The sequence below is a fragment of the Anarhichas minor genome, unplaced genomic scaffold (assembly GCF_050575085.1).
Source record: "Anarhichas minor isolate MPS153535 unplaced genomic scaffold, ASM5057508v1 ptg000003l, whole genome shotgun sequence".
In the NCBI taxonomy this organism is placed as follows: Eukaryota; Metazoa; Chordata; class Actinopteri; order Perciformes; family Anarhichadidae; genus Anarhichas; species Anarhichas minor.
In genome coordinates this window covers 18,102,283-18,246,461 of record NW_027466449.1, presented here as the reverse complement: position 1 = coordinate 18,246,461, position 144,179 = coordinate 18,102,283, and the positions used below count along the sequence as shown (strand labels likewise).

General features: G+C 43.5%; 4 protein-coding genes across 4 annotated transcripts; 2 read left to right on the top strand and 2 right to left on the bottom strand.

Annotated features, from left to right (window-relative positions):
• Positions 1 to 25,562: 25,562 nt before the first annotated feature.
• Positions 25,563 to 36,987, top strand: opn7b (opsin 7, group member b). The gene is made up of 5 exons (XM_076092380.1): positions 25,563 to 25,650; positions 25,752 to 25,914; positions 27,417 to 27,544; positions 35,173 to 35,507; positions 36,490 to 36,987. Exons 1-5 carry the CDS (start codon positions 25,563 to 25,565, stop codon positions 36,985 to 36,987), a joined length of 1,212 nt encoding a protein of 403 aa, XP_075948495.1.
• Positions 36,988 to 53,738: 16,751 nt separating this feature from the next.
• On the bottom strand, positions 53,739 to 75,358 carry slc9a8 (solute carrier family 9 member 8). The gene is made up of 16 exons (XM_076101122.1): positions 75,027 to 75,358; positions 74,409 to 74,590; positions 72,615 to 72,695; positions 71,333 to 71,391; positions 64,504 to 64,587; positions 63,006 to 63,107; positions 62,789 to 62,823; positions 61,430 to 61,573; positions 58,310 to 58,448; positions 58,092 to 58,197; positions 57,880 to 57,996; positions 56,763 to 56,845; positions 56,563 to 56,674; positions 56,057 to 56,277; positions 55,787 to 55,933; positions 53,739 to 54,856 (listed from the first exon to the last, which is right to left on the bottom strand). Exons 1-16 carry the CDS (start codon positions 75,239 to 75,241, stop codon positions 54,743 to 54,745), a joined length of 1,941 nt encoding a protein of 646 aa, XP_075957237.1. The 5' UTR covers positions 75,242 to 75,358; the 3' UTR covers positions 53,739 to 54,742.
• A 1,642-nt stretch (positions 75,359 to 77,000) lies between these two features.
• b4galt5 (UDP-Gal:betaGlcNAc beta 1,4- galactosyltransferase, polypeptide 5) lies at positions 77,001 to 110,841 on the top strand. The gene is made up of 9 exons (XM_076101112.1): positions 77,001 to 77,617; positions 100,023 to 100,142; positions 100,508 to 100,621; positions 100,935 to 101,062; positions 104,276 to 104,392; positions 104,545 to 104,732; positions 104,830 to 104,952; positions 105,610 to 105,711; positions 106,672 to 110,841. The coding sequence occupies exons 1-9, from the start codon at positions 77,512 to 77,514 to the stop codon at positions 106,817 to 106,819; spliced, it is 1,146 nt and encodes a 381-aa protein (XP_075957227.1). The 5' UTR covers positions 77,001 to 77,511; the 3' UTR covers positions 106,820 to 110,841.
• A 7,927-nt stretch (positions 110,842 to 118,768) lies between these two features.
• On the bottom strand, positions 118,769 to 135,079 carry emilin3b (elastin microfibril interfacer 3b). Its single transcript, XM_076090405.1, has 6 exons — positions 134,898 to 135,079; positions 123,080 to 123,202; positions 121,360 to 121,667; positions 120,935 to 121,281; positions 120,375 to 120,725; positions 118,769 to 119,890 (listed from the first exon to the last, which is right to left on the bottom strand). The coding sequence occupies exons 1-6, from the start codon at positions 135,077 to 135,079 to the stop codon at positions 118,769 to 118,771; spliced, it is 2,433 nt and encodes an 810-aa protein (XP_075946520.1).
• Positions 135,080 to 144,179: the final 9,100 nt, after the last annotated feature.

Below are 144,179 nucleotides of genomic sequence, written 5' to 3'. Positions count from 1 at the left end.
GTGTGTGCTGAATCACAGAGCTTTCTTAATGTACTGTGAACTGTTATTGAAACCCTTGCCTGTGGTCAGTGAGTGTAACAAACTCGTAAGGTCAAGTTGGACATTTTATTGCCTTTTGTGTTTCGTTTCGTATATATTCATTACAGCTCACAAGATATTCTCAAAGCTGGCCAAAGACAATTTAGACTAAGACTTAAGAATGAACTGATTGGAATTTGGTGTTTTTAAAAGTGTTTAAGTCTGAAGTATGGAGCAATATTTATCTTCATGTGTTCTGCTAAACGTTGCAGTGTGCAAACTGTGGTTATAATTGGACTGAATGTTTCAATAGAATCAAGCATCATCACACACGTGTGACATCATACAGGTCGGGTCAGGTTAAAACAGACAAAAAGTCAGACCCTTCACTAACCCTTTCACAACTCTCAAACCGAGAGTGTGACTTTCACATAATTAAGGTTCAGATAAATATACATGAAATAAAATATAGTAGAATCTACAAGAGATTGGAAAATGTATCCTAATGATGATCAAGCCGCCCTCCAAATGCTTCGTTGTGACAAGTTCACATCATTCCCCTCACTTGGTGTCTCCTCACTGAACAGCCGGTTTAAAAATAAAAGTGTGATTGCAACAGCAGAGCAGCTGCTTTCTAAATGCGTGTGTGTGTGTGTGTGTGTGTGTGTGTGTGTGTGTGTGTGTGTGTGTGTGTGTGTGTGTGTGTGTGTGTGTATCTATATGCTGTGTGTGTTCAGTCAGTAGACTACATGACTTTGTATAACGAGCTGGTTGTGTGCGTAGTAATGTAATATTGTCACGCTACCCAATGTCTTGCCTTACTTGAGTCGATACACTAAAGATATATATGCTCCGATATTCAAGCCCATCGCCAATGAAATAATGTAAAGAATGAGGTATTTGACTGTGAAATTAACATTTTAACATTGTGTGTGTGTGTGTGTGTGTGTGTGTGTGTGTGTGTGTGGTCATTCCCCAGGGTAGATATATCATCAATGACAAGCAACCACATGTCAGCTATCCTTATCCTCATGTACTGCATGCATTATGTACGAGGCTGTCACTCCCAGCTAAGGCTGTAAGAACAACATGAACACGCCCTTACACACACACAGACACCACCACCCCAATAGATGCATAAAAACACTCATTTACACACTGGGTTCCAAATGGCAAGTACGGCCACCAACTGGGCACCAATAGGTTGTGTTCACTGTAACCAAATGTCAACCTCACATCCTTTTCAAAGAATAGCTTCCCCACCTCAGAACATTACCTGTGAAAACCCAACAGACTAACCTGGAATGACAATATTATTGTGAAAGGCACCCTGTAGCTGTAGATGTTCTCAGATTAAAATGTGCCTACGCTCCCCACAGGTGTGACATTCCAGTCACACATATCAGCCTGTTTGATACAAACATCAAAGCACACAGCCAGCAAAGATGTAATTGAATTGGCACTTATCACCGGTTATCCCATCACTGGCTGCCGGAGCATGCAGAGTCTTTAGAATCTTATTTCACACTTGTTCTTTCTGTCATACCTTTCTCTCTGTGCTATGAAGCACTTAACGGCTTTGTGTGTGAAATGATACTTACAGTATATTTAAAAGAGAACTTGAGTTGACTAGTTTTTCTATTTCTGTGGTTTGTGGCACATTTGCTGATTGAAGTTTGTCAGTCAGTATCAACACTTCCTCTCAGTGTGGGAGGGACGAGCGTTTAAACTGTTATGCCGAATCAGAGGTTCTCAAAACAGCTGATGGCTCGCAGCTAACGGCGCTGACAGTGCAAAACCACAGTGAACGCGCAAACGGAGCTAAAAGTGTTCACCTGAGGGGACGGCAGAGGGCGGGTGCCATGCCGCCGGTCGATGCGGCATTATCGGCTTCAGCGGAGCGTAGTGCAGTGTGGTGGCCGTGAGCGAGTCAGTGAGGCGTGCTCATGCACGAATATGCATGAAAAGCATGAGCAGCCAACCCGGCAATGTAAAAAAAACATATATATATATATATATATATATATGTAAAATAAAAAGCACAGAGTAGCTCATATTACACACAGAGGCCCTACTTCATCTTTACATAATAAATAGTTGTTCGCTGCTTTATGCTCAATGCTCTGAATTGCGTGTATTGCACCTTTAACAACGTTATTGAGGGCCAGACAAGGGAGGGAGGACGGGAAGTTCACCTCAAACAAACAGGTCTGGCTCCATGTCAAACATTTGGTTTAGCAACTAACGATTACATACACGATCAGATCATCTGCTGTCCATGAAAATAATCTGCAGATGTTTTCTCTTGCACCTTACAATTTGCCAGAGCTCATGATAACTTTTCCAACAATATTTGTTCGATGAGAAGTCCGTGTAAAACCAGTGATATTTTGGCAATAGCAGAATATTTGACTTCTACCAGGACAATGAGCCAAAAGCTGTTTTACTTGTTAATAAGGGAACATCTCTAGATGTAGTACATTGAAGTACATTGAAGTACACTGCTCTCTACTTATCAAACTGTGATATTAACAATAGTATTTGTACTAATGTATAAAATGACTGTGTTTCTCGCTGTGATCCGCTCAGCCCGATGGAGTGTTTTAGCATCTTTCAGCTTGGTTCTGGTTCAGCTCTCATCGACCTTGTTTTCAGCCAATAAGCTCACTTTACACTCTCTGTGTCACAGCACCACTCAACAAACAGACGAAGGTAGCGACGAGCTGGTCAACTATAGTCAGAACAGATATTTCCCCCCCCCCCCCCCCAGGAAACAGAGATAACAGGAAAGGGTGAATATTGGACTTTTGAGTGTCAGGTGATCAATTATCAGCTGATAATATGCCAAACAGATTGTTTGCTGCTCACAAAGTGAACAAACCTGATGAATTAAGGCTATCTCGAGTTGCTCTCAGTGAATCTTTTGCATGTGGTATGTAGCTCTCTTTTTATTTTTACTCATTCCTTTCCTCCGATTGTGTAACTGCTTCCCCATCAGCATTACAGCAGATGCTTTGCCATCATTAAAGCACAGTCGTTTAAATGCAACATTGATTTCATGACGGAGGACAAGTTTGCTCCCAAGTTGCTTCCACGGCAACAAAGTAATCTCCTCGCCATACATTCTCCTTCGCAATCCTCCCCCGACTCAGTCCAACATTGGAGAAGACTTTAGTTCAAATGCATTTGCAAGATCAAATATACATGATCAGGAATACCTTCACACATTCACATTCATGCACAGCATACTGAAAATGGAGAAATTGGAAAAGAAAGTGTGAAGGATGGAGGGTGAGAGGGGAGCATGGCAGGAAAAGAAGCAGTGCTGTAGTTTAACAAAAGACTGAACGGCTCATGCTCACTGAGGGAATAGTAGTTAAGAGCCTGACCGGCAGACTGTAGAGTGCTGCTGGTGTCTGCAGGTCATCCACCATCAACCAAGTTCTGTGGTGAATTCTCGACAGGTCAGTTCTGAGGGCAGCAAAAACGAAATACAATGTTCAGGAAAATGCAATAAATATCATTACTGTAAGAGCTTTCAGGAACCTATGAAGTATTATATGTCGTCGTCGTTAGTTCACAGGGCCCAATATTAAAGGAGAAAAGAAATAGTGTAAATAATGTGCGAGGCTATTCTAAGATAAACACAATATGATGAGGGGCCGAGTGGATGTTGATGCAGTCTCGCTACCTTTGACTCCATTTGCCGGAGGGTTCACTCAGCGCTACTGTGCTGCTTGGAAAGCTCAAAATATCAGATGGCCTGGGCCTCTTTCATTTCCGTCCTCTCACGTCTCAATGACGTAGGAAACAGACCGAGTGAAGAACAGTCAAGGCTACGGCTGGAGCATGAAGGAAACGGTGAAACGAAGTAATTGGATATTGATTTCGCTCTATGGACGGCAATGTCGGTGTGTCGGTCCACCACTTTTGGATTAACACGACATTGTGAACAGACGTTGATGGTCCCCAGAGGATGAATCTTTCTGACTTTCCTCTAGCGCCACCATGAGGTTGACATTTATGGTTTTGAGTGAATTTTTTTCACAGCTATTGGACGGATCTCCAAGAAATTTGGATACAAACATGCTTTTCCCCCTCAGAATTACAATGAATTATAATATCGATGATGATTCCCTAACTTTATGTACTTTATGTTTCGTGCTAATTAGCATATGCTACCATGCTAACACGCTGAACTTGGATGATGAACATCGCCATCATAATACCTCTCTGTCATCAGAATGGTGGCATCATTGTGAGCATGCTAGCATATTGCTAACTCTAGCATTTAGCTCAAAGAACCGCTGTGTCTTCATGTCAAATAAATGGCTTCAGGCTCTTTGTCTTGTTTCAAAATGTGTACATCTTTCTTTTTTATGTTGTTGTTTCTGTGTACAAATGGATAATAAAGATATACAGAGCAATAGAAGTAAGTTTGTAAGACAAATAAAATAATAAGATATGGGTATTATAATGGAAAGCAACATTGTGAATATTAATGATGAAAAAAGACAGTGAACGGTGGAGTTGAAAGTCTCAGGGGATGTAGGAGGCATCCGTTAATTAGATGAGGATGATGAATGAAACTGTGAGGTGCAGAGCGGCTTGATAGTACAATAAGCAAAGTAGAGGCCAGTGCCCTTCAGAAAACTGCCTGGTCAGCGAAGAGCCACTATGTCACCGGGTGTCATATAACAGATTGAGACAGCGAAGGAGAAAAAAAGAAAAAAGCGACAGTTTTAGTAACAAAATATAATTGCGTAAACAACAGATTGACGTACAAAGTCTAACTATAGAGTTCAGTGTTATCATGTGGAGTAGGCCATGAGTGTGTACGTGTTGAATGGATCAATTGGGTTGCTTTGGGTTGAGATCGCACTCATTTGCATTTTGAGGAGGAGGAAAAACTGTTTCATGAAATAGAAGTGCAGGGAGGGGGGGAGACTAAAGGATGAAGAATTAAAGAGTCAATGAAGGTCGGGTAAAACCTGGACAGACCGCCAGACAACCATTCACGCTCACATTCACACCTATACGGTCAATTTATAGTCATCACTTAACATAAGCTGCATTGAGTTTGTGAGGAAGCCGGAGAACCCGCGAGGAAAACCCTCGCTGCTGAGGGGAGAACATGCTCTAGTTTTGCTGATTTTACTGTTCGGTCTGACCCTGAAGCATGACGTGGCTGTCCATGATGTGAAAAAGAAAAAACGTAGCTGCCCGTGTTGCAGTGGTTGAGTGGTGGCGAGGTACAGCAGTGTGTGGTGTATGTGTGTGTGTGTGTGCGTGTGTATGTGTACTGGTAGTTCTGTTGTAAGAGTTGTGAATGAGGGGTCACCTACAGGCAGTCAGTGACAGTATATAACAGGTACTAAAATGTGTTTTGAGAAGTGTGAGTCACCGCAACCAGAAGAGGTCCTTGAACATGCAGCCATAACTGGCCACCCAAAGTATAACACAGCTTGCTGCAGCCGAATGTGAGATTAGCCGTGGACAGACGCAGAGGTGCACACTCACACACTCACACACGCAAGCGATTGCATGACCCTGCTGGCAAAGTTAATGAACATCTATGAAAGATTTCCGTCAGAGTTGCATGACTTTCACTCTGGTTGGATGTAGATTAAATTAGTGGGTGAGCTTTACGTGTGAGTGAGCATTTGCATCTTGCCAGCGCGTTGTTAGAATCTCTCCCGGAGGCCTTTCAGCATGCACATGTTTCTCTGCTCACAGTCCATCGCTGCGGCCCGTCCAGCAGGCATTGCAAGTCAATGAAGTGGGGCCCCTTGTGGAGATGAAAAAAAGAACAAAACAATGAGGGACACAACGTAATCCTACTGCACGTCTTTCATCTCTTTCGCTGTATACATCGGATTACCCAATGTTAGATCTGGATTCTTCAGAGAAAACTTCCCCCAGAGAACGTGGTGCTGCTGAAACATCACAGACAATTCTTTCACTCTGCAAAGCAAGGAAGATGTGGCCGTCCGATTTCATTTCACTCCAGACTCACCCACGCTGGAATTGCAGGGCGAAGCAACCCACTCGACAAACACAGAGGAGATATTGATTGATCCTGCAGAACCCTGGGAATATGTTCAGTGACTACATGTTCTAAATGTGTTTCAGTTAGATTTTTCCTGTGATATCCACGTGTACTGTAGTAGCTACAGTATTGATGGGTATGGGAAAGTTTGGTAAAAAAGACCACTTGGTTGGGGTTAAAGAAGTAATAAGCCATTTATTACATGTGTAATCCTAAATTCTCCAGCTTGAGTCATCTTAAATACGCACCACCAAGACAGTAAAACACACTCAGCTAGAGTTTATGTTACACTAAACATTCTTTATAAAACTGCAGCATATAGAAACTAAAACTAACTACATGCAAATCGTACATCTTACTCAAGACTCTTTGTCTTGAATATAGCATTTAAGAGATCAGTTTGTTTTTCCCATCCCGTCAGTTCAGCAGTTCACGGTGTTAAAGAGGAACAAAAGCTCCACTGTGTGCATTGTTTCTGTTGACATCCACGCGCAGAGCGACGGACCAAAATTGTTGTGCACTCCGTGATTTAACGAGATTGCATTTATCGATAAGAACCCTGGACTCGACCTGAAGCAAGTGATTACATCATGTCCTGGCCCGTGTATGAATTAAGCTTTAAACAGGTTGAGTAAAGTTGGCTATTGTGGTCTGAGAATATCTGTATACTTTCTATTTTAAGTCTTTATTTTTTAACTTTGATATTGGAAAGCAGAAAGTGTGATAACCTGGAAGAAGGCAGACGTGTCTCCAGAGACATCCACCTTGAGAGCTGAGTGTGATTGAATGGGCGAGTGGCATCGGCAGGGAGTGAGTAATCGTCCTCCTGGGACTTGTATCCTTTCTAACACCAAGTGGTGTTACCGAGTGACTGACAGCTCGTTCTCATGTAAAGGTCATCTCAGAATGTTGGAAACACTCTGTGTCTTTGCTTCTTCAGAGGTGGGTCTGAACAAACGTAACCCGAAAGCTTTCTTCATCTGAACGGCACTGCTCCGGGATACAAAGTGCTTTTTGTCGTTGTTGTTGTTTTAGCAGTAAATTGTGAGGGACGTTGAGACAAATGTTCATTTGGTCTCATCATTGCCGGGGCAGATGAGTTCAAGTGGATTTCCCTCAGACAGTCTCAGAAGTGGCTCTGAAGGCTAGCGAGGCATGCGCCCCATTCTATATAGATTTCTATATAGAATGTCGTGGCCTTATACATTTTCACAACGTGCACAACCTATGATAGTATATGAAGAGGTTGATGAAATGATGTAGCCGACTGTACTTCACAAGCAACTATACTCCGCATACTGAAGGTCCTGTAACTATTAAGTTGATCAGATTACTGTAAAAGCTTGATATGAGTCATAGTTTAACTGGTAGATTCTTAAATTGACGTCTCTAGAGAAGAATCTTCACTGTTACAACTACAAAGACACAGTCTTTGTGTCTTCTCGCTCATAAACAATATTTTGCTGAATACAGACGACAGCTGCAGAGATCAAATCAGAGAACAGTCATACGTTACATCAACGTTGATTAGCTACAGCTGCTCTAATCTCTAATCTACCACTGGTGATGTATTTTCAAAGGGTGAGCGCATCAGAAAGCTGCCACCTGTATGTTTTCCATCGCCTTTTTTCGAATGAAAATGAAACTGGCTTTCAGAACCCCGTCCCTTCGAATCATCAAACTGAAGTGATGGTAACCTCAGGAGAATCTGACATAATCAGACAGACACACACACACACACACACACAGAGCCCGGACAACCTGACCATCACTCATGGTTAGAATCACACCATGGGCCCCTCTGTCATCCCCATTTTTTTTTGTCTGTATTACTGTCCTTACTTTCACGCACTCCGTTCTGTTGCTCTGAACAAAACATCACCTGAGACTCTCTCGTCTCACAATGCCACTGCTTGGTTTTCCTTCCGTGCTTCAGCTCCGTGGCAGAAATCTGAAACCCCAAATCACCAAAACGCCTCCTATAAACCAACGCACCGACACGCAGGCGCACATATGTGGACCCAGACAAAACTGGACATGATTGATGAACACACAGAACTTCACTGACTTATAAAGATTTAAAATGTGTTATAATTCTTCACACGTACAGACGCTAAATACCCTCTTCAGTTCAGAATATGTCTGAAACAAGTTGTAATAATAATGGTTAATTCATTTTGTGTAATATTCTAATTTAAAGTTAAAGGCATCAGAGCAAAGACTCTTGATGCAGACTTTAATGACCATTTCTTCCCTTATTTCTATTCGCTGCTCATTCAGTAATTCCTGCAAACCATAATTGTATGGTTTGTTCTGCAGGCGTTCTGTATAGAAGTCTAGAAGAAACACAGATGAGTTGCACAAACTCAGAGGAATTAATAACGACCATTCGGTTCGAGCTGGAGGTCGCTTTCAACAGACGACCCTCTTAAAGTCTTCAAGGGGCAGAAAAAGTGCAGCAAAAGCAAGACACAGCTTTTTGTTCATGCTGCCTGGAGAACCTTGAATAACAATCCACTGACTTTCTGTGCAGCTGTCTTGTGTTTCTTTGTGCTGCTTCTTGCAAAAGAGAAGCAGACTTATCAAATACACCGGTCACACAGCTTCGCTCCCTTCACAATATCTCACGCCGAGATGAATTCAGCACTACCTGTCAAGGGACAGCGACAAACAGAATATGAAACTCTTCAATACAAGACAGTTCTACGTCTGTACTGAATAGCTGGAACCTTCATTCATAACGTCCTATGTCTATTCATTCTGTTTGTACTTCTGCTCAATTAAATGCACCATTGCACCGTGCACTTTAGATCATGTGCTATAGATGATTCCAATAGAGCCATTGTAGAGGTATGACTGAACTGAACGAGGCTACAAACATGACACAAGTAGAGATTGTGCAGGGACGAGTTTGTAAATGCAGAACAAGTAAAGAAGGAAGAAAGCGATTATATAAATATAAGGTATACCATGGAAATATGCAATGAGAATAATAAAAAAGCACCTCACAAAGCCGCTAGCGTCGCTGTGGACTCTTAATCTTGTTGGGTTTTGTGTGACTTATTCAAATACATAACAGATGTTTCATTTAGTGACAGATCCCCTTTCAGATGGTGACATTTTATGATGTCACAGCAAAAATAAATGTGATCTAGTGAAACGTATGGAGATAAAAAAGAAGGGAAATCCATGATTTCTTTTGTTCTATTTTCTTGCAAACAATGGAGGCACTGAAATGAGTGCAGATAGGTCTCTAATGTGTACAGAGCATTTAACAAAGAGTTAAACAGTTTGTCTTTTCAATACCATGTCCTGTACATTAAAAAAACTGTACAAAACACACGCATGTTTGTGTACCACAAAGCAAGAACAATTTCAGAGAACCAGAATAGAGAGGCAGTGTGAAGTAGAAGGAATGAAGAAGAATAAAGAAAAGAAAGAGAGATGTGATGTAAATGGAGAACGATGCGTCTATGTACAGTAACGTGAGTAACCCTTCACTAATTTAAGCTGACAGACTTAGTGCCGTGCTGAAGCCGGGGGGCTCCCCTGTGACTCAGCATTTTCTCTGTGACCGAGCAAACTGAGAGCCGTGTTTAGAGCTGGAGGGAGGCTAAACTCAATTACACAATATTTGCGATGTTGACAATCAAATAGCTTCATGTGATGTCAAGAGGGAGACTCTTGTTGTTGAACCCACAGAGAATCGACACCAAACGCTGGAACTTTTGAGCTCTTTTGGCTCATTGTTTTAGATTTCAAGCTCATACAAAATTCCACGATAATCAATGCAATAGTTGTTAAGATATTCCGTTCTGTACCAAAGTGGTGGGATGACCAACAGGCTGACATCACTATAGAGCCATGGGGCTAGAACGGCTAAAAAAGTGTAATTGGGTTTTTTATGCACGTTCCAATTTTCATCCGTAAAAATCTTGAGGCACATTTCTTTCAGTAATAAGCTGTTTCAATTATTGCCAGGATTGATTACGCGCTTTAATTTATTCATAGATTAAGATTTACCTCTGCAAAAACACTGTATGATGTGATTAAAAGGCTGTTATTGAACGTATGGGATGAGGAACATCATTTTGGAATTAATGTAAAGTGAATGTCGTGCTTGCAGTGGGCGTAATTTGAAACAGAATAGCTGTGGGCAATAGAAGACTGTATGCTGAGAGTAACGCAGTGAAATAAAAGAAAGTTAAAGTCTGAAAGTGAAACTTATTTGCTTTTGTTACTGCTTCACCTCCAGTGCTGTCAATCCTCAGAGCTATGTTGTTTTTTATAAACGGAGCACGTAAAGAAAGCCAACCCCGACCAAGAAATTATAATTAAAACCATAGAAATAGAATAGAAGTAAAAGGGACATTGAGCTTTTTTCCTTGGTTATTTGACTTGTACAAAGGAAAATGGCAATAGTTGTTCGCTGTTATACGGTGCCAACACACGTCAGTGGGGCCATAAAGCGTTGTCCGGCGAGACAGATGGCTGGCTAGCTAGCTAGGTAGCTTGTCCTTCTCCGGAGTGGCGGGGGAGTGAGGGAGAGGGACTGTTGGACGCAGCGCTGCCGCTTGCGAGAAGCCTACTATCCATTTTCTGTAACCAGTGCTTATTAAAGCATTGTAGAGTTAGCAAGCTAGTTAACTAACTAGGCAGCCGTACGCTAGTTAGGTTGCTAATTCCATCATGCTTTAATGCTACACTGGTTACAGAAATGAGAAAATGAAGTTGTCACTCATCTGGGGATAGCAATGTGCTTTCCTACGCTGTGACAAGTGAGTCCACAACTTCCTGTAATTCCGTTAAGTTTATATTGAAGTTAGCGTTAACGGTTGCAAAGACAACGGCACGCGTAAAAATAGCCGCCGCTCTGACCATCCTGCCACGTTGATTTGAATAGGATGGTCTGTTCTACTCCTGTTCTATTCCTATGAGTAGAACTAATAGAAAAAAAGAACATGAGATAAAAACTGGAGCTAAATATCTGTCTCGGTTTGTTGACATTAATTTACGCGAGATGGGTTTTAGGGGTTGGGGGCTACAAATTAGGGGCACAAGCCAAGATTATTACTGTCCCAGTGTGAGTGATCGGGTGAGAGACTTACCATGAGCATTATAGCACTAGTGCCACTTGAGCCATCCCTTCACTTTCAATAAGCCAAATTCCTAAAATCACTATTTTCAGTAGTTTAAGGGGTATGACTCATTTCAAATTAATTCCAATACGAGACACATGCCCGTTGTACTGGCATACAGCACTTAGAGAAATTGAGAAAGAGAAAGATTGCTTTTATTAGGTTTTACATAAAGACACACTCCTGTGTACCAATGTCAGCAGAGTGAGTGATCATTGTTTCATCATATCTCTGAAGGTCAGCCAAGTCTTTAGAAAGACGAGACAAATAGTCCTCCTACAAAAGAGACACTTTTGTTTTGAATGACATGACAGTCTCTTGTTTCACCTCATAATATATCTGCTATTTCATCTTTCCACTCATTAAGTCTTCAGTCTGTTATAGTTTCACTGAAATCAATGCATGTGTGTACATGTTTCTATAGGCTCGAAAAAATGTTAGGGTTCCAAAAATTAAAAGTCACCATTTGAATAACAATCTAGCAGAGACAGCCTATACAGCAGACCAACACACACACACACACACACACACACACACACACACACACACTCACACACACACACACTCGTTACTTTTTTGTGAGAAACTGAACTGCACTGTGTAATGAAATGTTGCCCCCCCCCCCCCCCCCCCCTTATGTTATATCAATTTCAGTAAAAAGAAAAGCACATAGGAATGGACAGTTAATTTTTCCCTTTTTTTTGGGACCAAGTTATAGACCAAACAATGAATCAAGAAAATAATCAGCAGATTAATTGATACAGTTATTGCTAGTTGTAGCCTATGACTGCAGTATGAGATGTCATGAGGAGTGACATGCCTCACACTGCAGTCATAAACAGAAAGCTAAAGATGCCACAACCAACACAGGCTCATGTAGTAGTTCATGTTTGTGTGCGTTTGGGGCTAGGGTACAATAACGGATTGACATTTTTACTGTAACTCTGTCTAAACTTAATCAATATCCCTCCGCTGCACTCTGTAATAATATTTGATGAAAATCAAGAGACCCCTTACATCAATCCATTTCTTCCTACTATTTACCAGCTTCACAATTGCTTCGTGGAAAATAGTACGATGCACTGTGGTGACCCGCGGATTTCATAATGGTCTCTCTCTCTTATGTGAGTGATTGAGCCACGTTATTTGAAACAAGCTATTAATTGCTCTCTCTCCTGGTCTCACAGGGGTCTGGGTAATCATCTTCAGAAGATTCATGACTTGCATTTGAGAACATTTAATATGCTTTCAATATCTGTTATGCAACTGTTCCATCTATGTTAATGTACATGAAATCTAAATATGTACCGGCAGTTTACCATAACTAATATGCCAGCAGCATATGGAAAGAAGGAAAGACAGAAAGAAATAAAGAAGGACAGAAAGAAAGAAAGAAAGAAAGAAAGAAAAAGCACTACATGTCAAACTAAATTGTATTGTAACCCGTGATTGCTGTATGAATAGAATAGAATAGAATAGTACTTTATTCATCCCCAAGGGGAAATTTGTCTGTGGCAGCAGCAAAGAGGGTTACACAATAAAATAAAAAATGCACAATATATACAATGTAATAAAATAAAATAACCGAGCAGGACCTATTCGATTTAAGAAGATAAAGTAATAAAAATGCACAGTATATACACAAAGTAGAATTGTATTAAATTAACTAAGTATGAAAAAATAAACAACAGTAGTGCACAAGATCACCAGCAGCAGCAACAACAGTGTAGCAGTGTTATAGTCTTGTGTTTGATTTGGCCAGAGGGCAGCTCCTCTCCAGAAGACCCCAGAACTGTTTAGTCCATTATCAACTAGTATTGCAAGCATACGTCTGTATGTGAGTGTGTGTCCGTCTTCCCTACGAGGTCCTGCACCTGTCTCTTGACTTGGCTCACTCTCGGCTAACTGTTGAACTTTCCAAGCTAATATTACCCTGGCAGGCTGCTACGTCAGTCTTGTTTATATAATGTCAGAACTGGAACCCAGTTCCAGAAAGCTTTGTGTTCTCTGAGTTTCCAGCATGCCAGCTCAGAGAATAAGAGCCCTGTCTGGGCTGCCATCAGCCACACGCAAGAAACTGGAGCACAGACAACTGTCATAACCTTGTCTTTCTTTCTTTTCTCATTCGCTAAATCTCCCTCTTCTTCCTCTCTTACATAGTCTACTAAGAAGATCAACAACACCAACTTCAGTCATAGTTTCCACCCTGTTTGGTGATTATCTCTGTTCCATCAGCTGTTTTTTGCTGGCTTTGCGGATCAACATACACGTGTTTGTATGTTGTGGTGATTTACTCATGCATTTCGATTAGCATAAATCATTGAAACCCAAAACAAACACTCGGGTTTGGACAGCTGGCACAAGGACGGCGCCAGTGAGGCATCTGTAACTCAGACTTTTTGTCCATGTCTCTGCTAAAGGAACGGCAGAAATGGTCCGAAGCCAGACTCTGTTTTTTACCTTGACTGCAATTCCCCTGATCAAAATATATTTGACAAGTGGACGAGCAGCGGGAGAATTTTGTGTGGTGCAAAAGCTTTCAAGTACATTGTGATAAATGATAGCCCTGCTGGCAGCGTGAGGGGGTCATGGGATGATGGGAGGCAAGAAAGATTTGAAGCTGAAGTCAGTTGGACAGACAGATAAGCCAGACAGAGAGCAATATTTACTTTTAATTATACATTATGCACTCAGTATTGGAATTTCTGTCTAATCTGTACACATGGCAGCATGTCTCTTTTGCTCTTACTGAGGTTTTCCCTTTTCATTTGGGAGTTTTTCCTTCTCTGAATCACAGGTCCAAAATGAGAGCGTGTTGTTCATATTGCAAAGCCCTCTGAGACAAATCCTGGGCCATGTTTTTGGGCTATATAGACACGATTGACTTGAGTTCAGTTTTTAGTTAGAAACACTGCAAAGCAAATGTTTATTCTGGTTTGTTGAGTTGCACTTTTCCTGCTGTCTAACTTCACTCTGGTAAGTCATATTTGAAAGACACCCTCAAGGCATGTTTTAATTAGTTGCAAAATAGTCTGCTTAGAATAATAATGTCTGATATGGGTTTTCCACAAAAAAAAGTTTGTCTTAAAATTACATTACACACACAGATATGTTAATTTTAAAGGTTTAACTACCGTCTCTGCCAGTTATCCTGCAGTCTGCAGCAGGCAGGTCTCGTAGGGAGTCGTAAAGGTCCGGGTTATCTCCTGGATCTCTGCGTTTCCCTCATCAAACCCTCTGCAGGCCTCGTGGGAGTCATCAGGCAGGGCAGCGGCAGGGCATGGAGGTGTCAGATGGACCCGCACGGAGCTCATTATTCACCCAGAAGTGCACAAAGAGAGACGAGCTGAAGATCAATTTCTCCATATTTTCTCCATTCTCTTAAAAGACTGCTAAATTAACGTGCACGCTCAACGATTGTATTAATAGCTACCATACTAGATGAGATTCTGTCATGCTTTTGTCGGAAGATGTCACTTCTTTGATGCTTCACTAATAGAGGGATTCTGCTTCTATGTGGGTGTGACGTATGTGCACGGCTGTGAAGCAAGCTAACCCACTTAAAGTAAAGACAGGAATATTCGAAGCAATCGTAAAACTGTGAATTGGAAAAAACGCAACAAATTAACCCCTCGGCCCCCCCCCCCCCCGCTGCTACTCCATCAAGCTGCCAGAGCTACTTTACCATGGAGCCCACACTGTCACTAACCGCACTGTCACGAAGGAAAAAGCAATTTTAAGAGAAGCAGTATTTCATTTGTTTTACTACAATATTGAATCTTATAATATATTAATTCGTAGCAACTAGAGCATGATTAACATTTTTATGGTTATGTTTAGGCGCTCAAAGCACTTGGTTAAGGGTTAGGTAAAGATGTAGACTTTAGTCTAAAGTACACAGGTAACACACATTTACTTTCTCTACATTTACAACACATTGGTCATTCACCCCATCACTGACTCTCCACGTAAGTTTTCAATGTTTCATGACCGAGTCAATAAATGTTTGTTACATGCATATTGTCCTTTCAAAATAAAACTTCCGTCTTCACAGGAAGTTAGGTTTAGACAACAAAACCACTAAGTTAGATTTGGGAAGAGGGCATGGTTTAGGTTTACTTTCTAGCAACTCACGTCACTAGCAAGTGAAAAAACAGTTACATGGCTAATGACTCTCATGACTAACGACACTAATGACTCTCATGACTAACGACACTAATGACTCTCATGACTAACGACACTAATGACTCTCATGACTAACGACACTAATGGCTCATATGACTAACGACACTAATGACTCACATGACTAACGACACTAATGGCTCACATGACTAACGACACTAATGGCTCACATGACTAACGACACTAATGGCTCACATGACTAACGACACTAATGACTCGCATGACTAACGACACTAATGACTCGCATGACTAACGACACTAATGACTCTCACGACTAACGACACTAATGACTCTCACGACTAACGACACTAATGACTCACATGACTAACGACACTAATGACTCTCACGACTAACGACACTAACGACACGAATGACTCTCACGACTAACGACACTAATGACTCGCATGACTAACGACACTAATGACTCGCATGACTAATGACACTAATGACTCTCACGACTAACGACACTAATGACTCACATGACTAACGACACTAATGACTCTCACGACTAACGACACTAATGACTCTCACGACACTAATGACTCTCACGACTAACGACACTAATGACTCACACGACTAACAATTCCAGTGACAAAATGTCAATGTTGAGTAGTTTCCTACGGGGCACAAATACCGCTCTCATGTTTGACCCACCACCGATCCTACCCGCCCTAAGCAGACGCTCACAGACCTTTATACTACGTCATGTGATCGTACCGTCCACTGATGCCATGGAAGGTACAGTAGAGTTAGTTAAAAGCCGTGTGCGTCGCATACGGTGGCATCCATCTGTCGATTTCCCATCCCACTGACCAAACGTTGGTATTTGACTAATTGGGAATGACAACAAGTTTAGATTTAACCAAAGTCCTGATTTTCCCCCTCGCCTTCACCAAAATGTTTCTGTTGCCTAAAGCTAAACACACACTGGACTCAAAAAGACGCCGATACGCCGGACCTCGGTATAAACATGCTGCATGTTGTACTCCCACAATCCACCACCGACCACCACGCCTTGCATGTAGTTAAAAAAAGTTGCACTTTCTTCACACAGAAAAACTTTGACACTAATCAAAATGTAGCATTTATGTTTGCCTCAAAACATATTTGGCAAATCAAATTAATTACAAATAAATGTCATTTCCAGAAGACGCAGTCACAGGAGTCCTCTTAAGAAGAACAACAAAGGATTATTAAACTGTGTTTTCAGATTTTTCTTTGTTGTTTTTTGCCGAAGGGAAAACAAGTGTGATGTTGATTTCAGATAAACCAAAGGTGCTGATTATGGTTTTGGGACGACAGCTGACGGATGAGGGGTGACTGTGGCTCACTGGGTTAAGAGGGTTGTCTGGGAACCGGAACGACAACGGTTCGATCCTCGACTGGGACGTGTCACGTGTGTAGTGTACCTGAGCAATACACTGAACCCCAGGCTCCCCGGGTGCCTGTCATTGGCAGCCCACTGCTCCCTATATACAGGGATGGGTCAAATGCAGAGACAAATTTCCCCCTTAAAGGGATCAATATAGTATAATACATTTTTTTTAAATCTGACAGCAACGATTTGAGGATTAGCAACAAAACGTGACAACTTCTGCACTTCAGTTAGGGGACGAGGATAAATTTAAAAAAAGATACGAGAAAAAATTAAAACTTGCTTTGAAGAGACCAATTACTCTCGAGCCCAACGGCTGAGAATAAATGCTGTGTGGAACATGTGCCCGGGGCACCGTTCAGTGTATGAAATAAGGTTTAAACCAATCGTGTTTTTAGCTTTTTATACAGAATATTTTCTGCTTTGAGGTTTCTCATAACGGTGACAAGACTTGACATTTTTGGAATTGTCAACATAGTTTTGAGGTGTAAACACACAAAGCAAATTTCAGGTTGGAAGTAAATGAATCACACGTCTGCTTGTTGTTTTTGACGCACACTGCTGCTGCGTCGGCTGGTTGGGATAAATCGGCGGTCAAAGTGAAATGTTTTCCCTCCATGTCGTCAACAGATTTAGATTACTGCGTTTAAAATGCTTCCACAGGAAATCATCCGTATGTAGATGTACATGGCGTTTCTAAAAAGCTCCCATCAAGAGAGAAGCTGGTAAAGAATGGAGAGGGTGAAAGAGCGATGGGTAAAGGATAAGGCGATGAAGAAGGTGATGTATGGAGGAGGAGGAATGTTTGTTGTCCTTTAGCCCCAAACTCTAAAGCACACATGACAAGTCTTGTAAGTCCTGAATGATGTAGCTTGAAAACTTTTCAGAGTAAACAATCAAACACTTGCTGATTCTTTTGAGTAATGAAGCCAAAGTGCAGCCTTTTTTTTAAAAACACACACGTCATCGCTCTGTTTGTCACAAAGACAAATCTCCCTCTGACATATGACAATATCTGAGGCTTTGTGTTTTGCAGCGGCTCGACTTGAGGTGAACAGATGATGAGAGCGAGGGTGAATGATCGCAGTCTCTCTTGGTATTGAAGACGAACCGAGACAGAATGTCAATGTTTGAGTTTGAGTCACTGCAGCAGAAGTAATTTGCATGAACTTAGGTAAATGTTTGGATTTAAAAGGGGAGACGTTGGCCAAATGGGATGGATGACTGGAAAAGGGAGAGGGGTGTCTGGAGGAGCGATGAATGAAAGAAGAGGAAGAGGAAGCGATTACACAACCTTCCATGTGGCCGGAAGGAAGTTGAAGTCACATACAGTCACATACGCTGTCGTGCACGACTGATGTTCCTCTGGTGGTATACAATGCACACAATGCACCTTTGGGCGTGTTTTGTGCATTGCATGCCTCCAAATGTTTATCTGCCATTCTTGAGATCATTTTTATTTTGAAAACCTGTGAAATGTTAAGTTGTTCATTTTAGACTGGAAATTAAATATATCTCACAAAACAGCATTTTCCAGCATTTCATGGCCCCTGCAGTTGCATGCATATGTTCCAGCACGTTAACCTCCATCATCCTCATCTCCCTTTATGAGTTGACGGAGAGGGAGCCGCAGTGACACCCTGCTCTCCAATGATTTAAAGGCTCGTTTTGTCCTGTCATTTTCTACCTGTCGCTACGTTGGTATTCAGGCGCTCGAGAGGCGAGTATCGACTTACGTATCTTGAGGTGAATTATAGATGGCCTGTCAGCCCATTGTTGAGTGGGAACGGGTGATTGTATGGTTACCTTCTGGGATTCATCTGAGCTTTTAAATGATTCCAGAGAGGAGTTGACAGTTGACTCCGCTGGAGTTGACAGCAGCGGAGAAGGTCGCTAATGGACCTTTAGACCTTTTTAGTGGAGGTGCTCCCCTGAGTTTTTAGAGTGGCACAAGGAGTGCAGCGTAGCAACACGAGCAGGCTGAGGTGGACAAGATACAGCAGATTTTAATAAAGAAAGCATTTCGATAGGCCGATACCGCTCCTTGAAGATAAGCCCGGCTCAGACCCGATACGGCTTAGAATACGTCTATTATATATGAATCCAAATGCTCATGCAGCCAAAGGTTGTACATGAAGGTGGAAGTGTTATCAAAACATGGATCCAAATGGTAGATGATTGTGAGCGGCCTTTAAACAGACTCACAGTCCCTAAAGATACTTGCTCAAACACACACAGATGCTCAGCTACCGAACCACAAACAGCTGTCTTTGTTTGGTTTTTCACCATCTGTGTGTGAACGTTAACAGTCGGCCTCCTCCAGGAGACGGCAGATAGAATGAGATGAACGTAACTCTCTGCCAGCAGGCAAAACTGTGTTTTCTGCTTTCTCTGCAAAACAAATGAGTCTGGGGAGATGAAAACAGAGAAAAGACTTTCCAGCAGAAACAAGATTAAAATGGGGCGGGGCTGGATGAAGGAATACCCTGAGGGAGGTCATGAGGATGAAACATGAGGACGTGAGACGGTGGAAGCTAAGAGGGGAGATGGGGTGGACCTAAAAGCATTTTCACTACCGCTGCTTTCCTTCCCTCGGTCACCGAGTCGCAACTCGTAGGAAGTGACAGGAGGGTCGCCAATGAGGAATGAAGGGAGCGAGTCGTAATGGAGGTTCATGTTCCACTCCATCATCTAAAACGGACATGTGTTATTGCTGATGCAGACCATGCCTAAAATTCAGCAAATATAACTGCTGAAGAAACTAGCTGTGCTTTTGTTTTGTTTTGTTCCAGTGATTCGCAGAGTTAAGGATTGGGGATGAGTTTTGATTTGTAGAAGGCTAAGAGACACAAGATTGATTTAAAAAAGGATGAGAGAGTGACAGAGAGAGAGAAACAGAGAGAGATGGAGACAGAGAGAGAGAGTGACAGAGAGAGAGAGAGAGAGAGAGAAACAGAGAGAGAGATGGAGAAAGAGAGAGAAAGAGAGAGAAAGAGAGAGAGAGAGAGAGAGGGATAAACAGAGAGACAGAGAGAGAGAGAGAGAAACAGAGCGAGAGACACAGAGAGACAGAGAGAGAGAGAGAGAGAAACAGAGCGAGAGACACAGAGAGACAGAGAGACAGAGAGAGAGAAACAGAGACAGAGAGAGAGAAACAGAGACAGAGAGAGAGGGATAAACAGAGAGACAGATGGAGACAGAGAGACGGAGAGAGAGAGAGAAACAGAGACAGAGAGACAGATGGAAACAGAGACACACAGAGAGAGAGAGAGATTCCTGGTCTCCTGTCAGTCTCTCATCAGTAATATTTGGGGGAAACAACACAATCACTCACGTCCTGTTTACATAATCATGCTTTTTTATCACGATTGGCTCAAACTGCATCATCTCGGCTCTTGAAGATTAATCCCTTCTTTTTTTTTGCTCATTTGTCTTTCTAGCACTGTGGGAAAAATAATAATTGTGGTCTTCACCGTCACAGTGTGCAGCCTGCTTATTAAACAGCAAAGGATAACCGGCTCAGTCACACCTGTGGGTCGGGTGGATTGGGAGGTAACGTGTGCATCCAGAGGGCTGGATTACTTTAGTTCTTGCACAGTTTCGGTCACCGATGCTTTGACTCATTATTCACGAGTCTAACCCGACTCCTAATGGCTCACTAAGCGCCCGGCTCACAGTAAACACTGGAAGTTCTTCTACATTGAAGTGTCTGAGTTTTGCAGCCATGTTTTTTCCAGTTGAGGATCGTGAGCTCGAATTTCTTTTCTATTTTTCTTTTTGTTGATTTGATCTTGAGAAATGAATCCACGTCTATATTTCAACACAGCTGCACTCATTCTTTTCAATAAGCAGCTGCTCTGCTGGATCTAAATCCCACAGCCGTGATTGTATTACACCAATCCTTTCCTGTCACACGTAGATTTGATTTTAAGATTTCAAAATGTCTTTGCTGTCTGGGTTTTGTTCTCTGCCATGTTCCGCCGAAAAGTGAGTGAAAACACATTTTTCTTTATTTCTTAAGCAACCTGAACATCTTCACATAACCTGCACTGGTTTGAAAAGCATGTTTTCTTTAAACAATTGCCAAAACTACACCGTTTATCACAGCCGGAAGCTGGAAAAAAACCTCATTATCATCAGATATTCATCTTTCCGAAGGTCTTTGAACACATCATGTGCAAAGAAAAATAAGTAACCAAAACGAAGCTTAAAATTGTGATAAAAAACATTAAATTCTGAGCTCCTCAGTGCAGCTACAGGAAGCCGTGATGGACTTGGCTGAGACCAACGTGACAAGAATTCTGTGAAACTTTGACTGAACTTCATGCTGCTGAACACAGAGCAGAGAGGAGAGGCTGTAAACATGTAAAAAGTTAAATGTACATGGCACATAAAGCCTCCTTTTGTACCAACATGTGTGACACTTGGAACAACGTTGGATATAGAGATTACATTTTCTTTCAAAGCTCTGTAAAATAAATGATCAAAGAGATTCCACTTGCGTTTTTCCTCTCGTGTTTTTAATGATTTATGTCATTATAACTGTGTTTTTCTGCACAAAAGACATTTTTGAGTTCTCTCTGCTACTATTCATGATTGTTCTGTTTCCATGGAGAAGCAGGACTTCTACAGTGAAATCCAAAGGCCACAGAGAGTGAATGTGACAGCAGCAGAGAAACGCCACAAAACTGCTCCAGGGTTCAGAGGGTGAAGATGACTTCTGTTCACTAGAGATTATACTCAACACAGAATAAACCAAACTCAGAGATTAAGGGTTTGCCCTCCACTAAACAATGCTCGCTCACCTGCCATTAATTATCCTGTAACTTAACACCTACTGTGTGCCGACTCACTGCATACTGGAGACTTCTGAAGTTCTGGGCGACTGTGGCTAAGTGGAGAGCAGGGCCGTCCTTCAATCAGAGGATCGGCGGTTCGATCCCCGGCTCCACTAGTCGCATGTCGATGTGTCCTTGAGCAAGACACTTAACCCCAGAATGTAACTGCTGCTCTCCGTCACTTGATAAATGCTCCGTAAACACTGAGGAGGAGGAAAATAAGGAGGCTGCTGCTTTTTGTTGGAATAGAAGATCAGTCAGACGCTGAGGTTGGTGTCGAGTTGGAATCTTTCAGGGAAACACATCTTTCTGTGGATAAGTATGTATGTATATATATATATATAACGTAAATATATAAAATACTAAGAAGAAAACATCCTCTCAGTTGTATCCCGCTCTCTCTATTACTTTGCATTTCACAAGTGTATCCAATGATAAGTGTGTGCAGGGTGGATGTTTCCAGCATCACTGACAATCTGACATTGTTCATCTGATTCATGAGTAATCTCCATCATTCTGCTTTCAATCCCGTCTTTCCAACAGCTTCCGTTATAGGATTTCCCTCGTCCTTCACTCGTCCTCCCTAATTTGTTCCAGCCCACCATTCTCTTTTACAACAGTCTCCGTCTCCTTCGCTCTCCTCAATATCTGTGTGTGTGTGTGTGTTTTTGTGTGTGTAGACTGTAAATTTCATTGGTATGACAGCGAGGCTTAAATTGTCACAGACATCCTCTACAATTATTAGCCCTCAATTCCATCATTCAGCTACAGGCTGACAGTCCCTTTATGACCCCCCCCCCCCCCCTCTCAGACTGATGGGGGGGGGGGGGGGGGGGGGGGGCCTCCTCTGCCTCTCTCTCTTGACTTCATCCTCTCAGACAGACTGTTAATCCAGTCTTGCCCACAAACTGTCTTTAAGAAGTGGGTGTAGTCACTGAAGACAAGAAGCCTTGTCTTCAGCATTTTGGCCGTCGCCATCTTGCTTTTTGGCCGTCGCAGTCCGAGGTGGTACGACCGAACATTTTTAAGTGATTAAAAGGTTACAATTAACTTTCATGAAGTGAGAACACACTGTGAAAGAGTAATACGACGAAAACACTCTCTTGCTCTTGTTTTCACAATTTACCACCGTGCAATTTAAAGTCTCTAAGTTTTAAATGGTTCCATGAGTAGCCGGTGATACGTTTGGAGAATCAAACAAAGCAAAGCAAAGGTACGCTGGATGAAGCTCACGTGTCACGGGAAGGCAAAACATATGTAATAACAAGAACGATGTCTCAGTATGGAATACAGTCCCCGTCAGTCATCGCGTATGTATGGAAAGATATAAAGATGCTGTTGTAGATCCAGGAAAACCTACAGCAACATCTGCATGAAGTATTTACCACATAAGATGAATTTGATTGGCGATGGCTGCTGCTGGGCTGCTCACGGTTGTAGAGGAGAGGTTTAGAAAAGACGTGCCGATAGTCCAGCCGTGATGTGAAGTCTAAACAAAAGGTTTAGAGTCATGAAGGCGTGTACAGTTCAGTAAATTCAGACTACGCTCCAGTTGCTCCAAACTGAATGCTGCAAAATCAAGTCTAAAACTGCAAAACCAAGAAGCTCATGTCCTCCGTCGTTTATCAACAAACTACAGCCAACGTCTTTTCCTTTTAGAATACAGAGATATCCCTTCTGACACACTGAAGGTTAAGTGAGAGGAGAAAAGGAAGCAGAAGATTAAAGCATCCCACTCTTTATTTATTCATTCATCGGGAACATTGGAAGTGCAGCATACGTTTGCTTTATGATGTCTGTTGCTTCCATAAGTGCCTACACGAGAGTCACGAGAGCATTATGAAGGTGTGGACAGGAAGCAGACGCTAATAAAACTAACTATAGGCCGGACTAACAGAGACCAGCCCGAGGACGACCGGCTCCGAGTGCGAGGCTGTAGTTTGTGCAATGTTCAATCTTGAAATATGTATCACACGTACACGTCCAGTTTACATAATTTGATATTATGAATATTATTATAATCATAACAGTATAAGTATATCAACTTAAAGTGTTGCTTACATGTTAAAGCATCACTGTATTGATTCAATGATATAAACTTCTTTTACTTTTGATTCGTTCAGTACATTTTACTGACAGCTCGTCTGTACTTTTACTGCTAATGTTTTATTGTCGGACAGTATTTTTAGCATGGTATTGCTGCTTTTACTTAAGCAAATGATGTGAATACTGTACTTCTTCCATCACCGGGTCCCACCATTGAACTACATGTTTACCTCCCAGCACCCTCACCATAATCCCAGTTGGCTTCTTCTTATGTATATATATGCATTTTCAATTATTCAATACAGTTAGAAAGTGTTTCTGCAATTGAATTCAGTAGTAAACAGGTGTATTTATGTTCTTCTTGCAAAGAATGTCTCTTATGCTACTTGTACTTGTGTACTCAGCGCAGTCCTTGTATTTAGTGTTACATGTGTAACCTTCAGGCGTCTGTGGACCTTATCTGTGTACTCATCCGTTTTAAGCTCCCCTCGCGGCCCCACAATGCATCACACCATCTGTCCTCTCCACAGTCACAAGACCTCGACCCCCCTGAACATCTGTGGGAACCTTTGAAAAAGGGGAAAAGGCTAAAAATATTGAAACTTCACATGACAAAACACTCTCTGGGACACTTTTACACCCAACCTGTAAACACACACGTACACGAGTACTTGTACTCACAACTAAAAGTACTTTTGCACACCAACCTGTGCAGGGTTGTATCTACATGCACAGCCCCCGCATTCAATTCTGATAGAATGTCCATGTGGAGAAGCATTACAATAATAATTCCCTCACCTCTGTTTCTCTTTGAAGATAATCTGCTGCATTTATGGTAATACGGATTTAACCACAAGCAGCTCCACTCTTAACCCCGGGTGATTCAGCGTCTCTTCTCTTTGGTTAAGCCACTGAGCAAACAGAAAGGCTATGAATACATTTTCACGTTATCTCCACCCATAATAAAGTTCCCTTTAGAGAAGAATACCTCAGCGACTTGCCTCATTCACAATGACTGCAGCAGGACATGCTGTGTGTGATAAGACTGTGCAGCTTCCAAATTATAAAAAGAGAAGGCGGTGGAGACATTGTAAACATCCATCATGTTGTCTGCAACAACCGCTTCTTTTAAGTTTAGATTTAGACGTTTTTCAGAACGCTCTCATTTTCATCCACGCAACCTGTGCAGCTGCGGCTCATCGGCGTAAACCGCCACCAGAAGTGTTTATTTACGCTGCAGGTCTATTTTTATTTTCTTATCTAAGTTTTGCCACCTAGGCAGAGCCGAGCGTGCGGCCTCTGGACTCTGCTCTGGTTTGTAATCCGACAGACTCTCCCTCCTTTGCCCAGCAGCTGGGAAGCAAGAAGCGGAAACGTCTTGGGTGTTGAGGAGCTGTAGTGTTTTTTCACGTGTAAACTGTACATTTACTGCCACTAGACAACTTCAATTTTCCCTTTGCTGCCGATCACCAACGCCAACACACACACACACACACTACGCACTGAGCTACTGAGCACAAAGCAGTCAATAAAACATGTTTGTTTCAATAAACAACGAGCAGGAGAGGCCGTTTAGCAGACAGTCATAGAAGACATCCAGCTGATGGGTCCAGCAGTATGCGGGATTAGCTGTGGACAGACAGACACACATGTACACGCATACACGCACGCACACAACCAAACACATGATCCCCGCCGCGCTGACGCCCGGCAGAGCTAATGAAGCGAAGCCGTGTTTATTATTACATCGTAACAGTAGCTGTGGTCTGACGTCTGAGGAATCGCTTCAAATAGAGAACAAGGTTTTGCTTGATTTATTGTTTTTTCAAAATTGCCTGAATTAAAAAAAAACAAGTTTTAGTGATTTCCCTCTCCCGCTCTTTCTCCCGTTGTCTGTTTGTTGATGTTCGGTCAAGATGGGAAATGCCTCCGAAACATTTCTGCTCGAGTCCAGAATATCGAAAGAGAATGACTTCCTCATGGGAGCTATCTACACCATCTTTGGTAAGTGATTTGCATTTGCGTTTGAGTTTACGGCCATTCTCCGTTTGAATGTGTGTTGACAATCCAACAGCCCCACGACATCCTGCCACTCTGTGTCCTAGGTGTGCTGTCGGTGGTGGGAAACGGGATCCTGCTGTTCGTGGCCTATAGAAAGAAGTCCTCCCTGAAGCCGGCGGAGTTCTTCGTGGTCAACCTGGCCATCAGCGATCTGGGCATGACCCTCAGCCTGTTCCCACTGGCCATCCCCTCGGCCTTCACTCACATGTGAGTGGCTGTTCAAAATGTCCATTACTCTTTCTCCTTTGAGCCGTCATGTCACGATGTCATCTCCACAGTCCAGAGTCTCCCGAGGGACGAGGAAGAAGGCAGAGAGACTCACAGAGAGGGAACGGTTAAAGAACCAGGGTTGTGACGACCATCGACACTACGACGACATGTCAACATTGTTTCTGGAGAATTCAACAACCTGAGCGTTAGTTTACATCATCGTTACATTAGACATGCAAATGGAGGTTCCTCTCAGGCTCAATGTTAGTCAATCTAAAGTTGACTGGTTTTGATCAAAGCAAATGATAAAGTTAATTTATAAAGGATTTTGTTTTTCTCCACCAGAATTAAAACAGAAACGTCGAAAGCAGGAGGAAGATATGGAACTAAAATACATAATTACACACAAGGGTGTAATTTACACACGGTAGGATGAGAAGTCCGCCTCATTTGTCAAAATCCTATTTACAAAGCCCAATCCTATGGTGGGGCGTATAAATAGTCATTATGCTATTTGGGGCATTTTTGGTCATTGAGCGCCACGCGGTCACAGCGAGAAGGTCAGTGTCAGGTTTAGGCAACAAAACAACTTAGCTAGGTTTAAGAAAAACATCATGGTCGGGCTTAAAATAAGAACGTTAACTGAGTAAAGTCCTCACGGAAACAACGTAACAGGTTAACGCCTCACACCGGTCTAAAAGTCCGGTGTTTGTTTGACCCGTCTACTTCCTCTTCCACCCACCATAAGCTCTCTCTCTCACATTTTATATTACCTCACTTGTTTAGAGCACGAAATTTTCACAAGTTGACGATGCAGTCAGCACAGACTACATGGCGTACAAGTGACAAGCAAAAGGCAATAAAGTCGTTTACTTTGCACACGAAATAACTTACAAATTGTGGTGTCATTCTTACACCATTTGGTGAGAGTGGGCCGATGTACCAGCTAGCTGCTAAATGTGCCGGCCTGGTGCGTAAAGCTTTAGAGCGATCTCACTGAAAACAGCTGAGAGCTGTGAGAGCTGTGAGAGTCAACCAGATGAACCAGATGTACAGTGAGCTGAAACCCGCTATGAAGCTCCGAAAAGCCGAGGAGAGCTGCAGATTCAGGTTCATCACTATGAGCAACCACTTTATGTATCGTTTAATACATCGTTATTATATAAATATCGATTATAGCTGCTTCGAGCTTTACAAGCATCGATCTGTGGACTTTGTTTCCCTGCTTCTCTCCTCTCAGGCTTCATAAAGTGCACCCCCGCCTTGTAGTTAAAGGTTGTTGAGACCAGCCGTCCTCAAGTACCTTTTACAGTAATGTTACATTCAATATTCTCCTAACAAGACAGTTTTGACTGACCATCAATCAAAGCAGACAGAAAAGGGCGGTGCTCTTTGTAGTAAAGATGCAAAGACCTGTTTCATCTACTGGCTGAAAGGATTCCGCAGAGAAATCAGTCAGCAACAGATGCTCTCTTGTGTTTCTCTCTCGCTCCATCCAGGTGGCTGTTCACGAGGACGGCCTGTATGGGCTACGCCTTCTGTGGCGTTTTGTTCGGCCTGTGCAGTCTGACCAACCTCACCATGCTCTCCAGCGTCTGCTGGCTCAAGGTCTGCTGCCCGCACTACGGTAAGACGGCCGCTCTTTAATATCCTACGGAAACCCACAGTCACACAATGTGCTACTATTAAAGCCAGAGGAATGTACTAAAGGTGATTATTAACTGATAAACAAAAAGACAGTTTCACGCATATTGATCAAACTAAAAGCAATTTCATTCTCGTTCTCCCTTGAGGCTAAAAACCTTGAAACCGAAGAGAGAAATATTAATTTCACAGGGCCAGCAACTCGAGGGCTTGTTACAGAGTAAAAGTGTCCACGCTGCAATCATGTTAATGTTCCAGACCTCTTTAAACTGCAGGATATGTAAATAAAGAGACGTTTAATGTACTCCCTTCCCCTTGTAATGTATTCCCCTGCAAGGTCTTACATTTGGAAAACTCACAAACCATCCACTTACCATCCAGGCTCCATGTTTGGGCTTCATCCGCTACTGTCAGTGTTTACTGATGAATTTCAATTTCATCATCAAGAGCAGAGTAAAAGTGAGACATTTAGTTTCATGATAGCCACGAATAGACTGTTAGGGCCCTACGTCAACGATCTACAGCGCCTGGTTTGTGTCGTCTCATCGTCTCTAAACGCTGTAAGAGAATTGCTGTCTAAATGGCAGATTCCTGCTAATTGGAGAAGCGAGCTGTTTTCTGCAGTGAAATGTCTTTTTCAAAGGCTAAAAACGCCTCAAATATAGTTTGAAGCAAAATATTTTGTTGATGAAAATATTTTGTGAATTTTGGAAATGATAACATCAATGTTTGCTCTAAAATTTGGACTTTGCTTTGGAGTTATTGAGTTATCCAGCCACCTCTGGAATCTAATTCCACAAATACTACAACACCAATAATATCAGCAAAGCCTGATCTTCGTCTGTAGCCGGGCAGAAATACCCAGGTAAGAAAAACTGAACAGCAATTTGAATGTCAATGAATGAAGCTTTGAAGCTTCCTAGCCTTCAGTACAGCCCTAGAATTGTCTAATATTAATGAGTTTCATGTTCTGTTCCTCATTAGGAGGAAACTTTACAGTCACGAACTTTACAGTGAAGTAAATGGCTTTGATAAAGCTCCCTTAGATCCCTTAGATCCTCTCTCGTCAGGTTAAAAATAAATAAATAAACTTGATTATTGTAGGTGGAATATTAGTCGGCCATATTTGCTAATTAGCAGTAACAAAGGCGCCTGGCAACCAGTGCTGTGATATCATCAAAGCAACACAAGACGACAAACACGAATCAAAAGTGCCCAAAATGTAAATCCAGAAGTTACAAAAAAAAACTTACACAGTCTCATGAATCAAAATGTGAAACACGGACAAACAGCAGCAGCAAAGAGCTCACAAGTTAATACTGATCAACAGGGAAATCTAATGTACAATAAGCAGGACGTGTCATCTCCTTTAGATGTGTATTTATGTTATCTACAAACATTCATACCCTGTACAATATATAATGTATATGTATCACATATACATTCTGATGTTATTCAACATCCATTAGTGACTGTTTGGATTGCTTTTCATCATATATTTGTATTTATATTTATATGTGACTTCCTGACAGTTCTGATTTACAACATATTGCTCGGAAGGTGGGACCAAGAATGCTGGTTTCATTCATCCACCGGAAGCAAACTAACGCATTACATGGGTATTACATTTGTTATTTGAATTGAATCCGCCACATGCTTTCATAGTAACAGCAGCATGTAGGAGGAGGCCTGAGAAATGTGAAATTGTCAGCACGGATGAGATTTCAAAACGCAGCTGGAGATTAAATAGATCTCACGTGTGAATGTTGTGTTCAGTGGTCAAGATAAGAATCAGGACCAAGTCCAAGTCTGAGGTCACGGTTCTCTGGCTGAAAACGGTGGATTGCGGCCGAAATGAGCTTGAACCAATTTGGGCTTCATTTGTCTACATCCGCCTTCACGGGGGGTTTGAAAAACAATGTTGCAGCAGCCAGCAGCCTCCGAATACAATTAGAAGTCTATTCCGGACTCCAGCAGGTTCAACGATCGCTGCTAATAGGAACGGTACAACTGAAGTCAAGGCTGTGTTTCAGAGCTCCTCTCGTCTGTTTCCCAGAGGAACACAGTCTATAATGCAGCGCGTAACGACCCGAGAGACGACAAGTCTTTCAAATAAAAGTCTTTCAAATGCAAATGAGCATAAATAATTAACAATTACTTTGTAGAAATGTGCGCAACTTACAGACACACTGTTAAAACCTGCTGCCCTCTCGTTTCTAAACTGGCTTATACACTCTAGTGAAAAACTAGGACACGACAACATTTGATGTTTTCTTATTTAATCTGTATGTTGTCGGGCGGTCTCATTAAGTTTAAGACCTGAGAACGAGAGACATTCACAAGAACACAATCAGCAAAGCAGAAACAACACAACTACACAAAACAAGGAACTAAAAACAGTAACAATTAAGAAAAACATCAGATATTAAAAGCTTTACAATCTCCCGGTGGAATCCAAGACCCTAGTTTGAGGACAGTTTGCAGTTGAAGCCCGGGAAGTCAATTTTTGGGAGCAGCTTGTGATATTTAAATGTAATAGAGCGATAACTTAGATTTGGGCCTGTGCTGAATGTTGTTGTCCATAGCCAGAGGAAGTATATAAGAAGTGGACTTTGTCACTGTGGTTTTAGGCTGTCTCCATCTTGTTTTTTTGCAAACAGAAGTGACAAAAGAGGGCGGAGCTAAGTACAACCGAATGCTGACCAAGGCATTTTTAGGCAACCAAAATGTTCCAATCAACATTAATGAAGTGAAAACACAGGGTTGAAGTTTTAAGACGAAAATATGGACAACTCTCAGACCGGACAACGCCGGGGTAGCGACCTGTCAATCACCGTGTAGCCCCGCCCTAAAGCATCCCCTGCTTTATGGTCTGTTTGACTCTAAATGGACCATAATGTACTAAATGAACATCATGCTGTATTGAAGAAGACTTGGAACTAGAGATTGAGACCATAAACTCATGTTTACAATGTTTACTGAGGTAATAAATCAAGAGAGAAGTAGAGTCATTTTCTCATAGACTTCTATACAACCAGAGGAGTCGCCCCCTGGTGGTCAGTAGAGAGAATGCAGCTTTAAGACACTTCTACATTGGCTTCACTTTTCAGACCCGGAGGTTGCCACCTGTCAATAACACAGACATGGGAATTATAGAAGCTGGAATATATCACGTTTGCAGTAAGCAGCCTTCTCAATTTGGATGGAGACCAGCCATCTAAACATGGAGGAGCGTTCCTAGAACTAAATAAAATTGTTGATCAAACCAAATTGCAAAAATCTTTACAGCAAAAGGTGAATCACATCTGTGCACACATGTGCACACATGCAAATAGACCACAAAGACTAAAAGCACTAACTCACTGCCTGCAGGTGGCACACATGTTAGAGCAGCAGCTTGTGTATCACGTTCTCCAGAAGGTGACATCAAAATGTCTACACCTGAAGGCCAAATGGCTAAACGGCCAAAATGACAAAATTGAGGAAGATAACCAGTTCCATGGAGTGCTCTGCATCAACATGAGGAAATAAACAAGTGGTGTAGGACCTGTGGTTATAGAGTAACACCAGGATTGGGTTTCTGGGGGGGTGGAGATGAAAACACATGATAACATTGATGAGTTGCTGACACAAGGTTTAGTTTCCGCGTGTGGAGTTATCATGGAGAGGTTATCACATTAACTTCAACATGGGCAACGGGATCAGTTTTCAAATGACAATAAACTCTGTTTTAATTGGATGAATGTTGTGACTCACTGAAATATGAAAGAGTTTCTATGCTGCAGTAGAAAAGCGGAGACATGTTTAAAAAAAGCTGACTGTAAACAGAGATCCTACTGGGATAATTATGAGCATGGAGTCCACACACACTTCTTCATAGAACTGATGAGACGGCAAACTATTTCTACAAAGATTTCCTTTCCAACTTAATAAAATGCGTTGCCTTTTTTTAAGGATGTTCCCATGTGGTGTGTCTGAAGATTAGAGATACAGAATGAAAAGAGAAAAACAAGATCTGCAGAGGCTGGAACTCTTTAGATCTACCAGACTGACTTCCTTGCTGATGAGCAGTCTTAAGTTCTAGTGCATGCGTTAGGGACAGGTGTGTCTGTGCAGGTAAAAATGCTTCTCTATGCCGGTGTTTCCCAATCGGTTTTTCCCGGAAATCTACTTTTTAAAAATGACAAACCATTGCGACCCAATTTCCAACGAGCCTAATCTACAAATTCTGAGAGGACCTCATTTTCTGCAAACATGAACATTTCCTGACCGTTTCTGCATCACCTTTTATCATCTTAAAGGTAAACCAGCCATTTCAGAAGATAAAGGTTGAATAAAGCACAGCTTGGTTTATTGTATTTATTATAAAAACCCAATGCACATGTTAAATAGTTTATAATTGAGACCAAATAAACGCATTTATGGAAGAAATTCTGCTAATTTATTTGGCGACAATAACCAAATCTCCTGAGACACAGGAAGTGTGTATCGAAGAGTGCTCTCTACACACTTACACATGCTGATACTAAACACGTGAATTGAAAAAACAACATTCCTACCCTTGTGAAAAATTTCCCGAAACCAATTTGATAAATGATCCCTTGGGTGGCCTCATAGTTAACACGCTTGTAGTTGAACCCTAATGTTATGTTCCTGCTGAAATGTCCTTGAGCGAAGCACTGACGAACATGCTCCGACGTGCAACTGATGAAATAAACACTTAGAGGAGACGGAGCATTGGGGGGGTGAGAGTGATGGAGAGTGCTTCTTCCTTCCTGTGTTTTATTAGTGATTGGCCACGGCTGGAGTAGCTCACATGGGTATTGCTGTTATTGATGAACCCCCTCGGTGACAGGCAAATTAGCCCCCACTTGGTGATCTAACCACAGCGCACGGATCCAATGCGTCCCGTTAGGTTTAATTTACAGCCACCGGTGACTGCTGAAGACCTGAGCGCTGGATCGAAGGCATTCAAACAAGTGTGAGTGTGACTCACACACATCCTCATTCGTAAAATGAGAGGGTCTAAAGACAGAAGGGAGGTATGAAGTATAGCAGAGAAAGAAGAGGGAGGTTTATTTACAGTGATTTTACTGACTTGACTTCAGTTAACTGACAACAGAATCATTTTGGGCTGTCTGTCCTGATGTTAAGTGGCGGTCAGAGGAGGTCGCATAAAGACTGTAAAGCCCTCTGAGGCTAATTTGTAATTTGTGATTTTGGGCTTTACAAAATAAAGTGAATTGAAATTGTTGGCTGTGAAAATTGACACATTTCGCCATTTCAGGCAACAATGGACCAGATCTCAATCACAGACAAAGCTAACAGATCTCACAATTGGGGAAGGGTATTTTAAAGGTACTACAACAAATACTGCTTATCAATCCGGTACTTTAACGGTACTCTTAACGGTTGTTTTTGTTATGCTATTATTTCTCATTTGTACTATATATATAAAACTAAATCAATTAGCAAGCTCTCTAGCGAAGTAGTGAACAACTGGCTAGGTAGCTAGCTAGCTAATTCCGCCATGCTTTAATGCTACACTGGTTAAAAGAAATGAGCCAAACAGCTGGCCGGTGGTCAGCTGCAGCGCTGGGTCTAACGGTCCGTCCTCCTAGTATCGGATCGGTAGTCGGAATAATCACATACATCACACGTACTGAAATCGGTACCAGGAGACAAAATATTTGGAACATCCCTATTTAACATGTAAGAGCGCATGTTTGAAGGCTTTTTGTTAGAAATTGAGTTCAGCTAGCCGTGACAAAAAAAAGGAGCTCAGGTTGAATCCCTCATGTGCCACGCTCTGATAGCTGGAGAGTCTGATCAGTGAGGGGATGCTTCACAACTGATAAAAAACATCTGTAATGGCTAACCAGCCCCCCTTCCACAGCATCACACAGTGCAGTGAGTGCCAGGGGGCGTAATCACCAGCCCTCACCCTCGTCTTGAAGGCTAAGAGGGGCTGACATGCAGCTGAAGACGCTGTGTGGTATCGTAGATAAAGCTCCCTTTGTTCTCCGCCACAGTGAAGAAGCCCTCGTCTAAATCAATTACAGCCGACAGTTCAGTGTTTTGCCATGGATCCCCGAATTCACACAGTCTATTGACAAGCAAGTGCTCCGCCACTAATCCTGCTGCTATAATACTATAAGTTATGTATTGATACGAATACAATGCAAACCCTGATCACAGAAATACCGTACAGACATTACACGAGGTGCTGAAATAATGGCCTCAAGTACAAAACAAAGAGGTGGGTGAGGCCAAAAAGTGTACTCAAGTAAAAGTACTTGTGAAAAATGACTACTTGAATAAGAGGACAAAAGTATTTACTGAAAAAATAACTTGAGTGGCGAGTAAGTTAGTAATCCAGCAAGCGCACGCCAGACTTTACCCACCTCCCTCCGAAGCCCCCCCCCCCCCCCAAACTAATGATCATTATGAACGTCATCCACAAACGTGGCCATTGTTAGTTCTCAGAGCTGTTAAGATTGCAGATGAGCAAAGAGTGAACGGCAGAATAAGTGCAGGCGCGCAGGCAGATGGCAATCCAATTATGAAATGCTAAATGGACCAGTAATTGTACGGCGCCTTTCTAGTCTTCTAACCACTCAATCATCATCTTGCCCAAGGATACAACGACATGGAGTAGAGGAGACGGGGGATCGAACCGCCGATCCGCTGATTGAAAGGACAACCCGCTCTTTCACAGTCGCCCCATTACATTCGGGCCGGATGAAATGATTGGACGGGCTTATTACAGTCCTTATTAGTTTTCTTCTGTTTCTGTCAGAGCATTGATTGCTGTCAGGATGTAATGAGAGAAGAAAAGGCACACTGCTGTCTTCTCCTCACACGTTTTTTAAATTGATGTGACTGGAATTATTTCAACCACAGATAGATAAAACGTTATTAATACTTAACTACATGGTAAATAATATATTATTATATTAAAAATATTATAATTATGAAGTATGAGGGGCGACTGTGGCTAAGTGGATAGCAGGGCCGTCTTTCAATCAGAGGGTCGGCGGTTCGAACTCCGGCTCTGCTAGTCGCATGTCGATGTGTCCTTGAGCAAGACACTTAACCCCAAAATTGCTCCCGTAGTTGTGCCTACGGTCTAGAAATGTGATAGACTCTGAATTGTAAGTCGCTTTGGATAAAAGCGTCTGCTAAATGACTGTAATGTAAATGTAATGTAAGTAAGTTCTTGAATGAACTGAAGATACTGAACTGATGTCTGATTCCACATTTTCTATAAAGGTTTCAGATGCGTGACAACTTCTAATGATTATAATCAACACATTTCCTTTCATTTTCATTCTTCCTGTCAAACATACCTATCCACCCTGGGGAAATGTCCTATCAAGTTGTTCATCGCTTATTGTACAGTATCCTCCTCCTCCTCCTCCTCCTCCTCCTCCTCCTCCCTTGTTGCCTGTTATCAGCATCAGGTAACCAGACTTAATATGCTTCAGGAAGCATATTGTTGCTATGCCGTTGTTTTTGTGTCCTTCCTCTATGTCCTCATCTGTCAGTAATCACTCCCCCAAAACTCTCCCTCCTCTGCCTCTGTCTCTACCCTGCTTTGTTCTTCCTCAGGTAACAAGTTCTCCTTCTGCCACGCCTGCCTGCTGGTGGCCGGGGTCTGGTGCTACGCTGGAGTTTTTGCAGTGGGTCCCCTGTCGGGCTGGGGGGAGTACGGCGCCGAGCCGTACGGCACGGCGTGCTGCATCAACTGGGAAGCCCCGAGCCGGGACTCTGCAGCCATGAGCTACATCGTCTGCCTCTTCTTCTTCTGCTACATCATGCCCTGCACCGTCATCTTCTTGTCCTACACGTTCATCCTGCTGACCGTCCGGGGCTCCCAACAGAATGTGCAGCAGCACATGTCCCCGCAGAACAAGACCACCAACGCACACACGCTCATCATTAAGGTAAATACTGAGGTTCAGCGTCCAACACATCAACACCAATAACATCCTCGTACAACGATTCACATGACATCTAGAAATGAAAAGTTACTCTGCATTTTTCATGGTTTTCCTACAAAAATCAAGCAACACGTGTCAATTTCAGCTTGTTACATGCATCCGGTCTTTTTTAAATAAACTTTCTTCTTCAAAGGAAACAACTCAGTTAGGTTTAATAAAAGATGATGAAATACTTAGTCAGGTTTTCGGAAAAGTATCGTTGTTTTGGTTAAAATAACTACGGAAGTTAAGTTGCTGAAGTACGCAAGTTACGTGACAAATAAATCAGCGTTGACTTCTCGTTTCACACGGAGAACAAACAGCGGTCTCCTGGCTAAAAGATGGCCGTTTGTTGTTCTTATACTTCCTCGTTCATGATTACGTGGATAAATTACCAAATTATTTTGTGGGATATCCTGCTACGAACGTTGGATCAACACATTCTCCCCCCAATGGGTCAGATCAGTGGGTCAGTGTTGCTAAGCTTCAAACTGTGACGCTCAACGTTCCCTTCTAGCATCAGTTTAGCATGTGTCAGTAACGGGGTGTCAATATACTCTGACAAAACCAGTTTAGGAAAAGAGCGTTGTTGACGTTAACTTGACTCACTAATGACTCAAGTGACTTGCGACTTAGGTGACTAACGACCAGCATGACAAAATGTCAAGTGTACTTTTGGTTTTGCAGCGGTTTCCTGGGTCAAAGTCCTGTGTCACTTTGACCCATTCACGTCCCCTTCCATCAGCCCTTTCTGGACAAAAGTGCACTCTATACTACGTCAGTTGATCTGCCCGGGAGGGGGCTAAACATTTGTCGGTGTCAGACGGCGAGGAGCATTGACCAAGCTGAATTATTTGACGCCTTTCGGGTGAGAACCGGTTGACTGTATGGACCTGAAATAACTTGTGTTTACTTGACAGTTTTGTATCTTGTGTCCTCTCTCCAGCTCTCCGTGGCAGTCTGCATCGGTTTCCTGACAGCATGGAGTCCGTACGCGGTTGTGTCCATGTGGGCAGCGTTTGGTAACCCAACAGAAGTACCACCCATGGCTTTTGCTCTGGCAGCTATCTTTGCCAAGTCCTCCACCCTTTATAACCCAATTGTCTATCTGGTCTTCAAGCCCAACTTCCGCAAGTCCCTGTGTCGGGATGTGGCCCTGTGCAGGACGACATTCGGTGGATGTCTGTGTTCGCACGGCTCAGCACAGAAGGGAACTTGCAGGCATTCCGATCACAAAGAAGAGTGCAACTCCACCAGGTTGTCAAACGGGCTACCGGAGAACCACAGGGCCTGCAGACACTGTCCCTGCCCTGAAAGAGCCACCGGTGTCAGAGAGAACTTCACAGAATACAGCCCCCGGCAGACTGCCAGGATACTTAAAGAATCAATGAATAGTGAGGTCGCTGTCAGTCAGCTCTCCAATGAGCAAAGTGACTTCCTGTAGAGACAGACAGTGAGAGGGTGAAAAAAAAGACGAGCGATGGAGTAAAAGATGGCAAAAGTGAAGGTTGAAAGACGATAATTGCAAAAACGTAATGAAAAACAAAAAGATAAAGATTGATTAACCCTCTGAATCCCATGCAGTTTTGCAGTCATGCACCTCTATGGAAACAGCACAATCATGGCCAGAAGAAAAAGCTATATATACATACAACATTTCTCCAAGTGTCCACAAGTGTTACCGATGTTGAAAAAAATAATGGAGGCTCTACGTGATATATTCATTGAGCTATTTACACACAGCCTCTCCTCTCTGCTCTGTGTTCAGCAGCCTGCAGTTCAGACGACGTTTCACAGAATTCTTGTCACGTGACTGTATCTCTCAGCCAAGTCAGTCATGACTTCCTAGTTGCGTTGATGAACTCAGAATTTAATGTTTTTTACAGGATCTGGTGAAAGCAAAAGGTTTATTCAGGGCAAGATTTTAAATGAGACGTGTTGGGTAGAATGTTTTTGATGAAATATCACCATTTTAATCACAGTTTTGATCATAGTTTTGGCTACTTTTTTTGACGGAAGCGTTCCTTTCACATGATATGTTCAAGGACCGTCGGAAAGAGGAAACCTGACAATAATGACGTTTTTTACAGCTTCTGGATCTGATAATCGGTGTAGTTTTGTCGATTGTTTAAGTATTAAACATGCTTCTTAATCCCGCCGGCAGGTTTTGGGGTTCAGAGGGTTAAAGGAAAATAAATATGTTATAACTTTTAAGGTCAAAGTTCTTTCATGCCTCAAATACGCGATACTGCCAAAAAAAACGAAAAGACCGCAAAGTTAGAAGCCACTACAGAAGGAAAGCGAGCCGAACAGCCAACATGTAACAACAGATCTGTCAATCACATTTAAACTTTCTACTCTCTAAATCATCCTTTATGTATTTATTACACGTACTGTATTTGATGATGTGTTTGATAAGTATTCATCAATGCATGCATGAAATTGAAGGAGCACAGGGTTGCTGGTGCCATCGAATTGGATAACTGTCTCCTTGTTGTTGAGGCCCATGCTTTATGCTTTACATAAAATGTACAACCAGGGTGTTGTGTTGAATCCGCTGCAAAGAGCTGTCGTCAATGTCAATTATGTCTAATGGGGCGTGTTAAGTGCATGACTAGTTGGAGGCTGTAACACTCAATGGGCTCTATTCTCCCTCAGCGTGCTCTATGTGGAGGCCTCTGAACAACAATATTCACGATACCCTGTTTGAAGATTCATCAAAAAATGTAGAGTTTCTGAGGATCTTCAGCTGAAATGAGCCACACATTTTAAAACTGTGCAAAACGACATCGATATTTATACGTCAGCGTTTTGTACGAATGACGCGCGTTGCTTTTCTGATGTGAAATCCAGACAGAAACACACAACGAGTACACTGATCAGGTTAAACGTCAATGAAAGGTCATGTTTCTTTTTGTCGAACAGTAATATTATATTTATGTAGAACAGGGTTGTAGTTATGTGGCTGACTTTGCTTTAAAATGTGTCCTGTTGTCTTATACTCTAGACAAGAAGAGAAAAGGTGTGTCCATGTGGAAGAAAGTTAAAAATAATACTATTACTCACAATTTGGCACTTATTTTCATAGTTTTGGTTGTGATTTATATATTTATATATTTATATATATAAGTTATGATAACAATTTGATCACCAAAGTAATTCCTGCGATCTGGAAAAATTGTGACGATCTACTTCAACAAAGTGTGACAGGAATTTATTTATTCTTTTTAACCTTTTTTATAACCAGGCGAGTCATTCAGATATTGTGTGGAGATTTAATTTTCCATTTATTTTCTCTTTTAAATAAGTTTATCTTTGTTTAAAACTGTTATAAGGCGACACTTGCATCCTTTATCAAACTACTCTTCAGCAATGTTGTCGTGTTCACAGATTATTTTATCAATTTACGTAGGTTCATTATATGTTGTCAGCATCAACAGTAATGATGTCCAAAACTATGGAAATATGACTCAAAACTGGACTAATGAGATGCTCCTTTGTGGGCTGTTTGCTTCTGTGTGTGTGTGTGCGTGTGTGCGTGTGTGTGCGTGTGCGTGTGCGTGTGCGTGTGTAATGTGCCTCTGTGAGTGTCTTTAATGGGCAGGAGTACGAGTGTGCAGCTCCTGAGTTCTTTCATTTGTGTGACACACAAACAGCAACAAAAAGAGGACCGAAATGGGCAAATTGAAAGTTTTCCATAAGCCGTTAAAACAGAAATAGGAAGATTTAACGTTATGTCTGTGCGTAGATACGGGCCACTTGCCTTTGGTGCTCATCTTGGAAAAGAGAGGGCCTGTTGTTCGGACATAAGGCTTCACTTCAGCACCTGCCAACATTATTTCAATAAAGCAATGCCCAGCGAGCAGAGTTGAGCTTAACCGCAGTGTTTGTCCAACGAGCAGTTTTGTTCCCCCTCCCGGCAGCATAGGTCACCATATGGAAGTACAAGAACACCTGCCATTGACTAGATGAATTAGATCTGCTAGAGCGCATGTTGTGGTCGTGTGTTGAGTAGCGTGACTTTCATGTCAAGTCATGATTCATTTCTTTTCATTGGCGAGACGGAAGCCGACTATAAAAGCGGTTCTTTCACTGTCGCTTCGTCGTGAAATAGTTCGTTGTGCAAAACAACCACGTCAGCACATGTGATGTTCTCCGCTGCCGGCTGCACTCCTCACATTACTGCTCTGACATTGCTACACAGCGACTGCTTCTTACAAGAAATTGATGCCAAACCGCCATCACCACCTGAACTAATGGACAACTTTGGCTTTTCACACAACAGTTAGGCCTGGGGTAAGACCCTTGTTAGTTCAGCTTGTTACCTGTGGGTTTAGGCTATGTTCATATATATCAGCTCTCGCAACAAACAAAACAACACAGTGCTATCTGGCAAATAAGTCGAACCTGGTACAATTTTTGCATTAAGCAACGCACTGCATTGGCGTACAAGTGAACATTCCTGATGAGCTGAATGGGTCACTTCTTCTGTTTGCCTCATTGCAACAGAGGATGAAATGATTGTATCCTCTATCATGCTTTTATAAATTGCTTTTAGTTTTTTATACCGTAGTGAACACCCCGTGACAGTTGTTTCACACTATGAAAAACTTTAACGCCGGCTCACTTCACCACAATCTGGACCCAAGTTATTCACGACTAATCAAGAAACGTTGCAATTCTCAGAGTTAATCAAGGTTTTAAGTAGACAGGTGCAGATATCCGTCAGGTGTGTCTGCAACGACCACTGCTGTATTGACTGAAGGAATACAACCCACAATTGGCTATTTCACATTATTCCAGCTTAATGTGCTAAACTGTTCCCCCCCCCCCCCCCCCCCCCCCCACTGTGTCTCTGCTGTGTTATCACGAGCGGGAGTCAGCCGGTAGTCAATTGCAGTACAACACAACACAGCAGGCAATAAAAGCTGTTTTGAGAAAGTGTGAGTCACCGCAACCACAACAGGTCCTTGAGCATGCAGCCGTAACTTACCACCCAAAACATATTACGCAGCTCGCTGCAGCAGAATGTGAGACTAGCCGCGGACAGACACGGAGGTGCACACTCACCCACTCACGGATGCACACACACAGACACAAACACGGCCGATTGCATGATCATCCTTGCTGAGATAATAAAAGCAATGGAGAATTTATTGTTAATTAATTGTCCAATCAAATCAAGGCGAACAAACATTCACCCGGAGCTGAGAAGTTCAAGTGTGGATTGTTAACCCGAGGCTTTGTCACAACAGAAAGAGGAAACATGCCTTTTCACTGACGTTTATACGATATCGATTATTTTCAAGATGTGTTGAGACATTACTGATTTCATCTTTGTATCTAACAACCATTGTACACAACTGCACGATGTACCGGGTAGCAGCTCGTTACTGGTTCCTGCTCTGTGACCTCCAGGGCGATAGGTCGCCTACTAACTGTGCATGGTACAATTGTTTTCCCAGGAAAAACTCTGTGATTGTACTTATTACTCTGATCTGTGAAAGACGTTGCTGGTTTTATGTTGGCTGCACAAGATTTAGGAGAAAAAGGGTGGACGAGCTAAAGGATCTGTGAAATGCAAGTGTCATGGTGGAACCAAAGGTTACGGTCACCTTTAACACTCACTGCAAAGCCAAAATGTTTCGTTCTCTTGGATGTTTTTATACCAATATGCAGGTTACCATTAAAATAACGTACATATCAAAGACTTTGTTTTTTCCGCCCAAACTCTCAGGCGGAGATGAAGACGTTACAAAACCAGGAAAACATAAACTGTGAAAATCTGATTCTGATGTCTGTTTCTTTTCTATTCTGTTCTACTCGAGGAACAAACACTGCAAGTACACTCACCGTATACGCTGAGTCACAAGCCATTTACCACCCGGGTCATCTCTACTGGCTTTTCTTATTTTAAACAATGTGCATATATATATAGAAAAGTAGATCTACATATATATAGATTTTGAAATATTATAACATTATAATTATTATTGTTGTCTGTGAAGCTTCAGATGCATTGTGAAAAATGTTTACATATTTTGGTAATTTGTTTTGTTTAACAAATATTGGGGATTGTATGGAAAGTGTTAAAATATCCAAGGGCCCGTCGTTTGTTCTGGGGTATAGTGGAATGATAAATAAATATAATTCAGGATTCCATTAGTGAGAATATCACGACTTGTGTCGTCCCTTTCTTTGCTTGTATTCATAGTTACAGTAGAGCCACGAGTCACGCAGAAGGTTTGCAGATCTTTCAGCCTCAACGTGTTTTCTCCGTCACGCCAGCGTAGTCCTGACGCGTAGTTACGTTTTCACGGAGGCGTTTCAGCATCGTTATCGAGATGATCGCCGTCCAGACTAAAACGCCTGAAAACGAATATCACGTGACTACTCACGTACACTGGACGTGATGGTGCCGGTGTAAACAGGAAGTAGATTGGTTGCTAAGTTTAAAAAATACGACGATAAAGTAGTCTTTAATAATGAAAGTTCGTGTTTGATACTTAAGATCTTCTCTAAAATCTTCTTCTATGAACTCAAACAGACACATTTCGTGGAAAGTTTTATTTTTCCGACTTAGTTACAGCGCTGCGGGTCTTGCTCTCTCTCTCTCACATCAAATTTACTTTAAAATCAACACTTACACATAAAGGTTTACTAGATCATGGGGCCATAAATGTGGTGAACACTCGTCTGTCCCTCGTTCCCTCTCAGTTTTATTGTTGTTGTCTGTTCTCACTCGTAGCTCAGCTGGTGGCTGAAGTCTGTCCTACTGGAGAGCGATCAATGTTTTGTTCCTTTACAGTTTTGTGCAGAACAAAATAAGCATTAATAAGAAAAGGAAAGTCCTCCGTTTTGTGTCGTGATGACTCCGTCTGTCGGTACGCCGTTATTAGCTGTAACCGCCGTATGAGCGCAGCGTAGTGCGGCGGCCGTGAGCTGACGTGAACTAACGCGCACTAAAAGCAAAAATGTCCGGCCCGGCTACGTCAACAAAGCAAGGAGAAGCTCCGATAACAACACACAGAGAGAGTGTGACGTTATTCTTTGCTCAGGTAGACATTACTCAACTATATCTTCACATTGATAATAGTTGTGTGACGATATATTAATGCTCTGAATCCTGTATGTTGCCCCTTTAACGTGCAGCCTGAAAGGGAAATCCATCCAAAAGTTGTCAAGATCTTAAAATACTAAAAGTGTCAACCTCACGGTGCCGCAAGATCAGAAGTCAGGAGATCACTGAAGTCCGTAGGCAAAAATATATCGACATCATTTCATTGCAATTCAAATTCATAAATCAGCAAAGGGGAAAAATATCCAGTGTGCATTCAAAAGGGTACACAACAGCCAAGCTGAAACCACTACTGAGCTGTGAAGGCAACGCACGGATGCATCAAATGGACTCGATACGTTTGAAAATGCAAGTCAAGCCAAAGATTATTGTATCAGGATACACATGAACAACCTGCAAACCTCATTTTAATGTCTGCTAGACTAAACTCCAAGAAAGTTCAACCCTTGTTGTCATACGGCCTGTTTAGACTGGCCATCAAAAGATATGATGTGCGTTCAATGTAACCTACAAAATCCACATTCCTCATTATGTGCAGAAATGCATTAAAAACTTAATCTGAAGGCTTCGGCAGTCTGAGCCAGCCAGAGCAAGAGGACATCTTTTTAGGGTAAGATTCCCTCCGTGTTTCCGGGTTCCACCGCGGTGGAGGGATAGTAGAACAGAGAGGGATCTCAGGACTAAACCCACTTTAACTTCGCAAGACACCCACGTTATTTGTCTGATTTAGACTTCTGAAGCCAAATTAGATTCAGATAAACTCTGGAATGTGTTGTTTCCCCCACAGAAAGAGGCCTGTGGATTTAGTCCTCCATCACTTTCATTGAAACCTTATTTGCAAACACACACACACACACACACACACACACACACGCTGTGTTTTGGTGAGATCTCTGAGCAAGCTGGCATTTTTTTTTTTAGCTCTAATTGGTTTACGTCGCAGTGTTCTGCATCTCCAAAGCAACACAATTGATTGAGATTCATGTGAGTGTTTCTTGCTGCTGGAGAAAACCAGCCAGCCAAGCTTCATCAACACGCTGCTTTTACCACCGAACCTCAATGCACATGTGTGCACGTGGAACAGGAACGGGCAGTAAGCTGCAGAATATAAGAGAAATAGTGATTCCCTCCGTTTTTCATGAATAATCTCTTGTGTGAAGATAAGCCATTAAGCATTACATAATAGGCTTTAGCGCAAAATGACATTGAATGTTACTTAGTTTTAATCTTAATCCTTAATCAGCAATTCCGCGCGACGTACCTGACCTTGAACCAAACGACTTCATTCATCAAACTCGCGTTAAGAGAAAGTAGATCCGCTGCAGCTTTCTGTTTTTTTCTCTCCACCTTTTCCCACTCGCTTTGCCCCCTTGCACACCTGGCCTGTTACACGAACACCCCCCCCCCCTCGCGCCGCATGCAAACAGACGGACACGATCCGGCTGCCTCACCTTCGCAAAGGTGTCCCCGCTGAACGCCATCTGCCAGAACATCTACGCTCGGCCGGGTCTGCAGCAGAGCGGGGTGTCAGACCGGGGCCAGGCATACCTTTGCTGCTAATTAGTGTGATTGACATTCAAAGCTGTACCAGGGTTTCTACTGATATGTAAACGTGTTAAAGTTCTTACACAATCAACTGTGTAATAAAAACAGAAGGAATATTTCTTCATCCATAACATCAAGACGGACTCATTAGTTACACAGAGTCCTCTTCTCCATGTCATGGGATTATTATTGTGTAACAAGCTAATTATTCTACATTAGATAATCAATACAACATACGTGTACAATGTACTAGTTTAGTGATCATCTGTGAAGAATACAAATAATGGAAATAACTTTACATCCTGCATCACCGTACAGATGCATCAGCAGCAGAGACTTTAAGGAAAGTTAAGAGACAAAACTGGAACAAACAAGAAAAATGTACGTGTGAGTTTATATGTTTTGGGTCAAAATAACTTCATTAATCGATCATGCTCACGGTTTATTAAAACCAGCGTTGTGTGTATATATACATATATATATTTATATATATACATATATATATTTATTTATATATATATACATATATATATTTATATATATACATATAAATATTTATTTATATATATATATATACATATATATATTTATATATATATATATATATATATATTTATATATATATATATATATATATATATATTTATATATATACATATATATATATATATATAAATAAATATTTATATGTATACATATAAATATTTATTTATATATATATATACAGTATGTATAGGCCATTAGGTGTTTAAATGTCTGTCTTGGTAGGACAGTATCTGACAGTATCCACCACGAACTAGCATTAGGAATGACTTGATATCTCAGTTAAGATGTAGAGTTGGTTGGGTAGGTGAGTAAGCAGATGATAATAATAAGCAAAGAGCATTAATACCAGCACACTAATCCTATTCAGTGTCGGAATTGTGAGCATATTTAATTCAAAACATACTCCGATGAGGCAGATAATGACGGATGAATTAACACATTTTACATTTGATAAATACCACTTGTGTCCTTGTGTACACAGGCAGTTAAAACCCTGATAGCATGTATTCAAGTGACCGGCTACACGTAATGAAGTTAAGTTGTTAAGGTTTTGGTAGCTGGGATGTTCCTGCTTAACTGTCATTCACAATCTCACTGCTTGTAACATCGTTCTCAGTGTCACGGACTATCCTCTGTTTTTTTACTTGATCTAATATTTAATCTATTTATTAATCTATGTATTATATCTCCTGCGTTCGGATTGTTCTTGGACCTAATTACTCTTCTCTAAATGGGAAGAATGTGTCCGTCTGGACCGAAGCCGGCCTTTCTTTGTCCTCGGCTAACTCCCTAAAACACAAACCGTTCATTTAGAATGACTGTCTGCGTACCGCATTGAACCAAATTGCACTACATTGCCAATATAAATAGTTTTGTCTGTGAACATTAAGATGCTATCTCCCTTACATGAACCTGCCACTCTCCAGCACCGGATATTAGTCTAATTAGATTCTCCTCTGGCAGAGTAGTGAATGAGATTACACGTAATTCAAATATGCAACACGGTGCGAGCTGCAGGGAGCCGGTGGACTGAGCTCCCCTGGTGATTTGTGAAATTGTGTGGGGGGTGTCTGTAAAATGTAATATTATATATTGCTACGCATTACCATTTCTATGTATCGTCATCATATCAGATCATATGTAAAAACAGGCTGTTGTCGTCTTTAGTCTCACAAGCTGGATGCAAGGAGAGCAGTGTGTTCCTCTCCCATACAGTCCTCCTGTGCGTAGGCCTGCTGGACAGCTACACCTCGAGGCTGCTCGTGTAAGCAAAGGTAACATGAACAGATACTTCATTCACATGCAGAATCTGGAGGCAACAGGACACGACTTTGGCATCAAAATAGTTTCCGTTTGTAGTCCGAGTAGCATCGACTGTTGAGGTGAGAGCAGGCCTTGGTTGAATTCAGACCGATAGCCGACGGGCTCCGAGACTGAGGCAGCACAGTCCACAAAGAAAGAAAGAAACACAGAAGGTGGTTCTCTGCCTGATCTTCTTGAGGCAGAAGTAAGAGAGGAAGCGTGTGACTCTGTCATCGACTAATCACGTTACATTCTGCTGACCTTGCATACCCAGTTGACATTCCTTCAGGGTGGATTTAATAATCTGAAAAGTACAAATTTAACTGGATTAAACGTTTAAGCTTCAAGAACATCTTAAAATAGAGACTAACATACACTAATAGTGTGTGTGTGTGTGTGTGTGTGTGTGTGTGTGTGTGTGTGTGTGTCTGAGAAGGGTCTTAAGAGTCTGTGATTTAAGACAGTTTCATAAATATTTAGCCAACATTAATCGGGGTTCATGACAGAATGAAGTCTGTGGTTTATGTAACAGTCAGTAAAGGTTCAGATTATGAGTTCTTTATCTTATTTTGGTGATAAAACGAGCACCATTTTCTTTTCCTTTATTCAACTATTCTTCACATGTTCATGTGTTTTCTTTTTGTCTTAAATTTCTCGCCATAGCGTTCCATAAAGTACCTTTAAGCAAAGTCTGCTCAACATCTTGCTTGCATCTACATCCTTTTCTCTAAGCCTGCATCCTTCATGGAGTCGCATCATATCCTGCTCAATCCTCCGATAAATCAGTCAGCGCTCCACTTTCTCTGAGCTTTACCGCCAACACTTTGTTCAGAGATGCTCGACTAATTCTGCTGGTATTCAGCCAAACCTGATGGATGTTTCCCCACAATAATACTCCGTGTTTTGTTAAGATTTGATTACCTAACCTCGTCATGAACCCCTGTCCTCTGTTTCTGCCAAATGGCCTCACTGTATTTACTGTGACTTGATTAAAAAGCATTCATTCTGTGAGGTGTTATTGGAGCAGATATTCAGATTCTTACTCAGTGATTTATGGATTCAGGGTATTTACTGGAGACAGGCGTACAGCAGTCTGTCACTCGGATAACCTCACACACACACACACAGTCTAACTCCACTGGATCTCTACACGTGGCTGAAGCGTGGAATTGACATTATGTGTTGAGCATTGTGAATAAAATGTTTATTCATAGCAAAGATACCATTACAGCACGTGGAGGGATGCATAGTGTTGTATGGTAATAACTCATTTTATTCATTTTAAAATATACGAAAAGAATATTCCAGAAGCAGCATAAAGCAAATGGAACATAAACATTTCAGTTTGTTCATGACTCAGTGACCGAAAAGTGAATATTTTAGTTGTAACGTTACAGTTGTCGTGCCGTGATGTCATCGGTGGACAATCTGAATTTAAATGAGAAAGCCACAGATTTCACACATCACAATCAGTCAAAGAGTGGTATTAGTCATTGCCCATTATCGAGTTGCATTGTGGGAAGTGTAGGATACGTCTTTTAAAGCTTTGCACATACTGTCGGCCTAAAAGTCAGGATATTGCGGCATCCGTTGCATCAATTGTTTTTCTATTTTCTCTCGTAAGCAAACCCAGTTTCCTAAAAACGATGTTTGTACAGAAATAAGTTTTGAAGGAATCGTAATGGCACCAAAATGACATTCATCAACAACGTGAGAAAACCTCAACCACCATCAGACTAAAGCTGAAGAGAAACCAGCACTGAGATCTCTTTAGATCACTTCTTAAGACGCCGTTTCACAGACTGGATTTCATGCGATGTCGTCGCTTTTCTGTTTTATTTGTATTTGCTGATTTGACTGCATTATTTTATTTATTTCTTAGTGTATTTGTATCGTGTCGACTGTCTCACTGAGCTTTCTGTTGTTGTTGTTGTTGCCTCTCTTTGGCTGCGTTGTCCGTCAACGCAATTTGTAAACTCTGTTTTTAAAGGTGCTCTATAAATAAAGTTATTATTATTATTATCACTTTTGTGTTCTGTGTATTTGCATCTGTATATCGTCACTTGTTGTGTTTTTGTTGGGGTCTTGCGTTCTTGCTAACTTGAGTTCACAGCTTGTGTTTTTATTCTGACGTTCATTAACATGCTTATCGTTAATAAACCAATAAATAAATAAAATGAGAACTAGTTTATTTGTTTCCTTACAATATCCGCTCACAGTGACTGCAGCATCGTCAGACTATATTTTCCGGTTACGTGTATCAGCACTCGGTTCAGGTTGTGTTAAACTAACCACGTAGAACATTTTCATTAGTTTGTGACATTTCATCTCCAGCTGAGCCGGACTAAAGTAATGCAGGAGGTGAGGCACGAGCTGTTCACCCTCTTGAAATGTAATTTCAGTTGATTTCCTTGTGGGCTCATTTATTCCAAACTAATCTCTGGATGTATGTGTAAAGATGAAACACATTAGGCCTGCAGGAAGTGATCATTAAACACTGAGATGACGCGGGTACCTCTCCCATGGTTTTACACATTATGGATGAAAGTGAACTGATAGCAGCCGACGGGTGATAATCAGTAATCGCTCTCGTCTACACTTCCCAAAGATATGTTTTTCTATCATTTCAGCTAGTTGTTATCATGCTGAGGTACGTTCAGGTTAGATTTTAATAAGTTATTTGACGCTAAAAAGGAAATTGTGACATCTTGATTCACAGCCGTGATTGACAGCTGCTCCGAATGAAGAGCTGAAGGAACGAGGAATGTAAGCGCGGCAGCTGGTCTCCTAAAAATGAACTTCACGTTCAACGAAACCGCAATGTCAATACCGTGTTCTCTCCCGGAACACTTTTGTTCTTCGGGAACCGCAAACATGTTGAACGCCGTCGTCCTCGTAGGTCAGAGGTCAGAGGTCAGAGGTCGGAGCGGATCGATGGAATATCACACAACAGGAAAACAAGCGTCCAACAAATGATGCTTCCAGACAAGTTAATCACAATCAGTGGGAGCATTTTACTGTCCTGTATTAACGTATCCGCTTCACATAAGAGTGTGTGTGTGTGTGTGTGTGATTGTGTGTGTGCGCGCGCGCGCGCTCGGAGGCCATTGCTGACCCTGCATCTTTCCTCACATCCGCATGTTAGAGCACTTCCACGTCCCCTTCTGTTACTGTGACGGCACCATATGTTTCCCTCTCTGTCCCAAGATCTGATACCCCCCCCAGCCCCCCCATTCCCCACAACACCCATGTTGCCTCATAAACGACCTTCTTTTGACTGAGGACGTTTGCATGCATCCTGGTCTCCCGGTTATGAGTCACACACTGTTTTTGATCATATTTGGGATGTGACGTTTATGGTGCGTGAGACATACAGTGAACTAGTTATTTGTCATGTATATATATTTGATGTTAACATTATTCAGGTGTGTGATCGCTGTCTTTGGCTTTGTGACATCTCCTAGTACACAAACACAACGAGGTACACCGGTATCACGCCGAGACACAGTAGTTCTCCATAAAAGCAGAGAAACGGATGTTTTTCCCCGATCTGTCTTTTTTCTTACAGTCTGGAGGAACCATCCTCTCATTATTATGCGATAGTGAACCGATAAGGCTTCCAGCTGTGACAGGGCCTGCAGTTTCTCTCCCTATAGGGACATAGCTTCTGCAATACCTTCAGCCTCGAGGTAGAGCAAGTCCTAAAGTCCTAATCTCTCTACTCGCTCGTCAAGACCCTGATTATAATGACGGTTCCTTACTTTTCGCGGGACACGTCCGTCCTCACGCTCATCTCGGCTCAGTTGGAGACATCCAGCCGGAGACATCGAACATGTAGATTACACGAAGGACGAGGAAGGGCAGCGATGAGAGAGACCTGTGGGGCAAGAGACAACTCATGGGAATCAGTGTTTTCAGTAAAGGATCCCAGCGGCATAATTAACATGTTTTCATACCTGTTGACGGCTCGTGATCGTTTCATCTTTTGCATCATTAGAAAATGTGACGATGCTTCGAACACGTTGTTCCTGCGGGACACAGAGCAGCTGTTTAGTCTTTTCTTTCTCAGTCTGCGTTATTGTTTCTGCATTTAGCCAAGAAAGCCAAACTCCGCTGAGGAGCGAAGTTTTTACGAGTTGGTCCCCATTTGATTTGCATTGTGCACGTGCGCTTGGATGCACATTCACACAATGCATATTTCTCACCACCAGTTTCATGCTATTCCTCTGATTGAGCAGCCTGACATGACTCGGATCTCCTAACAGCTCATTGTGTGGTGTTTGCACGTAATGTGTTCAAACGACGTGTTGATGGGACAGAAACAATCCCAACGGACAGTCAGTGAGGATCTTTATGTTGCGGTGGACACACCAATGAAACGCATCCGAGCTAATGTCCGATGCTCACGCGCTACAGTTGTGTTCATGTCCCAAACTGTTGTTGTGTTATTGTGACGTTACGTTTGAGACATTTTTACGTAATTTAATTAGTTTACGTCCTCATTTGAAGCCACATCAGGGTGTTTCTCCAAAACCTAACTAAGTGGTTTTGTTGCCTAAATCTAACATTAAATTGTTTCTGTGGTGTGAACCACAAAAACAAAATATACATTATGCAAACCCTGGGTTCTATCTTCATTAATTATAGATCTAAATGAATGATGTAGTACACCACACATTATAGCATTTACTGATGTAATAGGATTAAATAAAGAATACAACTCTGACAAGCTATAAGCCTGTTAAAGCATTTGTGGTCATGGATCTACAACAAGCCATTCAAACTGCTGCTGAGGACTTCTACCAAAAGGTTACTTTAAATAGTATTAATAGTGATGATGATCTCTCTTCATGGACACTATGTAGACTATGTGCTGATCTGAACCCATGATCTGAATGCAGTTTAATGTTCACACAGATGCAAACTGGGCACAGAGCAAGTTGTTGAATGAAAGGCAAAGCTGGAAACACTGATGATCGTCTGCCTCGTTCTATCTGCATCGATCAAACGTTTCTATCAACACAAAGATGAATCTGCCGTCAGAAGATGTTTGTTATATTTAGTTATTTGAAAGGTTTTGCATGATTAATGTTTCACAAACGCCTGAATTCTTAATGCATAACTTACAGATGGTTGAATATATGGAAAAACTCAGCAGCTATTATATATAACGGCCACCTTACGTAACGTTATCTAACGTTATCTAAAGAAAAGTGCAAGCTCATCATTTACATTTGGCTTCACGCTGGATATAAGCAGCGGTCTGCTGGGTGAAAGTCCTGCGTATTTCCTCCGTATACGACGTGAAAAGCCCCTTTTATTCCAGAGCGTCAAACATGGAGGCTTTGTTGACGCCCCGCAGCGTCTGTACGAAACAAACCGGGCTTTCAAGCAATTACAATCTGTGTCATTGTTAAGATGCTCAGAGAAAACGCTCCGGGAGTGTGATTACACTAGACAGAGCAAAAAGAAAATACACATGGTGGGTCAAACAAACACAGGACCTGTTTGTGTCTTAAAGTGTTGTCGAGTCACTTTGAAGTTATGTTAGTGATGTTTTCTGTACTTATGTCTAAATTTGACTTAGTTTACGTACTAACTCTAAAGCACAATCATGATGTGTTTCCGTAAACCTAACTAAGTGGTTTTGTTGCCTGAACCTAAGCGAGTTCTTTTGTTTGACTGCACCGGAGCGGAGCGGCACGCGCTGGGCTGCACAGCGCACACGCGTTCACTTTCAACGTATGCGTGTTTTGCAGAAACTAAAAAATTCCAAGATTTTCTTTCTGCCGACTGGAGCGTTAAAACTACACAAGATCTAAATAATTCTATCTAGAATTTACAGAGAGCAGAATGAAGGAGAACAGACACATTACACTCCCAGTGTCATGGAGAGATCCACACTATCATCTTTCTGTTTTCATGCTCTGTGACTCAACTACAAGTCCAACTGAGTCACATCCACTAAGTCCTTCGCTCCTCCTCCTCCTCCCTCCCTTTGTGCTTTTCTCATCCGACCACTCCATTTCCTGCCAAAACCTCAATCTCTTACTCCCTCTCCCTATCTCCTCCTCTCCTCCTCTCCTCCTCTCCCGCTGTCACCCCTCGTCTCGCTCTCCATCGCTCACTCCATTTCTGCGAATCACTCTCTTTTAGCTCTATCTGCCGACTTCTTCCTATTATCTTCATCTCCTCCTAAGTTTCACTCATTCTCTCTCATTTTCCATCATATTGCTTGAATTCCATCCCCCCCCCCCTTCCTCTGCTGCTTCGCTGCACTTCATCGCATCATCATGTCTCATCATTCCGTTGTATCAGCGACCGTCTCCCAGACATCGAGACACCCAAAACCCAGCTCTCTGGGTCTCACTCACACACACACACACACACACACACACACACACACACACACACACACACACACACGCGCAAACCGGGATGGCAATTACATTCTCTCATTTATTCAAGCGACACATTCTCATTTGCTCTTTGGAAAGAGATCTGTCTGGATTCACTCACTGCGCGCGTCTTAATCTCCCATCTTAGCTCAACAATAACACTGTAAGTTAAACAAGCAGTGAGTCACGACACTCGTTCACGTTGAGGAGACTCGGCTCAGGTGGATAGATTGTAGTTTATGGATAAATAACTGGAAAAATACTTTACACTTAATATGGAAATGCGTTTATGTTTTGTAGAAACAGTGATGACGGTACACCACAGTATATGAATTATTAATAAAGGAATGTTTGTTTAAGGCCAGACACCTCCGGCAAAAACATTGTTTCTCATTCACTGGACAAGTTTGGTCTCAGTAAAAACATTTGACTCTAATGCTAAACAAAAAGATACGTTAGTTTTTGAACCTGGTCTATAATGCAGCGTGGTCGTCCACTGTTGTGTCAGGTTACTCATCTTTTATGGACCGATGCTGTGGATTCAGACCCCCCCTACTGGTTGTACATTCTTATTACAAAAAACTATATCAGGCATTTTCATTCATGTTCAGCACTTAGCACCAAGCGCTCCACAAAAACACAATAACACTTAAAATACTGCCTCAAAATGTATTCAAAGTCAGCTGTTCACTGTTTCCAGCACGGCATCTCTTCAGTGTGGCTGGTTAGTGCTGCTAGTTACTGTCTGTGCTCTCCTTTCACCCTTAGTCAGCAGAATGTTGAATTAGTCCAGCCTGCGATTCTACTCAGAGAAGATCCTCACGTGTCTGATGAGATCCCACGAGGGTCGCAGGTTACAGGACTCTGTCCCCCTGCAGGACACGTTAACCTTTATGTATTCCAAATGTCTGGCTTCCTGTTTTAACACATCATCATCTCTCACGTTACTATCTGCACTAATTAACACATGCTAGTTATGAAACCAGTGGGAACTCCAGTGGCATGAATGACAATATCACTGAAACTTAAATTGAAAAGTTATGAATATGAAACACACACACGAGGTGTTGAGATGGTGTGAAGGCGTCATCGATGTTTAATGTATTTTGCATCCTGTTTCTCTCCGTTCTTACGTGTACCACAGTCCATGTTGGTATAAAAGTCTTCTTAAAAGTTTGCTCTTATTCAAATTGCCTTTAAAAATCAAATAATCTAATTTTGTCAATACATCAGGATTCTACATACAAGGTATTTGAAAAAATTAGGCAAAGGACAAACTCTTTAGGAGGCGGAGCTCTTCATGAAAGTAGAGTCGGATAAAACACGTCAGATGTCAATCTGTTTTATTAGACGTTTTGTGTTCTATAGTTCTGCAGCGCTCACAGAGCTTATATAAAAGCCTTTAATCCCACACACATAAATAAATAGATCAACACTCCCCAGTTACCCACACATTCATCACTGCTCATCTTCAACAGGAAACCAAAGAGGGAAAATAAAAAAAAAAATCACATTTCAAGTTCCACTTACACCACTCAGCGGCACGAGCCTCGCCGGAGAATAAACACAGACAAGTTAATTTAGGGGAAAACATGATTATAAATAACCGCTGCAGCGTAATTATTCTTCTGGAAGCTGGAGGTGATGAAACGTGTTCCTTTCACCCGACGCATTTCATTAACTGCAGTTCTTCTTCGCTGCAGGGAGCAGCGGTCGCTCCTCTTATTTAATCTTCGTTCCATACGTATGAATATATATATATACACGTGCTCACTCAGAGACACTAACGCATACAAACGTGGAGCCTCGGAGATAATTAAATGTCAGGAAGCTATTGGAAGCAGCAACCTCACAAATCCCACTTTAAAAGACAATTAACTTGGGAGCGATTATTGTGTTGAAGTAAAACCTCCAGCAGACTTTAGATAAGCTGGGCCACACAGACGAGGATGGAAAAGTGAAACGGTGCTGCTTTACGTAGACAGCTTCCCACGACACCTTTAACTCAGACCCGAACCTCGAGAAGAGAAACACCTGGGACAACAAGGATCAACAAGACCTCCTGTGTGTCTGTAGCAAGTCACCGTACGGCATTTAGATGAGAAACATCACGTTCACAGACGCTTCATTCAGTGGTACACTTTACAAATCTAGATTTACTGGAGTTTCACTTTGATTTGACACATTCCAGCTCACTTTGTGTCCACATTGAGTTGGTGGCAGATGAACAAACAAGAAGTGCATGTGACTCTGAACACACACACTTGGCCCAGGACACACAATGTCCACTCATTGTTCTCTTCTCATGAACTGAAAGCGTTTCCTTCAGTTCACAGAAGTTCTGCTTCATCCTCGTCATTCTCAGAGCCGGACGGTCCCTGCCGAACTTCCTCGTACCACTTGTTGGTCAGGGTCTTCATCTGGATCCGGCCATGCAACAAGTCCTGTGAGTGACACACACACACACACACACACACACACACACACACACACACACACACACACACACACACACACACACACACACACACACACACACACACACACACACACACACACACACACACACACACACACACACACACACACACACACACACACACACACACACACACACAGACAGATTAAGAAATGGCGACAGGATATTTATGCTAGATATGCAAACCAATAGAATGATGGAGGGATATTATTGTTACTTTAACAACGTTTGGATCATCACCACAATGTGACACCATGCTTTTATTGTGAAGGAGTTGTAGGAAATGCGATGCATGTGTCACCAAGTGAGTGGCGCTACGCAGCGACAACAACTAAATCGACCAGTTATGGATATTTAATGTTTATAACGTTTCCCTGAACTCACAAAACTCAGTGTTTTTAAAGGAGTCTGGTACTCGTAGAGTGTATTGTTGTTACTGTGCTGATTGAGCCACAAACACATTGAATCCACGGCACAGTAATAATAATAATGAGGAGGAGAAGAAGAAGTAAAAGAAGAAGAAGGGGGAGCAGAAGGGGGGAGGAGGACCAGAAGAAAAAGAAAAAGGAGTAAAAGGCAAAAAAGAAGGAGGAGGAAAAGAAGAAGAAGGAGCAGAACAATAAGCAGGAAGAGGAGGAGGAGAAGAAGAAGAAGAAGAAGAATCAGAAGAAGAAGAAGAAGACACCAGTCTAATAAAAATATAAAAACTGAATAAAAAGGTCCTGTAGCAATTAAACACTGGTGACACTTTGGTATTTCCAGCTGCCATGTCTTAACATTACTAAAATGTTTGCAGTCGTCATAGCATGCAGTAAATTAAAACCATCTTAGCCACCCCCTAAAAACAGCTCCTGTACGGCTTCCACCATGTGGGCCTCCCGGGTGTCTCCCTTACCTCTTGGGTGAGCCGGCGGGTGAAGAAGGGGTTCAGGTATTTAGCATCGAGCCACATGAAGCCCTTCAGATCTTGTCTGTGGTAGATGTGAGCCTCGTACTCCTCCTCCGTCAGCTCCGATAGGTGCTCCGCCTCGATGGTGTTACCCTGGAGAGAGGAAAGGGAGGAGCAGAGAGAGAGAGGGGGAGTCAGATGAGTGGACAGAAATAAATAATCTGTTACTCGGTGAGCATCTCTGCGATGAGTGGTTTGTTGCGTTTGAGCCGTCACCATCTTCTGCGTCTTGCTGAGATTGATGTCTTTCTTGCTCTTGCGCCGCGACTGGCTTTCCTCGATGTCCATGAGGCGAACGAGCGGCATGGTCCCGCCCCCCATGAGGAGGATGGTGAAGAGGACGATGATGATGGTGGTGGTGCCGATCAGCTGGCGCTTCTCGATGGGCTCCAGGCCCAGATGGAGGCTCAAGGCGTAGGGGATGGCCCCTCGCAAACCTGTCAGGACAAAGGAGACGACGAGAGGAGCGGGACCGTGAGACGTCTGCACGCTCATCCTCGGAAACATCATTCTATACATTTATATAGAATAAACTTTTCAGACTTGAGAAGCTGGAGAAATGTCCTGTTGATCGACTTTAATGAATGAATATCAATCAATTAATGGACTACGTGCTTCGCTCTAGTGGTTACTGCTTTCACTGACACCCAGAGACGTGCTCACTATGTTCGGGGTTTAAAAGCACGGACGCATTAGACAAAAGGTTGACTGTGCCGTCTCACCACTAAACCACATGACGAACATCATTTTGGGCGTGATCTTGTGGTCTCTGAAGAAGTTCAGCAGGAATGACAGCGGGAAGATGTTCACCGCTCGGCCCAGAAGAACCAGGACCTACGAGAGAGAAGAACAGTCACGGGAACGATCGCCACGAGGTGAATCGACATTCAGATAACAGTTAAAGAAATGCAAGAGCACTTACTATGCACCAGATGACGAACGATAATTCAAATTTATGAGGGAAGCTGAAGATGGAGAGACCAAGGAAGGCAAACACACAGGTCTCTGGAGAGGGAATTTAGAAAAACAGTGTTGAGACCTACAACTAGCGTCACACGGTTTAATGCCTCAAGTTGCACTTTACATCTGTGTCGGTTGAAAATGTCACAACATGTTATCCTATTAGACATTTGTGTGAAATCGTGATGATTAGCACATTATTTCTAATCTGACCTTCCACGGTTTGTTACACTGAACCTTCTCAGAAGCCGTCATTGGAAACGGATTGTAAAAAAGCATGCACTTTAAAAAAAATACTTGATAGGTGATTGGACGAACCACCTGTCAATCAAACTCTAATCGAAGCCAGTCGGGAGAAGAGCGAAAACATCTTTTCGATCCGCTCTTTTGCTCTCAAGTTCTGGTATAACTGACACACACTTAAACCACGCCCCCATCACACACTTAAACCACGCCCCATCACACACTTAAACCACTCCCCCCCATACACTTAAACCACGCCCCATCACACACTTAAACCACGCCCCCATCACACACTTAAACCACGCCACATCACACACTTAAACCACGCCCCCATCACACACTTAAACCACGCCCCCATCACACACTTAAACCGCGCCACATCACACACTTAAACCACGCCCCAATCACACACTTAAACCACGCCCCCATCACACACTTAAACCACGCCCAAATCGCACACTTAAGCCACGCCCCATCGCACACTTAAGCCACGCCCCTCTCTCTCTCACACACACACACACACACTTACGCCACGCCCCTCACACACTTAAACCACACCCCTCGATGGATTTTTTTCGTGCGATATGTGTTCCCGCAATTCTGGCGCGACGTCGTGAGAATCCAGCTGCTGTGCGACGGATTCTTAAATTAAGAACATAAGCGTGTTTTTGTGAGGTCACAGTGAGCTTCTCAACACCAAACTCAAATCAGTTTATTTGGACATTTGTGCCAAATATGAAGAACATTCTTGAGCCATCACGTTCACGAGAACGGGACGGACGGACAACCTGGAAAAAAAACGGCTGATGAGGTGAAAGACGTAATGATTCACTGACCACACATGAAGGCCATCGTGCGCAGCGTCTGCTGCATGAGGATCTGTGTGACGGGGGACAGGTTGTGATGGGTGTAGTGAGACATCACGATGCCCGCAAACAGGATGGACATTATTCCTGGAGGTGGAGAGAAAGCATGGCATTAAAAAAGAAAAAAGGTGCTATGAAGTCAAACATCATGGAAGAATGTGTGTGTGTGTGTGTGCACCCACCAGACAGTTTGAGGCCCTCTGCCAGGCCATAGGGAAGGTACGCAAAGATAATCATCATCCCAAACTCCAGCGAAGGAGTCTTCCTCAGATCAAAGTGTTTTAGAAACTAATCAGTGAGTTAGGGAGCTTTAAATAAGATGAACACACACACACACACACACACACACACACACACACACACACAGACACACACACACACACACACACACACAGGATACAAGAGCTGAGATGAGTCCAGTGAGGGTTCCCAGGGCAGCAGAACCGAAAAACATCTTCAGGAAATAGCCCATCGCTTGCAGAAACGTCTGCCAGCCTGTTACCATGGAGTTGTCTGCGCGGGAAAAGCCCTCCGCTGTGCTGAAAGACAAAAATAAAGAAGTTACACGCCAGGTGTTGTAATACCTCTATCTGACCCTAGAGGGCAGAAACACTCCACCGCAGAATCCAACAAACCCAGTGAGAGGCTTCATGTGTGTGTGTGTGTGTGTGTGTGTGTGTGTGTGTGTGTGTGTGTGTGAGCGTGAGAGAGATCCTGCCATCAAACTGCTGCTAACCAGAGGCTGGCTGTAGTGACTGAACAGGAAACCATGACGCAGTTTACTGTGACATGTGACCACGCGGCTCTCATTTAAATACTCTCCGGGACAAGAATCATTACTTTTTGAAAGTTAAATGTACAACTTAAAAGAGCAGCGTCATTAATGCTCAATAATGAGCGACCAAGTCGTCTCACTCGATTCATTCTTTTGACTTTAACTTATTTAGGTAAAAATGATTTGTAGTCATGTTTGCATCCCCAGAAGAAAAAGCTTGTTTTATAGTTATTGATGTAGAAAGAACGCAGACAATCTATTCACGTTTTAGAGACCCACATAGACCTGTTGTAGGGGGGACAGGGGACCTTTAGGGGGCGATAGCAGGTCTACAGTAGACGCCACATAGAAGTGGTGAACATCAACTGAAAGCTGGGAACATGAAGATGAATTTAAGATTCAGCTCAGCAGTAAATCACAAATAAAGATATTTTCATTAATCAATTAACGATGGAAGTATGTGATGGCTGTCCTCATGCTCACGTGTTTCTTAAGTTGTTGAAGCAATTCTTTGGTTGAGATCGTTTGTTGCACAGTTTTAGTGCTAAAGTTAACCATTTGTTATCACTCAGAAATGTATTAAAATGAATAAAAACCCTCTGAACGCCCTCGGCCTCTAGTGTTCTGTTGTTGAGTTTCATGTGATTATGCCAGAGGTCACAACAGGTTGTTTCATACAGCGACAAAACATGGTCTCACCACAATAAAATGACTACTATGTGAACACACATTCATACCAGCGGGCTCAGCTTTACAGTCACACCGCTTCTATGAATTACACGACTGTTTAGGGACCAGGACATGCAGAAACAAAGAGTAGAATAGGAGAAAATAACACATTTAAACTGCATGTGACGTGTAAAGTAATGTATGTCTGTAAAGGGCTGACTCGTGGGTTTCTGCAGAGCCTGTTTTCATTCACACATCTTGAGGCGAGAGGTCAAAGGACCCTTTAGACAACCTGCCACGTTAGTTTTACCTCGCCAAAATAAAGCCATCCAGCCTCCTTCCCAACTAGCGTGACACAACTGGTGCCAATGGATTCATTAGGTCGTCTTGCTTCATTTGACACCAGTATCGTCACTGTAGCTTTAAGACCGAGCCCACTGCAGCCTCTTAAAGGCCGAATCCTGCGGGTCAACCACTTTTTATAATAACAGTCATCCAGACAAACAACAGTGTAGCTAACAATCCGATTTGAATCCGATAAACAAGCTCCCAAAGGCAGTAGCTGCGTGGCTGTTTCAAACAACCGTGGAGCAGCTTTCCAAGAAAAGCCCGTCTGTGAGGTGCCAACAACAAGCGAGCTGCCAGCGCTGCTCGACCGCTCCATTATTCATGCGGCCGTTTTACTCCACGGGGTCCGAGCGCAGACACTCGAGATCACTTTGCACATTTAGCTGGTTGTGAGTGGGAGGGAGATAAGGCGGCGCTACGGTGAGCACAGAGGCAGCAGATAGGCTGGCGCCGGTGCAGACAAACAAGTGGAACCTGCCAACTTCTCCGTTTCCGTCAAACTTGTCCGTCGAGATCTAGTGTGTGTGTGTCTGTGTGTGTGTGTGGCTGTTTGTTGATAGAGGACAATCTTGATAAACAATTCTAAAGGAGTGACACTCCCCATAGACGGTACAGTACGTTTTGTCACACCCTCTCATTACTGGCACAGATACTGTGAACATAGTGTACTAGATACCGTGATGTTCATGTTTTGTTGCTTTCTCCGGCTCCAATTGTATATTTTGTGTTGTGTTTGTTGCCTCGAGGTGAAACACAAACTAACTCAGACACATTTACAGAGCTGTTGATCAGAGAATAAATAAATGAAATGCATTGAGAAATAAACTGAATAAAAACGTGTTCCTCCGCTGTTAATGACATCCACATTTTTCAGATAGACTATTTTCAGTTGCAGCTTTTAGGTTTCACATTCAGCCGGTTCTGATTGAAATGTTCCCACATCCTCTGCTTTACAAACCTTTGGCACCAAGTGCAAGTCTGAGATGAGGAAATAGGTCACTGCGTGTGGACTCCTACTCACTTCCTGCACAACAAGCAGGTGGGGGTTCAAAGGTTGGAAGATGCCGCACTAAACCCATGCCTGACATTTACAATGCTGAGGAGCCGATGTGTCACTGTGTGTGTGTGTGTGTGTGTGTGTGTGTGTGTATGTGTGTGTGTGTGTGTGTATGTGTGTGTGTGAGAGGATGATTAAAGCACAAGGTGAATTTAAAAGTTAACCCCTAAACCCGCCGGCAGGAGTGAAAACCATGTTTTCTTTAAACAACCGCCAAAACTACTCCGTTTATCAGAGCCACAAGCTGTGAAAACCGTCATTATCATCAGATTTTCATCTTTCCGACGGCCCTTGAACACATCTTGTGCCACGAACGCTTCCATCAGAAAAAAGACACCAAAACAAAGTTTAAAATTGTGATATTTCATCAAACATGTTTTTTTTCAACATGTCTCATTTAAATTCTCACCCCGAAAAAACCTTTTGCTTTAACCAGATTCTGTAAAAAAAGATTAAATTCTGAGCTCTTCAACACAACTATGAAGTCATGATTGATTCATCTGAGACCAACAGTCATCACGTGGAGACACAACATCACGTGGAGCCTCCATTTGTTCATATTTATGATTTTTGGCATTATAACTGTGTTTAACTGCACAAAAGAGATGTTTGAGTTCTCTCTACTTCTAGCCCTGGTTGTTCCGTTTCCATCGAGGTGCAGGACGTCTTACTTGGTGAGGACGATGGAGACGGCGTCGTTGAGGATGCTCTCACCGAACACCAGCATGTTGAGGACCGGGTCCACGTTGAGGGCGTTGAAGATGGCGATGGTGGCCACGGGGTCCACCGCCGAGATCAGAGAGCCAAAGGCGAAGCTACCGCACGGGAGAGAAAACGAGTTACAGAGTAGTCGGGAGACCCCGTTACAGGCACTAACTTACTTAAACATAATCTGGCCAACAAAAGGGACACAACACAGCTAATTAGCACAAGGTCAGAGGGAGGCAGACAGGAAATGTCACAAACAAGGAAGCATTGTTAGTTTAAAGCAGCATGTAGGGAGATCTATAAATAACTAGGTTTATTTTAGTGGATAGTCTTCGTTACTTTAGAATGAGCCGTTTATATCTACACAGGGAGCGGATTCAGTTTCTACAGGAGCCCGGAACGGACAAACCAAACACTCTGCTCCAGACAGGGACACCTGCGTCTTCATGAGTTTTCCCGTCGACACCGCTAGATGTCGCCAAATCCTACACCTTCAATGATCCCCATGATTTGTTTTTGAGAATGCATAAATCTTATCCCAGAATATTAAGAATATTTGGCAAAAATTACACAATGAATTCAAGTGTTCTGGCAGTCTGTCTAATAGGCCACAGACTGCAACAATTTGGTAATCAATTCTAGGAAATGTGAAATGTCATCAAATATAAAGAAATATGTTAATAAACTTAAATGTAAGGAATATATTTGTTGTTTTTTAGATGTTTTGATGAAATGCACAATCCATTTTACTCCTTTAATGCATTATGTTTATTAAATAAACAAACTTGAACTAAACTAATTCACTTTTTCAGGGTCATTTTGATTAGACTACTGTCCGGGGGGGTAAAAGACCGTTCGGGAATCTTTGGATTAAAATAAGTGTCGAAATACAGTAGTCCCCCACCAAAATCTAGTCAACTCTCTCTCTGTTGACTCAACGCCTGAATTCCCCTCTGAACGTCATTAAAATCTGTTGAGCAGCTTCCAAGATATCCTGCTAACCAAACACAAACAGAGATGGGACGGGAAACGCATCATCATCTGTGAGAAGCCTGGCTTGTATCACACTCACACACACTCACACACACACACACACACACACACACACACACACACACACCAAAGCTTCTCTGTAAAAACTCATCGGGTTTCATCTCTGGCAGCCGGATCATCCGATTGTCTGGAACTCGTTATCAGTTCAACTCTTAACTTTGGCTCCAGTGGGTCACGATGTTATAAATACTAACATTTGTTTCCACTTGAAGCCATTTTGGATAAAAGATTGTTTTTAATGCTAGTTAGAGTGGAACACTAATACTCACCTATCAGTCATAGACATCTTATAGATCACATCAGCCTGAGGGACATAAAAACACACACTGTGTTACGCTGTTAGGAGCCGCAACAAATGCCATTTGCCACTACGCTCTGTATTAACAAGCTGCTCCAGGAAAATACAAAGAGTGACTCTGAAAATGTTTGATCAAGTTGACGCTCTTTCTCTGAACAGGCCCTGGCGGATACCGTTACGATCCTCACCTGCCCCAGGAAATAGATACCTCCTCCCACTATGAAGGCGGAGATGGTCGTGCCGATCACAGCGAAGAGGGTAATGGAGCCGATGTTCTGGAAGAAGTTCCCCTGAACACACATGAACGCACGGCCTGTGAGCACTCACGGAGGGTTTGGTAGCATGACATGTGAAGCTTGCACGGTGTTACGTAACATTAGGTGGCGAGAACGTCGACGGAGAGCAGAGCACGGTGCAGGTACGGAGAAATTATTCATCATTTCACTGCGAGTAGTGGAGCAGAATGAATCTATAAATAATACAAAATGTTACAAGCCCATTCATTTTAAACCTCAGTTATGATAATATGTGACCGCACAGGAAAAGCATAAATGACAGAGCAGAGCTGCTTCGGGGACGTTAGCCCTCAAACCACAGACTGTATGTAAGAAGTGGACGTAGTCATCGGGACGTCTCCCATTGGTTTGTGGACTGATGTTATGAAGCCTCGAGTTCGGCGTTTGGCCGTCGCCATCTTGGATTTTTTGCAACCAGTGCACGGAAGAGACCGTTTTTTGACGACGGAGGAGTGACGTAGAGACGCCGTATACGTCTCTGGTAGAGACCTGTCAATCACCGTGTAGCCCCGCCCTAAAGCATCCCCTGCTTTATGGTCTGTTTGACTCTAAATGGACCATAATTTACTAAATGAACATCATGCTGTATTGAAGAATACTTGAAACTAGAGATTGAGACCATAAACTCATGTTTACAATGTTTACTGAGGTAATAAATTAAGAGAGAAGTAGAGTCATTTTCTCATAGACTTCTATACAACCAGAGGAGTCGCCCCCTGGTGGACACTAGAGAGAATGCGGCTTAAGACATGAAGCATTGGCTTCACTTTTTAGAATCCTCAAACCCGTTGTCGTTGTAGAACGTGCTCAAAAGCGAGAGTGACTGCAGCTCGCACCGCATGTCAAGTGACGGGGAACAACCAATCACAGCTGGCAGATATCTTTTACTTTCTCCCGTTAATGTAAGTCTACGGTAAACAGATGGGGACGTTAATGGATTTGGTGCAGCGCTACACAGAGCGTTACGATCCGTCCCGCTCTCTCTGCTCGATGACGTCACAACATCCGTTTGAAAGGTCAGCCGACCTTTCATGTCTTAATCTACTGTCAAAACAATAAAAATAAAAGTTTAGGCATATTATTAATTTTTTATTTAATATTGTGCCAACATTCTTGCTCTGTACACTTGGATATTTTTTTAACTAAATTAGCAGAGAGAAAATATAAATGTGTTTTCATAGTTATGCTGTTTGCCCTTTTGAGTGCGTCACATTCATAATGTGCCGTGCAAATTCAGCTTCATGCAACACACACACACACACACACACACACACACACACACACACACACACACACACACACACACACACACACACACACACACACACACACACACACACACACACACACACACACACACACACACACACACACACACACAGTGCCGTACCTTGTGTAAAGAGTATCCAGATTCAAAGATGATGGGCGGCAGGAGGAGAAGGAAGAACATGTTGGGTCGGAACATTTCCTCCTCCTTTTTAGAAACAGAGACAAAGTTACAAACAATCCAAACATGTAGCGGTGCTAAGCTAACAGTCATGTGATCCTAATCTTGGCTTGGAGCTGCACTCTGACTTACAGTAGCAACATGTCGTTACAAAGTACAGACAACAGGAAACATTGTGATTGAACGAATTACAATTATTTGTTTAACACATTCCATCGTGTTTTGCCATCTGGCAACGAGCCCACGATGCTAATGCTAATCAGCACCGTTACATATGAGCAAATAATGTGCATGTGACTGAATGACGCGCTCGTGATTATTACGCAATCCTCAGCAAATATTCCCTTCTACTCGTCCGACTGATGAAGGCCGGGTCAGTGACCGTCAGCTGACTTCATACTTAGTCATGGGAGATGGGGAGGAGGTGACGAGGGACAACATTGTCATCTGACAACACTTATTTGGATGCTGACTTCAGGATGCCAAACACACACACACACACACACACACACACACACACACACACACACACACACACACACACACACACACACACACACACACACACACACACACACACACACACACACACACACACACATCAGGTGCTCATCAGGGGGAATGCCCGCCTGCCAGCCAATTCATGCATTCAAACACAAACAGTTAAAGGACACGTGGATATATATGCTTTTTTGTATCTCTGCGTCTTTCATTCATTCTCACACACACACACACACGTGTATCCCAGTGACCATAGCTCTCTGATTATTTCAGCGATATAATGAAATCATTGTTGCTTCTCAGCTAAATGGGCCAGCCTCCAAGATCAGGTGCAGGCATCATGTGCCCATGCTTTACGCTCCGGCTGTCAATGTGCACATGTGTTCTTCTACAAGCCATAATGTGTGTGTGTGTGTGTGTGTGTGTGTGTTCTGTGCATAATCCACGGCAGTAATGTAAAAGTCAGTATACGGCATGCATTCGTGGATGTTCACAGAGAAGATCTATTTCCAGGCCATGATGACGCTGCATCGATGTCCGTCAGAAACATGGAAGAGGAAAAGTCCATATTTACTGCATCCGGTCAACAGTCTCCCTCATTGTGTTGTGGGGGCCGGTTCTGACAGCTGGTGGAGCCCGACTCTCCACCACAAGCTGATTGACATAGAGACACAGAGCGCAATGAAGTACCACCCTCACGCGCTCTCCATTGACTCTGTATTGCGTGAAGGCGCCTCTTTATCGCTTTCGTCTGCTAGAAAATATGCCCTAAAAGCTGCTGTGTGGTGGGATGAACCACCATCAGCAACAAAGCGCGAGGCATCAGCAGTTGGAATGGACACTCCGTGTGTCCAACGTTACGTGTGCAGAAAACATTTAGTCCAAATGTCAGTTTTAGACTCACTGTATTCCTGTAAGTTAAGCTAAAGCATTTTGACAGTATGCAACTTGTGTTATAGTGGAATGTGCATAAATAAGAAAGCTTTAAGTATTACGTTCGTAAGCGCCCTAGCTAACTACAGTAGCTTGCTAACACACAGCTAACATTAGCTCGCTAACAGCTAACTTGGCCCATACCATCGTCCTTTTAGTTAGTAGACATACGGTGCTAATCTCATATTGTGGCGCTGATTGTTAAATTACGTCCTAAAAACATCCATATATTTCTGTAAATACTTCAGAGATATGTTTTGCTGCAAGTTAGCGACGAATATCTGCTGAGAGGTGAGCCACACATGAGCGGGATTTACTTTCAGAGAGTTTTAATCGGTAATCCTCCATTATTTCACATTGAATGCCCATTATTTGACTACACCGTGTGACTGTTATCAATCACATGACGAGCTTCGTAATCTTCTGCATTTATAATGTTTTCTCTCATCTGACCAATTATTCAGGGCTACCACTCAAAGCAGCATGATGTGATTGTTAAATTAATGAGACAACACCCCAGCACGTTTTTAATTTAAGACGATATACCCCACTTTCAGTCGTCAAGACAATAACTTTGCCTTTAATGACACATTTGTTGACACCAACCAACCAACACTATTCTCACTAGTCACACTTTTATCAGCACTTGATTATGGTGATATTTTAGAGAAGCATGCAAATTCATCTTCTTTGAAACTGTTCAGTTCAGTGTCAAGTAAACGATTTCTCTCTGATTCAGGTCTTTCACACATCATTGCAGTCTGTATGAGCTGGTTTGTCCTCCTTATGAACAGCAGTTATGTATAAGGCCCCGTTACACAAACTGCCCCCTTATCCATGTTCTCAGTAGCAGACGAATGATGTTCATCATCCCCAGAATCCACAGCGTTTTTTGGTGAACGCGCTATTTTAAGTTTCTGGACCGTGATCTTGGTGTGAGCTACAGAGACATTATAAACTAGATCATTTCAAAAGCATCCAACATTGTAAAAACAGCATTAAGGATCTTTCAACGTACTTGTCCCAACATGGGAGGACAATTCTTTGATTTATGCAATTTGCGTGTTTTCTTAGAACCTGTGTGAGATCTTTATGTTTCCATGTTGTTCTTAACTTTTCCTCCGTTATATTTTTAAGTCTGTTTTCTGTGGTTTTTATGTACGTCGCCATCTTGACCAGCACCCACTTGCAAAACAGATGTAAAACCTCCATGGATTACGATGGATAAATGCAGGTTAAATAAAGAGGCCAGGTATAGTGGATAGCCTATACAGCATGTATGCTGCAGTAATAAGGCTATGCTCCGGCTTACTTTGTCCTATTATGCATTCAAATTTCAGGAAAAGTAGGCCGGCAAGGACACTACCACTTCCTTTCTTTGACATTTCTCTCCGGCAGACTTCCACCCTTCAGGGCAGGTGAAAGGTCAGAAATGAAAATTAACACCCGAGACACAGGAAGGAATTCCGTGCGAGCACTAGAATCTACAGCCGTGCTCCTGCATGCACGCCGATGTTTCCCTTCCACATAGGAGGACGTCTGCTGGAGCGACCGAGCGTGCGCACACAGACTTTGCATATATGCACATCAACACTAAGCAAAAAGCCAGCAAGCTAGTGCTTTGCATTATGTGCTGAGTAGGGTTCTAATTAAGGGTTTGAATGATTGTAAACGCATCTGTTAATCACTTCTTTGATTAACTGATTCATCATTCAGTTATTAAAACGTCCGATACTATTTCCCAGAGCCCCGAGGTGACGTCTTTAAGGTTCAAACCCCAAACATATTCAATTTACAACGACAGAAAACCATTTCAGACGTTGAAACCAGCAAATGTTTTGGATCTTTGCTCGATAAATGGCTCAAATTATGAATCAAATAACAAAATGGTTGGTTGATTTAATTACCGGTGTTTATTGCCGACTAGATTTTAGATCAGAATCCACTAGATTGAGCTCATCCCGAAACCGCGAGGAAAGATGCGGCCTACGGAGGCGTGAAGACATTTCAGAAACACTTGAGATTGATAGACAGCAGAGAAATACATATGTTGTACGAGCAGCAAAGATGAAACAGATAAAAAAAAAGAAAAAAAACGGAGAACAGAGGACGAGCACACCATGGGGGGGGGGGGGGGGGGGGGGGGGGGTGAGATAGAGCTTGAACGAAATGAGAAAAGATGAAGGGAGCCGCGGTTAAAAAGAGGGCCGAGAGACAGAGGGGGGAAATAAATATATAAATATACGAGCGGGAAACGACGGAGAGACCTTCGCTCAGAGTACGAGCTCCCTGGAGGCTCGGCTTTGACACAGCGACGTCGCAGAGAGAAAAGAGGCCCCTGAAACCACAATTAAAGCTCTTCTCCTTGTGTCACTCTCCACGGCGAAGGGAGACATCTATTAAAAGCATGTGCTGCCCTTTGGGGCTTAAAACACACCACTGCAGCCGGCGAGGAGAAACGAGGCGACGTCATACAGTACAGAGAGAACACCAAATTACGATATTCCGTACGCAGCAGATGCTAATATATCCACCTATGTGTCTCTCTCTTGCTGCTAGCGTGTTACTTCATAACCAGCATGCTATTTCTTCTTCAATGTGTGTCAGAGCACAGGGGAGAGATGGGCAGATGAGAGGAGAAAGAAAGGAAGAGCAGTGAACAGTACCAGAAAAGCTTCTTCTTCTCATGTTGCTGGATCTGTAGACAGAGGACCGGAGATATAGAGGGGCTGGTAAGCAAGAAAAAATAAATTTAAAAAAAAGCAAAGACGGCAGATTGGTAGTGAAAGGCGCCAGTGATGACAGGATGCTGCTGCTGCCTGAGGGGGTCGTTTGTTACGACCCGTGGTGGTATTCGGGGGCCCGTTCCCGGAGGGCTTGCTATATTAACCAAGTGGGACACATGCTAGGAGGAGGAGATGGCACCAGCATTAGAGGTCTGCTACGAGCACGAAATGAGCTCGTGATTGTGGTGGCAAACCATGGAGCTGAGAGTAAGTGCACTGTATGCACAAGTTCAAAAGAGTTGAAAAAAAATGATGCTGACAGAATCACAGTGTTGCCGACGGCTGTTACTAACTCAACAGGTTACGCGGTGCATCCTGCTCTTAGGGGCTCTCTCACCAAAACAAATAGGTCAGACATAATGGATTTGCATCACGGGCCGGGGTCTTTTTGTAGTTTCCAGCGGCCTGAGCACTTAGCATATCCACGCTCCTGCAAAAAGAAGCTGCTGCACATCACGGTGGGCCTTCACTAGGCCCTGATCGGACTGCGCGCGCTGGTTGTTTTTGTATTCGTTTTCAATGAGAGTGAAGCGTTTTTGCGCTCTGCTGTTCGTTGTGGAGAGTCTCGTGTTTGAACCACATACTGTATATAAGAAGTGGACGTAGTCTGCATGACGTCACCCATTGGTTCGTGGACTGCAGGTTTGAAGGCTCGAGTTCGGCGTTTTGGCCGTCACCATCTTGGCTTTTTGCAACCAGTGAATGGAAGCGACCATAATTGGACAGAGGAGTGACTTAGAGACGCCGTATACGGCTCTGGTAGAGACCTGTCAATCACCGTGTAGCCCCGCCCTAAAGCATCCCCTGCTTTATGGTCTGTTTGACTCTAAATGGACCATAATTTACTAAATGAACATCATGCTGTATTGAAGAAGACTTGAAACTAGAGATTGAGACCATAAACTCATGTTTACAATGTTTACTGAGGTAATAAATCAAGAGAGAAGTAGAGTCATTTTCTCATAGACTTCTATACAACCAGAGGAGTCGCCCCCTGGTGGACACTAGAGAGAATGCAGCTTTAAGATGTCCCGCTCTATGCGCCTCGCGTTTTTGCAGGAGGGAGTGGTGTGTTTGATTGTTGTTGGAAACAAATGCACATGGTTCACCGTTTCTGCACGGCATCAGATAAAAGGATTGTCATTCCAAAAACGAAGAAGGTTTTTGCAGATGCGCACAGCAAATGGTAATGTACGGTATAGGCTTAAAACCAGCACGCCATCCGGGTCACTCCTGGGAACGAGTAGTGATCAGTAGTGTAAAGTAGTAGACTGGGCTCCTTTAACAGCGGTGATAACAGCTCTGGTCACACTCTATGTGACCAGGTTAGCAGGTCTACCTGGTGTGCACACACAGAGAGGGGGGGTGATCTAGAGAGTCACAGGACAGAAGGGAGAGGGGCTCCGGTTACTAGTAGTGCCGATGACTCAGCAACACCCGGGGGGCCCCCAGGATAAAAAACAATGGGCCCCAGTGTGCAAGAAACATTGACACAACCTGTCCTCTTTTCTGCCCCCCCCCTCCTCTCACTCTGCATCTACATCTCTTGTTCATTCGTTCTCTCACTCGCTGGCAGAGAACAAGGAATGTTAATTAAAGGCTGTGAGAACCGAGAGGAGAGGAAACAGGGGGGCTCATAGGGACACAGGGGGGGAAGGAGAGATAGTTATTATGGGTAGGTAACAGAGGGGAGATGATATTTGTGACAAAAAACAGAGGCCAGGAAATGAATAAGAAAAAAAGAGATGGAATTCTACAGCACAGAGACGGTAGAGGGTTATTGGGTGGGGGTGGGGATGGGCGGGAAGTTCCCGTATGATGTGGGACGTTGCATCACATTAGAACTAGGAGAGGTGCTGATATTATCTGCATTATGTTTTCAATAAGCAAAAACACGTTTGTCCCCACACTGTAAATTGCAGTTGACATGAAGAATGCAGTGGGTGCAGCTTCATGGATGTGACTCGTGTGTCACGTACTGCATATGTTCTGTGTTTTGTCTGCGTGCGTGAGATGTGTGGAGGAATGTGGCTGCGTTGCCTCGTGCTAAACCAATGAAAGCAGCATTAACTGTGTGTTAATAGAGTGCTGCAGGAATGAGTCCAAATACCCACAAATGAGCATTTTTGCATCTTTCCGTTCCCTCGATGGGTTTTTGGGTGAGATGCATGAAATCAGGTCTGTGTTCAACACGAGCTGGAGAGATTTAAACCATTTCTTCTACGATATGAAATACATCTGATGAGTTTAAAACTCCACCACCAGTGACCGTGGTGGAGTTCCTTTATACACTTCAAACATCAGAAAAGTAGAGTTCATTTGTGAAGATTATCTCGATGAATGAAACGTTTAAGTGTCATAAACACTTGTAGCCACTGAGGTTATTTTCTGGATTAATCCAAAATCTAACAGAACAATCCCACTGGCTTTATGTGGAAGGAACTAGTGCGTCGTACTTCCGGTTGGCCCACAAACATACGTCAACCCTGCGGCCTCTTATTGTGGACACAAAGAGCAGGGAGGCAGGGTGTGAACATAGAGTCATACTATACCTTCCAGTTGGCCAGTTCCTGGAACTCGATGATCTTTATAAAGCCTCCCATTAGAATCCCTGGAGAGAGCAAGCAGAAACCAAAAACAATACCTCTGTTTAAATATTTTACAGCCAGAATACAGATGGAGTTCAAAGAGCTATTTTGGTGGTTAAAACAAATGGACGCCTGGCAAATGTCCAAAGGAAGAGTGTACACTGGGTGTTGTCTTGGTTCGGCTCTCTTGTTCCACAGCTCAGCAGAACACTCATTAAAACGGCGAGGAAAACACAAAAGACGTGTAAAAGGGCAGAGAAAGACGGAGATAAGATGGGAAAAATAAATCAAGCAGACTGCCCGTACATCGCGTAGGACTCCGATGTACGGGCAGATAGAGAGGGGATAGCATAGAGTAAAAACAACACACAAAGAGAGAGGAAGCGACGAGGAAGGAAGAGCGGTCCTTTCTGATCTGTAAGCAGAGTGTTATCTCTCTTCAGCAGAGTCTCCAAACACTGAGACGAGCCGTGTCTCACATGCAGCCTGAGGAACAAGGCCTTCAGGGTCAAGACAGGTTTGAGAGAATGGAAGCGCACAAAGAGGAGACAATGGAAGTAGGAGAGGAAGTAGAATTAACCTAAAGTCACCTCACACAAGAAGCACTCTTGGACTCAGCTGCCATTGATTGGGTTTGGACACATATTTGACTTAATTCTTAGTTGTTTTTTTTGTGTCTGTAGATTTCTCCTAAATTCACTAAAAGTTACCTTTACATAATGCCTCATTTGCATATTTAAACACAACATTTCAGAAAACTTGTAACACAATAAATACTCCTCTTAATGTGAGTGATGAAGTGGTGAAGTTTCATGGTGATATCTATGAGTTCATGTGTTCACCTGTAGAGTCTCTAAATGTCTGTAATGTAACTAAACGTCTCTTTAAAGGACGTTTCCTCTCAATGAGTTTGTTCTCAGACTCTGATGATAAATCTCCACTTCAGCAGCTCTTACATTCACCAAACTTCACTCTTTCATTCCTCTCTGTGTGCTGAAGGTTCACACAGAGGGGTTTGTTCACACAGCATTCATGTATAATTCTCTCAGTAAAAACCTTTGTTTCTAATATGTCCACAACATGAAACAAGAACTTTGAACCTGGCTTTATCCAACGTTCACATTTCTGCCTGGTAATGTGTGATGGTGATATCTATTAGCGCCATGCGTCACCCTATTCACCCGTCATGTCTCCCTTTGAATACAGAAACATGTGCAGAGCAGCTTGTTACATAAGAAGAACTCACCAAGAGACACGACCGCCACGCTCTCCGGAAGAAAATGCAGTTTGAACTTGATGAGCAGGTGCACCAATATGATGCAGATACCTGGGGGGGGGGCAAAGGAAACCTGAATGAATATTTAGGACAAATACATCTCAAACATCAGGTCACATGAACTCAGATCAGCCCAGAAATAGCCCTCACATCAAACAGCGTTAAGATCTTTTCTCTGGCTGCGTTCCTCGACACAAACTGCTGTGGACAGGACGGGGATGTCTATGAGAAACCATACAGCTGTGACTTCATTCCCTCTCACTGCAGGCCGAACTGGATACACGTCATATCAGTCTACGAAAGTATTTTATGCAAATGAGTAAAAAAATACACTTGCTTGACATAAATACGACTACAAAGCAGCTCCCTGACATTTAAAATTGTACTTCTGAGACGGTAGAAAAAAGTTAATTGCCGCCAAATAAAACATACCATGCAGCTGTGACAGTACAACAGGCCGTGTTGTACATCAATGTGCTGAATCAGTGCATACGCATATTAGCATAATCATGATGACAAACCCCAAGGCCACAATAAAGAAAAGTAAATGGCAATTTAAACATACGGTAGAAATGCAGCGCAGCAAATGAGGTGAGTCTTCAGACACAGTGTAGGCAACACTAAAGCCAGCTATGACATTAATAAAATAACTAATTAAAGCACATAATGTTAATATGGTTTCCCAGAAGCTCTACTTAGGATTAATGTGCGGTTTCTATATTGTTCTCTGCAGTGGCCTCTGGTTTATTGATCTCCACCATCTCAGCCAAACCACAATGAGATGGTATTAAAGTTACTGTGAGGAACCTTTAACTGGTTATGAACCAGTCTCAGTGTAGTCCTGATCCTCTATATGAACCAGTCTCAGTTTAGTCCTGATCCTCTGTATGAACCAGTCTCAGTTTAGTCCTGATCCTCTGTATGAACCAGTCTCAGTTTAGTCCTGATCCTCTACATGACCTCCATCAGTAAATAGACCATCAGAGAGAAGATGGTCTGTTTCTATAGAGTTATTCTTAACGCTCGTCATCGGTGTCACCGGGTCGGATTCTGGTGAAATCAGATCCTCCAGCAGAGACCGGTCCACCGTGTACAGACCCAGATCCGGCTCCGACTGCAGCCCTGGACCTGCAGTCGGAGCTCCGGAGGGAGGAGGAGAGCTGGACCCGCTGGAGGGAAGGGAGGCACGGGAGAACCAGAACCAGGACTGAGAGGGGCAGACTGTCAGACCCTGCAGTAGTAAAATGAGAGGTTTTCTAAAGGGACTCTGGTGCTCAGAGACACTACCACTTTAGTCCACAGGGACCAACAGAATCAACACTAAATGAAAGTTATTTTAGAAGACAAATTATAAGTTTCTGCACGTTGTGCTTTTTTTTGCAACCAATCAAATGTTTGCTACGTTAAACCATTTGGGTCAAAACGAAGTAACGTGGTTAATGCGTCTAATTGGTAACCGTATGCATGATTTATGCCACTTCCTCGGTACAAACCCTCACAGTGGTCAACATGTGACTTAACCTGCAGTGAACCAAAGTGCATAATGGACACTTTGTGTCTCAAGAAGCTCTTCGTGACCCGACACATACTGTATTAATGTGAAGCCACATCCTTTGCTTTATCCACTTCCCTCCTCCTGAATCCACACATCGGATTTGAGTGGCTGTGCATTTGCCCTCCATTATGAGCTGTTTGAGGTCTAACTTATCCATATTGCCTGAACCACAGCAGGGAGAGAGAGAGAGAGAGAGAGAGAGTACCAACCAATAACAAGCAGGCTGAAGAAGATGGTCAGCCCGCTGGACTGCTCTTCTTCCTGGGCCTTGACCCCCGTCTGCACGGGCAGAATGGGCTTGGCGGTCGGTGGTGCCGGGGTCGTGGGCTTGACGGCGGGTGTCGTAGAGAGGAGGGTCTCGTTGCTCGAGGTGTCCGTGACGTTGGACTTGCTGCAAGGAGAGACAGCGGTCAATCAAGACATGGAAGTAAAAGATACAGCTCTTCAATACACACCACAAATCAGCGCAGAATTCCCTTATTTACACCTAACCACTCCTCAAACCTTTTATATTAATACCAAGGTAAATATAGTGTAAGATAGTAACGGTTGGATGTCACAAAACCTGCATTTGAACCTCACTTACTTTAATCTTAAGGGTTATAACACCTAACTACTCTACAGAGACTCAAATTAAAGACAAGATTTAAATAAGTAAAAAATCCACAATAACTAAAATATTATACATACAGACAGAATAATTGTAGTACACCTGGCAGTTATTATACTTAACTTAGCAACGTGTCTTTCTGTTGCTAGTTAGCTAGCTTGCAGTACATTAAATATTTGGATATTTTGGATACATATCGATATTTGTCTCAACACACCCGACAGACTGTCCCTCCTTCTTATGGTCCATTGAATCGTGTCCATCTTCCTTGTCCTGTCTTACTACAGTTTGCTGGTGTTCTAGTGGAGCAACCTTATGGTTCACGTCTCCTCCGTCCTCGTCTCTCTCACGTTGATCCAACGGCTTGACGCACGTGTTTAGGAGTAACAGCAACAAGGAAAGCAACAACACGTTACGGTGAACGCCTCTCATTCTCGAAAGCGGTGCATTTACACGCAAAAAAGCGACGCGTTGTAGTTAAAACAAGGCTGGAAGTTCCATGTCGACAGCGCTATGTGTCTGTTGACATCGCTACTTCCACTTCCTGGTTGAAGACAGTTTTGTTGGGAATTGTAGTCTTTTACGTTGCACGGATGACAAAGCAGAACAGCAAGGAAACAAAAGAAAGCAGGTTAATGCAACTACTGTCAAACAAATGTATACGTTGTCCATCACAGAGGGTATGATTTCACTCTTAATTGTTTAAATAAAGTGGCAATGTGTCGCAGTAATCATTGTGGACTCAATTTCCCATGAGCCATTGTTATGTCGCGTGTCCACCCTCAATTTCCCATGAGCCATTGTTATGTCGCGTGTCCACCTGCTGTGTACTGTGGTTTTAATGAAGGCTGCACTAGCTGCAAATTACCTGCAGATGTAAGAAACACTAAAACACTTGTCACCCTGTGATGAGTAGATGGGTGCAAGTTGAGATGGATATAGAGAGATATTTGTGAATAACATACATAAGAGTTATTAGTGGGAGAGTACAAGTGTGTATACCTTAACAATCTAAATCATACACTTATAGGCCTATTCAGTGGTGGCCATATACAGTATATATATATATATATATATATATATATATATATATATATATATATATATATATATATATATATATATATATGTAGGGCCTACCTTAGCTTCGGCATTGATCACATTGCTTCATAAATGTCATACAAAACTGCAAAACAATTCCTATATATGTTATGAATAAATTAAAAATGACAGTTAGGGTTCAGGTTTGTTTTTGTAACAGTTTTAGAGTTGTTGATTCAGCTTTATGGTTATTTTGGAGGCTGTAGTGTAGTTCATTTATGTCATTAGGGAATAATAGAGTTTACACACACACATAAGAATAAAAGTTACAATAAATAAATGGCCATGACCTTGATGATGACAGGTTTTATAGCACCCTTATGACAACTCTGTTTATATATTAAACAAACAACAAAGAATATGTTCCATAGAACCTAACATCATGTTTCAAAGTAAAACTACAGATAGATGAGCTGAAAATAGTTAATTAGCCACTTTAATTAGCCATAAACCAGATATGTAATGTAAATCATATTAGGATAAATAGCTGTCTTAATATTATTACTCTCTGTAATAACGTTGTTACGTTGTTGTTTGGGTGCAGGGTTGTTTCTTTAACAGTTTTAGAGTTGTTGATTCAGCTTTATCTTTTATTTTAGAGGATAATGTAGTTAATTTATGTAATTGGGGAAAACTAGTTAAATATTAGAAACGCCCTTCCGTAACACAAACACACACACACACATACAAATCAAAGAGTTAACACTATAAAACTCTCCATAAGCTTCATGATGAGGACACTTATGACATATTTCAGTTTATATATTTAACAAAAAATATGTTCCATAGAACTTAACATCATGTTTGAGAGTAAAACTGCAGATACATGAGCTGACAATAGTTAATTAGCCGCTTTAATTAGCCATAAACCAGATATGTAATGTAAATCACATTGAGCTAATTAGCTAGCTTAAAACTAATGCTCTCTGCCACAACGTTGTTACGTAGCAACAACGGTTGTCCAGTGTGACGTTTTTCCTTCGAATCCCCCGGAACATACGTTCTTAACGGTCGTGGGGCGCGTGCTCGTTGACGGTACGTTAACGCCCACTTTTCGGTGGTATTTGCTCATTTTGCGGAAAGGCAGCTCCATTCATAGGGCTGACGTTGGTAGGCAGGCGGGGGGGAAAAGGCGCAGGAGTGACCAAAACACCACCGACGTATATATGATGGTCTCTCACTGAAAAACCACCGGGTTGAACTGTTATTGTCAACCGTTTTTTTTCGACACGGGACCAAAAAACAAACCGCAACGCAAAAAACCCCGAAACCCATCCTCTCGGGAATGGATTTTTAAATGCCTGTAATTTGACTTGCGCTCCGCGGAAATACGCCGACTTCCTACTAGTCGCCTTTTTCGCTCCTCCTCATCATCATCATCATCGCTTTTTTTTTTTTTTTTTTACCGCAGACCGGCTACCTCCACTCGGCTCATTAAACGCAGGGCAGTCCGCGGACCCGGCTTGAGGCTCTCTTTTGGCGCATCTTGGACACGTTTGAACTGCCCCAAAAAAACGTCGTTTGTGTTAAAGATCACACGGAAACGTGCCTGCGTGTGTTTGGTTTCGGTGTGTGTGTTTTTTCTTGCTGCCTGTATAATAATGCCGACACATTTGCGGTTCCGGAGAAGGTCATTCCTTGGGCTTTTATTCCTTTTTTCGCTGTCCACCTCCGCGTTGTATTTCATCTACTCCGCCCCAGGAATCGGTAAGTGAGAACCAAGTGATATTACGGTAAAATAACATGTTGTTTATACGGGTTTGTGAGGTCATGTGTGACAGTGAAGGAGGGTGGTGGTGTTCATGCGCCTCTTGCTGAGGAGCCTTGATCTCTCTCCCAATCGATGGTGATGAGACTCCTGCTGGATGCTTGGAGCTCCATCCCATAATATCCATGTACCTGACCGTGGTAATGACAGTGCTACTGATGAGCTGCTATAATCATGCTGGGGTTATAGCAGGCCCAGCAGCTATGATTATAAAGCGTTTATGGCAAAATATAGTCATTTGGCTTTTGGGGGGTTCACTGTTAGCATCAATGTGTGTTTCACCACTGCCTGTTTTTGTTTTTTGTTGTTTGTTTGGGGGCAAAGGTCACGTTATTACTCGTGGATTCATAGGGCCTGAATTACATTTATTTTACAAGTCAACCTGAGCTTTGAGATGACAAAACAATCCATTTGTGACATCATTAGGTCACATGCAGGTGTGTAATATGGCGTGTTTGTTTAATTAATTAATTAATGTCTCCTGCCTTTGTCTTTTTACGTTGAACACCTGTGTCACCACCTCAGTCTTTCTTGTGCATCTGCGGTTTCACCCGTCTTTTCTCGGAAGCTGAGGTCCATTCAGGTCCACTATCAGATCCACTATCAGCCCAGATACGTACATATCTATGTGTATATAGGGGCTATTTTGGTTCATTATCGCCCCATGTGATGCCCAAATATCAGTGGCTTTATTTCGGCTTATCTCGTTGCATTTATTGTAAAAGTCAGGACTTTCACCCTGACTCTGGCCTCGACTCTGTGCCAACCAGATCTGTTATTCCACTGAAACCTTTTTTATTTTTTATATACTCGCTGATCGAGCCACCACATATTCTGTTGTGCTTGCTCAACAGGCGTGGTTTGGCGAGGTTGGGCTTCCTTTATTATCTCAGATGTATCTCGAACCTGTCCACCACTAAATAACGCTCCCACTCAACTGAACTACAACGTTCTGAGGGAAATGTAGTTTCTCACAGATTACAGGTCGAGAGCTTTAAGCAGTTTAAAAACACGTGGATAACTTAAATTGAAACATAAAAACACAAACAACTATTTCTGTTTAGGGAACAAAACTACTTGGTTAGGCTTAGTAAAAAAGTGCTTTGGTTATGTTTTAGGAAACAAAAATACGTAATTACAAAAACTTTGTAAAATGGTAACAGCCCTTTTTGTTCTGTTTTTTTGTATTTACAATTGATTTGTAAAACATTTAAAGCCTCTAAACCTAATTCAGAATGCAGTTTTCGCAGTTTGAGAACTGACGCGAGTCATCTATCTGAGCCCTACTTCAAGGCGAGGCCAGGGTTGTAGTTTACACAAGGAAGTCAATACAAGGAAGAACAACATTAACAGTCAGCCGGTAAGAGCCACGGCATCATCACCGACTGTACGAGTGGAATAATGCTCATGTCATACAAGTGCAGCTTTTTTTCTAAACCATCAAAGAGAGAGCCGGTCCCTCTTACTCATCAAAATGGGTATTGATCCATTCACGCTTTTTACCCGCTGTGGACAACTTGATCAATAATTGAATCAATTCTCATGTGGAGGACACGTTACCGGCAGGAATAGTTCCAATAACGGCGAGCAACGATTCCCTCTAAACGTGAAACAAATAAACTGCATAAATCGTTGAGTAAACTATCATTCACTTGTTCAATATTTTAGGTATCGATGGCGTCGGGTGACCTGTGTCCGTCCTCGTGGGCGTTGACTGTCGTAGGGCTGGAAATGGTCAAGTGGTTTTACCGGGAAAGGTGGGGGGTTAGCTGCACCAGCTGGACCAGCAGCACCAGTCCATTAATAATAGATGGTAACCAGTAGCTTCTGCTGCCGCTACTAAAAGCTATAGTTTAGTCTTTTACACATGGGGCGTCCCGCCACAGCTCGAGCAGCAGGAAACTCAGACGTGCGTTGTGGAAGATGGTGCTCAAAAAGGAATAGCGCCAATTTTATTGTTGTTTTTGGCATGAAGGTGGTGTGATTTACTCACTGGTAGTGATATTGATGCACGGGGCATTAGCTGAGGTTTCACATCCTTGTGGTCAAGAGATGCACCAAAGTGTGCCGTGGCTTTTTTGAGACGGGAGACAAACTGCAGCGAATGCGGCCGGTTAACAAAGACGTTTTTAAAACCACAGCGCAGCATTAGCATTCGGTTTAACGACAGGATGCATCATCTTTAAGAGTCTCCTCTCAGCGGCGTGGACCGAATGCACCGAAGAAAATAGTTCCACGATGCAGAGAAGAGATTAATCAGACGCACAGGATCAATTTATCAGCTATACTTTTTAATTATTATCAGAAAAACTGCAGCGATATTACTTCCGGAAAGTGACTTTAACCACCAAACTGTGTATGAAATATTGAGACAGGATCCCGTAGATTATTTAACTCAGATGTTTGGCGTTTTGGACGTTGTCCATCTGGGATTACGGCCATTGGTTGTCTTTTTGCAACTGGTGAACAGGAAGTGACCATATTTGGACTGCAGAGGAGTGATGTAGACGCCGTATATGTCTCTGGTCAATCACAGTAGCCCCGCCCTAAAGCATCCCCTGCTTTATGGTCTGTTTGACTCTAAATGGACCATAATGTACTAAATGAACATCATGCTGTATTGAAGAAGACTTAAAACTAGAGATTGAGACCATAAACTCATGTTTACAATGTTTACTGAGGTAATAAATCAAGAGAGAAGTAGAGTCATTTTCTAGAAGTTCGTAAAACTTTGAACTCTTTATTTGCTACATAGCACGATTTTAAAGGAAGGCGCTGCCTCCGATATATTACCTCCCAGAAACGTTTCATATGCACCAGTAAGATCATCTGGTTCCTCTCAGCTGTTCCACAAAGCAGAACAAGAACATCAAACAAAAAATGCAACTCTCAATTTATTCAGAGTTGCATTTTATATATTTATTTTCCTTCTTAACTTAATTTGGGGTCCATTAGTCTCTTCGTCTCTTTATTTTCGTCTCGTCAATAATTTCGACAGCACTTTGAACTGCATTCGATTTGTTTGTAAAGGTGCTGTACAAATACAACTTTATTGATGGACCAATGGAAAAGGGCAAGAGGAGGAGGACGGAGGGAGGGAGGGGGGGATGAAAGAGAGCTGCTTTCCTTCTGCTGGTCTGGACATCGGGGAACCCATCCAGAACACCTGAGCAGGGCTTCCTAGGTGGCTTCAGTGCAGGATGCCCCAATTTCATGGCTTAGACAATTTCTCTCTCTCTCTCTTGGTTTCTCTGTCATCATCTACTCGTATGCACTGACACCCCAGCCTATATATCTATATATATATAGATATATATATATATCTATATATATATATATATATAGATATATATATAGATATATCTATATATATATATATATATATCTATACATATATACATCTATATATATATACATATATATGTTGCCCCCGAGCGTGGATGCTGACTGATGCAGGCTGGGGATGCAGGGCACAGCTGGGCCCGATTGCAGCAGTTTATTTAATTAAAACATGAGAGAATCCCACCGGAGCGAGAGCTAAGGGGGAAGACACAGGTTCTATTTATAGGTTTGAACACAGATGCACACACACACACACACCTCCACATCCGGTGGGAGCGAGGAAGACAAGAAGCCAGGTGCTTCCCCAGACTCATCCTCACATCTGACTGTGTGTGTGAGATGGATGCCTTGCGTACGTCTATGTGTAATACGTCTAGCTTCATTTCTAGGTGCAGCCTGCTGGTTAGTGTTGACAGTGGCCGTCAGGTTGCCTCACAGTGTGAAGCAATACTGACACACAAGTTAGCAAGGAGACCCACCCAGGTTGTAAAGCATCACCACGCATTTATGTAACACAGTGGTGAGGTGAGGATACACCTATTTAGCTAACAGCGACATAGACGTTTTCTATGTGCTGTTCAGGCTGTGAGGCAACCTCACGTTACCTTTGTAGCTCCTCTCCAGGTAGACACCTACACACACCTGTCATCCTCCCAGTGACTCGAGGGGGCAGGCTGCGAGTAAGTGCACGTCTCAGATACAAATGATAGCCAAAGCGTTTGGAAGTAAACACACTTCCTGCTCTTACAGGTCCGAAAAATTAATTTGCATACCGGCAGGTGTCACGTCTTCAAGTTGATCTGCTTTAATCAGCAGGTATTACACAGAGACTTCATTAACAACACTGAGATAGCAACATATTGTCTTGGAATAATGAGGCAGATGTGTCTCCTTCATTTACTGAAGACGTGAAGCTTTGAACCAGTTCTGCTTTCTGGCTGTTCGGCCTTTTGACAGCTTATGACTCGTCACATGGATGTCCATGTTTTATGTGTTTTCACACCTTTATTGCGGCGGTCTATAAAACTCTGTGACACTAAAGGCACGTGAGTGTTCTTGTTCAGTGACAGATATTTTGATGTATTGTAGTTGACTTTCTTTTCTTGCAGAATCAGACGTACAGTGACGCAAAATGTCAAAATACGATCATGAGTTACCCCGTAAAGCCTGGTCCATTCAAATTTACTGGTTTTATAATTGACCCTCCGCTAAATCCCGCCCCTTGAACACAGACCGGCCAATCATAGCGTAGCATCAACCAGATCTGACCAGGGTCCAAAAACACCTCCATAGACTTCTATTCAGTTTGACATCCTGGATGTATCGTTCAAACACATATTGTAGACCCTTCTGTCTGAATTTGCTTTTCCCAAAGATTATATGATATTTATTCAGAGAGTGCAGTTAGTGACAGTGTGTTTGAAGGGGCGGGGCTTAGCAAAGGGTCACTTGAATGTTGAATGCTGTCTCACTCTTCCTACCCTGCTGTAAGGGATCCACTGGTGGAGACCAACAGCTTGCCTTGTGCCCTGTTATCACTGTCATGGCAGATATATCACAGACCAGCACTGTGCTTTTTGTTTTTTCTACCCTCACTGCTGCTGGGCATGCTGGTGCATCAACAGAGTTTTCACAGGGCACTTTGTTTTTTACATTTCCTCTGGTCACACCCTCCGAGCTGTGCGTTTGTTTGCACATATGTGATTGTCCGGCCACTTGTATGTCTATTCATTTGTGCAGCCACCTCCTGCAAAGCCGGCTTTCCAATGTAACGAGTGGCTGCCTTGCCACAGGAACATTTGAATCCTAATTTGGGTAAAAGATTGAGGTGGAGAGGTATTGAATAAGGAAGGAGCGTGTAAAGATCAGACCGATTACGTTCGGCGGCATGCAGTTTGGTGCTTTACATTAGAAGGAAATGAAAAAAGTCCACATGTGGCTAGCTTTAGCCTTGTGACAGCGTTGTTTGGATGTTAAACTGTTACCCTGGCTGCCTAATGGGTAGATCATGACCTTTTGTTGAGGGGGAGGAAGACATGGCGGTGAACTTGCCGCACATAAAACCTTTGTGCAGCATGCTAGAAAGATAAATAAATAACATTGTATCTTCATTTCTTTGCGCCACTGGTGAGACAAAAACAACTCGGCACTAGTCGTGGTTTAACTGCCTCTCCCAATGCAGCGTTCACACTACGAGCGACGTGCTTCAAGTCATTTCCAAAGTCACGACATGAAGCTACAAACTGGTTTTTGTTGCTTTTGCTCAAAGTGTGAACATAGCGTAAGCCTTACAAGTGTTTCGACATCAGCATTTATGGCATTCCTGGTGGTTATAATGCTCAGAATTGGCCAGACTCTCTGACACAAATCCACTTTGTGTGGTAATAGTGGCGTCTATGTTCGTGCCATGCAGAGGCGACTGAGTGTGTTTTGCATTTACAGGTGTAGGAAAGCACAAGTTGGTATCTATGGCTAAAGTTGTGCCCATGCCAGGCGGCAACCTCTGGGTCTGAAGAGTGAAGCAATGCGGCCATCAGGGGGCGACTCCTCTGGTTGTATAGAAGTCTATGAGAAAATGACTCTACTTCTCTCTTGATTTATTACCTCAGTAAACATTGTAAACATGAGTTTATGGTCTCAATCTCTAGTTTCAAGTCTTCTTCAATACAGCATGATGTTCATTTAGTACATCATGGTCCATTTAGAGTCAAACAGACCATAAAGCAGGGGATGCTTTAGGGCGGGGCTACACAGTGATTGTCTGTGTTTCTTCTTACAACTTTAACTCTTTCACAGTGTTTTCACCTCATGAAAATTGTTGCGGTTTAGGTCGCCTAAAAATGTCCTATTCAGTGTTCGGTGGTACTTAGCTCCACTCTCTCATGTCACTTCTGGTTGCAAATAAAACCAAGATGGCGCCGGCCAAAATGCTGAATTTGAGGCTTCGAAACGGCAGTCTATAAACCAATGGATGAAGTCACGGTGACTACGTCCACTATACAGTCTGTGGCCTGTGCATGCTTAGTACTCATACAGCATATGTGCTGATGCCTCGCAGTCGAGCTTCTCTGGCACTCTTAAAGCCATCCATCTCTTGTCCCCGCTGTAATGCTACACCCACCTCCCACCCACCTTCTGCTGCCTAATTGATCCATCCATTTAGCTCCATCCAGCCGGCCTCTTACGGCTCATTTCCAGAGGCTAGGGATAGCCGGGGTGAAATATTAACTTGGTGCCAAGCTGCCTCACAGAGATTCCATTGTGAATAAACAAGCAAGGCACGCGGTGATAAATTATGCAGCTTCTCTACAGTATTTAAGTTAAAGTTGAACGTCTCTAGTAACAATGAATATAAAACTGAACGTAGCAGGAGATCAAAGGAAGCTGGATAGTTAAACAGCAGCTCAATCACTGGAATTCCTCCGGTTGGAGCACTTAAGGTTCTGCCGTTTGACATTTTCACTGCAGTTGCCATGGTTCCCCGAGGGCTCGTTCCCATCCAGGACCAACTCCTTTTTATCGTCACAGCAACCACAGAAAACATGACATCCTTGTTCCCATGATGACAACAAATCCCCACGGATACAGTCGGACGGAGCCGTGGGCCGTCTCTTTGTCTGGGACATCTGTACACCGTACAGGAGACCCGTCTGTAAAAGTCCCCACAACGAGTGTAAATAACTTAACTTAATGGAAGACTGTTTGTGGCTCTTTACCACCGACAGGTCAAAACAACACGAGCCCCATTATTTAAATAACCACGTCAAAAGTAATGTGTTATTTTGTGCTTCATACCAGAGCTTTTACACTTCTAACTCTGCCCGCCGTGGTAGTCTGCTACATTCCTGTGTTGTAAATGTGTGTGCTCAGTCCAAGGACATGTGACTCTAAATACTCTATTAACAAAGGAATTTAGTTAAACATCAATAGAGTGGGAGTTCATTGCACCTTGTGAGTCAGTCAGAGGCATGAGCAATCCTCTTAAGGCCTTTTCAATTGACCGTGTGATACCCTACCCCGCTATACCCAGTTACACGTACTGCACTCTCCAAACATGGTTTACGAGAATGTGCAGGAACGCTGGGCGTCACCGCGAAAAAAAGGACACAGATTACAAAGCCGCTCTGACTGTGACACTGTAAAAACCTAGAACATTCTTTTCCCCATGATTGAGGACAAGATACACGTAGCCCTTGCTTTTGTCTGATCGCCTCGCTTACAGGAGGACAATCACTCCGTCCATTGTTTTCAACACGATTCAGTCCGTGGATTTTCATAATTCTTCCATGGCCAATAGCAAGAAACAAGAGATTAGTCCGACCTAAAATGTGAGAACATGCCATGCATGGATCTATTGGGGATCTATTTTGAACAGATGGTTGGAACCTGTTGCTGCTGATGCTTTGTAATATTTATTTGGGAATAAACGAGCAAATTATAGGAGTTCAAAGTGAATGGATTTGCATTTAATCACCTTCACAAATAGTTATTGAACTACATAAATCAAAGACAAACTCTATAACGCTGTGTATTGTGTACACAGGGATCTGTTTGTAAGGACTCCACGTCACTGTGTTTGATTAAGGTGTTCCTAATGTTTCCATAAGTTAGTGTTCTGACTGTCAATCACAGAAATTCCGTTTATATTTAATACATGTTGTAATATATTTCAAAATGTTACAATCATAATATTAATATCAGGAGAATGGACTTTCCCATTCAAATCAATGTAGCAGGACGGTCAGAATGGCGGCCATTATTATGTGTACAGTTGCCACTGTGACCGTTGTAGCGCGCTAACTTTCATCTAAACCAAACAGTGCGACTACACTTTACACTGACAACAATCGCCATTTTCTTTTGTACCGGTCAAACGACCATGGAAAACAGCTCGGTGTCCGTGCTACTCCTGTTCTTTCTGCATGGTTACAATCCAGGCGTTGAGAGCAGTCGATCCACCTCCCCTTCTCAGTTTAATCTGTTATTATAGGCTTATAATGAACAACGCAAAATGATAATAAACTGCATCTGCAGAAATATGTTTTCCTTTCAAGGAAACCTGAGAATTACATCATCACTTTATGTATTTATTCTAACACTGATTGTTCTGCGTTTACCTAACTTCATGCATGCTATCGTACAGACTGGTGAAAAGTAATAAAGTTTAATCTTCAGCCACTACGAAGCTGCAGTTTCACACAGATTTCAAACGGTTTCCTCATTCTTCAGATTGTATATTGTACTTTTTAACCCATCTTCCCTAACCCGAGTTCCTGTTCCTGTTGGATACGATACGACACCGACTCAGAGCAAACCACGGTGATCCATCGGGGCAATCGCTACCTCACACATGGGGGCCTCATTTATCATTTTCTCGATTTCGTGCCTGCTCGTCCCCACAAATTGATCTCAGTGCTCCACCTCGAAGTACGTCTCAATTCCTAAAATGCGTCTCCTCTCGTGTCCCCTTCATCGCCTCCTCTGCTCATCTAAGACACGAGGACAAGAGGCAAGGAAAGGAATCGTGGATGTACAAACTGAGAATTGAGGACGTAACCTTTGTCTCTCGTCTGTAAGATGACACTTTGTCCCTTCAGTCTGGATATTTGACCACCGACAGATGGTGGAGCTGAGTGCAGGGGGGTGGGGGGTGTAGGTGCACCAATGTTTAGATAGAGAGTTGTGGGTCATTTCAGAGGCAGACTAAAGGTCTCGTGTGGAGGCACTCATCAGTTATGTAACCTAATCATCCCGAGGAGAAGCCCAGCCTTTTGTCGACCTGGTCTGGGGCCTCCCTTTGTTATGGAGACCGTCACCATGGTTCCCTTTGGTCATGAGGTTTTGGTGATGAGCCGGCGTACAGCAGCCAGCGAGGCTCAGTCCAAACACAAAATGTTGATCAGTGTTAGACGGGAGGATAATAATGGTTGTGATGACTGCACCTGTTTTTAAAGTTTGCCTGCATAAAAGTGTTTGAGAATCAAGCATGCTTTACTTCTGTACTCTTCTGAATGCCTGTAATCATTTGAAAAATATTAAATTTCTCGCACTGTTTTATGTTCACTTAATTAAAAAATGTGTCTTAGTAGAGGCACGACACCGTGTGCAAACCCCCCCCCCCCCCCCCCCCACGTCTATCCTTAAAAAGGTGTTGTGATTAATGAGTCACCTTCATGCTGACAGCAAGGTATTGTATTTACTGGGGGTGGCAAACATAATACATTATCCTGCTAATCCTTGCTAAATTAATTACCAACAGCGACTTAAATGTCAATGTTTTCCAAAGACTCAATGATGCTGGAAAAGATTAGACCGATGTGTGAAACAATACTCAGCTGTAATCTTATTTATATACGTTTACATTCTATGATTGTCGACACTGTCATTGTATTATGTTGTTCATTCTGTGCACACGACATGTGGGAGAGCGATCCTGTTTGTTCCATGCGGAGTTTTTTCCCTTATCAGAATCGTGAGTCAAGGGACAGTTGGTGGGAACATTTTTAATATTGGGATATAAATATAAAATAGACTTGACTCTCCCTTTCCATGCTAAACGAGATCCCTTCAGTGTGCGACTTTATTGTAAGCAATGGGGTTAAAAATCCGTCGTTCTCGTTCCATGGAGAATTGTATTTGTACATTCATATTTCAGTGGAAGCTGAGGCCATGAGGGTCAGCATCCCCACTACGCCAATAAAGTGGTCCCATTAAAGGGACTAGGATGCTACGTCATAGAGTCCTAAAACCCTGACATGAGTCGGCATTCTCTACTTCTGGTTCCCTCTTCTTTATATGTTTATGGTTAGATGCATGAGATAAGGTCTGTGGTTAACACAAGCTTGAGACACTTCTGTTTTGTTCTACAATATAAAATAGATCAGTAACTGAATTAAGAAGCTTTTACACGTCTGAGAACAGGCGGTTGGTAAGCGACTAAAGCCTCGGCGGTACGGACGTGAGCCGGCGTGGAAACGTTCGGATCTTTTTTACTCCGTGTGGGTTTCCCCTCGTGACGAACCAACGTTCTCAAAGCTCCACGAAGTTGCTCCATTATATCCGCCCATCCGCGTCCGTGTAGTTAGAAAATGTCCAATGTGCAGACACCCTGAAAACCTGATGCGTCAAGCGTAAACCACGCTAAAATTAGACTACAAAACGTCATCACGCCGACTCGTCCGCTTTCACAGCCTCGTTGTGTTCATACTCAGACTCATGTGACCGTGGTGGCGTTCCTTTATAAGATAACGTTGACTTTTTACTTCTGCTGATTGCATTCAAACATGTAAGTATCGTAAACGTTTGCTTGCCACAGAGATTATTTTTCCGCCATAATCCAAAATCCTACAGAGAAATCCCGTTGGCTTTGTGTTGAGGGACGCTAACTTCCTGGTTGGCCTACAAAAGTACTATTTGTATACTACTCTCTATTTGATGCACAGCTGTTGTCGGTCGGAGTGTAACTGACAATGTGGACATAATGCCTTATTTTCAGGTATCCACATCAACACCTCGGGTTGGCCGTGGCAGCAAACGCAAACAAACAATCAGCTCAGAACCTACGTAGGCGCTTCATTACAAGGCTCCTCTAATAGAACCTCGGGGGGGGGGGGGGTTAACGAAGCATAGCTGTGACCCGAGCTGCTTCACATCCACTGTATGATAATGGTGCAAATTACCAGCTGCTTTGATATGATACTCTGGTGTGGGCGCTGAAGTGGCCAGATGAGACACCATTTATTAGACCTTCAGGTGGAGAAAAATGTAGTTTTCAGCCGACTGTAGTGGCGATTGGTTTAACTAGATTAAAACTATTTTTCTCACTGGGACAGACTTTCTCCCTCCTGAGACTATACTCCCAACAATGCATCCAGATACCAGCAGCTTGTGCGTATTTACATTTCACCGTGCGGCGAGACCCGGTGTTCCCTTCTCGTCTTGTAGACACTGTGAATTTAACCTCGACAGACACCAGCCGCTCCCGTAAAACTAGAGTGTCAACAGAGTCTGTGTCACGACCTGGATTCACCTCGGCTGGAACAAATTGTTTTTTGTAGCTTTGATCTGTACTTCATTAATCAATTTACTACCACGTAAGTCTTTAGCACATAAAATAAACAAATCCAGCCTCTCGTGAAATATTAACTGCAGCTACCGAGTCTGGAATACGTAGACAAATACTTATATGTGCATGCAAATGCAGTACTGGGACATATACTCGTTAGCCTTTAGTATTTACTGTCTTTTCCCAAGGAAAGTCACCCGACATCCTATAAATGTTTAAGTAATTTCAATTTAGCATGGGTGTAGTTAGCCAGTTTGCCTCGTGTCTCACAGTGATGTTAGGCGAGTCCTTAAACCACCTTTTTTTAAATGGAGTAACATGAGCGTTAAGCTAAAGCAGCCACATTACAGTAGAGGAGGAAATCCAAAGGGAAGGGCACGCGTGGATTTTCTTGCGTCTCGCTCGACTGTGTGTAGCCGCCGTGGCAGCGTGGTGTACTGGCTGCCTGCTCTGGCCCATTTGTTCAGTCAACAGGAGTGACCTCCAGCTGTGAGGAGACCTCATCTTTCTGCTCGGGGGAGGAATAGGAAAAAATAGAGCGAGCAGGATTAAAATAGACGGAGGCAATATGGTGTGTGTGTGTGTGAGTGGGGGGTGTCATTTGGGTTCTCATGTGTGGATGTGTGTACCTGTCTGTTCTCTCTAGACCTCGTACGCTGAGCCGCTGCAATAACACAAGAATGTTCTGGGCAGCTGCCAAATGTAAACGCAGGTGAAAATGGGCTGGCGGAAGGGAAAGAACAAGCTCGACAGCGGGCCGCCCGGTTCCAACCAGCAAATCACCGATACTGGGATAGGACTCGGTGTGCAATAGCTTCTGCTTGTTCAAACCTGTTCCAACACGATCGTACACGCACAAGTGGGCATTTAATTACTAATTACTAATCAGAGATCATGAAAGGATGCAATGCAGCCGGATGAGTGTACGAGTTCTTTGGCAAGAGACGGTAAATCTTGAGTTGAATTGGTGACCTGCAGTGTAGTTGCGTTTGGCAGGAGCCGAGTTTAAAAGGGTGATGAAACCTGCAGTGTCAGTGCAATCAAGTGGGCGTGGAGGGAGGGAAAGGTTGGAGGCACACTTGTTACAGCAGCCAAGAGCCGCTTTCTCATAGACTTCTTTACAACCAGAGGAGTCGCCCCCTGGTGGACACTAGAGAGAATGCAGCTTTAAGACACTTCTACATTGGCTTCACTTTGCAGAAACTGAGGCTGCCGCCTGCATTTAATACACTATTCTAAAAAACATGAATTATAGCTGCTTTAATCTTGAAAATTATATTTTAATTTAGCACTTACAACACTTAAACCGAGAGAAACAACCCTTGGATTTCCACTTGCATATCTTTTCTCTTATCCACCCACGGGCTGCAGTAGAACAGAGAAATAAAGATGAGATAGCATTGTGTGTGCATGTGTGTGTGTGTGTGTGTGTGTGTGTGTGTGCGCGCTCCTAAAAAGAAACACACTCATACATATCCGTCTCCTGCTCTTCATCTCTCACTTTCCCCTCACTCGGATCTGTTTTGTGCTCGCAGCAGACTGAAGAAGACGAGGGGTCCTGGCACCACTGGGTGGTTTATGTAATTCTCCTCGCCGCGTCTGGTCCCTGTGTTTTATTCTGCCATGTCGTGGCACGGCAGACACAGTGACTCAGGGGAGGGGCACACACACACACACATGCACATGCACAGCAGATGGAGGGGCAGAGTGACTAGTGCAAGACTAGAAACTGAACTCCAACTAGACCCCATGCTGTCCCTGCTGGCACAAGTTTTTTTTGCCGTGTCTGAGTGCGATATGTTATTTTGGAGAGGTTCTCAATTACCGTACAGTGCAGGCTCCATGACACATACTTCCTCCTCACAGTGCACATAGATGAAGATTACAACATATCTTCTAAATGGATGTTATCAGCTCCACTCCCCTTCTTTTTCTTATCTTTGGTATTTAAGTCTCAGTGCACTTGCGGTGACAAGTGCACTGCTGCGTTTATCAGCTGAGACAGCGGTGCTGTTTTCCGCTCCGGCTTGAGGTTAATGAATCGATTAGTGTCATTGATTAACCGGGCCAGCTCGCAACAGCCTTGGATCTTAAGAGCTTAGGAAAGAAGGAAAGAGTATACTGTTTACTTTACAGCCAACGTCATGATTAAGTCCTGGTGTTAGCTGCAGGCTAAACAGGAATCACCTCAGAGTAGAGCGCTGGAGTTACACCAAAATGTCATCTGGCTGTGCTGTTGGGTGCCAGAATCCATATTGCGTACATTTGAGATGATAAACTGTGATTCGAGGCTCGAGCGAGCTACAATATCGGCAAAGTTGTTCCAGAGATGGAGAGAAAATGTTGCTAATAGTTTAGCTTAGCCTTCTGCTGACCTCCTCAGCCGTCACGGCTGCTGCAAGCTCAACTATTCGAGATGAAGAGTATTTTCTGTAACTAGCGTAGCATGAAAGCATGGTGGAATTACCAAGCTAACTAGCAAATGGCTGGCTACTTAGCTCGCTTGCTAATTCCACCATGCTTTCATGCTACGCTAGTTACAGAAAATGAGCCCAACAGCGCGCTGGTGGCCATAGCTGAGAATAAATAGGTAAAGTAGTGTTAAGTATAATGCTGCTGAGAAGTGGCCACCAGTTGTGTTTACCTCCATCTTTAGACTTAATGCAGAGGGTTAAAGTTAATGTGTGTCAACATGCTCTTTACACATGAAACTTACAACATTGCCAGTTTCAACTATTCAGCCATAGCGGTGCTTTTGGTATCACAACACCTTGCATCAGGTTTAGAACCAACAGCAGGAGTCTCTCACTCATTAAAGAAAGTGTGAATTAAGGGCTTGTAGATTTCACTAAAAGAACTTAAAGCTTTTGATGACAGTCTCAATATTTCCAGGATTTTTTAAAAACGTTTTTTTTACAGAGATATAAATTTCAAATGTTTACTTACACAACAGTTTGGCAGTTTGTAGTGACACAATGAACCCAGACTCAACTCGGGGCTCTTTAAGGACACACATGTACAAACTACCCCCCCATGACTGCTACTCCTCCGGGCTCACGCTGACCCTTTGAATGTAAGAGGTTGAGAAAACGTGACCCTAGATCATGTACTCGCTCCAGTATCGCAAATATCCCCTCTACATGTTGATAAAGCATGAAAAAACCTAAATAAGTCATGCGTCATGTTTGTGGGCATACGTGTGCGAATGACGGTGTTCATGTATGTTTAAATCAGTTTCAGTTCTTAGTCGTAGAGACTTTAAGGAAGTACCTAAATGTCCTGGACGATGATTTGTTCAGTACCATAGCAAATCTAAGATTATAGTATAAGCACTGCAACGGATTCTTGTTTTTCCTTGAGCATGATTTTTAAAAATAAATCATCTTTTGCTCAGTTATCCGACAGGCGTTTAAGCCCCGTACAGGGAGGGAAGGGAGAGGGCAAAGACACGGCAAGATTTAGGAGATACATGATGAATGAATGAGTGGAATTGACCGTCCAAGAGGAAGTGGGAAGTGCGGGGGGGGGGGGGGGGCAGCATGCTCTCAGGAGGCCAGGAACTGTGAGAAGTGGTGACGTCATTCCTGTTGCAGTAAATGAAGAGCACTCATCCCGTCAAAGAGACATCTGCCCTGAGACTCTCGTCTTCCCGTGCTTGTATTCGCTGTCACGGACTCTCGGTTTCTCTATCGCCGGTCTGCTCAGCCCCCCCGATGGCGAAACGGAGATCTCTGGAACGCTTTTATTTATTTTTTTATTTTTTTATTTCCTGGTACTCTGGTCTCTGCAGTGATGATGGTTTTCCTGCTGTTATTGTAGTTGTACACAGTAGTAGTAGCAGCATCGGAAATACACGAGGGCAAAGGGCAAAACTGCCCCTAAGAAACATCATTTTGCCCCTGATATCACTAGGAGAGGGGCAAAAAATGCCCCCGAAAAAAATGGAGCGCTTCTTAATCAGACCTGTGACTGCGAGACTGCGGTCAACTCAGCAGACACTGACATGCTAGTGCACCTATATGCTGAAATTCACGGTAAACTCATTCAAACGGCGCAGATCGGGAGCGAGCGAAGGACTTTGAAAGTTAACGGAAAGATTAACGTGAGACAACATCCGGTTTCTTCAGACGAACATCCGGTTTTCAGAATAAGATGCCAACAAAGTATACATATTGCATAATGGTAATTAGATTAAATTAATTATATTCACATTAAGTATAAAACATGCTACCTGCATCTCGTGAGTTAAAGGTAAAATACACCTAAATTGTGCGTAAAGTGTCTTTATTCTTTGATTTGAGGGTTGCTGGAAATGAATAATACCTGACTGACAGTCAATTAAGATATTTTAATAAGTAAAAACTCTGAACTGAATTTGTACCTTCAAATGGCACATTTTTTAAATTTTTAAGGTGCTATAAAAATGTTTTTCTCAAAAATTCCACACAATGACTAATGCATAAGTTCAGGACAAAAATGGGTAATATCACAATATTTGAGGTGCTACAAAAATATTTTTTCTCAATAATTCCATACAATGACTAATGTATATGTAATCAACGCATCGTTGACTTAATAATTGTTAATAGTTGTTTAAAACATTTAATAATAACAATAAATAACCACAACGAAATAAGAATAAAATTGAATATGATTGTCTGATTTATGTTTGTTTTTTGTTAAAAAAAATCTAAGAAAACACTTTGAATCTGTAGACTACTGCCTAATAGTCTTATTATTGCCATTTGATGACAATTGCTCATATATTGTAAGCCTAAATAAGTATATGTATTATTTTGAACAAAGGTTAAATGTTATTTCACAAGTTTCAAAAAATGCCCCCAATTTTTTGAAAATGCCCCTGGATTTCAGTCAGTGGGGGCAAAAATTGCCCCCAAAAAAATATATGTGTGTGTGTGTGTGTGGAGGAAACCTCATGATCCACTTATGACTGAGTGCCATGTGACCATAACTAGCATTAAACTAATATTGTCATTATCTGCTGCAACTGCATGTGCTCATACTTTTGTAAGGTAATATAATTAGACATTGTTCTATGTTATATATATCTGGATTTGCTCAGACGGTCCTCGTGGCCACAAGTGCGTCACCACTAGTATGTCTTTGGTTTGTCCTCTACCTGTGTGGAACGGGTGGACGGCTGTTCGGGTGAACCAACGACTGCGTGTAATTTATATGTAGATATCAGGGCTTCTTCAGACACTTGTCCTCCGGGACAGTGGCAGCGCTGATGTGTACTTTTTGGTTTGATGCAACTTTATGTCTTCACATAGATGTGTCTCTCAAAGGTGTGGACAGAATGGCCTCCCGGGAAAGTATTATACATGCCGCTTACATAACCTCAAGTTATGTAAGCGGACAGAGAAAGATATGAGGAAGAGGAAAAGATAAATAAAGACAAGAGACAGAACGAAGATAACCTTGTTGGGTTTATGTGCTGAATAGTTAAAGGAATAGTCAGCTTTTATAATGTGAATTCCTGGATTGTAAATTGTTCATCTGCAGTTTTATTTGTTCTTAAAGTGTCCTGAAGTAGCTTGTGACATGGTGAAGCTACATGTGAGCCAATGAATGGAGGACTGCTTTTTTCCCCACAATTTGTCGATCTGGATTACTCATCTAAAGTGTTATTGTGTAATTAATATGATGCAGTGTTTATTCAGAGACAACCCTACTCTGTACATACACTACCAACATACAACTTCACTGCTAATACCTCCCGTCTGCTCTGAACGCGTCACACTGCGTCGTCAACCTACAATTGCAAGATATGACCACGCTGGAAACACAAGCGGGAAAATGTAAATTTTACACAGGAAAAAAAATAAAATAACTGGCACCAAAAATTTCAATATTTTAGAGCTCCCCCTAAATGTGTCAGCTAAGGGAAGAAAACCGTTATCAGCCGAAACACTGCCGCACCCATTCATTTTGAAAGAGCGGCGGCCAATGGTGTGATTTCTTCACTCAGGGTCGGACTTTAGCGTTTACAGAACGAGCCCGCCTCTTTAGCACAGAGGGAAGTAAAAACATTCCACTTTAGAGGTCATATGAGGCTTTGTGTTGGAAAGTCAAAGATTAATGAAGTTCTTTGTTTCAAGCACTCCCTTCTCTTCCTGTCAACCTTAAATAGCCGACGTAACGAGAATGTACTTGCCAAAATAAAGTGATCGAAATGGCAAATCTAATTACAACATTTATAAATACCAGAGCTGTGCAGGCTTCCTGATGTGGCACAGACCGTACCGTGTGTTTGCTTTGGCTCAGAGGAAGCCACAAGAAATAACTTCACTTGGCTTCGGGAGCAGTTTTGTCAAAATACTCTAATGAGCTCAAGAGAATCATTGTCTGCCTCTCAAATGTTCTGTGATGAACCGCCATGTTTTGAGAGTTTTATATTTCAATGAAATGAGTCACACTAGCACGTTAAGAGGAAGCAGAAGTGGTTTTTGAAGGTGTGTCTGTGTGTAAGTGTGTAAGTGTGTGTGTGTCGTGGCATGCGAGGACAAGTGGTTTTGACCTGTTGATGGTGTGAACAACCAGGATGTGAGTTTAGTCATCTGTGTCTGTCCTAATGACAAACTAATGGACGCAGTTTTTACACATTGTTTCCATGTTTGTGCAGACAATCACGATAAAACACTGCATTTATTTTAGGGATGCATCTAAACCGATACCAGTGCTCATGTGCTCGTACAACTACTACGATACAACCGCATGCGGCCACTTTCCCCAGTAAATCTCCTCGTTTAATGCGAGGTTGTCAGCTGTGTGTCTGTCCGGCTTACTGTCCACCAGTGTGTTACGTTAGCCCTGCGTAACGTTAGCAAGTGTCCGGTCAAGAGAGAGTTATGAGTGTGAAGTCAGCAGTAACATCGTAGCGGTGCAGTGTGTGTACAGTTTATTTGTTCGTGAATAAATGCATAATAATTTGTGTTAGCTAACGCCGGCTATCAAGTTTTGTTAGCTTGTCTTTTTTCACAATGACTGAAGCAAAATAACAGTTTCTCTCAATATGTGAAGTCACTCACTCTTCGGGGCCGCGAGTGTTACTTGAGAAAGTTGGCAGACTACGTACTTCGCCGGGAGGAGAGCAGATGGTTGCACCGGAGAGCACGGCTGGCTAGTTAGCAAACTAGCTCGTCCATTTCTGGAGCTGGCGAGTTAGCTAGCTGGTCTCCTAGCGTCAAGGAGTGAGGCAAAAATGTTTCTGTATCCTGTGTAGCGTGATGGAATTAGCAAAGGTAGCCAAGTAGCCCGCCATCCGCTAGTTAGCTTGCTAATTCCCCCATGCACGTTTCTCTCCATCTCTTTAATAATTTAGCCGGCTGAGGATGTTAGCAGAACGCGAAGCTAAACTATTAACAAAATTCTCTCCATCGCTGAAACACTCCATCGAATCACGTTTTCTTTAGCCCATTATTCCGAGTTAATTTGTGTTTTGCCTCCATTAACAAATTGTCTGTTTGCGTAGATGAGACTGAAATGTCTGACGATAGTTTTTTTTAATTCCAGTCAGAAATATATCGTCTAAATTAGCATCATGCCGGTCCTAAGCATCCTCGATAGATCAATCGGCACTCAAATCACTGTGATTGTTCCCGTTAATTGTGAGGGATTTAGTGCTAATGCTTTGAGTAATCAACCGTTTACTTTAATGGGCTGGTAAATCATGCTTAGGCCAATTTAGAGTGTTTACAGTACTGATAGTGTCATTAATTCAGCTTTCACACTGACGTAACGCACGCTCAGCATCATAGTGCCTTCACTTCCTGCATGTGCGGGTCCGTGGGCGTCACCCATGGGCAGGGCAGGGTTAGTAAAAAAGAAGAACCTTTTCTGAGAGTGACAGCTTTAAAACCCTGAAAGCTATGAGTGTATGTCACTGTTTCTGCTGGGAAGGAAGGAAGGAAGGAGGGAAGGAGGGGGGAAAAAAACAGCCTTTCAGCTGTTATCAGCTACCAGAACGGGGCCGATCACCTCCCACTGCTGAGCTATCAATGTGGAGTTAATTGCCTTTCAGAGGAAAAAGGCAGAGTGGCTTTGTGGGCGTGTGTTTCCTTCTCTCCTTGTTTGTTGTGCTTTTTCTTTTCTTTTTTTTTTGATTAACCCTAAATTACAGTACAATGTGGAGCAGGGTATGTGCCTGGAATCTGTCATTCAGATTATTTACTTAAAGGACAGGAACAAAAAACGGACTTGACAGAAACTGATACAAATCACATTACACAGAGAGAGAGAGAGAGATGAAGAGGAGAGATAGAGAGAGGAACAGATAAGTGGAGAGAGAGAGAGGGAGGAGAGGTGGGCTGGGCTTGGCATGCAGACAGCGTGCTCTCTGAGTAGAGCACAAGGTTGTTCAAGGCCTCCCCACGTCATGCTTGATGGGTTACAGTGGGGGGTTTCTGACGGGAGGAGGAGGGGGAGGGGTGGTGTTTGTGTGGGTCCTTCATGTGTTTCATATGCATGCATGTGCAGACACATCGGAATGCAGTGCTCTAATGGCCTCTATCACGTTAGCTTCCTCTTAAACCCCTGGTCTCTCGTGTCTAATTGCATTTGTCACAGCTTTCAGACCTGAATACGCTGGCACCAACCATCAGTCCGGTCTCTAGAGTGGCCTGCACGTTTGATGAGGGAGGGATTGTGTGTACGGTAGATCGAGTGTCCTCCGTCCTAATTCGCCCGTGAGGGAACTGAATCAAAACTGCTTCCAAAGACAATATTTTTTTTTTTTACAGCAAAGATGAGACAGATCCGACTACTCTGGTTTACTTTCCTCTGCAGGCTGGAAGCGGTTCAGAGCGTGCCTACACGTGTACTAGTGCACATGTCCCGTTTTGTCCTGTTAAAAAGACGCGCATAGATAATATAACGGCATATGTTTGGCAGGCACGAGGATGAGATGCCGACATGTCGGAATATGTCGGTGCCTGCAGGACTGGATCAAACTCCAGAAGCCTCTTAGCATAATTTTTTTTCCCATCATATGGTGCCTCAGAGGGGCATCAGTGTGTGTGTGTGTGTGTGTGTGTGTGTCTGTGATGATGCACTCTGCATGTGTTACAGCGAGACTGAACAGGATCTAGTCGGTGTTTCTTGTTCTATTATTGTTGTTATTATTATCCCTTAGCAGATTTGCTTCACTGTAATATTTGTTGCAGAGGTAAAATGAGAACATTGATTCCAGCTACCGCTTAGCCGCTAGTCCGTAGCCCGGCAAAGCCAGGCAGTTTGTATAAAACAAGATGAATGTGATGGAAACTGTAATACGATTACTAATGACAAATCACATTCCCCGGGTTTTCTAGCTCAGCAGTATTGCGCCGCTCACAGGATGTGGATCATATTGGGATTGCTTTAAGATGAATGCTGATTGGATTAATAGTGAGAGGAGGTGCAGTTGGATAAGAGATTCACTCAGGCGGAGATCCGTCAATTTGGCCGCGTTGTGCTGGCATCCAAAATAAAGGAACGGGAGTAGTTGTCAATTATCCTCCTCATGCAAGCGCACATGCGTGGCTTGCATGAGGAGCTGGTGGGTTCAGGTGACAGTTAGACCACATCCCCTCTTTTTGTTCCACTTTATTGCTACTGTTTGTTGTTATTTAGGTCAACCCACACGGCCAACTACCGCTAAGCTTCAGTGGTGAAGTTTCCCAACAGCAGCCATCATGCAAATCCACTCAACAAGTGATTTCCGACATGATATGAGGATGTAGTGAGGGGTCTCGCGCTCCATTGGAGGAGGATTAGGATGCTGGTCATTGCTCGAGATGTGCTACATGGCGCCCTCTTATGCCGGGTGTTGTGGTCAGTGTGGTGGGTGTTTTTCTTGGTGCCTCCCCTTTGCACTCACACACCCCGTTTGTGCCCTTTTGTTTGACTAACAAATACATCGCAAAATTACAACGCATGACTCACAGCGCAGTCGATAATGACTGAAAATACACAGCATAATAGGGCTTAATAATAACATGGTAATTATTACACTCAGAAGGCGGGAACCAACCAATTGTCTCCGTTTCTTTCTCCTTAAAGAAGTTGTATTCTTCCCTCCCTCCTCCCCATCATCACAGATTAACATTCTAATAGTTGGCTTCTTAGGAATGAAACCCCCTTTGATGTGCGGTAGGTAAATCCCCTCATTAAGTCGCCACGGCAGATAATCAGTTTGGGCCGGATCAGGTGGAAGAGCGAGCTTTCACCAGAGCAGCATTAACCTTCCTGCGTGACCAAGTTTCATCAAACATTAGTGTTCTACATTGTTTCTCCACACAGAGGAGGACGGGGCTGGTTATGAGTTAATACAACAACCTCTTTTTAATTGATGTTTGTATTCCTCGTGTAACTACGCGTGAGGAGTAGCGCCGGATATCGGTACTCCATAGCTTTAAAAAGGTATCAACAGAAATAAACCGTACCAGGTCAAACAGAAACCTGCTGTTGATCCTTTTAGTTTCCGGATCTAGAAAAATAACAACAAACTTTCTTTGATTTAATGCAACGTGTGATTGGCCAAATACTGCAGCAGCTACAACCCGGGATTGGCTGCCTGCACACGGCTCTGAACACAGAGATGTCTGAGCTAACGGTGCTAACAGTGCAGACAGCACTGTTACCGCTGGATGAGCAGGGTTCAGTGCGGCGGTGATTTGGGATACACACACACACACACACACACACGAGGGGTATCTAATCAAGTACTCCACTGGTATCTGTCTAACTTTCAGGGTACTGGCATCGTCATTTTACCCAGCTCCACCGAGGAGGTGTTGTTTTAAAGCGTTGCTCTTTATTTTGACTAACATCTCTAATCTGCTGGGTAATAAAACACCATTGTGACTATTACAGTGTGTGCAAGAAAAGAAAACAATATGTCTTCACTCTCTTGTCCTTTTCCCGTCTGTCCACAGTGAATGAGTATGTGTTCATGGTCCAGGCCAGAGGGATCCAGATCAGAGAGAACGTGAAGAACATTGGGGCTCAGGTTATTGAGCAGGTGGTGAGAGGAGCCTACAGCATCAACGGCACAGGTAAAGACATACGCACTGATACGCAGAGGTAGATCTGGATATATCCGTAATAAATAAAACCAAACAACCAATTAAAAAATGTGCAAAGTCTGCGCTAAGCTCTTCCAATGTTTGGGGGAACCCTGCTGTTTATTCTGGCATCATGTAGGCCAACATGTAGGCGACTCTCTTTAGTAAACAAACACTCGTGTAAACAATGTGGAGGTCAACAAACATGATTGAGGTTTTGTCCATACATCGTATCATAAGTCGATTACGTGAGTATTGAGACAGGCCTCTGGCACATAGCTGAAAGAAATAAAAAGCATATATACGCAGCGAGACTCGTGATTGTGATGTTGACACTGGTATGTGTGCGATTCCAGATTATGCCTACGAGTTCAATGTGAGCGAGAGTGATGCTCCTCCCGCCACATACCTGCCCGAGAGCTTCACCTACCTCCCCTCTCAGGTGTGCCCTGAACGGCTGCTCTCCATGAGTGAGTACAGTTTGATGAGAACAAACGTCACTCGGTGACCTTTCGTTGAACCGTTTAAACGTAAAAGCAGCTGCTCTTCAGGTTCTTCTGGCCTCGTCAAATGTTCCGTTAAGTGAACTTCTGTACGTATTGTGTTCTAATAATAGAGTTGTGAAACGGTTGAGAGATTGACGATGCATGGAAATATGTTTTCATGGAAAAGAAGATTTATACTTTGAGATTGCTCAACTGTTACAGGCTTTAATGTGTTGTTGTTTTTGCCCCTCCTCCCTCCTCCACACACACACACACACACACACACACACACACACAGAGGGCAGGTTAAAGGTAAACATGAGTGAGGTGTCTTTGGAGGAGGTGGAGAGATCCTTGCTGGAGGAAGACCCTCACAGGACCCCAGGAGGCTACTGGAAACCCAAAGACTGTTTACCTCGCTGGAAGGTGAGTGTGGATGTGACAAAAGAGGACCGTTTCCTTAAAACCACTGTTCAATAAATAGACCCTTTTTACAGCCGACGTCATGATTATGTCAACAAGAATAAGCTAAACTTCTAGAGGGATGAGTGTTGGGCTCATTTCTGTAACCAGTGCAGCATGAAAGCATGTTGGAATTACCAAGATAACTAGCGGACAGCTAGCTACTTAGCTAGCTTGCTAATTCCACCATGCTTCCATGCAACACTAGCAACAGAAAATGATCCACACACTGTGACAACACAGCGTGTTGGTGGCCAACGTCATACAGTTCACCACTTTACTGCTGTGGCTCAGTGGGCGAAACAAGGACGGATGCGGTTGTTCTGCTCGACATTCAAATGCAAAAAAAGTTCACACGTTCAGTCATAAGTCCAAAAGCACAAGAAGCATGTGAAACACGAGTTTCTATACTTTGCAGTTCCATTCCTGAACCAGCCTCCTCTACTATGTGCTCTCTCTTTTTTGTTTGTCCAACAGAGCAATGTTGCCTGCCATCTGTGCGTCTGTCTCACATTCATTTGCCCCGAGGGACTGTGAATGTTCTGACAACTCTATCTATCTCTCTCTCTCTCTCTCTCTGAGTGGAAGGAGCACGGAGTTGACGGAGCGTGTCTGAGAGCGGTTAACACTGATTTTTACGGTATTTTTCCGTCACTAGTTAACGTTGGATGTGATAGTGTATCTCACGGTGTTTGTGTGAACATTTAGCTGGTTTTAGGGTCTTTGTGAGTGGTTGCAGTCGAGCAGCGCGAGCTGTCGGCTGCTAAACGCCAACATGGACATGACCGGATTAATGAGGAAACACGGCATAAAGATCCCGCCGACGTTCCCGGTGTCAGTGGAGGAATGCAGCCTGGCTGTGGGTGAACTTGTTGGCCACAGCAGCGTGAAGTCCGCTGCCCGAATGAACAATGCCGTGGTCATCTTTTTAGACACCATCAGAAATGCGGAAGTGGTGATTGACAACGGGATCGAGGTGGGCGATAACTTCTTCCCCGTGTACCCTCTCTGCACACCGGCTGTGAAGGTAACAGTGTCCAACGTCCCACCGTTCATCAGAGATGAAGACATAACCAGAGAACTATCGAGACACAGGAGGATAGTGTCTGGGGTGAAGAAGGTGTCTTCTGGGTGCAGGTCTCCTCTCCTGAAGCACGTGGTGTCTCACAGGAGACAGCTGCGCTTGATCCCGAATAACAGGAGCAAGGGGCTCAACCTAGTGTTCAATGTGAGAGTAGACGACTTTGACTACATGATCTATGCAACAACTGATGACTTTAAATGTTTCAGCTGTGGAAAAGTGGGTCATCAGAGCAGAACGTGTCCTGAGAAAAACAGCTCTCATAAGCACCGGAACCAGAACCAGAACCAGATGGGTACTGAAGAGGGCAGAGGGGACAAGCAAGACGGACAGGACGGGCCAGATGGGGTCCAACAGAGCAGGGAGGAGGGGACGAGCGGGTTAAAGGAGGTGAGGGTGGAGGAAACAAGTGAGACACAGGAGGTTAGGGTGGAGGAAATAAGTGAGACACAGGAGGTTAGGGTGGAGGAAACAAGTGAGACACAGGAGGTTAGGGTGGAGGAAACAAGTGAGACACAGGAGGTGGTGAAGGACGGGGCAAGTGAGGTCCAGCAGGTGAGGGAGTGTGCTGGAGGACAGGTGGAGACAGGTAGGGAGGTGGACATGGAAGCAGACGAGGAGCAGCTCAAAGCCCCTCAGCTGAAGAGGAAACAGAGAGGAGACAGCGGAAGCTCACAGGCAAAGAAAGCTGCAACTAAAGAAAGTGGAGGAGCGGCAGAGTGTGAGTCCAGTCTGGAGGAAGACTCTGAGTCCAGTATGGAAGAGGACTCTAAATCAAGTTGGGAGGACTCTGAGTCCAGTCAGGAGGAGGGCGCTGCTGCTGACAGTGAGCCCTCTAAACGCGGTGCTGGCAGCTGTAGGAGCTCTAGAGACTACAGCGTGGAGATAATAAAGGAGTATCTGAGGAGGAGTAAGAATGTGAGAGGAGCCAAAGTGGAGGACTACCTCTCTGACAAAGAGAAGCTCTCCAGCTCTGCCAGAGCTCACATGAGAAGCAAGGACAGAGGAGGTCTCACTCAGCAGGAAGGCTTCAGACTAAAGAAGATAGTTCACAAAGTGGACAAAGAACTGAACAAAGATGGAGCTCAGTGAGAGTCAGATCTGACAATCAAAGACACATTTGTTTGTTGGACTTTATTTGGTTAACTGTTTAAAATGATAAAGAAAGATGTTGTTCAACCAAAATAAAGGTTTTCTAAAAATCCAAAAAAAAAAAAAAATCACACTCACACTCACACACACACACAGAAACCTAATTACTCATTTCAACCTCCTTAATATCGCACACCTGTCTCGTAAAATGCATCTATCAGCTGTTTTTAATTCATATTGTCGTCCTCTTTGTTTAGACGAGATCTTTTTAAAAGGTGAGCACTGGATTTATTTAGTTTCTCTCTATAATTTCACTTGTGTTCATTTTACACTTAAACTCTTATTAAGAGGCGGCAGGTAAAACTGGGAGACGTTCATTAACTTCATACAAAGACAGAAGAGAGCCTTCTAAAAATATCTTAGTCTCCTTGTAGTGTGAAGACTGACGGGCTCCACAGCATCTCGCCCCTTCTTCTAAACACTCTCGCCCCCACACTTTGGATTACTCTTACTCTCTCTCTCTCTCTCTCTCTCTCTCTCTCTCTCTCTCTCTCTCTCTCTCTCTCTCTCTCTCTCTCTCTCTCTCTCTCTCTCTCTCTCTCTCTCTCTCTCTCTCTCTCTCTCTCTCTCTTCTCTCTCTCTCTCTCTCTCTCTCTCTCTCTCTCTCTCTCTCTCTCTCTCTCTCTCTCTCTCTCTCTCTCTCTCTCTCTCTCTCACACTCACACTCACACTCACACACACACACACACACACACACACACACACACACACACAGACATTTAGCACCTCGGTGCTTCTCACGATTGATGCTCACTGTGGAAATGAGATTTCAATAACCTGACACTCTTGTGGTTTTTTTTTTTGTTCACCCACAGTTTCAACCGACTCCCACAAACATTCACTTTGTGCAAATAGTACGGTTTACTTTGTTGCTCTGTGTGTCTCCACACTTTTAAATGTCCTTTATGAATCTATTGTACTCTGATCCAACTTGTGTCCCTCAGGTGGCAATCCTAGTCCCGTTCAGGAACCGACACGAACACCTGCCCATTCTCCTGAGACACCTGGTGCCGGTGCTGACAAGACAGAGACTCCAGTTTGCCTTTTATTTCATAGAGCAGGTATGATGCACACACCTTTTCACAGTCAGTGGGGACTGACAGACTCGTCTGAGTAAAGTACAAACAGTTGCAGGAAGTGAGTCTGGCTGAACAGAAGCTTTTGCATAACAACCTACAAAAATAGTCTCTTTTTTTTCTTCCTTTAACAAAAGGGGGGCACGGAGCCATTCAACCGAGCCATGTTGTTCAATGTGGGCTACAAGGAGGCTATGAAGGACCTGGACTGGGACTGTCTGGTCTTCCACGATGTGGACCACCTCATGGAGAACGACAGGAACTACTACGGCTGCACGGACATGCCCCGGCACTTTGCGGTTAAACTCGACAAGTATTCCTACATGTGAGTCCTTAATTCCTTCTCCTCTGGGCTTATACAGTGAATGTACCGGTATTCCCTTACTTGATACGGGTTTAATACGTGTAATTGTCCCTCCAAGGCTTCCGTATAATGAGTTCTTCGGCGGTGTCAGTGGCCTGACGGTGAAGCAGTTCAAAAAGATTAATGGATTTCCTAATGCATTCTGGGGCTGGGGAGGAGAGGACGATGACCTCTGGAACAGGTGAGGGGGAACGTGTACACACACACACACACACACACACACACACACAGAGAGAGAGAAAGCTCGGTATCATTGACATTAGGCATGCTTAAGAGATCACTTGGCAAATAGCCGGCTTTTATATTTGTTTTTGTGTTGTTAGTTTCCTCCATTTGTCTTTGCCACACAGCGATGTTGTCGTCGTCCCCCCCACACACACACACACACACACACACACACAGACACACACACACACACACACACACACACACAGCTCACAGGCAGCTGTTCACAATCAGGGCTCAGTATCAACCGCCAATTATGACCGATTGTTATGCCTCCGTGCCGCCGGCAGCCATTATGTTTTTAGGTTGTCCGTTTGGTCCGTTCCTGTTAATGCGGTATCTCAGAAACGCCTCGAGGGAATTTCTTTTGAGGTTGAACCAGGCGGCAACCTCCGTCTTCTTATGAGTGAAGCCGACGCTTCATGTGTTAAAGCTGCATTCTCTCTAATGTCCATCAGGGGGCGACTCCTCTGGTTGTATAGAAGTCTATGAGAGAATGACTACTTCTCTCTTGATCTATTCCCTCAGTAAACAATGACAGTCATCACTGCAGTGCTCGTTCTGCCTGCCTGTGTACACTACGGACTAATGAGCATCTAATATGTTTGTGCAGGCTGCGGTACGCCAACTACACAGTAAGTAGACCACATGGAGAGCAGGGACGCTACATGTCAATTCATCATCACCATCGCGGGGAAGTCCAGTTCCTAGGAAGGTTAGTGTCTATGAGCGCACACACACGCACACACACACACACACACACACACACACAGTGGAGCCAGTCACATGCAAAGCCAGAGCAGTGACTTTGAGAGCGTTTCTACTCCTTTAAAGACTTTGCATGTGATTTGCTTGTTTGCTTCGGGGCTGAGTTCCAATCAGGCACTTTCTCTGCGCTCACTCAGCGTTACTTTAAAACAGCCCAAGGGAATTACATTTTTATTTCATGTGTTAATAACTACAAGCAAAAAAAAAAAAAAAAAACTACAGTACTACAAATAATTCCGCCTTTGGAAATCTTTTTATGAAGTTATCCCGATTAATCTTCTGTATTCATGCCAACAACGCTGCAGGGATCAATTCCATGAAAAAAAAACCACTTTGTTTGAACTACAGATGATGACTCATCTATGTCAGACAGTTTAAACATCTATAACGTGATGACATCATTGCAACATGCCCGTCAATGTATCTTACAGGCTGGTCTTATGCAGCATTCGTAGCAATACCCACGAAAGGTAATGCAGTGCACCGTAATTCCTTCATATTGGAAATATAAAAGACCGCAAAAGCACACACGAGGTGGGCGGGTCCAACAAACGGGAGACGTCAACGTTGATATGTTGTCATGCAACTTGTGTACTTCAGTAACGGCACTTGTGGTTATTTTAACCCAAACAACAATCTTTTATTAAATCGAAGTAGTTTTGTTGCTTAAAACTGAGTGTCCTGTGAAGATGGAAGTTTATATCGGTACCCATGTAACGAGCAGAAATTGACACGCGTTGCAGCCTTTCGTAGAAAAACGCACGAAAAATGAAGAGTAGCTTTCTGCAGGAGATCATACGAACCGTCGTACGAGGACACGTCGATCGTCTCTCACCAGAACATTAAACTCTCTTTGTATTGCGCTGTGTTCTCCTCTCACGTCTGATTCGTCGGTTTGTTCCTGCAGGTACAGTCTGCTACGCCACTCCAAGGAGAGACAGAGAGTGGACGGTCTCAACAACCTGAACTACTCCCCCCTAGTGTCCAGGAGGCCTCTCTACACCAACATCACGGTCCGCCTGAGCAGAGAGATGGCGCCCGTGGCCGACTACTGACGGCGGAACAGCTGGACTGCAGAACCCCTGGGAATCAAAGTCCTCCGGGACGTCAGCCATATCTCACCAGTTGCAGCACTGCGCAGGACTTTTAGTTGATTGATTCTTTGCTTCGTTTCTTTTGTTTGTATGCAAAAAAAACAACAAAAAAAAAGGAGACTCAAATAAGTACGTTGGATAAATCATCAGAAATTAAGGATAAATGCTGCACTCGCTCGTGCCACACGGTCCATCACTCTCATCTGGGCGTATCTAGTTTTCAGTCTCCACATGCCTTTTGCACCATTTTGGCCTTCAGCATCCATTCATTCATTCTCTCATCCAGTCACAGATTAGCTCAGCCCGACACTTACGTGCTTGTTTATTAGAACACGCCACCACACACACACACACACACACACACATATTCAACCCATGCACACACACACTAGTTTGACTCACATGTGCTGACCTGGTCCCCGAGGCTCTGATTTTTTTATTTTTTTTTAGCTTTGCTCTTGCACTTCTTATTTTTCATAAATGCAGTCAAAGCATGTGAAAACATTTGCATGCACACACACGACACCGACGTGACGTTTAGCCGAGTGGACTCTCGCAGCTGGTTCTGCAGAAGGTTTACCAAAATCTACAAGTGAAGACGAGGAAGAAGAAAAAGTGATATAAAGAGTGAGTGTTTTCAGTCACGTATGCTGTTTGTGAAATCCTAACTTCAGAGAAAATAATACCTTCATCACCTCTTCACCAACTATGTTTTGTCCTGTGACCGTACCATTGAAGCAAAGACTGTGACGTTTGCATAGTTGCATCGGATGTTCTGGCCGTGTGTTGGGAGAGCCGACGCTCATCCTGTTAGCAATAAGCTGGAATCTCAGACGGCAGAACTTAGGCCCGACTTCCTCACTATACAGATGCAATAGCGCGGGTGCTAGCACGCTCTTATTGGACGACAGAGAAAAGAAGGAGCGACAGCGTATGCAAACTTCACAATCGACACGCCTTTGCCTAAGCAAACGCGGCGCCCTCTTTAGTGTGTGTGTCTGTGTGTGTGTGTGTGTGTGAGTGCATCAGCGAGGGAGAGCTATGCAAAAGGCCTGTTGTCAGTGTGAGGTCTTCGGGGTTTCCTCCAGGAGGCTTCAGCCCTGCAACTGTGACCGACTCGAATTCAGACCCGCGTGCAAGTCCAGGCCAGGAAGAGACCGACGGTTTTATTTTTAGATCCCACGTCCTCGATGTTTAATTACCTGGATTTTTTTTTTTGGAGAGAATTGGAGGGAGAGAATACTTGACTGCTGTCACTTGTGTTTACAGAAGCTTTTGCTTTATCTTTGTTTTTCTTCCCCTTCAGACCGTCTGGTGTTTGTAACACTGTTAGCCGGCCCTCCTCCACTGTGGGTGCTGTGAGAACTGTACCTGTTCAACAACCAATCTAAAGCTGCCTTCATTTAGATGTTGTCTTATCACACGGACACTTCTTTCTCTAGACGTGGGGTCGGGGACGAAGCAGATGTGAAGGCTTATTTTACACGATAAACCACCGATAGCGTTGTTAGCATCCGGCCGGTGAGTTTGTTTTGCGTAAAAGAATTAAATAAATCAAACCTCAAGAGTAGAATTTGCGGCCCGACACTGTGCAGCGACACAGACTAAACAGCACTCGAGCAGTTAAAAAATGTCCCCTCTCTGTGTGTGTTTGACAGTGTTGATTTTGAGTAAAATATCCCAATACTGTAAACGTAGTTCCTTTTCTTTTCTAACAGAGACGAGCAGACTGTCCTCTAGTCATCGCAGCTACTTTCATTTCACACAAATCGCCTTGTATGCATTTCTTAAGATGGAAATGAAATGAGAAGTAAAGAGGCTGGACCTCGTTTTATTTATTTGATCTTTTTAATGGATTCATTTGTTTTGCGGTTCCTGTGATGATGTAGTGGGCGACATACGACGGACTGTGTTAGATGCACTGAAACGTGTAGTTGTGTGTATTTTATGTGGACTGTGAGGTTCAGGTCTGTGTAAGCGGGGGAGACGTCCCATTTCGCTTGAGACGCAGATTTCTTTTCCTGACTTTTCGGAGACGAGTTGAGCTGCGATTGAAATGGAACTGGACCCCGGTGTGTGTGTGTGTGTGTGTGTTAATCTGCTGAAACAAGACAGCGTTGGAGGAGGCCATTTTGAGTGACGACCACAGGAAGAGCGAGACAGAATCAGAGAAATGCTACCGGTCGCCGGTGTTCCACTGGGCTCCTCCGTGATACTAATTGATAATCAATGGTGCTGACCTTTCCAGAGCTCCGTCTCAGTGGAGCCGGTTCCATCATGAACAGGCCGGCGTCGACGGGGCAGAAACATTCTGCCAGCCGGGGGATGAAGCTTATTTGTGTATTTACGGCCCTGGTTCATCGCCGCAAACGGACGCACGTGTTTACCGCCTCACCACTCCGCCTTCCACTGGGTCGGGGGGGACCCAGTGGAAGCCACGACCGGTAGCAGCTTTTGTGTTGAGTTTTCTTTTCCCTCGTGTGTTTGAGTGAAATGGCTTTTTAAAAAACAAAAAGCTCCTCCATCTAGATTTTGAGGTGTGTGTTTCTTTTCATTTTGTTTTTTTTTCATTTTGTCTCCCAGCACTGATGTGAAAATGATTCAAAGTAATCCGGTTGTGAACAACTCGCAGGTTCTTTTGACACTCACATGTTCTCTTTTATTTTATTATTTGTTTTAAATCATTGCTTTAAATTAAAAGCTAGATGGACATATAGCAAATAGTTTTTTTTCTTCGAGGTGAAGAATCCTCTATCCTCAGAGTCAGTATTAAGCTCAATACTCCGTAGAACGAGCAGTTTCACGAGCCGATCGTACCGCAAGCAGGCGGGTTTACTGACCACAAGACAGCTCTGACTCACATCTATATATATCTATATATATAGATATATAGATATAGATATATAGATATAGATATATAGATATATATAGATATATATAGATAGATACAGACCAAGCCTGCTGCTCACTAAAGGCCATAACCCACCTGCTCTGATCCATTCTGTACCAGTTTATATGAAGATCACCATTCTTTAGGCATCTGACAAGACTGGCAGCCTTAAAGCTTCTTAATTTATTGCAATGTTTTTTCACTCAAGTTGTTTTTTGTTGTTTGTTTTATAAGCAAAAAATATTTAAATTTAAAAGAAAAAAAGTGCATATCAAGAAAAATGATCATTGTAAATATTGTTGTGTGTAGTGTTTTAGAAATTCTATAAAGGTCTTAAATCACTACTGATGCTAGCATAAAGAACAAGGCTTTGGGGGGGGGGGGGGGGTCTGGCTGGAGGTTTATCTGGTGCCATTTAATAAGTGCTAGTGAAGCTTACGCAGCGACATCAATGTTTTTACATCACCGCTTCCTGTCACGGCTCCTCTTTAAAAAAAAATGGAAAATATCCTTTCCCCCATGAACTGTAGATTCCCCTCACAGAGTCTCCCGTTACGTAGTAACATGGCGTAGAGGAGATGCGTAGAGGAGACGCGTAGAGGAGACGCGTAGAGGAGACGCGTCGTGGCGCTCAGCGTCCTCGTTTGGGGGCAAACGCGTCGGTCAGAGTGAAGCACCGTCAGCCAAAAAACACCACATGCTCACAAAGCAAGGAAGGCACCCAAACCAGCGACGAAGTCCACTCGAAAAGAAATCCACAGATTCATTCTTTTTGTATGAAAGCTAACTATTTACAAAAGAAAAAGGAAAAAGGATAGAAATTGCTAAATTTAAAATATATATATATATATATATATATATATATATATATATATATATATATCTTCTCTGATTGTAAGGAGAGCGGTTCTCCTTGAATTGAAGCCATTTGAAGCCACTTGTCGAAACTTGATGTCAGCCTTATGTGGATCTGTTTGTGTATCGGCATATTATCTTTTGATTATTGAAATTTGTATGATGGAGATTTTTCTTTTATACCATCATTGTTATTGTCAAATTACACCAATAAAATGAAACTTGTAAAGATACGGTACCCCGGTCCCTGCCTGCTTCTTATCTGTGTTCAGGTCCACCAGGGCCGCTTCATTCCTACGTCAATATATTTTGCCAAACTGTTGTTTAGTCGTGATTATTTTCATACAGAACGAAAGTATTACGCGGCAAACTTTCCTGAGCTTTCATACCGCGAATAAAGGCATCAACCAATCACGTTGTGCTGAACGGGTTCCACCAAGGCGGCAACCTCTGGTTCTGCAGAGTGAAGCCAAAGCTTCATGTGTTAAACCTGCATTCTCTCTAGTGTCCACCAGGGGGCGACTCCTCTGGTTGTATAGAAGTCTATGAGAAAATGACTCTACTTCTCTCTTGATTTATTACCTCAGTAAACATTGTAAACATGAGTTTATGGTCTCAATCTCTAGTTTCAAGTCTTCTTCAATACAGCATGATGTTCATTTAGTACATTATGGTCCATTTAGAGTCAAACAGACCATAAAGCAGGGGATGCTTTAGGGCGGGGCTACACAGTGATTGACAGGTCTCTACCAGAGACGTATACAGCGTCTCTACGTCACTCCTCAGTCCTAATATGATCACTTCCTGTTCAATGTTCAAAAAAAACGTGATGGTGATGACCAAAACGCCGAACTCGAGGCTTCATAACATCAGTTCACAAACCTAATGAGAGACGTCACCACTACGTCCACTTCTTATACACAGAAACCTAATTACTCATTTCAACCTCGGCAAAAGCAGTGCCGACCAATTATGGGCCTTAATATCGCACACCTGTCTCGTAAAATGCATCTATCAGCTGTTTTTAATTCATATTGTCGTCCTCTTTGTTTAGACGAGATCTTTTTAAAAGGTGAGCACTGGATTTATTTAGTTTCTCTCTATAATTTCACTTGTGTTCATTTTACACTTAAACTCTTATTAAGAGGCGGCAGGTAAAACCGGGAGACGTTCATTAACTTCATACAAAGACAGAAGAGAGCCTTCTAAAAATATCTTAGTCTCCTTGTAGTGTGAAGACTGACGGGCTCCACAGCATCTCGCCCCTTCTTCTAAACACTCTCGCCCCCACACTTTGGATTATTGTCTGTTTTTGGCTCCAGACACCAGGCCTGTGTCGCCTCACACCCACCAACGCAACCCCAGCATCCCGGGAACAGACTCCTCTCTCTCTCTCTCTCTCTCTCTCTCTCAGACTTCTTTTAATAGTTCCCTGTTTCCACTCATATCACTCTTTGACAGTTTGCATCCGGAGCCCGAGACAAAGAAGACGCTTGTTTCTTTTGTCCGGCCCGTCACCCAGAAGAAGAAAAACAAAAAACAAGAGAGCCGAATGAGACGCTTTGACGAGAGGTCACTTCCCATTCTTTTTTAAATGAGAGCAGCTCTGGAGCCCCCCGTGGCATTCAGCACATTAACTCTGCATCTCCGCTGGTGAACAGAAGTGACAACTGATCATTTAATTATGCACTCAGGAGAAACGGGATATCTACAGTTTAAATGCAATCCCACACAAATGTGTGCATCACTTCCCACACTTGTGTTTTTCTGAAGCAAATCATGCAATTTGCTGCATTTATTTTAAAAATGTGCACCTCCGTTCATCCTCACTGAAAATGCCCCTACTCTCCTCCCCCGCGCTGTGTAACAGTAGTTGCAGTGTGTGTGTGTGTGTGTGTGTGTGTGTGTGTGTGTGTGTGAGAGAGAGAGAGGCTTGGCAGAGAAACAGACCCCGGCTGGAGTAGCCACATCTTAATGGAGTCTGGGAAACACAAGGCTTTGGTATGCTAACTCCTGTGTCACTTGGCTGTCAGACACTCTCTCACACACACACACACACACACACACACACACACACACACACACACACACACACACACACACACAGGGCAGCTCTTCAGACCTCGATAGCCGTCTCAGGGTGTGTGTGTGTGTACACAGCGCACGCAGACACACGCACCCGTTATTAATTCATCCACACGCCTTTTGCAAGCCGCCCGTGTGTCTCAGAGTGTCTTAAACTGGAATCTGCATCAGCAAATAGCTGGATAACTAAAGTTGTGGCCTTCAGTGGCTCAGAATGGTGTTGTACTCTTTATTCACGCTTCCTCTGTGCTCTCGTGTGTGTGTGTGTGTGTGTGTGTGTGTGTGTGTGTGTGTGTGTGTGCGTGCGTGCGTGCGTGTGTGTGTGTGACTCCTCTACACGCAGCCTCAGCACTGAGAAACGACCAGAGAAGAGACATGCCCTTTAGCTTTGCACAATTTGCAGCTTTGTGTGTGTCTCTCTATGCGATACATGTGCTGACATCGTGCATTAAAAAGGGCCCGTGCTCTCATTTCTGGTTAAATCTGACATTTGGGTAATAGAGAACAACAATGCCTTATGGGATGCTGCGTGTGCGTGTGCATGTGTGCGTGTACGTGTGTGTACATGTGCACAGGGGTAGGAAGAGTACTACAGTAAAAGTACTTTAAATACTCTGTGTTTACATCTTAGTGCTCAAACAGTCAAAGTTGATGGACAATGTTTTCCTCATGTTTAATATTTAATGTGAAGATGTCGGACATATTATCTGCACAGAGAATAGTTTTTGTTGATGCTGTTTACATTCCTTAAACGCTCTACAGGAATGTACTGTTTGTTTTATTGTGTTGAAAATGGGCTACAACTGCATCTCGTTGTGCATCCCTGTGGTGCATAATGACAATAAATGATCCTTGAATTTTACTAAAGTAAAAGTAGGACAGTTCAAATGTCATCCCGGGTAAATGTTACAGCGTTACCTTCAGTTAGAAGATGGAGAGGATGAAGATATGAAGATGATACGACTGTTAACATAACAGCTGCTAAATAGATTGCAAGTTACCTGGAACATCATCAGCAACAAGACCCCGTCTGTCCCAAAATCAACAGACGGGCACTCTGCAGTCTGTGCATTCAACTGATTATTAATGTATACAATATATATATATATACACACACACACACACACACACACACACACACACACACACACACACACACACACACACACACACACACACACGCGTGCGCGCAACACTAAGTGGCGAGGCCAGTTAAGTGTGTTGTTGTTGTTGTTGTTGTTGTTGTTACTCACCTTGTGTGAACTGGCACCCTCGGAGTGAAGTCACCACAGTCTGATCCCGGTTCAGCTTCTGTCCGGGTAAGAGCCACCAGTCCGCCCGGCCTCAAAGTCCCAGTTTATGCTCAGTATGTGATCCTTAATCTGATCGTGCTCGAGGCGCTATGACCCCGTGAACTCAGCACGTGAACGCAAACATTTATAACAGTAATCATTTCCGGAGTGAAGAGCGTCTCCTCTCTGGTGCTCTGCCCTCCTGCGGCCGTGAACGCACCTGCGACAGGTTCACTGGTTCACGTAAAACAGGAATGCCCAGTAACAACTGACTCTTTTTTTTTTTTTGCCCAGTAACTTAATTTGTTTATGGTGTTTTTTTTATTATATGTTATTATTATTTTTATTTTTATTATATAATGTTAGTACCAGGCGGCAACCTTCGGTTCTGCCGAGTGAAGACGATGCTTCATGTCTTAAAGCTGCATTCTCTCTACTGTCCACCAGGGGGCGACTCCTCTGGTTGTATAGAAGTCTATGAGAAAATGACTCTACTTCTCTCTTGATTTATTACCTCAGTAAACATTGTAAACATGAGTTTATGGTCTCAATCTCTAGTTTCAAGTCTTCTTCAATACAGCATGATGTTCATTTAGTACATTATGGTCCATTTAGAGTCAAACAGACCATAAAGCAGGGGATGCTTTAGGGCGGGGCTACACGGTGATTGACAGGTCGCTGTCGCTGCCAGAGCTGTATCCGGCGTCCCTACGTCACTCCTCTGCATTCCAAATTCCGTTCATTTATTTTCTACTTTTTACTCCCTGATTTGAACGTCTTCCAGGCTCTGTGTAGATTGGCAGCAAAAACAAATTCATTGTGTACTTTCCTTGATGCCTTTCCTAACAGGTCTTTTTTCATCGATGAGTCCTGATATTGACTCCCGTCCAGCACCAGCTGTGTATTGAGAAAGTAGAGAAGAAGTGAACGTGTGTTCTTGTACTCCAGAGCCCCTCAACTGCAATCAGTCATCTACTGGGACTGCAGCTGCTGATTCATTTCCTGTTTTGTACTTTCCATTTTCACAGTTCATCAGAACTTTTTCATGTGTTGTGACTTGTTTTTACTCTAGAACAGATGCAACTTGAAACGTAGCCAACACGTTACTTATCTGATAAATAGTAGGTCTACTTTACTGTGAGGAACCTTTAACTGGTTCTGAACCAGTCTCAGTCTAGTCCTGATCCTCTATCAGACCTCCATCAGTAAAGAGACCATCAGAGAGAAGATGGTCTGTTTCTATAGAGTTATTCTTAATGCTCGTCATCGGGGCCACCGGGTCGGATTCTGGTGAAACCACATGAAATCATGCAGGTTCACCAGAAACTGCTTCAGCTCAGACTCCAGCAGAGACCGGTCCACCGTGGACAGACCCAGATCCGGCTTCACCTGCAGCTTTGGACCTGCAGTCGGAGCTCCGGAGGGAGGAGGAGAGCTCAGCTCCCGGCAGCAGCGTCTCCTCCTCCTCCTCCTCCAGGAGCAGAGCTTCTCCTCTCTGGGAGCCAACACCGACACCACGCTGCTGGAGACCCAGGACGTATTGCTGGACCCGCTGGAGGGAAGGGAGGCAACGGGAGACCCAGAACCAGGACTGAGAGGGGCAGACTGTCAGACCCTGCTGCAGTAGAATGAGAGGTTTTCTAAAGGGACTCTGGTGCTCAGAAACACTACCATTTTACCAAACATCAACACAAAATAAACCTCACAGTAACTTTAAGTAGGCTACTGGATGTCACAAAAGAAACCTGTAACATTGCTCAGTATTACATAACTAATCATCACGGTCTCAGGTACGAGCACTACCCAGCATGCTCCCCCCTTCTGCTGCATCTTCCCAAAGTCACCAATGGGACAGTCCTTTTTTGTGTAATTCTGCTTCCCCAGAGGGGGGGGGGGCAGCAGAGCATCCCAGCTGCTGTCTGGCCCCGGGGAGGGGGGGGGGGGGGGGGGGGGGGGTTAACTTGAACTCCTGCCCTGTTGTAGCTTTACTGTTTGTGTTTTCTCCAGCTCTTGTTGTTGTGACTCGTGTCGGGATGCAGCCGAGGGACGAGGAAGCTTGTCACCACATCCGCTCTCCGGTTCTTCATCCTCCTCGACACCGATCTCTGTCTCAGTGTCCATCCTTTGCTGTCCTGCCCACTCTGACCCCTGTTCACATCCCTCCTCGTCCAGCCATACTCGTCTCTTCTTCTCTGCTCATTTCCTTTCCGTCTCTAAGGCCATCTCACTGCACTACAACCATCCTTCTTCAGCCCTTCTGTCCCAATGCAGCATCAGCATCGTATACCTCCAGCGTCCTTATTTTCTTGCCAGTAAGCCTCTCTGGTTTTCATCACGCTTTCTGATTGCTTCATCCTGTCCTGGTTACTGAAGAGATGTTGTCTTTATTAAAACTATGTGCTGATGCCGTGCAGAAGGCCTGCTGACTGCGCTGCAACTCGTGCAAGGTCAACTCGTTTCTATTTTACAGCTCATTTCACTCAGCGTCATTCCTTATCATTGAGTCTCACCCTTTACCTCCGACGCCACACACACACACACACACACACACACACACACACACACACACACACGATGACCTCACCTTATCATGTGACCGCTTCATGTGACTGCAGTCTTGTGAGCCGGTGTGCTTTGAGAAGTAGTCGTGTGCTGTTTCAATTATGTTCTGTGAAACCTGATGTTCTGTGAAACCTGCAGACGGTGCAACCCGACGACAAGCTCGGTCATAATTCAAAATCTAGTTTGTTGCACTAAAGCTACGATGACAAGATCTTGAGGGAAATGAATGCGATGCAACTTTTCTTTTTAAACTCCTTTCAGAAGTTCATTATTCTCATTTGTCAGCTGGGCTTCATCGTGGGAACCTGAGCAGGTGTAGTTGTTGATCAATGACTGTCCTGTGTGGCCAATAAAGGAGTTCACATTCATCAAATCAGTTTCCTTCTTCATCAACGTTGTGTGTTACAGGTTCTCTTATTTGCTGGTTCCAGAACCTGTCAGTGAAGGACAGAAACAGTCTGGGCAATTATTTTAAGATCTGTTCAAAGATTATTTGAGAAAAAAAAGATGGAGTTTTTTAAATCAAGGAGCATTTTAATTGCTGCCTTTAGGACGTCTACATGTTCTATCTGCCTTTAAATCATGAGAGCCATCGGATTCTTTTACCTCAACTCTAACTTGCCACTGCAGATGTTTTTACCCAGCGAAAAAAAAAAGTACTTTTTTGTATTTCAAATATACTGACATTTTCAATAGTACACTGCAAATATACTATCAAAGAATTGTACTTTCTGCAAATATATAAAAAGTATACAAAAGTCACGCTTTCACCTATTTACATTAAGTTGTTCCAATTTAGCACACAAAAATAGACTAAATACACTTCAAATTGTGCATAACTACTATTTAATCACAACTAAAATATATTAAGTATAAAATAAGTTGTTCCAAAATAGCACTCTTTAAGTATACTGATGATTAGTAGGGCTTCAAGTATACTCAAGTATGCTAAAATGAAATATACTTAGCATATTTATTTTTCACCTGGGTAATCATCACACTCACATATCTTATTTTGATATCATCACTATTTAAAAGGGTCGACCAGACTCCTCGGTTTCTGACTATTTGTGGGATTACATATTGTTTCTTTACTGCAATCGAAGAGGCACTATCTTTATCGAACTAAAGTGTGAAATAAAGTATAAGAATGTTTGCAGTGGCATTATACTGCAGATTAAATTCATCAATTGCGTCACAGACTCTGTTGGGTCAAGTTGTTTGGTGTTACACCATTATCCCTTCTTCACTCGTCTTTGAGCTTTATTCATGCTTTTATAGGGCTTCATTACTTTGTGGAACTTTATATCATTCGATTGTTAGCCTTGTAATTATCTGGGTTTTTATTGCGTATTTCTGGACATACAATAAATGGACGGAGGGTACATAGTTATTATCGTTCATTCATAAATAAACATATACAAAATGTGGCTAAGCATCCAAGAATAATAAATCTACAGGTGAGCTGCTGCATACAATTCCCCTTACAGTTATCAATAAAGTTGTATTGAATTGAATTCAATGCATTGTCACCCTGGAGCGCTTTCGATTTTATTTCTTTTAATCTACCATGTAACGTGTTGTCACTGACCCCTAATGGTGGGTTTTGGAACTTCCACGGAGCAATGCGGCAGAAAAACAAACAGAAAGCAGAAACACATTTCTTTCTTTTTTTTTAAACACTTGTAAAACAGAAGTTTACAAAAGAAAACCTGTAAATAGCACCAAGATGACGAACAGTACCAGACAAGCGGCCACACGGAGGATGTCAACTTGTCAGTAGAAACCCGTAGCAGCGTATTAGTCCCATATCATCCACTATGTTTAATCATTTCTCTAATACAAACAGTTTAACATCATAACAATGCAGTCACTTCATATAAGTTAAAAAAAAGGTAAAATGTGGAATAAAATCTCACGGGGAAATATTGTCCAGCTATGCAACCATAGGTGTGTCTTTGTATTCTGTGTCTTCCTCTCCTCACCTCACTAAACTAAGTACTCAGGACACCTGGAGGGGGGGGGGGGGGGGGGGGGGGGGGGGGGGGCTGATGGGAAATGACTTTCGCCGGTTCAGTTAATTTGCATCTGTGCAGATGGGATTTGAAAGAGAGAGGAGAGAGAGAGAGAGGAGAGAAGCAGAGGAAGTCACTTGAGCCCTAATGAGAAGCACACATAAAGTCTCTTTATTGCAAATAAAATCTGTAGCTCAAGATGCTACTGGTCTCATTTTTGGTTGCCGCAGTCTTTGACCTCCCCTTTCAGCTCGGCCAGCTGCTCCGAATGCGCGGCCAGGGTGCCGTTCACCTCGGACAGATAGGAGTCCGAGTGTCTCTCGAGCTCCGCCCTGATCCGCTCCAGGTGCTCCGCCAGCTCCCCCAGGCTGCCGCACTGGCCCTCCACGCTGCTCACCCGGCTGTCGACGTCCTTCACCTCCCTCTGCACCTCTATGGCCGTGCTCCGGCAGCCCTGCAGCTCCCCGGCCAGCCGCCTCTTCAGGGCCGCCAGCTCCCCCTTCAGCTGGGCCAGCCGCCGCTCCCCGGCCCCCAGGAGGGAGGCCTGGTGGCCCACCAGCTTGGTGATCCCGTGCACCTGGTTGACTATCTGGTGCTCCCTCTGCTCCCAGGAGGCGTTGGCGTGGCCCACCTCGCTCGCGATGAATCTGATGGAGTCCTTCAGGCCCTTCAGGGTGCGGTTCACGGTGTTGATGTTGACCTTCAGCAGGGTGATCTCTCCCAGGACGGCACCCTCCGTGTCCTCCTGGGCGATGTGGAAGAGCAGGTTCTGCAGGGTGCTGTTGAGGCGGTCTAGCTGGTTGGAATGTGAGTCCAGGCGGTCCGTCATCTTCTTCCCCATCCCCTCGCATTCCTCCTCCACTTCGGCGACGCCGACGCTCCCCGCTGGCGGGGTGGACGGCGAGCAAGAGGAGGTGCACAGGAGCTCCAGGTCTATTAGCTGTTTCTGAATGCCGTCCAGGTCTCCCTCCACCCTCCTCCTCACGGACTCGATCTCCGTCTCCAGCGCCGGGACCACCTGACCCTCCAGGAGCGCCGGAGCGGTGGCGTTGCTCAGCTCCTCCACGGCCACGAACACCCTCTCTTCCAGGGTCTTCAGCTTGTCCTCCAGCAGGGTCTTGAAGCCGTCCAGACCGCCAGGGAGCCCCGGCGCTCCGTCGGGTCCGCCCTCCGTGGTGTTGAGGCGGCCCTCGATGTCCACCAGGCGGGTCTCGATCAGCGTCTCCACGTGGATGCTCTGGTCGGTGAGGGCGGTCTGGAGCTGCCGCTGAGATTCTGTCAGACCTTTGACGGACTCCTCCAGCCGCAGCACGCGCTGGGACAGACTGTTCACCTGCAATCAAGAGAGAGTGGTATCAATCTTCTCATCTAACGGTTTGTGATTTGCGGTCTTAAATCTATGATAGCGGATATTGAGAGAAATAGATGCTCCTTTCAGAAGTTCACTGTTTTCACGTAAAAACTGTGACTTCTCATTCGTGACTTCAAGGAGAAGCTTGTTTTGCGTCCGTTTGTCGCAGAGCAAAGGAGCGATGATAGTCTTTTAAACAACGGCGGTTAGAGTGGTGATTCAATATAATAAATATTCATAGAAACTGCGCCCTGCTGACACTTTTCCGCCAGATAAAGACGCCATGTGGACTGAAGCACTAACTCTCAGCAAGAGAGGAAATAAGCACACGGCCCTAGATGTCAAACTAGTCCTCTAAACCTCCCGTCTACACTTGAGTCTCGTCTCAAGAGTTTTCCTTTCATGGAAACCCCACGAGTAAATTTACTTCAGGACTTGACAGATTGCTTTACTCTATATGCCGTACCTGTCCACAGCAGCTCTCAGTGAGAGTCAGACCCTGGATCTGAGCCTGCAGAGAGCCCAGCTCCTCCCGGATTCCGGTCTCTCGTCCATCCAGAGACTGCTGCATCTGCTCCCGGCCGTCCATGTGCTCCCTGTGGCACTGGTTCTGCACCTCCCCGATCTTCTCGTCGCATTGGCTCTCCAGGCCGGTCAGGCGGCGCTCGAAACCGTCCAGGATCTCGGCCCGCACGCCGGCCAGCTTGGCGTCCAGGATCTCTTCCACGTGGACCGTGGAGCCGGGGTGTTGGACGGGCCGGCCCAAAGCTTCGTCCAGCAGCCTCTTCAGCTGGCCGTCGTGACCCAGGACCATCCCCTACAGGTGAGAAGGAGAGGAAGGTAGCCTTTAATTAAGGAAGGGGAGCTGAGGCCTGATCAATCAAACGGATACTCGATATTGTATCGATACACAAACGCCAAGTATCGATCTTTTATTATATAAACTATTAACATTGCATAGAGGGATGTTGGGATTTAGCTTCCTTTGGTGATTCCCATCTCTACTCTGTACGAGCACACTGGTACCTGAATCTCCTCCAACATGTGAGTTTTGGCTCGCAGCTCATCCTTCACTTCCGTCACCCGTCCTGCCAAGTCTCCAAATCCAGTGAAGGTTTCTCCTCCTTCCAGTCCATCAGGAGCCCCATCTGGGATCACCCCGAATCCCACCGTGGAGTCGTGCACGCGGGGAACGTTCGGTAGCAGCGACACCAGGATTTTGTTGGTGTCTTCCCGCAGAGACGTGCGCAGACGCTCCTCGAGGCCAACCACCACCCCGTTGAGGGTGTCCAGGCCCTGGGTGAGGCGACGCAGGTCCTCCTCCATGCGGTCCAAGCGCTCACCGGTCACTCCCGAAACCCCAAATTTGTTTCCTGTATTTCAGAACAGAAAATTATTGTTTTACAGAGAGGTCAGAGCTTCACAGTGAATTGGTTGGTGCGTGTTCTCACCATAGTTTGGTCTTCCATTCCCAGCAGGCAGCTGTCCTGTGGGGATTTGTCCGGGGAAGGGTTTGCCGGGCTCCAGCTGACCTCCTCCGGGCCTCTGGTCCACGGGGGGTCGGGGGCCGTAGGGGAAGCCCTTCATCCCCGGGCGATGGGGCACACCCCCGCCTTGGAAAGGTGGCATCATGACATCGGGCAGCGACGTGGGTCCATCATAGCAGTTCTCTCCAGAGTAACCGGGACAACATCTCCACTCCAGCTCAGTCACCGACTTATAACCCACCTTGTACTTTGGCTTGTAGAACGTCCTGTACCTGCAGGAGACATGACGGGAGACACGTTTACTATCAGAGGTTAAGAGTATGTTACCACCGTCATGCCCGCTGTTATATGTTCCCAAAAGTCAACTGGAACAGCAAGCTAGTCTTAGTTGTGAGCATGAAGGGGGGTCGAGCTGGCGCTGCAGGTCTGCATTTATTTTACGTGTGAAGGTTTTGAGACCAGTTTCAAGCTCTTTTATTATCAAACGCACAATGATTACGAAATACAAAGCAATGAAGATCTCAGGCTCCCTTAAAAAAATGATCATTAAATACGTATATAATACAAAAAATGAAAATCTCATAATGTAAGAAAAAGTCAAATAAGACAAAAATTTTTTAAATAAGTTTAAATATTGGGATAAAATACATAAAATATGAAATAAAGAAGGCTAATATTTGTGGTCAACAGTATTTAAAATGGATGAATTGAATGTAAAGAAGAATGTAGTAATGTATGTACCTAATAATAAGTTATATATACACATTATATACATTACAAATGTAGTGGTTTTAATGTGTCCCTGAGTCTGGTGGTTCAGGACTGGATGCTGAAAATAAGACTCAGATTATCCCGACAGTTTTAAAAGCAAAAAGGGAAGAAATGAACGTGATTTTAATCTGTGTGAACCGAACTCTAAACTAGCACTAGTGAAGAGTGAACCACACTGCACACATCACACGTTCTATCAGAAGCGTTGAAGAGCACAGAGGGCCGAGGACGGGAGGAGCAGAGCGAGAGATGAAGGGATGAAGTTGTTCTCTGTGGGATTAAATGAGGATTAGAGCAAGATTAGGATATTAAGACAAAGTTTAGTGTAAATGACGTGTATCAAAGGATTGAACCGGGGTCAGCACCCGACTTCACTGTTATCCTGTCAAGATACACACACACACACACACACACACACACACACACACAAAAACATCTGTTTTTTTCATTTAAAAAAAGGCTTCTGAGAGGCATATTCAAATCTGTAATAGATGAGTTAAGTACAAGTATTACTTCAGACCTCAGTTTTGAATCAAGATACTTTAAATGATACAATTATTTTATAATTTCATAAAAGGCAGGAGGGCAGGTAAGAAACCAAGAGATGAGAGGAGCTCTTCAGCATTTTTAAATGTGCAGAGGATGAGATGGTGAAGCCGGCATCTTTTGAGCTAACTTACTACTATTTGTTTTTGTCTAAATTGAATCAACACCATTGTGTGATGTGATGTTGCCTCTCTGTAGAGGACCTCGACCACAGCGCACCGTGTGAACACTAGAGAGCAGCATCGACACAGATTAGACTCTACAGTGTTCCTCCTGAAGCAACTATTTAAAGCTCAAACTGAAAACACTCAACAAAAAAAGGTTTCAGGTTGTGGAACTTCAAAGCCATTTACTTGAGAAAACCTACATGACAACGGGACACTTCTGACCCCAGATGCACTTGGTGGTGTACTCGGCCTTCACGTAGGTGGACACTCCGTCCTGCATGGTGCACGAGATGTTCTTCTGGACCACGAAGGCGCAGTGGTTTCTGTGGGGACGAAAGAGGAACATTAGAGTTAAAACAAGCACCGATGCATCAACAATACAACACTGTAAAATGAAGAATTTGTCATTTCTTCTCTCTATAATCAAAAGAAATAGTTTCTCAAATGACAGTTTATCATATTTAGTAATACTTCCTGCAGCCGATATATCTCCGAAACAATCAAGAAGATAAATGTGTGTTTTTGATTTTGGGATGAACTGTCCCTTTAAATCTTTTGCTGCTCCTCCAGCTGGGTGATGATGAGATTACATCGTCCTGACAAATATGTAATTCAAATATGAAGCGTTCTTGAGCTCCGTCTGTACTGTGAACGGGTTTGATTATTCTGTCTCTCCTCTATTCTCTTGTATAGCGGGGCTTTGTTTTTGTTGTAGTGCATTTTTAATTTTAGTTAATATGCCCAATTTAAAGATACACAAACATAAAGAAATAATATCACAGAGCAGGAAGAGACAGAAAACACACCAAAATAATGTTAGAATGTCACAATATTATAGAGAACACATATTAATATTCATAACACATGACTACGTAATATTGATGACAAAGTACCTAAACAAGATTTAGGATATATAATAATAATAACACAAATAATAACATACAGTAGTTTAACTGCCTTTATTGCTGCTTTTACTTTATTTTTGTTATAATAAGCCTTATATTAATACTTAATATATAATAAGTAACACTGATTTTATATAATAATGAATAAACACTTATATCTAATGTAGCAATACAGCTTTAATAATATTTATTTCAAATTGCAGTTTTGGTTTGCAACCAGATGTTACAAGCTCTGAAGGGTTATTCGTGGAGGAGCTTTCCTGTATATTGCATTATGGATAACTTAAAAGTGTGATTTAAGTGTTTAATATAAATGGTTCCTTCTGGCATTAATCAGAATAATGAAAGAGCTTCACTCGGACGGAATGTTTCCTTCCAGGCCAAAAAATAACAGTTCAAGAACTGGTTTCTTTTGGACGAGCTCGTTGAGTTGAAATCATATTAAGAAACAAGAAACAAGAAACATCGCTGACACAGTTTTCTGGACCTTGGCGGTGTTTCACACACACCTCACTGTAACTACTTGGAACAGTTGTTGCATCGTGCTGGAGCTGGACCTTCTCTCTTCTTCTCTCTCTCCATTGCCAGCGCAGCTACAGCAACAGCTCAATGTTCCTCATGTGCAGCACAGGAAGCGATGATCTGATCTGCGCTCATCAGACTCGCATGTGAAGCATTTCTCACATTCAGCAGGGAGCATTCAGCAACACATGCGGCACTTAATGTGGCTCCACAGCTGTTTCAGGACAAATAGAAGAGTCTGGAGGAGCAGGGAGGGACTCTGGAGAGGGAGGGGGGGGGGGGGGGTCTACATGCCAAGTTAACGGGTTCAGAGGGCTAACAGGCCGCCTGTCAGAATCTGTGAGAAACCGCTGCACCGCTGCTGCTTCGTACAAACCGCTGACTGTGCTGACAGCGTTTGTGTGTGTGTGTCACTCTCCCCGTGTTGACATATGTTAATAGCGGTGAAAGGGGGTAAATGGGGGGGGGGGGGGCAGGAGTCAGAATGACAGAGCTCCCTTTCATACCAGCCTGACAACCTGCTGCCAGGTCGTGCTCTGTAAGGAAGTGGTGGTTAAGACCTGAACTGATGTGGTGTGATGGGACTTCTTAAACTCTCACACCAGGAATTTTAACTTGCTGCTGCAGATGATTTCTGGTTGGGAAGAGTGGTTTTTTATGTGTAGCTTCGGCTCGTTCACATCGTGCATGTTCGGAATGGACCGGTCCCTTGGCCTCCTACATATGGACCCTTTTTACAGCTAAGGTCATGATGACGTCACGGTGTTAGCTGGAGGCCAAAGCAAAGGAAAAGACTGGAGGCTGAACACGAATCACCTCAGAGTAGTGGACGAAAGTTACACGTCCAGAACGTCATCTTACTGCGATGTTGGCTGCCAGAATCAATGCAGACATTTGAGAAGATGAACTGTGATTCGAGGCTCGAGCGAGCTACAACGTCGCTGGAGCTTCTGCTAAACCTCAAAGCTGCTGTGCCGCTTAATTATTGGAGAACTGGAGCACTGTTACAACGCTGCTAACAATTAGCTTTTTTAAATTGTTTGCCACCACCACCACCACCAAGACCAGGCTCTTTTCTTTTACGATCCCTGAGGTGGGTAACCGAACACTGATCGCTCCCTCTGCTGCTCACAGAATACACACAGAGCCTCTGGCACCAAAGTAACTGATTCATTTATTTAACATGTGAAAAAACACATTTGCACAAGCTCACATTCACGTGGTGATGGTTGCAGAGACAATACTGTCATCCAGAGAATATCATCACTTAAGTGAGCGGGTTTGAGTATTAAATTGTAAAAAGAATCTGCAACACAAAGTTTTACGACTTAGTTTTTCGTGCATGTGAGAGTTTAGGAAATAGCTTTCATACAAGGATTTATGACGTGATGGAGAGCAGGTCTGTGTTTACAGTACAGGAAGTGTGCGCTTCTCACATTACACATCAGTGGAGTGGAAAGTGACCATGTTCACCGATTTCTTCTTTGTCAGGTGCACATCTGGGGGGGAGCCAATGACCTTAAGACTCACTCACAATGCCCGACAAGTGCATGAATCCAGATGTACGTCGGGTGAAAATGAAAAATAAAAAAGGTTCTCTTGGTTTCTGTGTCTGCTCTTTGCCTGTTTTCACAAATCTGTCAATGTCATTTGGGTCCGTGAGTGATATTTGATCCTCGGGGTCTCACAGACAGAGAAGGTTTCTGGCATCTGTGAGAATCAAACAGATAAATCCCGTCTCCGCTGCGCCGCGGTGTCGGCTGCAGGTCACCTTCTCTGCTGTGTAAAAACAGCTCTTTACAGGACGAATGTTGAGTTTCAACTTGAGAGACAGTGATAGTGTGAGCCGACACCCTCTCTCTCACACACACACGTGCACATATTAAAACACATGCAACGGAGCTCTTGGTGCTTTTTTATCTTCCATCCACAGGGACCACACAGCTCTGTGGGATGATTGCACGAGATTTATCCACAGAAATACGAACCCTGTGGTGTGCAAGTGGTCGGCGTTGCAGGTTAGGCGATAACTTTGTTTTGTCTGTGTGTGTGTGTGTGTGTGTGTGTGTGTCTGTGTGTAAGCATAACTCCGGACACTTCGGGGAGTAAAAAAATAGGATGAGAAATCCTGATCCAGCATGATGTGAGATCAGAGGAAGAGGACGGAGAGGAGGAGAGAGAGAGAGGAGCGCCGGTGCTATTCTCACACCTCCTCCCTCAGCCTGTGTGGCACGAGGAGACGAGGTTTTATAGAGTATAAATACTTTGTGATGTTCCTTTTAGCTCTCGTTGGTGACAGACGGGAGCGGTTGGCCACACAGGACGACCCAGCGGGGGCCAGACAGTAAAAGTCACTTCAACTTCATTTACGACGTACATTTAAAAAGCAACTAGCAACGGGCAACGCACCAGACAACTGCAATTTTTAAGATGAGCAGAACTGAAAAGAGTTGTCATTACACTCTGTTTCCATCCTCAGTCTGACGTCACCTCCGCTCTAATCGAGGGTGAAGGGATTTGTTTTCTGACAGGTGATTGGTCGTCATTACAACATAGTTGGTGCCGGTGTTTTTCAGAGTGGAAGCGGAGCGTGTTTTTAAAAACAAGAAAGCATGAACATGACTATCCTGCGATGTCGGGCCGATATAAACTATTATTCATCAGCTAGAACGCCAAAGAGAGGCCACGGAGTGAATGGTTCAGAGATGTCGGGGCGATTCTCTCATGTAGACCCGGTATCTCTTCTGGGAGGATTTGTGTAAATGTATTAGATTAATTTAATTAGACAGTTATTTTGGAGAAAGCCAAGGACAAGAAGGAAAAAGAGGTCCAAGATAATCAGTTGATATTGTTTGGGGTTTTTTGGTTGTGTTTTGTTTGTTTGTTCTTATTTTATGTTCTCTGTTTTGTTATTTCCACATGCTTTGTATATGCAAGACCTAAAACATATGGTGTAATCCCAAGGTTTTCCCTTCGCAGCACAGTTTCACATCTTCTAGCTCTCTGCAGGGAGGCCTTCCTCTCCTCCTCCCAGGCTTGGACTTCACCGTCTTCATCACGCTGTTTTCGGACGGTCTCTCGTAGGTCATCTATTTCAGAGGGAAGGTGATCTATTTGGCTACAGATGACAATGCTGGACTGCAGAGCCCTGAAGCTCCGCCCCCTGCTGCTGCATAGAGCGCTGCGTGTCTAGATGCATAATTGCACGGTGATATTGTAGAGCTTGTTCTGTTGAACTGGTCAAAGACTTAACAGCTGAACTATTCCTTAGCAAAGGCCTGATGAGCCTTTAAATTAAAGAAAAGCATCGGGTCAGAAGTCCTGAGTGAACTACAAAAGATATACTGGGAGAGGTGTAAGAAGTCGGCAACATGCGTAATAAATCCTAAAAAGAGTTATGGCCTTTGCACACAGGAGGCGTGAGGAATAGAACACATGAAAATGTGAAATACTCGCCTGGTGCTCTGTGCTAAATGCTAATGTCAACATGCTAACATGCTCACAATGACGTCGTTAAAATGCCGACGGTACATGTGTGTTAGCATGCTAATATTCGCTAATCATTGCTAAACGCAGCTGAGGCTGATGGGAATTTTGTTAGTTTTGCGGATATCTGGCAATAAACCAAAGTGTTGGAAACATGTACACTTTGACCAGATGATGGTGCTCAATGAAATATCAGGGATCACCATTTTGTTTTTCCAGAGGGGGACATTAATGTGTGTCGCAAATGTGTTATGACAATCCGTCCAAATGTTGGTCGGGTGGTGGACCAAAAAACAACAACCGACACTGTCGTCCGTAGAGAGACGTGTCTATCACGGCTAAAAGTAGGCTTTCTTTGACTGAACTTACCAACTTCATCTATCTAATGCGATTATATTCCACTGGTCTGGTCTGCCTTAAAGAATGCCCAAAACTGACAAAAACGTTTTCTTCAGCCAAAACATGCTTATTGGCTTCCTGCTTGCTCAACTTATGTTAATTGTATTTCAGATATTTCTGACGATATTTCACATATTTCTTGTGTGTTGAATGAAACTTTGAATTCCACTGTAAACAGCAAGAAAACACCCAAACCCTAACAAATAAAAAGCCTCCAGTTGATCCACACCCTCACTGAACCACCCAACCCCAACCGACTGAACGCTGATTTAAATTCCTCAGCGTATTGAACTCTGCGGTGAACCTCCCACCTGACCTCCGTCCTCCCCAATCAATATCAAAACAGCCTTCCCCTCCTGAAGGAAAGCCACAGTTAACGTGTTTCTCTCGCTTCATTTCCACTCTCTCTCCTGACACTTTTTTTTGAACACCAACAATATAGTCTTTTTTTCTGTCGGTGGAGCGCGTCATATTGTGACTGCTAGTCTGGTCCCACTGTAAATATTTCCCGTATAGCATAACAGTTCTTAAATCGCTTCACAGCCTCCCACGAGGCTCAAATTATTGCTGCTAGACCTCCACCCTCTGCTGGGCTCAAAATAACTCACCTTTTAATCCCCCTCCCCCTTTTCAAATAACCTTTCTTCTCCAACGGCAGGTAATCTCTGTTTATCTAAGCGCACCAGTCCTGCTTCTGTTTCCAATATTGTCTTTTTTTCTCCTCTTTCGATTCTTCACCCCCCCCCCGACATCTCCTCCATTGCTTTAACGCCGCCGCACTAGAAGGCCCCACCTTCCTCATTACTGACCGCTCTCTCACCTGCGGGGGTTCCTGACCGTTTGAACCCGGGCCACTGCTGCTGCTGCCTCTGACAGATTTATGACCGGAGCGGAGCCGGAGAGAAAATAGGACCTTTAACAGCCGTGTCTATGGGGCCAACAGCTCCTCCTCCGGGGCCCATCTCTTTCCATATATATGCTTTTAATGAAAACTGTTCCTGGCCAACTGGCAGGTCTTGAAGGCCCCGTGGTGCAGGGTTGACTGACGTTGCCCTTGTGGCCGCTGATTAGGGTTTTAAAGGAAAGACGTGATACTTCCAGCTCTAGAAACCAAAAGGGGATCGCTCTGACATTCATAGTCAGCTCCATGCCAGTTGTGGTTATTACAGCTTAAAGGCAGGCCATTACTTTTACATGTGCTTGAATCTATGCGATCAGCCTCTAATCCGCACCACAACGATAAAACCATGTACATACGTTCACAACTTCTCGATAGTTCCTATCCGTAATGGAGCGTTTAAGTTGTTGAAATAAGTCTCTTTGTTGGACAGTCTTATGTTCTTTGTGTTGTTTTGTTCTATTTTTCTCTTGGAGTGCAGTAAGAGGCTCAAACACCGGCAGTGAAAAAACACACAAATATCTTATCCGCAGGCATTTCCCAAAGCACATAATCTTCTTTGAGTAAGAATAGTTTTCTGTGTTCTTGAAATAAAATGGTTTTCAAACGGAATTGTTGGATTTGTCGGGGGTCACTGCACCGAATGTGCTTGGCAATACAAATGAATAGGAATGTATTGTACAGAAGTCGGCTCCTGGATAAACCAAAGCAACACTTTCTCTAAAGATTGGCCCCTATGTAATATTTTAAAAGAGTCAAAGTAAAACCGGAAGAAGGAAAACCTCGTTGAAAATCCCATTGACATTCTTGAAATTGACAAACACCATTTCCCCTTAAGACCAAAGAGTTTCCATGTTAAACCTGAGGGCTTGACAATAGAGGTCATGGGGCCGTGGCTCTACTTTGGGCTCCCTCCGGATGTCTGAGCTCCCGAAACTTCTTTTCTTAAGGTGAGCCAAGTCACCGCAACGGAGATAACTCATTTCAATCACTTCCATCAGCGATCTCATTCTTTCGGGTTCTACCTGAAGCTCATGACCGTAGGTGAGGGTTGGAACGTAGATCGACTGGTAAATCAAAAGCTTCGCCTTCCAGCTCTTCACCTCAACGGTCTGGTACAGCGATACGCTGCACCAAACCAACTGCTGATCTCAATGTCAACTCCAACATACCTCTTTGGTTGCCCCAAGTGAGGCAGTTCACACATGTGAAACAAGGATTTGAAGGAATGGTTCGACATTTTAGGAAATACGCTCATGTGCTTTCTTGAGCGCTTGATGAGAAGACTCTCATGTCCGTACGTTAGCTGAATATGAGGCTAGAGCTAGCAAGTGATTAGCTCAAGCAATAGAAATTGGAGTAGAAAGGACATTCTTCAAGTCAACGTTGCAGAATGGTCAGAGCTGCGGCCATTTTTATGTGTACCGTTGATATAGCGGCCATTGTAGGGGGTTAACTTCCATATAAACTCAAGCCAAATATTGGCAAGTCTCGGACTCACTGAGGTGAAGATTTGCCGTAACGACTAAAACAATCAGTGGAGTAACGTTACGAAGCATAGAGAGCCGGAGTAAATGAGTAAACTTTAACAACTCAATGCTTCATCCACACTCTCTTGTCACGGCGTAGGAAAACACACAGCTATCAACAGATGAGTGACAACTTTGTTTGGCTAATTTTCTGTCCCCAGTGTAGCATTAAAGCATGGTGGAATTAGCAAGCTAGCTAGGTAGCTAACTAACAGACAGCTGGCTAGTTGCCTTGCTTGCTACTTCCAGTATGCTTTAATGCTACACTGAACAGCGGGCTGTGTGTGTTGTCACAATAACAACTAACGCCAATCGTTTGTGGTTGACAAGGTTGCCTCACAGCAAGAAGGTCCCCAGTCTGGTCAGGGCCTTTCTGTGTGGAGTTTGCATGTTCTTGCTGTGTTCGCGAGGGGAAATTTCCATACCTGACTGGGTTTGAGGCCCAGGTAAAAATATTCTATTGAATCCTCACACAGCCTCTCTTGAAACTCTAAAAGACCCTTTTCTTTCACAAGTGCAGTCTATCCCTGATGTGTTCAGGAACCTGTAGCGCACAATTTCCCACCTCAAGACCTCGTAACATTTCAGGGAAACACCGCCAGTATGGCTGTGCAAATGAAATCGGTAACTTTGCAGGGACAAGAAGCACGTAAAAGGTTACCGTGAACGCTTTTCACGTGGAGCGAGCAAACCGATCGAAACATTCCGCTGATGACGTCTTTGAATCTGTGACTTGTTCTTTAGGGTGAAACATTTACACCAACGCTTTTGCAGGTGATTTGAAGTGTCTCGCAAACTTTCTTGACCCCGGAACTACATGTGAAAAGAGGCTTAATATTGTGTAGAGAGGTCAGTGAAAGCAGCAAGTCGGATGAGTATGTGTTGGGGAGGATCTTGGGAGTTTACTGGCCATCCTCTGTGACCCCTTAGCAGGAGACCGGCTCAGTTCTTGTCCAACCCCTGGACACTCAACACAAACTTACACCAGTAACCCATGACCTCCAACCTCTAACCAACTCACTGACCTTTTCCCCCTTGATCTCCGTCGCATACATCACTGAAAAGCCCCAGGATATGTCGCTAATCTGATCAGTGAAGGCATGTGGCATCTGCTGGGATCCCTAATTGATTTATACAAAGCTCGTTTCCAAGCGATGGGTATGTGTCTCTTGGATTATGTTTCACCTGTTGTTGTGCATTTTGTGGTACGGTGGTTCTTTTAAAGGCAGCACGGAGAAAGGTGCTTGTTCTTTCCTTTGTGATCTGTATAATTACGATATGAATCAAATATCGGGACTGAAAATGTCAGATTGGTGTTTCCATAAAATAAAGACGAAATATCAAAAACGTCAACATTAAGAAATGTTTAAACTGTAATTTCTTAAAATGAATATTTGCCACTTTGCCGAAGCCTTTGACTGAAAAACTCACTCCAGAAACTCTGCACTGAGCCACCAAGGCACAGTTTTCATGGCCCATAGAGGCTTAATTCAACATAAAAAAAGTCCAACAGCTGAGAATTTTTAGATATCTCTCTAGAAAAAACAGCCGTTTTTGACTCTGCGGTCAGTTAGAAACAAGAGTTTGTATTTACAAGCTGTAAACGCGCAGGAGTGTAATCCTTCACACATATATGGACACACACACACACACAAGCTATGGCACCTGTGTTATTTTTAGGTCTCTTTTCTTTTCCACTGACCAGTCAGGCAGACAACAACTGAGCTCATATATCTGTAGCGGTGGTCTGACACCGACACGTCCCCGGGGCCAACTGTGTCCAAGGTGGGTCAGCAACTCTTGTACAAACACTATAGTTGGACAGACACACACACACACACACACACACACACACACACACACACACACACACACACACACACACACACACACACACACACACACACACACACACACACACACACACACACACACACACACACACACACACACACACACACACACACACGTGCGAGAACACATCACCAGCTGACCAGCTGTCATTACCGATCAGCTGGTTCTGTAAAGAACGATCCAGAACGTCTGGTTGATCTGTACATTTTGGAGGTTCAGGCTTTGGAAATGTATTGAGTGAATATAAATAAACCTCTTTGGTGTCACGGTCAACAAACGAAAATGGATGCACCATAAAGACACGTACAGGAAGGTTTCAAATGTCAGATATGAAGAACATATAAGACGCATTATAGAAGGTAAAGAGAGATAAGAGGTGTTTTCTGGCTCATTAGAAGAGCTGGGATATTAAATATAAGATGACTGGAAATAAAGGCAAGGAGAAGGATGGATATATATATAAATATATACAGTATATTAGGTGGCAAAGTAAAGCTTTGTTTATCCCCGCACTTGGCACCGTAGCACGAGCCTCTGCAGAAGGCGTTTATGGTCAACACGCTGTTCGCTGTTCCAGAGGGCGTACAAACAAAAATGAACTGTGAAGGACCAAGAAGACAACCAGTGTAACCGGCAAACCGCTATTAAACCAAACTCCTCACTGCCGGGGAGGGATTGTAATTACCTCTAAACTCATACCTCATATTCATGGACTATTGCCTTTGTACAAGTCCTGCAAGAAAGAAGTCAAGTATTAAAAGCATCATAAAGAAACAAAGGTTTAACATGCTGTAGACAATTTGATTTGGCTGCTAAATATTTACTCAAATGTAGATTTTTAAAACCTCACGCTGGCTTCACTGCATAAACCGAGCTTAAACAGGTGGCGATGGACGAGTGGGGGATGCTGAAGAGCCCGTTGCCCTGGAGGCTGTGGGGTACAGGCGGAGCAGGGTCCTGTGGCAGTTAGGGTGAAGCAGCAGGTAGCTGGGGGAGCTGTCCAAAGACATAACCGCTCCCGGGGGAAGCCGAGCAAAAGAGAGACGGGAAAAGGGAGGACAAAAAAACAAAAGGAGCCCCGTAGAAGAAAACATCAGCAGGCTCTGTTTCATCTCTTTGTGGCTTCCAGATTGTTGATCACATCTGCTGATGTGGTTTGATGACAGCAGTCACTGATCAGAGATCACTGATGAGACACTACAGGTGAATAAGAGAACTTTTAAAAAGGGTTTTAACAAGGGGATAGTAGATATTCCTTTATATCGCTCCATAAATCACAAAATACTGTCAACAGCCATTAGGAAAATCCATTTTCTCCATGTTTTTATTATTAAATGTTGTATAAATGAGTCTCTGGATGATAAGTGAACAAACCCCTCAGTGTGAACCTTCAGCACACAGAGCACAAAGAGTGAAGTTTGGTGAATGTAAGAGCTGCTGAAGTGGAGATTTATCATCAGAGTCTGAGAACAAACTCATTGAGAGGAAACGTCCTTTAAAGAGACGTTTAGTTACATTACAGACATTTAGAGACTCTACAGGTGAACACATGAACTCATAGATATCACCATGAAACTTCACCACTTCATCACTCACATTAAGAGGATTATTTAATGTATTACAAGTTTTCTGAAATGCTATATTTAAATATGCAAATTAGGCGTTATGTAAAGGTAACTTTTGGTGAATTTAGTAGAAATCTACAGACGTAAACAGACAAAGTAGTGAAATAAACACCTGAATGTGTGTTTAAGATGTTTTCTTCTACTCTGAAAGAAGACGTGTTTTGGAAGTAAAAAAGCCCCCAAAAACCAAGCTTGAGATCTGTTGTGTTATTGCTGAAGTATTGATCAGATATTAGTTGTACTGCTCCCCGACTGTCAGCAAGCACCGAGCTGTACTGGACGTCTCTCCTCTAATTAAGCCCTCCTCCCTATACCACACACACACGCACGCACGCACGCACGCACGCACACACACACCAGCAGCAGCACCAGCAGTGTGGGATCAATACTCTTGTGTCCCCCCCCCCCCCATATTAAGTCCATAATGACGCCCTTGTCTTCACATGTCATTGTTGCTCTATAATGTTTATTTCTAGCCACAGATGTTTTTAGGTGTGAACCACAGAGACGTTGTGATGAACAGAGAGTCGATTCAGGGATCTGTTACCGAGCCGATGCCCCCAACCCAAACCATATTTATGGTGACATGTGTTTCTCTTGTGTGTGTGTGTGTGAGCGTGTGTGGGGGGGGGGGGGGGGGGGGGGTACAGTATGAGGTGAGTCCCACTACTTGCGCGAGCGCCGCTCCAGCTACTATGCATGCCTTTTTTAAATTCAATACCCTGCAGCGTGAGATGGGGAATAAAAAAAAAATGTGCCCAAAAATAAAGAAAGAAATACAGAAAGCACGGAGCACTTACTTGTGTCGGGTCATGGGCTTGTTGGGTGACTGGTGCGGGTTGAGTCCAGCCCTGTACAGGTTGTATCTGTTCCCATAGAAAGGGTTGGCATGTCCGCCGTACAAAGTTCCTTTCCCGTCCGCCACAGACAGCAGGAGGAGGAGGAGCAGCGGAGCGGACACGTCACAACACCTGGTCCTCATGTTTGGTTTCTCTTCTTCTCTTAGGTCTTTAAATTAATTCCTTGCGAATTTGCAACTGGTAGTCGAGAAGAAAAATAAAAGAAGCGATAGTTTCCTCAGAGTGTCGGAAGTTGGAGTTTCTCTCCCCCCCCCCCCCAAAACCGGCTCACGCGCGGTCTCGTCCTCCTCACGAGACATGGAGCCCGAACAGCTGGAGCAGCAGCATCAGCAGCATCTCGCCGCGGTGTGAGCGCATCGGACGGAGCGGAGAAATAATAACGAGGGAGGCTGGAGAGGGGAGGGGAGAGGAAAGGAAGGAAAGGAGGGGGGGGGGGGGGGAGGGGCAAGGAAACAACACAAAGGTGTGCTGGAGGAGGAGGAGGAGGAGGAGGAGGAGGGGGGGGGGGGGGGGGGGGGGGGGGTGAAGAGAAAGAGGAGAGGAGGAGGGTTAAGAGCTCCGTATACTATACATGCAGGACCTGGGCCTCCAAGTTCTCTGTGCACTCTCTGCATGAGTGAGGGTGTGTGTGTGTGTGTGTGTGTGTGTGTTGCCTCTGAAGAGGCAGGCAGACGGACGGCCCCGCATTTGCATATCCCACCCCGACCACAAGGGGAGGACCGACTACTCATATGATTCTGGGGGGGGGGGGGACACACACACACACACACACACACACACACACACACACACACACACACACACACACACACACACACACACACACACACACACACACACACACACACACACACACACACACACACACACACACACACACAGTTTCCTGCTCTGTTCTCCAACAATATACGTTTTTTTTGTCTCTTTAATCCCTTGATGTTTTTATTTTTAAACAACAAAAGTCAGGAAATCAACATACACATTTGGTCAAAATAAACAAACATTTTCTTGGAATGCTGACTCAGTATAAACACATATAACCTTGACAAAAACAGAAAAAGAAAAAATAATAATGACATGTATATATATATATATATACACAAATATATATACAGTATATATAAAATTCTCATTTATTTCTCCTCTTCATCTGCTCTGGGAGCAGCTGCACATCAGAGCGCGTGCTCCGGTGTGCGGTGCCATGTGCGTAGCCGCGGCCCGGCTGAGACGCTCCAGATCTGGACACAATGGACCTCCTCCTAGCCTCACCGCGGTCACTCATTAAAAATCCCAGCCCCGGCTTTGGTCGCGATCCACACCCAGACCCCCTGCTCACGTCTTGTAGCTCCCATGAAGCTCTTGAATTCATGCTCAACTGCCTCTTGTGTCCTTCAGGAGGTTTGCCCCGGGAAATTAATTCAGTTTCTATAGTAAGATATTGTCAGTGTCTGATGGGTGTCGAAATGAATGTTTGTTGAGGCCTAAAAATATGTCCAACCTTTTCTCAAAAACAAGCCTCCAAGAATTCCATACGAAGAATATCAGCTCACACTGTCATGAATCTACATAGTGTGAGAACGTTCTCACCATTTATTGTGGGAGAGAAAAGATTGTTGTTGAGGGCTTTTAAAAAAAATTTAAGAAAGATTTTGTTTAAAAGTTTATTTGAGAAGAAAGAGGCGTGGCCTCTTTGAGTGAGAAGTGGGTATCTGCTAGCTCTCTGCGTCAACCGTGCTGCCTCAGCTCCACAAGGTTCCGCCTCTTTGCCCAATCAAACCGCTTCATAAACTTATGGATGACGTCAAGGAGACTAATATTTTATAGAGTCTATGGGTGCAGCACTGCTCCCTCCAGTATTGACTCCACACGTTTTCTTTGCGGATAGAGAGTTAGCAAGACGGTTGAAAATGGTAAAGCGATGCAAAAAGGATGTAAAGAACGTCCACACATTGGTTGATGGATCGACCATCTCCATGCCGGTTTGAGCATTTGAAATCTTGCAGTTGTAAATTCTGATACGGCCAAGACACCAAAATGAACTACTGGCTGGATCACAATTTCATGTGTTAAGAGGACAATGGCTAAATGGGAAACCCAACTACGACTTCTAGACTGAGTGTGGCCGATTTAAAAAAGCTACCCAGAGAAGGAAGACTTGAAAGGCAGAAGCAGGTGTTTGAAAAAGGTCCTCTTTGTTTGCGCGATTGGTTTGCGGTGTCCTTCACACCTGCATGAGGACCGAGCACCGTTTACCCGCTTTGTTTACTCTTCATTTACAGATCAGTGTGAAAGAAAAACACAAGTTGTGCAGAGTTTTCCAAACACGTATATTTCAGACCAAGTGCTCAAACAGCCATGGAGCTGGTAGATGTAGATATTTATTTTGGTTATGGTTCGTGACATCCTTATTCTATGGTATACACACTACAGTGTGGAACAGTTAATGCTTTGTTTATGATGCACAGATTGAAAGATCTACGGTGCGTGAAGCTGCTGAAGTGATAAGCCTCCTGCTGAAGATGCATCCCGGCGCTCCAGAAACTGTCACAAAAGCCGGGAGACAGTGAAAATGAAACTATTTCTAACTCTAAGTCTATTCTGGCAGACAGCTCTGCATTGACATATCATTGTTTTCATAGAAGTGACTGGGACAATATTGAGCAGATGTCTGTCCAAACCAAGACATATATCTGCAAATCTCTAAACGTTAGTTTATGATAATTTTCAGCATTAAATAGAATCACAAGGGCCTCAAAGAACAGCCAGTCCAAATAAAACATGAAGGGTTCAACATTTATGGAATAGTCGCTGTAAGAGAAAAATCTAATTTTCTGTTTGAATTATTAGTAAGTGAGCCAAAACCGTTTGTGTTGGCTCACGAGTCTGGTTTTCGCTCCATTTGTCGTCTTCTTCCTGTTTTTCATTTCCTCGTGTTTCATGTAGAATAGATGGTCACTCTGCCAATATTGGACTTTATGTCTTTTGTGCTACATCTGCGAGTAGTTTCAGGTAAATATCCTTATCTGCGCCTGACTGACTCCACACTGTGAAATCTGAGATGAAATTCATGCAACTTTTTTTATTTATTTATTAATCTTTTAAGTCTAAAGCCTCTTGAGCATTGGCTACTATTATACTTTGGCCTTAATACTGAATGAATGAATCCATTTTAGCGTAAACGGACACCACTCAATCAGTTTCATTACCCTGACCTCTCCGTGAACCATCCCCATCCTCTCCAGGAGTTTTACAGGACACACTATTATCAGATTTAGACACATGGGGGCTCAGACATACAGACGGGGAGGCTGAGAAAATGGACGGATTCCAGTTTGGTGACATCAGCTACTTAGCACTGAGAAGGACACTTGATCCTTTCTTACTGTACTGACCTGGGAAACGACCCAATCTTCATAAAATAAATGACAACAATCGGCAAATAGCCGTCATTTATTCCTTCGCTGCTACTCCTGTCAGAGCTACAGTGGAGCCCATACTGTCACTAACTGCACTACCTTAACGAATATTATCAGATCAAACAGGGTTTACAATATGTGTTTGAAGGATAGATTCAGGATGTCGAACTGATTCATCAGTGAAAACAAGTTAAAAAGATAAAGATAGAAGCTAAAGCTACAGATCACAGAGTGAAAGTGAACCAACACATCACCTGGAGTTCCAGACAGAAGACCATGAAACTAAGGAGCAACACCTAAAAAAACAAGAAATTATTGTGCAAATTAAGCCACTCGGTGTGTTGATTCCTTGGTGGTATGACCCTCCATCCCGTCCACTATAAAAAGCTGCTCGTTAACATGCAACACCAGCAGTAAAATCAGGCCTCCATCTACAGCAGTTCAAGATGGACGGTGATAAATCACCCACTCGCTCCGTTCCGCGAGGATTAAAGACCCACTGGTGGCTTTTTTTAAACAAGAGAGAGAAGAAGTATTCTGTTTTGGCCCGAGGAAGGTGAGATTTCAAGAAGAACGGATAAGGCACATGTCGAATTTGATTTCTAATTAAACTGCAGACTTAAACTTGTTTTGTAAGCTGTAAGCTACATGACTTGGCTGTACTGTGATGAAACACATCAATGCTGGTGTTAATTAAGATATTTGTTTTTTATAAAAATCGTCATTTCATGGTTCAAAATTGGTTAAAAACACCATCTACTGTTTTAAAACGTTCAAGGTCAGTTCTGAGATCGAGTCGACCGTTTGGGAATAATCTACGTCACGAAATAATAAAAGAAATAAAACGACTCCTCCGGTTTCAAAAAGAAGTCAGATTCTATAGAAGTCTATGAGAAAATGACTCTACTTCTCTCTTGATTTATTACCTCAGTAAACATTGTAAACATGGGTTTATGGTCTCAATCTCTAGTTTCAAGTCTTCTTCGATACAGCATGATGTTCATTTAGTACATTATGGTCCATTTAGAGTCAAACAGACCATAAAGCAGGGGATGCTTTAGGGCGGGGCTACACAGTGATTGACAGGGTGCTGCCGCTACCAGATACGTTTACTGTGTCTCTACATCACTGCGCCGCATTCTAAATACGGTAACCTCCATTCATTGGCTGCAAAAAAAACAACATGGTGATGGCCGTAATCCAAGATGGCGAACGGCGAAATCGCCGAACTTGAGGCTTTAAAACGTCAGTCACCCATTTGTTAGTAGACTATATCAGACTTGGGGCTGAAGTTACACTTTAAAGGCCCTGCAAACATATTTTCTCAATCAGCTTCTGACTGTGAGTGACTGATGGGACCCGACACAAGAGTTATTTCACATATAAGATTTCTGTACTTTTTTTATTTTCTTTACGCTCTTCTCCCTGGTTTGATGTGGGCGGAGCTCGGTTGGAAAAAGGGTGATGTTTTTTGAACATTACACCAAAGAGACCACTCAATCCACCATTGTGAAGTGATCCATAACAGACCCTCAAATAAGGGGGACAAACAGGATTTTCACAGGGGTCAAAAGGGGCCCTCCTGTGATGGAAACAGCTACTTTTTTCCACAGTGGGACCAGGAGGATATGAACTCATAAAGATGTAGGTGTGGGAATGGAATGGCCTTTTCAGAGTGTACACTTCAATTCACAATAGTCACTTTTTCCTCTTCTCTTTGCTAGCACACAAGTCCCGAAGCACTTCTCGGTGTCGTTGTCGCTCCATGTCAGGTATGCCGGTGTTTACCGTCCGTCCGGGTCTGTTCAAATAAGTGTAAAAAGGGGGTGAATGGGTTACAGAGAGCCATGTGTGTTTGAGACAGAGAGGCACCTCATTGAGTCTGTGGTGGCTGCAGCATCTCGGCTGTGAGAATGTGACAACTGCTGCTAAAACAGAGTCCCAGTGTTTGCTGTGAGATGATCTGTAAACTTCCTGGAGGTTTTATTGGGGAGAGATGAGAAAGCTGTTATCTGTGGCCCTTTGTTTGAACACTTGATTTTTAGTTTCTGACACTAGATAGGAAACAAGATATCGATGCGCTTTCTCTGCTTTTTGTTGATTTACCATTCTTGCACAATTTCTTTGCACCAATATCACCAGAGAAGAATATCAATAGATGATAATTCTGCACTTTTAATACATCCAATGCTGCTGTTTGCATTGTGAGACACCGGTCATTGGCTGTGTACATAGATATAGAATAGGAGTAGAACAGACATTGAACTGTTGACCCCAGTCATTTGACAAAATAAATAAGTGATTATTCTTGGTTGTTATGGTGAGAACAGACGTTAGTGGGGCCGTAAAGTGTTGTCGCAACTGGCTGGCTAGTTAGCTTGTCCTCCTTTGTAGCGGCAGGGAGTGAGGCGGAGGGATCGTTAGACCGAGCGCCACCGCTGGACACCAGCCCGCTGTTTTTCTGTCACAAGTGTAGCATTAAAGCATGGTGGCATTAGCAAGCTAGCTAACTAAACAGCCGTCCGCTATTAAACTAGCTAGCATGCTGATTCCACCATGCTTTAATGCTACACTGGTTACAGGAAATGAGCCGAACTCATTTGTCACTCTTCTGGAGATAGCATTGTGCTTACCTACGCTGTGACAAGCGTGTGCTTTAATGCTACACTGGGTACAGAAAATTAGCTGACAAAGTTCTCATTTATCTGTTGATAGCAATGTGTTTTCCTACGCTGTGACAAGAGAGTGTGGATGAACCATTAAGTTGTTGAATTTTACTCTTTTACTCTGGCTCTCTATGCTTCGTAACATTACTACTCCACTGCTCGTTATAGTCGTTACTACAAAATCTCACTTAAGTGAATCTGTGTCTTGCCGGAAGTCGGTTTAGTGCATACCGAAGTTAGCTAGCAACAACGGCCGCAATGGCAAGGGTACATATAAAAATGTCCGCCGCTTTGACCATCCTGCTACATTGATTTGAATGGGAGTGTCCGTTCTTCTCCTATTCTATTTCTATGGATGTATATCATATAGTATCAGCTGGCCAATGAATATTGCTCTCCCACAGATTTGACGGTGAGCAAAGCAATGCTCCATTTCTGCTCCTTTCCGGCTGTTGCATCTTCCTTTGTGCACTTATTTGCAAATGGCATTCATTGAATATGAATTTGCAGTGGTGGCCTTTTCCAGTACCAGTAGCTACATTTCAGAGGGAGAAAATTCAAGTTGAGGGAGCTGCTGCTGAGCCAGAAGTCCGGGACATTTTTCATTCCTGGTCCGTCCCTGGTAGTAGCTGAGGTCATTTTTCTTCTGGATTTTGTTTGACAGGTGCCTTATGATGCATTGTGTTACTTTCATGTTGCTGAAGTAGTGAAATATGAATGCTAATATTTATACTTGTGAGCTGAATAGATATGTATTGCATATTGGGAATGTTAGCAATTAGCAATATAAACATGACCATTGTCTTGCACACAGCTCATTCTCATAGTTATTTTATTGTAATGTTATCTTTAGGGGAAGGATTTTTAGGGGGAAATGATAGCTCGTCTTTCTTCACTAGTCGGAGGGGCCCAGTAGCAGAACAGTCCACACAGCAGCTGGTGCTCGGCCCACAGCCAGAGGAGATTGGCTTGGTGGATAGTGATGAGGTCAGAGAGTCCAAATATCAGATGTTCATACAGTAAATGTATTGAGTTTGCTCATTCAAGTCTTTTATTTTTACTTTTTACAAATATCCCAAATATCCCTCATGCCATCCTTCTTCTTTTTTATGAGTTGAGAACATCTGACAACTTGAATGAGTCTGTTATATCTCTTCCAACTCTAAAAATATAACACATTTGAAGAGATTGGCAACTGGATTGGTGCTCATACACATGTGGCATTGTGCACACAGCCCAGATTTCGCTAATTTAGAAGCTCTGCAAAGAATGTCAGCTCACTGCGAACAGTCGGTTTCGTTATGAAATTACATTTAGCATATCAGATGTATTTCTCTGGTGGCCCTCCCGAGAAAAGTTGTTTTAAAATACATCCCGTGATCATTCCTCTGTCTTAATCTCTACATCAACTGACATGAAGTACAGTTGGTTTACAGGTTAAACAGTATCACCATGTACTGGCATAGTTTATCAAACGGGGCTTTTAAATGAGCGCATTAATGTCAGTATTCTCAAACTGAGCCCTGCGACAGCACCGGCGGTACAGAGATCTATATGATTTATGGGTCAGTCATATGAAGTATGAGCTCAAATATGCCAGCAAGCTCTGCCAAATGTGGTTGCAAGAAAGAATTTAAACAAAAAGCGCAAAATTACACTGGATTCGTAATCAATGCTGGCACTCTGCATGCACCAACATACACACGCACACGCAGGCTTCATTCTACCTCCTGTGGGTACGATGGTCTGCATCCAGTCCACATCTGGTTTACATCATAGCCAGACCACCACCACCCAACACAGATCTATCATGACACACACCCACACACACACACCCCCACCCACACACACACACACATCTCCATCTCACTCATTCTTAATCCCTCATCATGCACGGCTCTTCCAGAGTGAACGAACAGAAGCACAATGTTGTTCTTCATCCTCCAGCAAGCGAGCTGACTTCACATTAATCCTCAGCGCTCAGACACCGTTGCATACAGCCTCTCGCCCTGCCGCTGGAATACGTCAGCATATAGACACACATGGTAAGTGTGTCTGCATGTGACCGTGCATGCAAACAGTTAGTACTTTAATTGCCGGCTTTGTGTTTTATTGTAAAATGCTGCAGAGCCGGGGGCGGTCTGCAGAAAATATGAGGTGTGTTGAGATGAACACGCACTCACAATGAGACCCTTGTTTCCCTCAGCAATGTGTTCTCAGTTGCAAAGCAATTAAAGACTAGTTTACTGGGCAGGACTGCTCTTTTCCCTGCCGGTGACGCAACCCCTCCAGGTTTGCCCAGCTGAAGAAGGCTGAGTGACGGGCGTGCACACACACACACACACACACACATACACACACACACCAAACACATGCACATGGACTCATGCGTGTACGTGCACAAACAGGCGCACATCATTTAAGCTTAGCCAGAATTGCCAGAAGGTAAACAGTGTGCGTTAATTGCAGCACAAGGCATGCAGTGTGTGAGGCTGCATGAGGCTCTTACTTCTCCTCACAATGACGATACATCTCGATGAGTGACGGGAACTTTACTCCACATAGATTTACTGAATACAGACCCCAGTCTTAACCTCTCATTTATGCAGCAGCATACATAAAGACAAGGGGGGAGTTGTTCGTGTCAGTGATGTCAACTTCCACCTGTTCAGGTTTTTTCAAAGATAAAAGAAAAAAGGTAGTCGAAAAAGGATCGCCCTCACCCACTGCTCCCCCCTCTCCAATGTTTCTTGAATAAACTCATTGTTCATATTTTTCGCTTTACTACTCTGCCCTGTGAGATAAAAACTACGACATTGTATAAAGGACATTGTAGGTAAAAAGATAATAATTCGCAAGGGGAGGAGGGGTAATATTCAGAGAAATAACTCAGAATATCCGAGATTAAAGTCGTCTTCTCAACGGTTGCTTTCTAGTGTTACAAGCCTTCATGTGGTCAAAGATAAAAGTAGTTTGTTTTTACTTTCCTTCAATGGTATTAGTATTTATTAATGTTCATAAAAGAACACAGAAAGAAGATTAAAGAAAACGTGTGCATGTATCTTTCATGATCCTCGCCTTGTTTCATAATAACGCGACTTTTAGGAGCAATGAAATTCAGACAGCTGGTGTTACCACGG

Bases quoted from the DNA above. Each gene is read 5' to 3' on its own strand.
- opn7b (XM_076092380.1), top strand. From the start codon at position 25,563: ATGGGAAATGCCTCCGAAACATTTCTGCTCGAGTCCAGAATATCGAAA. The intron at 25,915-27,416 runs GTGAGTGGCTGT...CGCTCCATCCAG, and splicing joins CCCTCGGCCTTCACTCACAT to GTGGCTGTTCACGAGGACGG. The intron at 27,545-35,172 runs GTAAGACGGCCG...GTTCTTCCTCAG, and splicing joins GGTCTGCTGCCCGCACTACG to GTAACAAGTTCTCCTTCTGC.
- slc9a8 (XM_076101122.1), bottom strand. From the start codon at position 75,241: ATGAGAGGCGTTCACCGTAACGTGTTGTTGCTTTCCTTGTTGCTGTTA. The intron at 71,392-72,614 runs GTGAGTTCTTCT...TGCTCTCTCCAG, and splicing joins CGTGGCGGTCGTGTCTCTTG to GGATTCTAATGGGAGGCTTT. The intron at 56,675-56,762 runs GTAAGTGCTCTT...TCTCTCTCGTAG, and splicing joins CGTTCGTCATCTGGTGCATA to GTCCTGGTTCTTCTGGGCCG.
- b4galt5 (XM_076101112.1), top strand. From the start codon at position 77,512: ATGCCGACACATTTGCGGTTCCGGAGAAGGTCATTCCTTGGGCTTTTA. The intron at 101,063-104,275 runs GTGAGTGTGGAT...TGTGTCCCTCAG, and splicing joins ACTGTTTACCTCGCTGGAAG to GTGGCAATCCTAGTCCCGTT. The intron at 104,393-104,544 runs GTATGATGCACA...CTTTAACAAAAG, and splicing joins CCTTTTATTTCATAGAGCAG to GGGGGCACGGAGCCATTCAA.
- emilin3b (XM_076090405.1), bottom strand. From the start codon at position 135,079: ATGAGGACCAGGTGTTGTGACGTGTCCGCTCCGCTGCTCCTCCTCCTC. The intron at 123,203-134,897 runs GTAAGTGCTCCG...TCGTCCCCACAG, and splicing joins AAGCCCATGACCCGACACAA to AAACCACTGCGCCTTCGTGG. The intron at 119,891-120,374 runs GTACGGCATATA...TCTTGATTGCAG, and splicing joins CTGAGAGCTGCTGTGGACAG to GTGAACAGTCTGTCCCAGCG.